The following is a 144,179-nucleotide window of genomic DNA, read 5'->3' as shown; positions in this document are numbered from 1 at the left end:
TCATCCAGCCTTTAACACTTCTTTTGAAGAAAGGAGCTACGTTTAGGTGGACTGACGCGGCAGAGCAAGCTTTTCAAACCATGAAAACCTGTTTCATTTCTGCACCCATCTTACGCCACCCAGATGCCAGTCAGCCATTCGTGTTGGAGACGGATGCATCGGATTTTGCTATTGGAGGTGTATTATCACTACGGAATCCGGATACAGGTCAACTAGACCCAGTAGCCTATTTCTCCAGAAAACTGTCCTCTAGTGAGGTTAATTACAGCATAACTGATAAGGAGTTGTTGGCTATCAAGCGAGCTTGTGAAGAATGGAGTCATCATCTTTTGGGGGCAAGGCACACCTTGGAAATCTTTACCGATCATCGTAATCTCCTCTTCTTAAAGAGCGCAAAGGCATTAACACCTCGCCAGTTGCGATGGTCGTTGTTTTTCTCGGATTTTGACTTTGTAATTAAGTACCGTCCTGGCCCTCAAAATGGCAAGGCGGATGCCTTCTCAAAACCAGAATCTGTGTTAAAGGACCAGTCTTCAGGGATGGAGGATCCCCCCTTTCTTCTTCACAGGGCGTCCTTTAATCAGTCCGTATCAGTGATTGCCGGTCCTGCGGACTTCTTGAAACAAGTCGAGGAGAAAAGCAATTATCCTAGATGTAGAAGCATGGTTAGACAAAGAACCACTGCAGAGGCAGAAGAAAGACAAACTCCTCTTCAGAAACAATCAGTTGTTTCTTCCAGACCATGAAGTTCAAAGCTTGGTTCTTCAATGGACCCATGATTCATCTTTAAGTGGACATCCAGGGATGCTCAAGACCTTACAGACTACCTCCAGGTACTTTTGGTGGGAAACGATGCGGAAAGACATTGAAGAATACGTTGCCAAGTGTCCCATATGTATTCAGGCTAAAACTCAGCATCAAAGAAGTACTGGACTGTTGCGTCCTATACCAATTCCTCCCTGTCCATGGCATACAGTTTCAATGGACTTCATAGTAGAAATGCCTATCAGTTTCGGCAACAACACCATTCTAGTGGTGATAGACCATCTCACCAAAATGGGTCATTTTATTGCACTACCCAAGTTACCCACCTCAGGCGAACTAGCTATAGTCTTTCTACAGAATGTAGTATGGTTGCATGGACTTCCTTCTGTTCTTATAACAGATAGAGGAACTCAGTTCACTTCAAAGTTCTGGAAGGCTTTATGTGAAGTGATGAGAATTGATGCTAGGTTATCAACAAGCTATCATCCGCAGACGGATGGTAAAACAGAAAGACTTAATCAGACGTTAGAGCAGTATTTACGGTGCTTTACACTTCAACATGAGGAAGAATGGAGAACGTTGTTGTGGATGGCAGAGTTTGCCTACAATAACACGACTCATTCTTCGTTAGGATGCTCTCCTTTCTTTTGTCTTACTGGGTATCACCCAAATTCTTTGCCATTCGATCAGTTATGCCCCTACTCTCATCCCACCATACAGCAACATCATGCCCATCTTCAAACTGTTTTGCGGACTGCCAAAGAGCAGTTGGAGGCAGCCAGAAACCGTGACAAAACACAGGCGGACAGAAAGAGAACCCCAGAACCATGCTATTCAGTGGGAGATAAGGTGTGGTTGAGTACCAAATACTTGCGGTTGAAGGGCAACACTTGTTTGCAACCTAAATTTGTGGGTCCTTATCCCATTGTTGCTGTGATCAATCCAGTAGCCATGAAATTGAAGCTTCCTTCGTCCTGGCACATTCATCCCGTTTTCCATGTGTCCTTGCTGAAACCATACATTCAAGGGACAAGATTCGTAGCTAGACCCCAGCCTGTGGCAGTTGAAGGGGATGCTGAGTACGAAGTCAAGGCTGTATTGGATTCCAGGAGGGTGAGGGGGGCTTTGCAGTATCTGATTGATTGGAAGGGGTATGGCCCTGAGGAGCGTTCATGGGAACCTCTTGGTAACTTGCACTGTCCAGGGTTGTTGCGGCGTTTCCACGCTAGATACCCTATGAAGCCTGGTGGACCGCCGAGACGTCGGTCATTGAGAGGGGGTTCTGTCACGATTCAAGCCCGATAGTGAGACTACCAGTCCCAGAATGCCTGCTGTAGTCCTTCTTCTACTTTTACTTGTTTTTGTCCGTTTTCTATATATTCCTTCTCAGTGCCTGCCGCGGTGCTTGTCACCTGTGATTAGACGTTCCTTCTTGTGAGCCAAGCCTTTGGTACGTGGTGCTCGTTACTGTGGTTAGGTGTTTCTGTGGTGGACGGCAGCTGGAGAATTCCTATCCCAGGCCGATCTCGTGGGGCGTGGACGCCGAGAGCAGCTGAGAGCCGCGCTGACACAGAGAGCCGCGCTGGGAGAGAAGCAGCGCCAGGGAACCACGCTGACACAGAGAGCCGCGCTGGGAGAGAAGACGCGCCATGGAGCCGATCTGACACGGAGAGCCAAGCTGAGGAGCCGTGTGGTGAGCAGGGGGAAACAAGCTGTGCTGTATAATAGGATTACAGCGTTCAGAGCTTGCTGCTCTAAACTCCTTAACTATTCTCCCTCTATCGTTGTGCAACAGTTGTGTATGCTAGCGGGTTGCAAGCAAAAGAAGAGTGATTTGGAGACTCTTTCTGTTATTTTCTGCAAGACTTGGTTTTTTGTATGAGTCTTTCTTGGCAGTGGTACCTTGCTGAACATTTTGGTTTTCTGGAGAGCTGTTGAGTGGCTCGGATTACGAACTCTACTATATATTGTTTTTTTCCAGTCTGGAATTACGGACATCCAAAAGGAACTTTGACCTTATTCTTTGAAATACCAGTTGATTGCAATGCAGAGGATTACTTGAGAAGCAACTAGCTTCTCTCTGGATATAGGGGTCTTGGGCAGATCCCTGTCTTCTTTTCTTTTACTTTATTTTTCCTATTTTGCCTTCTTTTTCTTCTATGCAAGAGTGGAAGCCTTATTGAGTAAGTGTAACTCTTCTTATACATACATAGAAAGTTAGAGGGTTATAGGGCAAAGGGTAACTTTCCTGCTCTTGTATCCATGTGCAGGTATCTACCTACAACCTCTACGTTTGGCGTTTCTCCTGTTGTCAAGTCCTGTAGATGGTTTCTGGCTGCCATTTCTTTATATTTTATTTATCCACTTTTTCCCCTTCCCTGGGTGGGGTCCTCATAGGCGAGTGTTGGTCTTACGCTCGACTGTGGTACCGTATCTAGGGAGGAGAGAAACTAGCTTCAGCATCGCTCCTGCTGTACCGGATTTCAAGGTTAGTCAATCTGGCTGGACATGACAGCGTGTTGCCCTTTTACTTTCTGTGACTACATCCTTATCTTTTTTATTCCCCTGTACCAGAGTACCCGGCTGGGTTCACTGTGAGTACGTTTATCCTCTCCCTTTGACGCATGGTTGGCACCTACTCCACCACGAGCCCTTGATTGAATCCTTAAAGGTACCAAGCCCTTCACATACAGTCCTTTTTGTTTAATCACTTTTCTATACACGGAGCTCACTTCCCCTTTCTCACCCCCACAGATGTCCCACACCGTCCCTGTCCTGACGAGACCCTCCCTCCTGTAAAGGGTCGAAACGCCGTCGACGCTCATTGGGAATGAACCTTCTAATCAATGTCTATGCATTTAATAGTCATTGTATATATTATTGAATATTGTTTATATGGTCGCTTTCCCATTCCCTTGTAAATATACCCCTGTTGAAACCGTGTACATAACTGTCACTTGCTGTCACCTTTTTGTGTGCTTTAACCACTCTTTCGGTTCACACTTTACACTTGGGACTCGGTTTTCGAAAGTCTTCACATTGATATATGTAAATTATAATATGTAGTTAACTGTGTACTCTTTGAATTTTTGTAAAAATAACAACTGATGGTATTTCAATCGGTGTTATGAGTTTTGTTTTTCCTTCCTACATCCTCGGTAACCTTCATACTATTATTAGACTTGCTCAGAATGTAGCATGCAGACTGCGTATGTGCCGATAAAGACTCACAAATCTTTTATAACAGTTCAAGCATCAACCGAGCGCTGAGGCCACATCCAAATGAATCTTGTGCACGAATCCACTGCAACCATGATATATTTATAGTTACCTAGTGGGGTCAGCGACCCTTGACCCCACCAGGTAGGTAGCTCCCCCTCCTCACAGCACTGCCTGTGCCTCCCTGCCCCTACTGCCTCTGCTGAGGAAGTTCGAGGCCCTCCACCACCCGCAGGCTTCCAACTGCACCACATCCCTCATGGCCAGTGGTAGGCCATAGGTAGGTTTGTTCATCCTCCGCTTTATTGCTTTTATTGTATTGCCTGTATTTTCATTATTGTGTCTGTGACTGCTGTTGTCTGTCTTCCCCCGCTGCCTGTACGCGGTCCGTGCCCCTTTTTTTCCCCTCTGTTCCCCTCGCTGTCCCCGTGCTCTCTCTGCCCGGTCTTTCCTTCTGTACCCCTCGCTGCCCCCGTGTCTCTGCCCGGTTTTCCCTTCTATTCCCCTCGCTGCCCCCGTGCCTCTCTGCCCGTTCTGCCTTCTGTTCTTAGCTGCCCCTGTATTTCTGTATTTTGCCTCTGTGCCACTGGTTTTTCTGGTATTCCTGAGCCCTTTTTGCCTTCTGTACCACTTGTTTTTCCCTCGTTTTTGTGCCCCTTTTGCCTTCTGCTCCACTCATTTTTTGTGCCCGTCGGCCTTCTGTGCCACTCATTTTTCCCTCATTTTTGTGCCCCTTTTGTCTTCTGTTCCACTCGTTTTTTGTGCCCTTCTGCCCTCTGTTTCACTCGTTTTTTTGTGCCCTTCTGCCCTCTGTGCCACTCATTTTTCCCTCGTTTTTGTGCCCCTTTTGCCTTCTGTTCCACTCGTTTTTTGTGCCCTTCTGCCTTCTGTGCCACTCGTTTTTGTGCCCCTTTTGTCTTCTGTTCCACTCGTTTTTTGTGCCCCTTCTGCCCTCTGTTCCACTCATTTTTTTCCCTCTTTTGTCTTCTGTTCCACTTGTTTTTTGTGCCCTTCTGCCCTCTGTGTTACTAGTTTTTCCCCTGTTTCTGTGCCCCTTTTGCATTCTATTCCACTTGTTTTTTTTGTGCCCTTTTGCCTTCTGGTAACCGGTATGTTACTGAAGGCTCCTAAATTGCGAAAACTGGGCAGGGGTTCCATACTTTTACTTAGCGGTTTAGCCTGATACACAACCTCCGTTTCTTACAGCGTTGGAACTAGATCCAGCCCCTCTCCCTAGTAACAAGGTCGTACAGGGACTTCACGGCGAGTCAGACGCCATCGCATTTGTGGGTAAGCCTCACCACTGGAATGGGGGAAGTATGGTTGACGGAATGTGGGTGACTGCTATGACTAAATGCAGCGCGCTTTTGTTTTTTCACCCTTTCATAGCCCCCGCGCGCACTTCTGTTGGAGATACAACCCTCATGAATTTGGATTGTTGATCAAGCTACTAAGGTAGGATAAGGATGCTGGTGTTTGGCATAGGGGCTAAGTCTCTTTTTATAGGTTACAACCCTAAAGTAGTGTCTTTTTATTGTTGCAGCGTCTATTTTGGTCCTGAGGAGAACCCCGTTACCTAGAGGGGTTTGAAACGCGTCGACCAACTTGGTCTCGTATCTTGTAAAAACCTCTTTTTTCACAACGGATGTTAGTGAATAGTAAGAGATGTGGACTCTCTTTTGATTTGCTTACTGCAAAGACTTTGACATTGAAAAACGCAAAAGGATTTCCTCCTTAAGTTCACAACTAAAGTTCCACTGATACTGAGACCAATTATTGTTTGTTAATTTTTGTTTGTTTGTTTGTGCGAATGGTTTTTGGATGAATGAACGGCCAAGAATGCCTGAAGTGTGTAAATGCCATTTTCTATAGTGTTAATAGTTGTTGTATATATTTTGTACATAAAAAAACTGTTTGTATTTCCATGCACGAAAAAATTGTGTTTAAAAAGTGGAGAAACTAAAAAAGAAATATTAAAAAACTCATATGTTGCAATCCTTTAAGCAAGTTGTTTATGCTATATTCAGAACAACTTTTTTTTTCAGTTTGTCGGCTTTCAATTGAAGCTCTCAGCACTGGCGTCTGTTTTGTTAAATCTTTTGCCTTCTGTGCCACTCGTTTTACCATCGATTTTGTGCCCCTTTTCCTTCTGTTACCTTAATTGTCCCTCACCGCCCTTGCGTCCCCTGCGGCCTGCCCCCCTTACTGCCCACTGCCCATTCGCTGCCCCCGCCTAATGCCTCCCGCCTCCCAGCTGCTCCTCCCTCCCACCTTCCCATATATGCCAGCCGCTGAGCGTCCGCGCGGCTGGCGATGTTGAAGGCGCGCCTAAGGCGAGCCCGTCTGCGCCTGGACCGGATCCAGTGCCAGAACCCTTTGACCCCGCACCCGCCACGACGACCGCCCTCACTATGACGCTAGCACTCTGCATGCTCTCAACTCCGGACGGAGCCACACCTGCTTCAAGGCCGCCCTGAAACGTACACACGGCCCCTTCACCTGCTGGAACTGCAGCTACACCAGCCTCAGAGCCGACGAACCGCCGGCCAAGAAAGACCCTAACCACCTCTGATGCATACTACTGAACACCAGCTCAGCATGCAAGCATGCCTTCGAGCTCTTGGACCTGCTCGACACAACATCCCTGGACGTCGCCTTCCTGACAGAGACCTAGTTTAACGACTCCTCTGCACCCGACATCGCAATAGCCATCCCAGACGGCTAAAAGATCACCCGCAGAGACCACACCAACTGAGTCGGTGGAGGAATTGCCATCGTCCACAAGAACAGAATCAGGGTCTCGACTAGCACTGACGGCGATCTCAGCACCGCCGAACACATGCGCTTCCAGATCCACACAGACCCTAATTCCACCCCCAGAGGCACCCTCGTCTGCCGGCCCCCGGACCCTGCCCCCAGTTCAGCGACTCCATCGCCGACTTGATCAGCATGCACGCCCTGACCTCCACCGACTACATCCTCCTTGGAGACCTGAACTTTCACCTTGAGAACAACAACGACAACAACTCCACAACCCTGATCGATAACCTTGCCAACCTCAGACTTAAGCAACTTGTCACAACGTCCACCCACTCCGCCGGCCACCCGCTCGACCCAGTCTTCTCCTCAAGCCCGTATGTCTCCATCAGCCACACCACCGAACTCCTCTGGACCGACCATCGCTGCATCCACTTCGCCTTCCAGAAACCCACCACACACCACCGCACCTAACAGATCCCCCGCCGCTGCTGGAGCAAAATCACCCGAGACCAACTACGCCAAACCTTGGTCTCAGCCCACCCACCAAACCCTCCAACACTGACAACGCTGCCCACAGCCTCAGACGCTGAATCGAGGACTGCGCCAACACCCTTGACCTGCTGAAGAAACTCCCCCACAGAGACACCAGCAAGAGGGCCAGCTGGTTTACCCCAGAACTCCTAGCCTCCAAGCAAGCCTGCCGGAAACTAGAGAAGAAATGGCACAGTGAACAAACTCCGGACAGCCACGCAGCACACAAGGATGCCATCCGCAACCACCACCACCTCATCAGGGCGGCCAAGAGGACCTCCTTCAAAGACCGCCTCGACAACAACGCACACAATAGCAAGGAGCTCTTCAACATTGTGAAGGAACTCTCCAACCCTAGCTTCAACACCAACGACATCCCGCCGTCGCAAGTCCTGTGCGACTCCCTTACCACCTTCTTCCACCGCAAGATAGCAGACATTCACAACAGCTTCAACACCCAGACATCCCCAACAGACAGCAACACAACAGACCCTCCATACACCATCAACCACGACCCCTTGCTAGCCTGCGCCAGCGTGAGCAATGATGACACCATCAAGACCATGCGCTCAATCCGTTCCGGCTCTCCGTCAGACCCATTCCCGCACCACGTCTTCAACAGAGCAAGCAGCTCCATCACACCCCACCTGCGCAACGTCATCAATCTCTCCCTCGAGATAGCAACCTTCCCAGAGTTCTGGAAACATGCCAAGATCAACGCCCTACTCAAAAAACCAAGACCCAAGAGACCTCAAGATCTTCTGGCCCATCTCTCTGATCCCCTTCCCAGCCAAGCTCATTGAGAAAACCGTCAACAGACAGCTAACCCGATTCCTCGAAGAAAACAGGATCCTGAACCCTTCCCAGTCAGGTTTCCACAGCGACCACAGCACCGAGACTGCCTTTTCACCGCCACCGACTACATCAGGACCTTGCTGGACAACGGTGAGACCGCAGCACTCATCCTCCTAGACCTCTCTGCCACCTTCGACACCGTCTGCCACCACACACTACGCGCACGCCTCCACGCTGTAGGGGTCCGCAACAAGGCTCTGGATTGGACCACCTCCTTCCTCTCTGGCAGAACCCAGAGCGTCCGCCTCCCCTCATTCCGTTCCAAAGCCTCCGAGATCATCTGCGGCGTACCCAAAGGATCCTCCCTCAGCCTAACGTTGTTCAACATTTACATGGCCCCGCTCGTACACGTAGCCCGAGAGCACGATCTCAATATAATGTCCTACGCCAACGACACTCAGCTGATCCTCTCCCTCACCAAGGCCCCCATCACTGCCAAAGCCAACCTCCACGAAAGAATGAAGGCCGTCGATGACTGGATGAAGACCAGCCGTCTGAAGCTGAACTCGGACAAGACAGAGGTCCTCATTCTCAGCTCCAACCCGAGGTCGACGGCATTGGGGGCAGCCCAGACACCCACCGACCACACACGCAACCTGGGAATCATCCTCGACTCAACGCTCTCAATGACCAAGCAAGTCAACGCCGTTGCCTCCTCCTGCTTCAACACCCTCTGCATGCTCCGCAAGATCTACAGATGGATCCCAACAGATACAAGAAAGACAGTCACCCAGGCCCTCATCAGCAGTAGACTCGACTACAGAAACGCCCTCTACACGGGAGCCCCGACTAAGCTCATCAAACGACTACCACACATCCAAAACGCCTCGGCACAACTGATCCTCGATGTACCACGCCACGGCCACATCACCCCCCACCTGAGAAACCTGCACTGGCTCCCCGTCAACAAGAGGATATCCTTCAAGCTCCTCAACCGCACCCACAAGGCACTCCACAAGACGCAGCCTACCTCAACAGATGGCTCTCCTTCTACATCCCCAACTGCCAGCTACTCTCCGCCGACCTCACACTCACCACTGTCCCGCGCATCCGAAGAACAACCACCGGTGGGAGATCCTTCTCCCACCTCACCGCCAAGACATGGAACACCCTCCCACTGAGCCTACGACAGACCCAAGACCTGCTGACCTTCAGGAGGATACTCAAGACCCGGTTGTTCGATCAGTAGCGCCCCCCGCAAAGCGCCTTGAGACCCTCGCGGGTATGTAGTGCGCTTTACAAATGATTGATTGATTGATATTTATAGTTACTATCCCTCTGTAAGGGACTGCAGTGATTCAGGTAAACGCAAGCTAATGGTTTGTCTGAAATCAATAGGGGCGTCTGCGCAGGACGTTTCACTGTAGACACTTTCATCTTTTGGCTGATTTCACATTCCAAAACATAGTTTTTGGCTTTCTTCCTCATGCGCGGCCAGCAGTATCTCTGTTTTCATAACAATACTGTACCTGAAACACCTGCGTGTGCAGAAGCAAACCATTCATGTGCTGCTAAAATTAGTCCTAATCTGTGTTCCATGTTTGGAATTACTATATCCCCCACTCCAGGGATTCGAGCAAACAGAACATTATTTACATTAGTTATATATGAGTATTTGAGTGGAAAGCCTTTTGGTAATGTTTTACCATTGTCTTTGCTTGAAGCATTGACAGCTTGCATTATTTAGCCGTCTATTTTCGTTTTTGAACGAGTGATTGCAGCTACGGAAGCCGTTTGCACAGCTGCCTTCGCGGCTTCATCAGCCAATGAATTCCCTGCAACGTGAACGCCATCACGTTGATGACTCAGTGTATGTATCTTGTGAGCCTTTTAAAGTTCTTGTCGTAACTGAAGTACTTGTTCCCAAAGCAACTTATGCTTGATTGTGCCACATTTTGCATCTTTGAAACTGTTTTCAATCCAGTTCTACAAGTATTCATTGTAAGATTGAACGCAGTAATAAGAATCGCACACTATAAGTGTGGGGAATTCGCGATCAGTATTTTCAAGCGCCATCTTGAATGCTTGTAGTTCAGCTCGCTGAGCTGTGCAAATTTCCTAGAGATTGTGTTTTAGTAAACATAGGTCGGAATTTACCATTGCGCCAGAGACCTTTAAACAATCGCACACGCAGCACTATAAGCTTGTTTACCCCCAAAAGCGGGCTGTGCTGATCCGTCAGTATAAATGATACATTCTTACTGCTCTACAGGCAGAATCTCAGTAGGCAGAGAACATTCTTGTTCATATTGTAGAAATTGTTATGTTTTCAAATATGGGTCAAAAACGTATTCAACATCTGTTGCAGCAAGAGAATTAACCCATTGTATCCATCTCGGATGTAAAGCTTTAGCATTCAGAATGCTCGCTTTCGTCACTGCCTCTAAGGCAGGTACAGGTGTAACGACCATTATGCGCTTACCCTGTGCGAGGGCTCTCTCTTTTGCTACTGCAGTTTGAACCGCTGTCAGAATTTTTTCTGTTGAAGTAAATTTCATTTCTGCTTGTGTGTACAAGTGTGATTTGTGAGCTATTGGTACTTTTTCTCCTTCATTAAAGGTTAAGCACAGGAATCTGCATCTTCCTGGAATGATTCAGATCACTAAGTTGCATACGTTTACGCATGTTTGCAAATGTTTTGTTGCTAACATGTCTGTTTGGACTAAACGCAAAATTTCTGTGTGTTTTTGAGTCCAATTAACTGTTTTAAAATCAGGTTTGATTAGTTCGTAGAGAGGTTAAACCTTTTCTGCGTAATTTAGAATGTATGTTCTTCCAAAATTTAGGAAACCTAGAATTGACTGTACGTTTTTCAGCCTTTTTGGATGTTTGAGCAGCGCACACTTTTCTAAAAAGTTGGCTGCCAGGCTTTTGCCTTCACTTGATAACTCATATCCTAGGAAAAGGACTTTGAGGTGGGCAATTCTTGATTTCTTAAAATTGAATTTATACCCTTCAGAGGCGAAGCCCAATATTATGGTTTTCACCATGTTCAATTGCCTATCCAAGTCATCGTCTGTTAGATAGATGTCATCGACATATGATAATGCCTCATCATCATAGGTTTGTAGTAACTCTGTTACTCTGGCTGAAAATAAACCTGGACTATTCTTGAATCCCTGGGGGAGACGACAGAGTTGACACTGTGTCCCCATATTTGAGAAAGCGGTCAAATACCTACTTTCAGGTACAATGTTTTGACAGAAGAAACCGTTAGAAATATCTAATGTGGTTTTATATTTTTTACACACAATGTTATTCTTTAATGCTGCACTGTGTGCATTTTGTACTGCAAAAGTTTTGCAACAAGAGTTTAAATGTCTGTATTTCAAAACTAGACGATATGTATTGTCTGGTTTGGAGACAGGAAATAAACATTGTTCATGGATGAGGTGCATATTTCAATCACCCCTTGGTATTCAAGTTGATCTAATATCTCCCTGACCTGTTTTTAAGTATCTTGCTTAACTGGATACTGCCTTTGTGCAGTTGGTTGATATTTTAACTGGATTTTATGTTGAGGAGAATCCTCATCCCTACCTACATGATTTTTGTATAATGCTGGAGCCCGGGCTACTGCCCATATCCTGGCATAAGTGTATTTAAATTTAATTGGATTATGGTTGGAGAAAGCTGGCATAATGGTGTTTTCGCCATGTGGGCAATCCCTGACAAATTCAGGTGGCCAGTCTTGTTTAGCTAGAAGGATGTCATAACTCTGAGAAAGCTTCTCCCAAAAGAGTGCTCTTATTTTTCTAGTTATGTTCCCCTCCATCCGGATTGTTACTTCATATAATTTTTGTGGGACACTAACCCTGGTGTCTGCAGTTTCAACTTGGATGTACTCATTCAAGTCCACTGTCTCCAGAGGATCCTTCAAGTTCTTGCGAGCTATGGTGACTTCTGCTATGCTGTCCAACATCGTTTGAGCCCATTTTCTGTTGTTGAGTTGTGTCCTCAAGTTCCTCGGCATGTCTGATTTTTAGACCTGCTACCTTCTTTTTGGTGAATTGAGTTTTTCTTTGGACTTCACACGTTCTTCCTTTTGTTCTGATCATCCTCTTCTTTCGAATTTCTGTGATGAAGTCTGAAAGGTACGAGAGGAACGTGTATCAGTATCTTGATATCTATCAGGTTTTCTCAAATTATCGCCATTCCTGAGGTTATACCTCTTTTCAGAGGGCTCCTTTTGAGGAGACCTACCTCGGGATTGAGAATGTTTCTCTTTAGAAGTTTATTTAGTGTTCTCGCACTTCTTTTTAGGAGGAATAGGAGTGTTTTTAATAAAGATCTTTTCAGGACTTTCCGTCTCTTGTGGTTTCACTAGTTTACCACCAAAACTGTCTCTATCTAGTTCTTCAGAGGATTTTTCAATTATTCTCTTAACTTTTGGCGGATCGCTACGGATGCTGCTTCACCTTTAATATTAGCTAATATTATTATTGAGACCTGTTTGAAATCCTACAGTAATTTCATACCTAGATTTAAAGCAGGCTCTGCCCCGTATTCATTTTGAACCTGTTTCAGGCCGTCTGGCATTACCGCCAATGACGGAACACCATGCTTTTTGGTGTATATTGCTGCAAAGACTGTACCCCAAGTGTCGCAGTTCTCCAGATGTGGTGCGATCCCCATTGGTAAACAGATTGTTAGAATTCTGTGTTTCTCATGAGGGGTAGTATCAGGAAATACTGCCTCGATTTGAGTAATTTTTTGAGCTATCCAGAATGGAATTTGTTCCCGTTTTGTGGGTAATTTACCAATGACCGATTGTCTGTGGTGTTATTTTATTTGTGTCCCCCTGGTAAGGGGTGTGTTGCGGAATCCTAATTGCTGGTTGGGTTGTAAGAGTCCACATGACATATTGGACCAATTGTCTGTGGATTTTAAATAGCTCTTTTAGTTCAACTAATAGTTCCTCATTTATCATTTCTTCAATGGCAGGATGTGGTGTAAAGCTGGCTAATACCGGCCATGTTGCTCCTGGTCTACCTAGTGGACCGAGCCTGGTAACGTAATTTATATGTTTTAGGGCACCTTTAAACCAGAGCGCAGGCTCTTGGTATGTTAGTGGAATTTCAACATCCTCGAAAGGAATGTATTCCGTTGGAGCTTCATCTTCTTTGTAGAAGTGAAACAATTTAGTTACTGTATTTGCTTCAGGGAAGACTATGCATGAATAGAATACCTCTGTCTGATGATATTCATAGAATACCTCTGTCTTCTAATGCATTCATGTGCCTCTATCACAAAAACTACCCTACCATCTCTTGCTTATAGGCCATTTCTTACAAGTTCCATAGTGATGGCTCTCCTTAGATTTTCTGGAATGCCTATAGCATCATTGTCATCGGCTTCATTAAGCCCTGATGCATTGAGAGCTCGTACAGCGTTTTCATCTGTAGCTCCACCGGCCTCGGTGCTGTTGCCGTTATTTGACATTGTTTAATGAAAGTTGCAGAGCAAGTTTTCAAGGAAACAAAGATAAGGTGCCCAATATTTTGGAACACTGTATCCTTCAACATTGAAAAACCAAAAACTAATACATAGGATTTTCGTCCTACTCAGCTATGGCGGATATTTTATCCCTTTACCCACTCCAGACGTCGATTGGAGTATTTACGGGAAAAGGGGTCTCTGAGAAAAGCACAACTGAGTTACTTTAGTATCTAGCGCCATGTAGTGTAGTTGCCATTTTCCCAATAGGCTCTGCGCATTGGAATAGTATATCCTGGATCACTGACATAATATCGAATACAAAAATATAGACTTACCAGAATATTGATGAGAAAATATAGAATACAAAAATAGCTAATTCATACAAACAGGTAAGTACAAAAATATCGAATCAAAAATATAGTTGTAAAAAATATAGTTAGTTAAAATATCATTTTTTTTAAATGTCTTAAAAGTAATTTAAAATTAATGAAATAATAAATAAAATTAACTAAACCATACTTAAAAATACTTAAATAACCTTAAAATTATTAAATAACTAATTTAAGTTATAAAAAAAACATACAATTTTATTTTTTTAAATATATATATATATATATATATATATATATATATATATATATATATATATATATATATATATATATATTTAAAAAAACCTTATCGGCGAAACGCGTCGCACCTTATTCTACTGCCATTAAAACATTCTGCAACGAACTCTGAGCGTCCTGGCTTCCTTCAGAACTTGGAGGGGATTGGTATATATTTGAGGCCTGTCGGTGGCCTAACCAGGACCGCGCCGAGACAACCCCAAGCATCTACCGGCACTGGAGGAGAGATATATATATATATATATATATATATATATATATATATATATATATATTAATGTAATATTATTAAAAAATATACAATATTTTTACCGAAGGATAGCGGGAGGGTAAAATTTATTATTTCAACTCCAGTGAGTGCAACAGTAGGGAAACCGTTGGATAGTGTAGGGGTAAAAATGACTATTCCCACTCCAGAGAGTGCAACAGTAGGGAAAGTGCTGGATAGCGGGAGGGTAAAAATGACTATTCCCACTCTAGAGATTGTAACAGTAGGGAAAGCGTTGGATAGCGTAGGGGTAAAAATGACTATTCCCACTTCAGAGAGTCCAACAGTAGGGAAAGCGTTGGATAGCGGGAGCGTAAAAATTACTATTCCCACTCCAGAGAGTGCAACCGTAGGGAAAGCGTTGGATAGCGTAGGGGTAAAAAGTACTATTCCCACTCCAGAGAGTGCAACAGTAGGGAAAGCGTTGGATAGCCTAGGGGTAACAATTACTATTCCCACTCTAGTGAGTTTAACAGTAGGGAAAGTAATGATTTAATATATTTTTAAAAATAAATTAAATATCAATAGCAATAAAAAATTCTTTAAAAATAATCGCCAACTTAATATTATGTAATAATGAATTAATTAGAAATACAAATACATATTAGTTATTAAAATAATGACGTATTCATAATTAAGTAACAACTATTTAATTTTCAATGACAAATACTACTAATAATAAAAATGAATACCAGTTAATATTTAATTAACAGTAAATTAATTATCAATACCCAAAAAGTATTTTTAATATGTAATTAATTACAATTAAATTACTTCCCACCCTATTCCCCAATCAACCTACAATCTGCTACAGAAAATAAATGAATACAATTATCCTAATTATCAATTAATGAATTAACACAGATTAATTACCAATTAATAAAAATTAATACAAAAAATAAAAATTATTTACCTAATAACAAATACATTACTTCCCACCCTATTCCCCTATAAACCCACAACCCGCTACGGAAAATAAATTAATAAAATTAACATAATTATCAATTAATTAATAAAAATTAATTACCAATTAAAAATTAATTAACAATAAATTCTAAATGAATACCAATAAATAAAAAAACTAAAAATTAATTATTTACAATTAAATTACTTCCCACCCTATTCCCCTATAAACCCACAACCCGCGACAGAACTCAAACGCAAAATTAAATTAAAAATAATTAGTAATTTCTAAAAATTAATATTTAATTTAATATAATTAAATTACTTCCCACCCTATTCCCCTATAATCCCACAATCCGCTACAGAATTAAATTTATGCCAAAATTAAATAACATAAAATTCATTACTTAAAATAAATTACAAAAATAATATACACTTTTCACACATATACTAACATACAAAACACTTTCAAAAATTCAATATTATTAAAAATTCAATATATTTTAACACCTATATTATATACTTCGATATTTTGACTTTCTATATTTTAAAATCGATTTTATATTACTCACCTTCAATTTGATATTTTTCACCACTATATTGTGTCCATTCGATATTTTGTCCTTTCTATATTTTTACTTCAATATTATGGCTATTCTATATTTTGAATTCAATATAATGTCTAGTTACTGTATATCCTATAGATTAGATGTAAGACTGAGGTCGGCTAGGTTTCTATCGAATATACTAAACTTAATAGTGAGTGCCAGCTAGCTCAGAGGTCACTAGAAACTTTCTGGAATTCACAAGAAGGGATTAGTTTCTGACAACCGCATAAACATGACAACATTGTTTCCCAAGAATAAGAACTATATCTCTCAGAGTCGGGGAAACAATAGATAAGAATTTCACTCAGTCAAGTGCATGCTTCGTTTCAACAGAGATGCAGAGAAATAGAGAGACAGGCATTTTCAATAAGAAGGTCTTCTTTCTCATACAAGAGAAGTGAACTGCTACAATCGTTATGCAGACTGCAAAGTATAATGCGTACAGCGAGAATAGTATTATAAAATAATACTGTAAAAGCATTGTATGGTTTCTAAGCCATATAAAAATACATACATAAATAACATTGATTAAAATACTCAACTGGTGCTTCTAAAATACGCCTACCCCAATGTACCTAACCTAAGTTTAGTACGCGGGAAGAAGTAAGTATTGTGTAGCATAGGTTTAGTTGTTTTTTGCCAAGAATCTACCAAAGATTTCTCTAGGTTCTAATCAGCTCCATACCTTAGTTAGAATGAAGGAGGTCTGGTATCTCAGTCTCGGGACTCGATTTCCCAACATCCCGCAAGGGGAGCTTGGAAACACTGGAGCTGGATTCTCGGCATGAGAAGGGCAGCCTTTTGATCAGTGCTTCAGCTGGAGAGTCGGCTTCCTTCGGCACTTGCTGTAGCGATCTGCATCGGGCAAGTAGATAGTCGAACTGCTCTGAACCACCGTGTCTTGCTAGAGCAAGTGAAGGTATATTAATACCTTGAAGGTGTTTAGGAATGCCATAGTTTGACGTAAAGTCAGGCATATGAACGACAGGGAATAGTTGTTCTTTGCAAAGTACATGAGTTCTTGGACAAATCAATATTCAAGCAAGGGGAAGTTCCCTAACTTCTTAAGCTGATTTTCCAAGAAATCGTTGTGACGTTTGGTACGGGTGGAAGGGATTGATTTCTATGCCTATATAAGGGCAATGTGAATTGTACCTATATAAGGGCATGAATAGGGAAAATTCACTCAGAGCTCTAAACACCACACAACAATGACTTCTTTAAATTCTGATCTCTTTTTGAGGGTAAAGCCAGAAACATCCTGGAAAACTGTTCGACTGTTGCCTTAAAATTTGAGATCGTCTGCTTGTCTGACTGCATTAGATATTTCCTCTCTGGGGGAGGTAGAAGTGAATTCTTGTTAACATGTCCGGAGTGAGATTGTAGTTGTTTTTAAAACCCCAAGCAGACCCTCTGGGTATGGTCCAAGATAATTCCCAGGTCTTCTGGGGGTGTCAATATATGTGTGAAAGGTTTCTGGACTTTGTTTGCTAACTCACGTTCTGGAAAATCTGCATTTACACCTCTGATTTTGAGTGGTTTCGCCTGGAGCAGTTTTCGCAGTCAGTGTCTGTTTCTTTTGTTCCAATGTGATGAACTGGCCCATCAGTTCCCCTTGTTCTAGTGCTCATTCCGTAGCCTTAGAGTCTGGTGGCTGACTCTTGTTTCTATACTATGGATATGATGATCCAATTTTGTCAGGGACTTAGTAAAGGTCACTTTATGTTTATTGGAAGCTATGTACAAATTTGGTGGTGTTTAAGTAAATTGCTGAAGGGTATTGCATGTGTTGTTTCAGTTCTTTTGTTCTGAGGCACCACATTAACTATATAATCTCTTGTTGTGCTTTTGCAGTATTGTTTTGACCTCTGGTGTGGGTTACTTCCCGTGTTCACTTCTCCCCTACAATGATTGGTGGCACTCATGCGGAAATATCCACACACCTTTGTCATATGATTTGTTTCTTTACTTTGACTGCACTGCTTTATAGATCAGTCTTTGGGGTTTCTTATTCTGTACCTCTTTGTTTCTATTATGATGGCAGGAGCATGCTACGGTTCTCTGTATTTTGTGTCTCAAATGTGCTGTTTCAAGTTCTCCAAGCTCTGTTCCTCATCCTCTCTACGGTGCCCAAACTACCAGTGTTTAGTGGTGGTATGGTAGATTTCTTTATTGCTGTACCTCAGCATCCCTCTGGGTATCTTATTCCGCTAGTCAGGGTATTCATTTTCGGTCGGAGTACTTTATGCTCGTTGCTGAAGTAGGACCTAAGTCCCGCGTGGTTTTTCATTTAAATTCGGGCTGTTCCGGATTGATTTTCACCTACCTCAGAAGTTTTCCTTCACTTCACTGCACCCAGGTGCTGTATTTATCCTTGACCGCCAGCAGGAGATTTCTTTTTGTCGATTTTTTGTAATCAACCACAGTGACCACCTCAAGTACTCATATGCGGATTCAATGGCGTAGTATAGAGTAGGCCAGGCCTCTTTACTGCTCTGGACCTTTCAACCGACTCCTAATGTATCTGCTTCGGCATTGCGGCTTTGCTAATACTTTATTTGGTCCCTGTGTCGATTTGGCAACAAATGTCTACCGCCAGGTCTGCCTCATCACATCTGGTGTCCGCCCTGGCTACGCTCCCAATACTTTAAATTTCTAATAGGAAACACATATTTGTTGCTTGTTTTCCTCAGTAGTCTGACGTAATGTTGCAAACCAGGTTAAATAAATACAATACATTAATTACATTAGGAGCTTGGACATTGCATTCAAACATTTCAGCCTAAGAAAATAAAAACCCGTATCTATCTGGCTGCAAAAAATTGATGCTCAGAGGGCATGGGTAGTCTGGAATTTTACTGAAAAAATGAATAGAAAATTTGTGAGCATCTCAGTTGTTTCAAAATGTTATGAAAGATATGATTAGAAATGCTGGCCAACACCATTCAAAATATGTAACAGCAGGGAAAGGCCATATCCTGATGGATTTGAGTTACAAATGCCTCTCAAAATGAAGGAAAGCAAATGATGGTTAATAGTAGGAAAGTTAGACTGTGTGTTTTTTTCAACGCAAGTGTTTCTGTACAGACCGACAATCCCAAGGATGTCATTGTGTTTACTTTCAGCCTTAATGAAAACAATTGTTCTCCAGCTCATGGTTCTCTTTTGTGAATCTAGTAAAAGTGATGACCCTACTTCATTTCAAACATGCAATAAATTACAACTAGTCTTAGAATAATGGCACTATACATCCCAGCACACTTGTGCAAATCTGGTAAAGCAATTAGATTGAATCCCAAAATGTAATTTCTTAACGTTTTTGCAAGCAGCAATTATATAAATCCATGGGTTTTCATATGTCAAAATACTACCATTAGTCATAACATTGGCATGAATACCACGTCGATATTACATTCTTGTAAATTCACAAATCATGTGAAACACTCCCTGAAACAAAATATATGCAAGCTTCAAAGGTATGTTAAATACATCTGTTGTAAAGCAAACGCTCACCCATAGTGATATATCACATCATGAATCACAACCTATAATATTTCCATACTAGTCAAACCTTGGCATGCGATTACATTTTCTTGTATCTTTCATATTTCCTTGTATGCCATAGGATTCTCTTAGTATTCACTTATAATCCCAGGATTGATAAAGTCTGGTACAGATCAGCTTCAGACAGGTTTACTTATATTTAAAATAAAAACCTCAATCAGCTGGGCATTTTCTATGTTGATCCTAATGCAACATCTAATATGTCAGTCTTTTTCTTCGTAGGTTGACTCATTTTGTTTAAAAAAAAAAGTAGGCGGCAGGTACATCTGACTGATCTCTTGAATTATCATTTATTTTATTCTTAGTTGTTCTGCCACCCACAGGTACCGGCTGTTTAAAATCAGTTTCTTAACTTTGGTTGCCCACGGTATTTTTTGTTTTATTCTTTACTTGTTCTGTCTCCCATAGATAACCTTAGTCTAAAATCAGGTTCTTAACTTTGAATGACCATGGTCTAAAGGTAGAAAAACATAAATGAGGATTGAAACGTGGGTGTTATTTTTGCCCTAGCAAAGGGGGTCATTACGATGGCGGACGGAGTTCAGTCTGTTCAGTTCAGGAAGACCAGCAAATAGTACCTTTCAGAAATGCAGGGCGTTGGTGACCTCTTGTTGAGCTTCCGAAAATACGGTGTCCGCAGGCGTCAGTTCCGGAGTTCGGTGCAGGTGTCGTTGGGCCCCTCAAAGTCACACGCGTTGCAGATTGAACTCCTCTCTGGTGAAGTAAGGAGCGCTGGCGTCAGCAGGCATCGGGTGCTGCAGTGCGAAGTGCAGCAGTGCGGCGTGTGGTGCCCTCAGGTCATGGTGCGAGCAGAGGCACGGTGGCGGCATCAGTTTGCGTCATTGGTGAGTACAGGGTTGCGGTTTGAGATGAATGCGGTGCTCATCACGGTGCTGGCAGGTCGCTGTGCAAGCAGCAGCGGCGTCGTTGCTGAAGCGCTGTAGTCGGCTGACGAACTGGAGTCGATGGCACCAGCATCGGTAGGCCAAGGCTGCGGTGTGGGATGAGGGCGGTGCGCCATGTAATTTTACGAGCGGTGCCCTCGAACCACGGTGCACGCAGCAGCGCCGTGTCCGGTGTGGAGCGGCGTCATCGGGGATACCACGGCGTCGTCGTGAAGCGAGGCGGTGCGGTGCCCACAGGTCACGGGCGAGCAGAGGCTCAATGGTGGCATCAGCAGGTGTTGTCGGTGAGATCAGGGTCGCGTTGGGGCGTTGCGGCGTTGCCCTCTGCAGTGCCTTCAGGACACGTTTTTGGCCACTATAGGTGTGGCAGGGTATACTCAGACATGAGTCCCTTTCTCACTGCTCCATCAGGATTCAAGCAAGCCGGGCCGAAGAAGGCTGAAATGCCAGAAACCGGTCCCCGGTAGCTTGTCTCCTTTCTGGTGAAGAATTGGCTTGGTAGTTTAGTCTGCCCTGTTCCCATGATGCACTGGGCCAGGGACAGACTGATTTGCATATAGCCAGGTTCTGAGCTGGGATGGGGCAGTGAGATAAATAACGGTGATGGATCAAGCCCTGATCTTTGGACTGGGTAAGAGTGGTCTGTTTAACTCAGACACTCTGTTCATCACCACCCCCTTTTTGTAAATCGTTTTTGGCCACTATAGGTGTGGCAGGGTATACTCAGACATGAGTCCCTTTCTCACTGCTCCATCAGGATTCAAGCAAGCCGGGCCGAAGAAGGCTGAAATGCCAGAAACCGGTCCCCGGTAGCTTGTCTCCTTTCTGGTGAAGAATTGGCTTGGTAGTTTAGTCTGCCCTGTTCCCATGATGCACTGGGCCAGGGACAGACTGATTTGCATATAGCCAGGTTCTGAGCTGGGATGGGGCAGTGAGATAAATAACGGTGATGGATCAAGCCCTGATCTTTGGACTGGGTAAGAGTGGTCTGTTTAACTCAGACACTCTGTTCATCACCACCCCCTTTTTGTAAATCGTTTTTGGCCACTATAGGTGTGGCAGGGTATACTCAGACATGAGTCCCTTTCTCACTGCTCCATCAGGATTCAAGCAAGCCGGGCCGAAGAAGGCTGAAATGCCAGAAACCGGTCCCCGGTAGCTTGTCTCCTTTCTGGTGAAGAATTGGCTTGGTAGTTTAGTCTGCCCTGTTCCCATGATGCACTGGGCCAGGGACAGACTGATTTGCATATAGCCAGGTTCTGAGCTGGGATGGGGCAGTGAGATAAATAACGGTGATGGATCAAGCCCTGATCTTTGGACTGGGTAAGAGTGGTCTGTTTAACTCAGACACTCTGTTCATCACCACCCCCTTTTTGTAAATCGTTTTTGGCCACTATAGGTGTGGCAGGGTATACTCAGACATGAGTCCCTTTCTCACTGCTCCATCAGGATTCAAGCAAGCCGGGCCGAAGAAGGCTGAAATGCCAGAAACCGGTCCCCGGTAGCTTGTCTCCTTTCTGGTGAAGAATTGGCTTGGTAGTTTAGTCTGCCCTGTTCCCATGATGCACTGGGCCAGGGACAGACTGATTTGCATATAGCCAGGTTCTGAGCTGGGATGGGGCAGTGAGATAAATAACGGTGATGGATCAAGCCCTGATCTTTGGACTGGGTAAGAGTGGTCTGTTTAACTCAGACACTCTGTTCATCACCACCCCCTTTTTGTAAATCGTTTTTGGCCACTATAGGTGTGGCAGGGTATACTCAGACATGAGTCCCTTTCTCACTGCTCCATCAGGATTCAAGCAAGCCGGGCCGAAGAAGGCTGAAATGCCAGAAACCGGTCCCCGGTAGCTTGTCTCCTTTCTGGTGAAGAATTGGCTTGGTAGTTTAGTCTGCCCTGTTCCCATGATGCACTGGGCCAGGGACAGACTGATTTGCATATAGCCAGGTTCTGAGCTGGGATGGGGCAGTGAGATAAATAACGGTGATGGATCAAGCCCTGATCTTTGGACTGGGTAAGAGTGGTCTGTTTAACTCAGACACTCTGTCCATCACCACCCCCTTTTTGTAAATCGTTTTTGGCCACTATAGGTGTGGCAGGGTATACTCAGACATGAGTCCCTTTCTCACTGCTCCATCAGGATTCAAGCAAGCCGGGCCGAAGAAGGCTGAAATGCCAGAAACCGGTCCCCGGTAGCTTGTCTCCTTTCTGGTGAAGAATTGGCTTGGTAGTTTAGTCTGCCCTGTTCCCATGATGCACTGGGCCAGGGACAGACTGATTTGCATATAGCCAGGTTCTGAGCTGGGATGGGGCAGTGAGATAAATAACGGTGATGGATCAAGCCCTGATCTTTGGACTGGGTAAGAGTGGTCTGTTTAACTCAGACACTCTGTTCATCACCACCCCCTTTTTGTAAATCGTTTTTGGCCACTATAGGTGTGGCAGGGTATACTCAGACATGAGTCCCTTTCTCACTGCTCCATCAGGATTCAAGCAAGCCGGGCCGAAGAAGGCTGAAATGCCAGAAACCGGTCCCCGGTAGCTTGTCTCCTTTCTGGTGAAGAATTGGCTTGGTAGTTTAGTCTGCCCTGTTCCCATGATGCACTGGGCCAGGGACAGACTGATTTGCATATAGCCAGGTTCTGAGCTGGGATGGGGCAGTGAGATAAATAACGGTGATGGATCAAGCCCTGATCTTTGGACTGGGTAAGAGTGGTCTGTTTAACTCAGACACTCTGTTCATCACCACCCCCTTTTTGTAAAAACGGAGTTGGCAGCAGCGTCATAGACTGCATCAAGCTTGAAGTCTTTGCTGTTCCTTGGACTTCTTGAACAGGGGCTCTACATCAAGCCCTTAGAGAAACCCACAAAAGTAGGTTACAGAAAGTTCAGTCCAGTCTTTTCAGTGCCCAAGACAGAAGCTGCCACTGCAGGCCAACAAAGCTAAGCACGCAGCAAAGTGGTAGTCCCTCATCACAGCTTCTCCAGCTCTTCTTCCTGGCAGTCTTCTTGATCCCAAAGAGTTCTCTGAAGTCTTTTCTATCCCTGGGACTTTCAACAGGAGGCAAGCGCTACTTCAAGCCCTTGGAGAAAATTCTAACAGCAGGCTGATGAAAGCACAGTCCAGTCCTTTCTCTACTCAAGACGAAGCAACCACTGCAGGCCAACCCCTCAACATGCAGCATAGGGGCAATACTCAACCTCCAGTTTTTCTGGTCCTTCTTCCTGGCAGGTTCCTTAGTTCAGAAGTAATCTAAATCTCTGGCGTTTGGGCCCCAATATTTATACCACCAAATCCTTTGTCTTCTGAAGGCAGAGGGGCCTGTACCTAGTTCAAACCAGTTCTGGGTGCATTCTGCCAGTGTGCACCATCTTCCTTTGTCAGTGTAGGCCAGGGTCATCAGACGCACCACAAGAGGTGGAGCCAGCATTGTGGAAGGCAGGCACTGTCCTATTCAGACCCAGGTGCTACTCCTCCCACCCATCTATGTGCAGATAGGTCTATTCAGCCCTGTGCTGACTCACCCTGTCTCCTGGAGTCTCCCCCATCCCCTGTCACTCACAAACCAGACAGACACAACACAAGCTAGCAGAGGCAGTCTGGATGGTTAGGGCAGAAAATACCTACTTTCTAAAAGTGGTAGTTTCAAACACAGAATGTTAAAATCAACTTCACTAAAAGATGTATTTTATCATTCTGAGTTCAGGCATACTAAACTCGAATTTCTACTATGTTCCCTGAGTCAGTTAAGATTATAGGATGTTATAATCAAACTGCCCACTCTGGCCTTGCAATAGTGAACAACGAAGTAGGCTGTAATTCACTATCAGGACATGCCACACACACCAGGACATGTCCTACCTTTCACATACAATGCACTCTGCCCATGGGGGTAACTTGGGCCTACTTTAGGGTGACTGACATGTAGAAAAGGGAAGGTTTAGGGACTTGCAAGTGTGTGCACTTGCCAAGTCGACATTGCAGCCCCAGGCTGCACATAGGCTCTGCAATGGCAGGCCAGAGTTACACTTTACGGGCTGTTTGCGTGGGTAGTACAATCCAGTGCTGCAGCCCACCAACAGCATTTGATTTATAGGCCCTGGCACTCGCAGTGCACTTAACTAGGGACTGACACATAAATCAAATAAGCCAATCAGGGAAATACCAATCCATAACACAGTTTACACAGAGAACATATGCACTGATTAGCAGTGGTAAAGTGCCCAGAGTCCTAAAACCAACTCACACAGGTCAGGAAAAAATAGGAGGAAAAGCAAAAAGTTTAGGGATAACCCTGAAAAAACGAACATTTATAACAATAATGCGTCAGCATTTGCCTTATCATAGTGTCTTATTTTTTACTTTCACCTTTTTTGTAGGAGTTTGGGCAGTTTAGAAATGATACCTGTTGAGGAAAAAACAAGGAGAAGCAGTGAAAAGCGATGGAAAGCACTCTGAAAAACATTCAAATAATTTCTATCAGGTGCCGTAGGAATACTGAACAAAGATCTGTGCTCTGAGATGTGCAAACGTGCTGGGCCCTACCCATGGGAGATGAGTGCCAGAGCGAACTCCAGGAGAAACATTAGCAGAACACCAGCATATTGGATTACCGCTCACCTGCAAGACCCGTCCACTGCCGCTGCCCGCATGCTCCCGGTGCCTGCCTCCAGCCATAACAGCACAGCTTTTGGCACCTCACACACAGGCTCTGGTCATGGGAACGGGCTCTGGAACACAGTTGTCTATGGGCCTATGGATGGAATGCGGAGTGCGGCCTGGGATGCCGAGCCGCAGGGCCCAACTGTTGCTGACGGCCCCGCCCAGTGTCTCAAATGCTCTCAACTTTCTTTCGGAGGTAGGGAGAAAATCTTTGTGTATAATCAGTGCTCTACTGAAGTCACGGTCCACGAGGCTCAGACCAGACCAGAAGCAAAGAAGGGGCAGGGGTAATGCGCTGAGTGTCCCCAAAAGTGTTGACTGCTCCCTGCTCCAGTGGAAGTGGATGGCATTAGGTCGGTGCAGCTTGTTGAGGTTGTTGGTGTTTATATTTTTTTTATTATTTAGTGTTTTCTATAGCGCAAACATGACCCTGAATAGGGTGTCAGAGCTCTTTACAGGAGCATTTCAACAATCAGAAACTTACTTAATACACAACATTACTGGTTTACGACATTTACACTTCAGGAAAGTATATAAACATATATAGTAGTCATCAGGCGCAGAACCATAAAGCCTCTTGAAATATAAAACCACAATAAAACGTATATACAAGTCCAAAACTGGATAGAGAGCTGCTTGCTTGACATTTCAAACAAACATGACAGGTTAATAAATAGACGATCCGCTGTAAGTATTTAGCACAGCCTGTATCCCCAACTGCACCAACAACATCATTGACACAATAATTCACTGGTATTCATGGACTTAAGCAATTACAAGCATAGTACATGCAGCATACAAGCAAAAAAGCTAGTGCCTGGTGCCCCCTATATGCATACATAAGAAGATAGATGGTATGCTGGTGTGCTCGTGCCCCTTTGCTGCCATTTGTTGTTGTGCATACTTCCCGTGACAGGTTTGGGAAGAAGACGGCACAAGTGTGGCTAGGATGCAGAAGAAAACAGAATGAAAACAGTGATAAACAGTAGCAAAAATTAAAAGAAGTAACAAAAGCAAACAAGCAGAAATCAGTAAGAAACAATGGGGGGGGACCAATAAGAAAGAAAAAAGTGAAATCAAGAAGTGAAATCAAGAGTGCGGATAAACATCCATTTTTCAATGGAAGCTTGTGCTGCGGGTGGAAAAGGCCCGCAGCACAAGAATCCATTGAAAAATTAACGTTTAGCCCATAGTCCATAGCGGAGGGTCAGGGAGGATGGGGGCCCTGCTAGGATCCCCCAAAGTCACTTTCTGACAGCCTTTCCATGTCAGAAAGGCCAACATGGAAAAGCTGTCAGAAATCGACATCGTAATCCAGACGGCAGAGCTGTGGCTGGCTCTGCCATCATTCAAGGGTTTACAATTCTGCTCCTCTTCCGAAAGGCTCTGTGAGCCATCAGAAGACAAGCAGAATCCTCTGTGGTGAAAACTCTGGATATATAGTTGCTCTAACTGTAAATCATGTGCCACAGTACTGCAGGGTCTCACTCTGACATTTAACAAACATCTCATTAAACCCTCAGATCTTAATAATTGTAAAAGTTCCAACGTAATTTACTTAATCATTTGCCCCTGTCGAAAAGGCTATGTAGGACAAACTGGTCGGGTTTTAAATGTCAGACTGACAGAACACCGGTCTGCAATTAGGACACACAAATTGACAGCCCCCATGGTCTCCCCTTACTTAGAAGAGAACCATGAACCTGACCAAATGTCTTGGTATATCCTAGAAAGGATACACCCGAAGACAGGTTTAGATATAGATAAGATCAGGAAATTAAGAGATGTTTACTGGATTTTTTTGTTGGGGACAGCAGTCACAGGATTAAATGCAGAAATACCCTGGGATCTGGCTATTTTATAACTCTCAATCAGGGAAACTGTTTAGAATAAAACAGAACTGTACATTATCTGTAACGTGGATTTTTTAATGTATTGTAACTGAACCATGCCGATAAATGTTACCCCCAACACATATTGACTATTAATTACTTTTATCCATAGGGATTCCTGTACTGAGAGCCCACTCAATTGAGCTGTTTTTCCGGTTATCATATGGGCACTAGCTACATCCCATCATAATGGGCTGCCATCCCTCCCCCATTTAGCTATCAGCTCCTCTTCATCACTTTATGTTCAACTTGTACGCATCTGGTCTTTCTCAGAGGTATACATACCAAGATCCACCTACCAAATATGTCGACTTTCCCCCTCGCTGCTCTGTAGAGTACTTTGATCTTTTTGCTCCCCCTTCTAAGCCTTCAGACACAGTTGTAGAGGGACAACATCATATTTTAATTGGAACTCGGAGTGCAGGCATGGGTGGTTCCAACTGGTTTTCAGCCGGACATATTTTTTACATCATGACCGACGACGAGTACTTCTTACTTTAAATAGAACATTGCTTAACTCCGATACACCTCTAACTCTGCCAATTACCCATGCGCACCTACCACCACTACACTTGGGATCTATTCACATTATAAGGGTTGACATACATATCATTGTTTTTAAAGACAATTATTCTTTGCTTCATACCCATAATACCGCCACACATTGTGATTATCATAATGGTTCTAACTTAGTCCCAATATTCAATATCCGGGCTTTTGTAAATCTACTTCAACTTATACGTTCCTTTGGTGCATTTTCACAGTCTGCAGTGAGTAAGTACCTCCATTTGTTTACAGCTAGGCATATCCATACTCAGTTGCAACCCCTTCCAACATGGGGCCCATCTTGTCCGGGTTTTAAAACATAACTCTGTTGCTTTGTTGACCATGCACTATCGCGATAACTGGTGTTCTTCGCACCAAGCCCTTTGACTTTAAAATGGTCAATTTCAGCAGCCGCAGTACGTGACGGAATTTCTCACAGTGGACCGCCGATGTATCCAGTCATTCAGTTTCACGGTAAGATAATTCACCCGCTCTGTCTCCTCCGCGCGTTATTTGGAACTTTCCTGGGTATTAGTGGCATTGCCAGCGAGGCTTTCTCACCACCTAGCTTAAACCATCTTTTGGTTTTTTGGACGCAGTCCCAATAATTACATGGACATTGTTCAGGCTTTGTCGGAGAGTTTCTCCATTAGATTCTTACGGCCCGATAGCAATAGATTTTCAGCTAATTACGTCGGAACTAGGCACATTACTATCAGGTTTTTTCCTTTGTGTAGAACGCAAAGGTAGACTGAAGTCGATAGGTAGACAATCATGCATGGCAGATCATGTCTTTTTGTACAATTTCTTTTCTCATGGCGGCAGCGCCTTTATCGATGTCATAGCATCTAGGTCACCGCTTTTAGGTGCACATATAGTAATCTCTGGTCACTATATAGTTATATTTAGCACGTTGCCCATCTGTTCTATCAGTCAGTCTACATCACTGATATGTATCATTTTCTGCAGATGGAGCACTCTTTGTACTTATGACGATTCGTATACCTGTTACATCCTCTACTTGGTGAAATCACATCGTTTTATCAAGGTAGGAAGGTTTGCGCCATTGAAGTGGACGATCATTGCACTTTAGATACATCAGTTAAAATCGCATTTTAAACGTGTAATTTTGTGCCCCTTTTTGTCCTTTAGTATTCCCAAGTGGGCCATGTTAGTTCCCAAATTCTACGGTGTCTGTCACAAGTGCAGAGTCCTTCTATTGGAATCATGCTCCAATAACCAGAGACCCTACAACCCAGACAAAGAATAAAATCAAAAAACTCACAGACAAAGCCCTCAGGGAGGGAGAAATATGTAAAAAGGAATGGGAATACCTAAATGTAACTAATCCTAAATTAGCAAGCATTTACGGAATTCCGAAAGTCCATAAAAACAGTCTTGACCCGCCATTAAGGCCAATAGTGACCACCATTGGCTCAGTCACTGAGCCTTTGGCTAAATATGTGGACGTTATTCTATGCCCTCACATCTCCCGCATTCGTGGATATGTACAAGACACCAGACATATCATTAACCAAGTGGAACATGTACCATTTTGCAACACCTCCCAACTGTTAGTCACTATGGACATAGAAGCACTATACAGCAACATTCCCATCATGGGAGCATTGGAAGCAACCCACTGGTTTTTGCTAAAATATAACATCAGATGTCCAACTCTGTTCGTCCTGGAATGTCTAAAGATTGTTCTCATGGACAATATTTTCGAATTTAATGGCCATCTGTTTAAGCAACAGCAAGGAGTTAGCATGGGTGCTTCATGCGCTCCAACTATTGCTAACATTTACATGTCTCTCTTTGAAAATCAGTTTATCTTTAATGAAATTACACCATTCTATGAATCCGTGACCAAATGGTCGCGATACATAGATGATGTATTTTTCATTTGGATTGATAATGAAGGCAACTTGGATCAATTCCTCCAATGGATAAACCTGTGCGATAATAACATCAAGTTTACTCACCATACAGATAGGTCACAAGTAGAATATTTAGATGTCGTGATTAAACACCAGGATGGGGTTCTTGCCGTGGACTTATTCGTTAAGCCCACGGCAAGAAACACATTACTCCATTACGACAGTTACCATCCTACCATACAGAAAAACAGTATCCCATTTGGTGAATTCCTCCGGTTACGTCGTAACTCCACAAATTTATCAGACTATGATGATAAATCCATTATGATGAAGTCAAAATTCCTGTCAAGAGGATATCCTAAAAAAATAGTACGTGACTCATATAAGCAGGCTCGCTTTTATGACCGACAACAACTGTTGGAACCAAGTAAAGAGAAAACTATTCCCAACCTAGTGTTCGTTACTAAACACTCAGTTCTCAACGAACGTATTGGACAAACAGTATGTGCCCATTGGCCCATATTAAATGTAAAAATACCAAAGGAGAATCATGTACCCAAACCGATGTTCACTTTTTGTTCAACTTGTACGCATCTGGTCTTTCTCAGAGGTATACATACCAAGATCCACCTACCAAATATGTTGACTTTCCCCCTCGCTGCTCTGTAGAGTACTTTGATCTTTTTGCTCCCCCTTCTAAGCCTTCAGACACAGTCGTAGAGGGACAACATCATATTTTAATTGGCACTCGGAGTGAAGGCATGGGTGGTTCCAACTGGTTTTCAGCCGGACATATTTTTGACATCATGACCAACGACGAGTACTTCTTACTTCAAATAGAACATTGCTTAACTCCGATACATCTCTAACTCTGCCAATTACCCATGCGCACATACCACCACTACACTTGGGATCTATTCACATTATAAGGGTTGACATACGTATCATTGTTTTTAAAGACAATTATTCTTTGCTTCGTACCCATAATACCGCCACACATTGTGATTATCATAATGGTTCTAACTTAGTCCCAATATTCAATATCCGGGCTTTTGTGAATCTACTTCAACTTATACGTTCCTTTGGTGCATTTTCACAGTCCGCATTGAGTAACTACCTCCATTTTTTTACAGCTAGGCATATCCATACTCAGTTGCAACCCCTTCCAACATGGCGCCCATCTTGTCCGGGTTTTAAAACATAATGGCACATATACTCTGTTGCTTTGTTGACCATGCACTATCGCGATAACTGGTGTTCTTCGCGCCAAGCCTTTGACTTTAAAATGGTCAATTTCAGCGGCCGCAGTACGTGACGGAATTTCTCACAGTGGACCGCCCGATGTATCCAGTCATTCAGTTTCACTGTAAGATAATTCACCCGCTCTGTCTCCTCCGCGCGTGATTTGGAACTTTCCCGGGTATCAGTGGCATTGCCAGCGAGGCTTTCTCCCCACCTAGCTTAAACCATCTTTTGTTTTTTCGGACGCAGTCCCAATATTTACATGGACCTTGTTCAGGCTTTGTCGGAGAGTTTCTCCATTAGATTCCTACGGCCCGATAGCAATAGATTTTCAGCTAATTACGTCGGAACTAGGCACATTACTATCAGGTTTTTTCCTTTGTGTAGAACGCAAAGGTAGACTGAAGTCGATAGGTAGACAATCATGCATGGCAGATCATGTCTTTTTGTACAATTTCTTTTCTCATGGCGGCAGCGCCTTTATCGATGTCATAGCATCTAGGTCACCGCTTTTAGGTGCACATATAGTAATCTCTGGTCACTATATAGTTATATTTAGCACGTTGCCCATCTGTTCTATCAGTCAGTCTACATCACTGATATGTATCATTTTCTGCAGATGGAGCACTCTTTGTACGTATGACGATTCGTATACCTGTTACATCCTCTACTTGGTGAAATCACATTGTTTTATCAAGGTAGGAAGGTTTGCGCCATTGAAGTGGACGATCATTGCACTTTAGATACATCAGTTAAAATCGCATTTTAAACGTGTAATTTTGTGCCCCTTTTTGTCCTTTAGTATTCCCAAGTGGGCCATGTTAGTTCCCAAATTCTACGGTGTCTGTCACAAGTGCAGAGTCCTTCTATTGGAATCAAATAGGCCTCTACCAGGTACACCATTTTTTTGTATATATCTGTAGACGTATGGAATTAAGGTACACTTTGAACTAGACAAATTGCACCTTCATATTTGTCCTTTCGTTGTTATTTAGAGTAAAGATCAGGTCTCCCACACCACAGTTCCAAGCTTCCACCGCGGACACTACCACAGATTCCAGTTACCGACTGTGCTCCATCGGTCAACAGGTAAAACCACAGCTATACTCACCATGGTTCTGTTCCCTAGGTCCTATGCAGAATAAGTTTCTACATGCGTAGGTACAATGTCATCAGACAGATTCTTTCTTGCCTCCATTCATAGTTCACTTCCTCCTTAAACCGATTATTTACCTCATTTCTTCTCTCAACATATGGAGTTTCCCCCCCCATCCTTCCCCACTTGACGGTTTAGTCATATTGATCCACATAGTTAAATATGATTTGGGGAACGGTTTCATTTACAGGGATAAATCACTGGTTTCTGCGCTTTTTACCATCTGTTAGCCAGACGTATCAACCAGATGTATAACTATGTATATATTGTACAGAGTTTTATAAACTTTGCGGTGAGAGATCGTATACATTTTCATTGTTTTGTAATGTGATCTAATCTAGCATTGTATATAAGGAAGCCAAATTGTATTATATTCTATTAATTTTAAAAGTGTATATATATATGGAAATTCTTTAAGCTTGGTCTGGCTACTTTCATTGGGTGATAGGAGAGATTGATTCAGATTGAAATAATCATCAAATGCAATGTAATGATAATCATGTGAAGAAAGAAAACTTTCTACTTATACTAATATTATATATATATTTTTTGTTTCTCAGTTAAATATAATTGTGCATGAATACAGACTTCCTGAAGAAGGCTTACGCCGAAACGCGTTGAAATGGGAATGCACTTCTGTATTTTATAAAAATTATTCCACTGTTTGTCCTTGCATATTCTGTTATATGTATTGCAATTTTGTATGTAGTAAATTATAACAAGAATAAAAATTTCTAAAAAAAGATGATATAAAAAGTTAATAAAACATTAAAGTACATCAACACAATTATAGTGTGAGTCTAGTCATTAGTCTCTAGTTTTCTTTCTCTAAAACAACAGGCACAAAACCCGGTGCAAATTTGCTCCCTTTTTACCCACAGTGTTGTTTCCTTGCCAGGGTTCATCCTATGAGGCAGGGGCCCCTCTTTTTCAAAAAAAGGGCATAAAGCCTCCGCAGACTGTCGGATGGCTTTCCGACTGACATCCAAATCGGTTCCATAGTTGGAGCTCCTTTGGAGGAAGTTAAAATCATGTCCACATTAACAAAAATCTGAGCCCGGTGTCACTGCAACATTAGCAGGCCAAAGACAAAGTATATGTCAAGCCAACCTCACAATTAATACACCGAGTTTCGAAGGATAAAAACGTCACAGGTAAGCAAGTCATTACATGCAAAGCACAGGATGTTAGGGCAAATGGATAATCAGACGCAAATGAAATGTTTCCACCAGAGACTTTACATGCGGTTGAAATCATCCACTTAATAAACACCACTAATTCCTCAACTTCCACCAAACAAATGGCTTAACAAAGAGAGCCAGGAAAAGGCTAAGAAAGGCACACAACAAAGCTAATTGGTTAGCCAAGTCAGCTAATACAGGAAAGCAAACGGATTGCTATCCAATCTAAATCTTTCATAGAGGATAACAGATAGACCAAATCCATATATGAGGTGATGGTTGAGGGCCTAGCCAACCATATCCAGATAATATGCACTGGAAGAAATATCATCAAAAGTTATTAAGGGAGACTTCAGCAATGAATGTCGGGAAAGATTTGGATGCACCCCCCTTCGGTAATATGTTGTTTAGGCGACCACAGGTGTTTACAGGGCTTCAGCATTACACAGCAAAATAGACTAAACCAACAACTAATCATACTTTCACAAAATGAAATAAAAAAGACCAAAGTAAAGCGGGGAAAAAACGGATAATATGCAAGTGCCAATTTTTACTAGTGAGTCCACCACACGGCTTGTGATCCAAGGTACAAAACCTGGGGCAGAATTCTCCAACAGAAGAAACACCAGCATAAAACAGGATAAAAGTCTCTCAAACTCTACTCAGACCCTCTTTCTTCCATTATACAAATCAAGGGGTCCACATGACATCCTTAACCCTGGCAATATATTGAAAATGCTTGCATCAATCCCTGCGCTCTCACATCTTGCTACTGATTCCCTAGAATATGTGCAATTTAAACAGGACCCGACATTCTCATCAAGGTAAATTACTTACACTTCATGGTTAAAAAATGGTATTACAAATAAGGTTGTTGAAAATAGTCAACATTTTGCTGGATGGGGTATAGAGATCAGGAAAAGTAACAATTCAAATTATCCCACATGATAACTGGGTAAAATAATAACCAGGAGTATAGGTAAAAACACAGCAATTCTAGGAGGTGCTATTGGTCCCCTATTTAAATCTACATTATCTACTAATCTGGTAATTACAAGGTAAATCACTGTCCCATGTGTCTGCAAACAAATCCTGAAGAGGCAAGGGATGATGGAGGATTGGGCATGGCTTCCAACAATCCTTCCAACAATCCTCACAACTAGAAATCTAGAGGAAGACGACTGAAGGTTGCTGGTATTAGCAGATGCGCCTGGAATGTGCATGGCCTTTCTAGATTGCTGGAGGACAACAGCCTTTCTACAGAATTTTGATATTATGATGTTCCAGAAAACCTGGTCCTAGCTACCCTTTCATCAACTTTTGGCAGTGCAAAAGGCAGGCTCTCAATATATATTACCTTGAAATTAGACACTAAGGGGGTCATTAATATAGCGGTTCTGCCACCGGCAGCCTGCCGGTAGCGGATTCACCTCCATCATGCAGCCATTCTCTGCCCGCCAGATGAGGATAGCGGGCGGTTTGCTGGTAGATGGGAAATCCGTCCGACACAGGCAATCGGTATGATTGCCTGTCAGACCCATCAGCATCCACAAAATGGTGGCAATGCCTAGCAGGCACGGTATGCCAGGTTAGGATGCTGCATCCCCGCCAACCTGTGTATGGTGGTTCAACCGCCATTCACAGGCTGGCGGGATGTAGTTTGGGGGCCCAGTGCAGCCACCCTTGTGCTGGGGAGTTTGGAGTTCCACTAGGGGGCACCTATGATACCCCCTACATCTCCCTGCACCAGGTGGCAGGCACCAAGTGGTGACTGCCACGCAATGCAGAGAAATGAAAACAGTGCGTTTTGAACATTGCGGCTGGTGCTGCAGCCAGCAGCACCCATCACAATGTTAAAGATAGACAATTGCAATATCTTGTACAGAACCGGTGCCTTACAGGCGGCCAGTCCCAATCCCTGCAACAATGGCGGACGGACTTAATTTCGTCCGCCATCGTAATCACCCCCTAAGGTACAAGAAATTGATCTGCAATTATCCTGGCTACTATGTGTAAAATGACACCCCCACAACCCAATCATTCGACTGAACAACACCTTGAGTGCAAAGAGACCAGCAAAATTAAACCAATTTGCCACGCTACGAGAAATTATTAAAACTCTCTCTTATCAACAGCCCGATGCAAGATTATTTATCTCGGGTGACTTTAATACTGATATCAACAAGATATCTACCTGTATAACATAGGTCTAATATTGCTGAGTGATAATTCATCGAACAGCATAACTGCTGTGCCAAACTTAAAAAATTCTAAGTGCCCCTCTGTAGTTGACCACACAATCATTTTAAGGATTTGTTAACTAGTATCCATGGGTATCACGTAGAAGCATGAGTTGAAAGCGACAAAAACCCACAAGTAATAACCTTGGCGCTAGATGCACACTGCCAACAAAACCTAATAACCTCCATCAAATGCCAACATCAAATAATTTGAAAAAACTGATTTGCCAGTTGTCCAAACAGTCAGAAATAATGTGCTTCACTGAAGAACAAATAAGAGCTGCACCGAACGAATCCCAAAAAAGAAAATCCATTGTGGAGATTTGGCAAGAAATATGCTCATCACTAATAGAGAATTTTCCAGGCACATCTATATGAAAGGGTCTGCCCTTCTTTATCAATGTAGAATAAATGGAATACCCATAAGCTTCATCAACTAAAGAAGTCTCCAAATAAAGTTCGAGGAGTAGCCTATCGCCAAACTAATCAAGCCTCAAACAAAATAAATCACATTAAAAACCCTGAGATCAGAATATAAACAAGAGATTTGGAAGGCAAAAAGAGCACACCATGAGCTGATTTGGGCCAGACTACATTACACCAGTAAGACCGACAGCATAAAGGCATTTTGGGGAACTATCAACAAACTGGAAAACGGCAGCTGTAGGGCTAACAGTGCTAATATTTGAGAATCCGGCTGGGAAACTTTCATTGCTGATCTGTATGGCGAGCGTCCTGGACCCAAACTCAAACGTTGCCAGGCCAAAACAATCCATCGAAGGGTCTGGGTGTCCAGACACAGACATGTCCTCACCACTCAATCAAATATCCGAGGAATTGATTATCAACTCTTTTCGCAGTATTAAATTAAACGGATCTCCAGGACCCAATGGCCTCCCCAATGCCGTCTTTAAATTCAATCCTGAACATTGGGCAAAGATACTGACTCCATTATATGATGAGATCTTACCTACAAGCCTTATCCCTGAATCATGACAAGGGAGTATCTTGCAACCCATTTATAAGCATGAACCCTCAGAAAAGCCCGCAAATGACAGACTAATTGCCCTAAACCATGTTGAGGCAAAGGTTTTCGTATAATGCTTATTCAAGGACCTAGAAGCATGGACTGCATGGACTAATATAATACCAATCTATCAAAAGGGTTTTCGAAATGGCCAATCAACATCTACAACTCTACTATCTCTTACTTTAATGGCAGAGAGAGCAGTTTATAAAAGGCACAAATTATTTGTTTGCTTTGTTGACCTGAAAGCTGCCTTTGATACCGCTCCTCGCAAGTTGCTATGGTCCAAATTGACGGCATAGTCATAGTCATAGTCATACATTCTTATATAGCGCACAATTCACCGCAAGGTGCTGCGCAAACTCCTTGATATGATTATTCTCCTATATACCAACACATGGGCCAAGATAAAGATGGGAGATGGCCACTGCGTAAATCAGTGATTTGCCACCTTCAGCGGCCTGAAGCAAGCCTGCGTTCTCGCACTATATCTTTTTAATCTCTTCACGGCTGACGTACCTCTGTATTTGAATAATGTAAATTCAAACTCACCTAACCTTGCAGGATATAATATAAAATATTTACAATATGCCAATGTCACCGACCTACTTAGCCCCACTCAAATAGGCCTTCAACAGTTAATTGAGCCCTTTCATAGATATAGAACAGCTAACCAGCTAAAAAACAGAATAATGATAATAGGGTGTTCTAGACCAAAAATCCCGAATATGGAATGTTGAGAGAGTGGTAATTGAGAACAGCCAGGTCCTACAAATACTTAGGAATCACATTTGATGACACAATATCTTTCAGAGGCCCCTTTAACACCGTGACAACAAAAACTGCCTCCCTGATTTGCACTTTTAAAACCTTGCCTGACTAGTCATAAACATCTGTTAAAAATCATAAAGACCAAGTTAGTACTAGCATTAGCTTACGGATCAGACATTTATTTTCTGAGATGTTGATGCCAAATTACTGGACTGGACCAACTACAAACCAAAGCCCACAAATCCACCTTTAGGATTCTGATGAATTATGCTGAAATTCGGATGGAATTTGGCCCACTAATCCAAAAATTAGTAAAACAGCCTGCCTTAGTAAAAGTTTACAAATTCATTTTCTTTCTGATTCTGACTCCTTATCCAATCTGTGTTAGCAAAAACCTATAAATCAAGATTTTACAAGTGACTGGAAATCATATTTATCCGACTGCCTTCTCACCTTTAATTGCCAGTCACTTGGGCTCACGACAATTACTAAAGACACCTTTTACGATCATGTTAAATCGAGTAGCAAATGTTTTATCTTTCATAAAAGACAAAGAGGCCTTAACAGCAAAAATGCATGCCTGGACTGTTATGGATGCATTTGACAAACTTGAGCTTCAGCCTTATTTATCATCACATGTACCATTTTGAATGAGGGATGCATTTCTCAAACTATGACTTAGTAGGTAACCAACCAAGGATGGTACGCCCAGTAGGGTGTAACAATGCCAAACAATCTGTTGCAAGCGATGTGGCTATTCAAGGAATCTTTTATGCACATAGTTTGTGCTTGTCCTCGTCTACTGAAAGCTCGACGTACCTTGATGCAACCATTGTTTACTTTCCTTGGTGTGAGAACATGCCAACAAGCCCAATCTCTCTGCTTGTCTGGAAAATCAATCCCGCTGACTTGTTCCCGCATCAAAGTACCTATGTCTTGCGGAAAATATGTTGAAATCGATTTAGCAATCCCTTGGAGTAGAATTCGCATGTCCACACCCAATGTTTTCTGTTTTAATTGTGTTGTGATCATTGACGCACTTTAATGAAATTCTGCACTATCTGAACAATGATAGTTTTAATAAGGACAGCTTGTACTTCTCAAACAAAGCCAGATACCTATGCTTTTAAGGATCTAGACTGTTCAATGGTTCAGTAACAATGTAATTATTGATGCACTTCAGAAATACTTTGCACTATTTGAACAGTGACTGTTTTAATATGGATATTACTAGTGATGGATTTTTAGCGAGAGATTGTACTGCTTATATTTTATGAACTATCGATGCCCTTACTGATCTTAGCTGTGATGTGATAATTGATGCACTTCAATGTTACCTTGTGCCAATGGTAGAGTGATAGCTTTTTTTAAGGCAGATATTACTACAGTTGCATTTTAGCGAGACTTTGCACTACTTGCCCAATGCTAGCCATTAATGCCTATACGCTTCTTGATCGATTGGGATCAACCTAGTAATTTTAAATACCCACTTTTCTGCATAAATTATTATCTTAGTCTTTTTCGGATGTGAAACCCCAATTGAACTATAATTAACACACCACAGAGGGACAGAATAAGATGCCGAACGGATCGCAACTCACCAACCGTCGGTTGTGGTCTGACCAACATACACCATTGAGGTCGGCGATGGGAGGTTTTAGGAAGAGGGACCGTCCACTGCGCTTCCAATGGGCGCAAAGAGCCTGTTGGAGCATTAGAAATACATATAATCCCATAATGATGGCAGAGCCAGCCTCAGTTCCACCGCTTGGATTATGATTAGGGATCGGTATTTTAAGGCATTTAGTTTTGGGATATTTCCATCTGTATTTATCCATATTTATATTTTGCAAATTTTATCTGCATTTATCCATATTTATTTTGGGTTTTGTGAAAAAATTATGCTGAAATGGTTATATTTCCAAATGTAGCTAATTGATAAATATGCACTCATGCTTGAATGCCTGCCAGGTTTCAATGCTGCAAAACCTGCTGAAGATTAATCAATGCACTTGTAAGAAAATATGCAAACTTCAGTATCAACCTTGTGTATATTTATCTACTGCTTTTAAAGCCTGTTTACTAAATTCCCTTTCTTTTTTAACACCCTTAGCAATCAATCCACACAGCTATTGGCCTACCTGTAATGGCAGACATTTTTTAGAATTACTCAAAAAGCAACACAATTTCCATTATTAGCCACATTTAAAAATAAATACAGTCACGAAAATAAATGTTTTCTAGCTGTGTTTATCTGTAAATACAGACAGCCTTTGAAACATGGAAAGGCTGTTGGAAAGTGACTTTGGGTGCCCCTATCAGGGGCCCTCTTCCCCTGGCCCTCCGCTATGGGGACTTAAACATCCCTGCACCGTGTGGCAGGCACTGCATGCCTTTGGAAGTGCCTCCACAAGAGGAGAACGGGATTCATTTGGATCCTAGGCTATTTATGGTGGTGTTTTCACCACAACTTGCTAATCTCGGATGTGGTATCATTTCTGCGCTATTTAATGTGGATTGCCTTTGGATTGTTAATTTCGTATGTAAGGCCACTGTCCCATGGCGGTGAATTCAGATTGGTAGATAGGGGGGGCAGGGCTTTTAATGAAGGTGTGTATATAATGCAGGGACAACGTTGGAGAACCACCCTATTCCCATGCGGGGTACCCGAATTTGCTTCAGTTATAAGGGCCATAGCACACTGGTTTGTGGGAGGCTGTGGGCACAGCTGGGCTGCGTGTAGGTCACCCATTAGGTGGGTATTGCATGTCCTCCTCAAGCCTTAAAACAAAGGGCAGGTGCCTGGGCATGCTCCTTGCTGTATTCAGCACGCGTAGCACAGCCGGGCTGCGCGTAGGTCAACCACTAGGGGGGGTGCGTGTCCCCCTCTGTTAAAGAAAAGGGGCAGGTATTTGGGCTTGCCCCGGGCGGTATTCTACCCACGTATCTCAGGCATGTGTATGTAAGGGCAGGTTACATCTTTGGCGCTGCACTTTACTTACTTCCGCCAGTCCTCCACGGAAAAAGGCAAGCCCTTCCCGCACCCTCCGGTGGAGGGCTAGCAACCCTGGTGGCTGTCAGCAATCCAGGGCAGGGTTGTGTCAACACCAAGGGGCACTTTTAGGGGAGCAGGCTTGGTTCCCTGGGAGAGGACTTCAACAATTGAAGCTTGAAGGGATTTGGATGGGTCACCCCACAGGGATTCAGGTATGCCATGACTTTTTATTATTATTATTATTATTATTAAAATGTTTTATAGAGCGCGTAGTCACCCTGAGGTATCCCAGCGCTAAAGATCCCTACGTCTGCGGGTCCGGGGGCAAAGAGGGGGGGGAGGGGAGGAAGACAGGTTCAGGGGGGAGATAGTTAAGTTAAGGGAACAGGTGAGTTTTCAGCCGTTTCCTGAAACGTAAGTAGTTTGGTTCTGTTCTCAGGTCTCGGGGGAGAGCATTCCAGAGGCGTGCGGTGTGGACCGAGAAGCGTCTTCCACCCGAGCGAGCTTTCTTAAATCTGGGGAGGATGATAAGAGACTCCTTGTCCGATCGGAGGGATCTTGGGGCTTTGTACGGTCTAATAAATTTTCTCAGAATAGAGGGGCCTTGATTCTGCAGTAGTTTGTGCGCCAGGCATAAGGCTTTAAATATCACTCGTTCCCTCACTGGGAGCCAGTGAAGGAGCTTCAGTGCTGGTTTAGCTGAGGCTCTGGCAGGAGTGTTAGTGAGGATCCGGGCAGCGACATTTTGGATTCTCTGTAATTTATTCAGAGTTGCCTCGGGCGCGCCCATGTAGATTGAGTTGCTATAATCAAGCCTGGAAAGTATCAGGCCTTGGATTAGTAGTCTTTGTGAAGTAGGAGGAAGTAGGGGCAGGATCTTTCTCATTGATTTCAGGAGCCCGAAGCAAGTCCCGGCAACTTTTTTTGCTTGAGTGGTGAACGAAAGGTCGGTTTCGATCCATACACCCAGGCTTTTTACTTCCTGTTTTGGGTCTGGGGGGGGGCCCAGACAGGGAGGCCAGATGTTCTGGGCGAAGGTGAGCCCTTTCTGACCAAGGAGGAGAATGTCCGTCTTTGAACCATTCAGTTTTAAGGCTGAACTGTTCATCCACCCTTGTATCTGCGTCAAGCAGTTGAATAAGTCCGCAGGTTGTTGGCTAGGGTGGGATAGGGAGACAACTAGTTGTGTGTCATCCGCATAGCTGATGATGCTCACTCCGAACGGGGTGACAACCTCCTCCAATGGGGACATGTAGATATTAAACAACGTGGGGCTCAGGGACGAGCCCTGAGGCACCCCACATTGGAGGGGTGTTTCGGAGGAGCGGGTGTTATTCTCCCAGATCTGGAAGGAACGTTGGGCCAGAAAGGAAGAAAGCCAGGATAGAGCGGTACCTTCCACACCGACCCTCTTGAGCCGTTTGATCAGGAGTTGGTGGTTGACGGTGTCGAAGGCCGCGCTAAGGTCGAGGAGGATCACTGCCACTGATCCTCCATCGTCTAAGAGTGCTCTGGCCTCCTCCACCGCCGCCAGGATGGCGATGTCAGTGCCCTGCCCCGGGCGGAAACCTGTCTGTGAGTTTTTTAACAGATTATTGGTTTCCAGAAACTGTGATAGTTTCTTATTCACCAGTTTCTCAGCAATCTTGCTGGTCCCGGGGAGAAGGGAGATTGGTCTGTAGTTGGCCAATTCTGCAGGGTCCAAGGAGGGTTTCTTTAGTAGCGCTTTGACAACTGCCGCTTTCCAACTAGGGGGGACGACTCCCTGTTGGAGAGACGCGTTGATCAGAAGGGTGAGGGGAGGGATGATGATGGGAGCTACTTCCTTGAGGGTTCGTAGCGGGGCGGGGTCCCTAGGCGAACCGCTTTTGATGGTTTTTAGCGTATTCCCGACTTCTTTGGTAGTTATTTGCCCCCAGGAGGATAGGCGGGGGGAGATAGGAGTGTCTGGGGGATCGTTATTCTCGCTCGGATTTGTAGGAGGGATCGAGTCGAGGATTTTTTGGATCTTTTCTTGGAAAAAGCTGGCTAGCTGATGGCATTTTTCCTGGTCTGCTTTGGGGTCTGGGAGGTTTCTCGGGCCGGGGTCTGGGACCTTAAGGAGTTCTTTCAGGATGGTAAAAGTTTCTTTGCTAGAGCAAGCAGACTTTTCTATTCTTTCCTGAAAGAATAGACTTTTTGTCTTGCCAATGGAAGTTTTGTATGTAAGTAGGGAGGTGAGATAGGCATCCTTGTTTGCTTTGGATTTCTCCTTCCTCCAGGAACGTTCAGCTCTCTTACAGTCCTGTCGTAGAGACTTGAGCTCTGGAGTATACCACGGGGCAGAAGGTATTCGTTTGGTATGTTTGAGAGTGGCGGTTTTGGGGAGGAGTGTGTCCAAGGAAGATGTGATCCAGGAGCTGAACTGTTTATCGGCCGTAACAGGGTCGGTGGAAAGCGTTGGAATGGAATTTGAGAGAATGGTGGCCCATTCGGATGGTGCGAGTTTGTGCCACCGTCTGTCAGTGACCTTGATTTTCACGGATTTGGGGGTAACAGTAGGAGAATCCCAGAAGATGGGGATTAGAAAGTGATCGGTCCATGGCAGAGGCAAGGGAGGGCTGGTGGTAATATTGGCGATATTGGTGAGGACGGGACCTAGAAGGTGTCCCTTGTCGTGGGTGGGTTCGTTGTTAACCAGCCGGATGTTAAGTGACATAAGGTCCAAAAGAAGGTCGGAAGCGGTCCGGTCAGTGGGGTCTGTGAAGTGAAGGTTAAGATCGCCTACGAGGAGAAAGTTGGAGGCGGAGGAGGCTAGTTGTGATACCGTTTCAGTGACAGCATTGAGGAATTTCCCAGGAGTACCCAGAGGGCGGTAGATTAGTAGTCCCGAAAGGGAGTGCGCCGGGGAGGTTTGGAGGGAAAAATGGCAACTTTCGGAGTCTTCAATGTTGGCGTTGTTGGTTCTACAGATAAGGTGTTCTCTGTAGATTATGGCCAACCCGCCTCCTCTCCCTCTGGGTCTGTGCAGGGTTTGGATGAGGTAACCTGGGGGAAGGGCAGTGACAATGTCCGAGTCAGAACTGTCGGAAAGCCAGGTTTCCGTGAGAAACAATGCGTCTATGCCTTGATCTTGTATCATCAGATTGATTTCATGTGCGTGTTTGGGGAGGGAGCGACAGTTGAGGAGACCCAGCTGTAATCCAGGATTAGCTGGGGTCTGAGTGACTGGGTTGCAGCGTGTGCAGTTTGAGAAGGGTTTACCTTCGTCGTGAATGTAGCGACATCCTTGTTTTTTTTCCGGTCGGAGAGTCAGGAGCATGTCTGCTGGGTACATCAGACGTTTGGGAGGTGAATCCGGCAGAGTCCCTGGGCCTGGGTCTGTCCGGGCCCGGACGGGCCCAGACGGGCTTGCCTTAGGCGCGCCATATTTGGTAAGTTATGACTACAGGACGACTATTCATGCATGCAGCACATTAGTCCTCGATTGTAGCATGGAGTGGGATACTGCAGGGGAAAACGCAACCACTTTCACCTGCCTTTTCAAGACCCAGCATTAGACAAGTTTACTAGGGGTTACATACATTTCAGTTACAGCCTCCGGGATAGCATTTATTTCCTTTACCTGGGTTCAGAGGCACCTGGGAGCCTCTAACAAGGGCAGGATAAGAGATGATCGATCGATAGTTCATGGGGCATGTCCTTTTGACAGGTACTAGAGGTTAGTACCGGTAGACAGTTGGCTAATTATTCCAAGCATATGTTACTACCGGGCTATGGGTTGCATCCACATGATAGGGCTTGTAGGAGTGCTAACACCACGATGACAGCTAGTCGATTTGTGTTAACAAGCTTTGTAGGGCTAGGCTCACTATTGTTTATCCCCGTCATGTTGCTGTGGTTAACGCCGGGACACAATAAAATACCAAGTACATAGTTCATGCAATAGAAACCCACCTGTGCCACTCTAGGGGGAGGGGGGCTTACCTTTTCCCCGCCTAGCGTTGCGGGGTACCCTCTTGTCGCTTGGTACTTTTTAACCACACAAGGTAGGAGAGCCTGCCCAGACTTCCGTAAGTGCGGCAGGGCCCGCCACTGCTATCACCAGCAGCAAGTTCAACGGCGCTCTATGTTTCAGGGTGGTGGTTCCTGGTGCGTGGCACCGTCCCCCAGTTGTCACTTATAGCTCTGTCTGGCTTTTAGGGCAGGGGGTCCCCCATGCCAGTTGATGGCTTTAACGGGCTAGATAATGTCAGGCATAGGCTTGATGTCACTCTCGGAGTCACTGACTCCAAGCAATATGTCATGCATAGCAATCTGAAGCATTGGCGGCTACAAAGGGGGCAGAGCAGGCCTGCAAGTGCTGAACCTGCTAGCTCAGCTTCCTCTAAAACAGGCATGCCATAGCAGCGGCTTAGAGGGACAGCAATTAGGCGGGGGACTGGTTGAGGCTGGACTCGCGATGGGGAGAGCTCTAAACAGGAGTGGGCACCAACAGGACCATCAGCAACGTAATCAGGGAGTGATAGCTCTGGTATCCGCACACGTATTTGCAGCTTCGGGGCTGGTGACACAGGGGTGGTACCGCTAGGTGAGTGCCTGGACAGGGTTTCCCCCGCGCCGTGCCCTGCTTGGGCGTCAGGCGTCCACATGCGGGAGGCCACACTGAGCGCATGGGTGCGTTCAGGGAACCTTTAGGTATAGAGAACTGACAGGTAATCGAGTCCGGACCCCCCCCCCCTTCCCTAGCACTGAAAATGTTAGTGCCCTCCTCCAGTCAGAATGGCCAGCCTGTGCCGGTCTGTATGTTGGTGGCAGCCGGTAGCAGGCCCTCTGGTTGTGGGTTGTTAGCCCAAGCAAGTCAGAGTATGGGTAGAGTGCCTGTATGCTACCCTAGGGTGGCCCACGGTTGCCCTGGCATTGTTGGCTTCGTTTGGGGGCCAGTAATGGTTACCTTTCAAGGAAGGGTTTGAATCCTTAGTTGCATCTGGACACTTCGGCAGGTTGCCCTACCCATGCAACTCAGCATATTTTAAAATGTTGCGGAGTCCTGCACTTGGTGGAACCGTACATAAAACCCAGTAGTGCAGTCTCCACACTGCAGAACATAACAATTTTATCTTGCTTCAAGGAAGCCATTATTAGCAGGAAGGCGTTGAACCAGGGAGAGCCAAGGAGTGTGGTCACGGTGCAGGATCATTATGGTTTACTCTAGAAATAAACATGACATGTATCTACAGTAGCCTAATGGATAAATCACTGTCCTTCCAAACCAGGGACTGTGGGTCCGGGTCCCACCTGGGGTGGGGATAGTTGTATATTTTGCCCTGGGCCACACTAAGCCCAGCTGGTCTTGCTGAGTGCCTTGAGTTAGTAAGTATAGCAACTGTGCGAGGCCAAGTTTAAATCCTTCTCGCCCCATAGACTTAGAGGCATTCTCTCTGCCTCGTTCGGAGCCCCTCCCAACCAGCTGGTCCTTCACCTGGGTGGCAACAACCCCACAAACTCAGGAAGGACTGTGTTACTTCACATAGTTAAAAATGACCTTCGGGGAGTCTGTAACGCATGGGGACAATGTGAGGTATGGTGGCCGGAGATAGTGCTACGCAGGGTGGCAGGGTGACTCTCCTGTGAAGCAGTAGAGAGGTCTTGGAGATGAGTCAACAGTGTCATGGGCAAGTCCTCCTAGCAGAGGGCTCCGGGATTCGTCAGGCATGATATGAATCAGGAAAAGATCATGGGCTACCATATGGTGGCGGGGTCCACCTCTCACCGTTAGGGATGGACCTTTTCTCCTGGACCGGCAGGAAACACTCCAGCTAAGAGGTTGCAGGTAGGAAGGAAGCTAGGTAGTGGGGGGCCCGGGCGGCGACGGTTGCCGCCAGCCGGGCTGTGGCGGAGTTACGGGGCCATCTGGAAGCAGAGAGGTGCAGCACTGTACCTCAGCGGGCACATAGGGGTGCCAGAGCCTAAGACCTGGGGCCTCAGGGGAGGTTCCGGGAACCCGTGTCGGCGCCCCAGTAGTCCTTCGGGCGGTTGTGGGCCAGTGCAACTGGGGGCTTGCCTAGCTACGCTCCGCCCGCAAGGGGCGCAAGTATAATCATTACCATAAGTGGCAGCACATAGGTGGTTCGCCACGGTGCTGCCTGGCACATAAGGCGGGCAGGTAGCGAGAATGCGGCCTGCCCTTGGATCGCCCGTAAGATAACCCACTTTGATTACATAACGTTGTATGTAATAAACCTGCATCAGCTTTTTCCCAATCTACACTGGTGTCTAGTGTGTTATTTGCGGGATGCATGAGTATGTTGTGGGGTGGGGGGTCTTGTTGCCATGATGTGACTATTCGGCTGCCCGAGGCCACCCGGTGGCCACTCAGGAGGGCAGCCCCCTAGTCACAGAGGGCTTTCCCCCACCCCCCTCTGGCTCCCACTCCTCCCCCGGGCAGGAGGAGTCCCAAAGGGAGCGTGGGAGGAGACTGTGAGGTCACGTCCGGTGCGGTAGGCAGGGCGAGGGGTACATAAGTCCCCCTCGCCATTTTCCATGCCTCTTTGCCACATAGGACGCAGCGTGGTGGCCTCGCTAGCGGGGACACACATTTTCCCTCCCGACCTCTCACCCTGTGTGTCAGCTTGGGGGGGACAGTTTGAACTTATTAATGTTTTGATTTTCGTTGCAGGCGGAGTTACAGGGCGATCCGGAAGCAGAGAGGTGCAGCACTGTACCTCAGCGGGCACATAGGGGTGCCAGAGCCTAAGACCTGGGGCCTCAGGGGAGGTTCCGGGAACCCGTGTCGGCGCCCCAGTAGTCCTTCGGGAGGTTGTGGGCCTGTGCAACTGGGGGCTTGCCTAGCTCCGCTCCGCCCGCAAGGGGCGCAAGTATAATCATTACCATAAGTGGCAGCACATAGGTGGTTCGCCACGGTGCTGCCTGGCTCATCGGGCGGGCAGGTGGCGAGAATGCGGCCTACCCTTGGATCGCCTGTAAGATAACCCACTTTGATTACATAATGTTGTATGTAATAAACCTGCAGCAGCTTTTTCCTAATCTACACTGGTGTCTAGTGTGTTATTTGCGGGATGCATGAGTATGTTGTGGGGTGGGGAGTCCTGTTGCCATGATGTGACCATGCCACTCCGCCTACCTTTGTTCCCCCAATCGTGCCTACCAAACCACTTACCAAACTGGCAACCCGGTCCAGATGAAGATCCTGACTAGATAGGATTGAAACGCCGTCTACCCTACGTACAGCGCAACTCACAGCGCACCCTTAACCTTGGTTCCCAATCGAATATTTGTTATCCATTCATTAATGACGAACCATTGCTTCTGTACATATTGTTTTTCAATTCGTCACCTTGCGTCCTTCGCTGTGTTTTCCCACCTGTCACTCCCGCCGTCATTCTTTGTTTCACGAGCACCAAGTGCACAAAGCCCCCTTGGGTTGCTATCGCATTTTATGCCAACAGTGCTTTTACAACTGTCCGGTATAAGATGTGATTTTAATATATGATGCTAAATGCACTTTCCAAAATGGATACTGAGACTCTCTCCTTCTATTGCGACCTTGTAATGTCTTGTACATGCAGGTATATTTGCCTTTCTCATTGAATCCGATTGAGATATTGTTGCTCAAAACACATATATACCCAAATCTCAATCTGGTCTATGGGTTATACTCCTGTTGATTTTTCCTGGTCATGTATTTCGACACGCTCCTGCTACTGAGACTGGATGTGTGCTTAATAAGTATTACGAATCTAATGTTACATGGTGCTAACGCTGTCAAAATCAGTGTTTAGACAATCGCTTTGGAGGAGCCAGTGGCGGCATTTACTACACACCGCTTACAGTGGTGAGTGTCTTTTGGGCATTGTAGTGAGTTACGGGCCGTTTACCATTTCTCTTTGCGGCATTTGAATTACCTGCACTTCGCGAAACTATGGCCAGAGCGCGCTCACCTTGTCTTTGTGAGGTGTTGCGAGAAGCTCCTCTGCCTCCCTCTGACATTGCCATGCTTTCTTGTGACATGGGCCCACATGCATCAAGCATTTTTGGAGTCGCAAACGGTGCGATTCCTTAAAATCTGCCGTTTGCGATTCCAAAAATGCTTTTTGGAATGCATCAAGCATTTTTAGAAATCACAACATTTTTGCTATTTCTAAAAATGCTATTGCTTTTAAGAAATCGCAAATTTGCGATTTCTTAAAAGCAAAGCATGATTACTTTTATAATTGCGAATTCGCAATTAGGGTGTCAAATTTACCGAGTGGTTGAACCACTCGGTAAATTTGCAAAAAGTGTTAAAAACGCTGCAAAAGCATTTTTTACACATTCATGTTACGGACACACATGTCCTTAGGACATGTCCTTAGGACATGTGTGTGTGCAACATGATGCGAAAACATCATTTCATGGGTGCAGGGGGGGTCATTTGAACCCCCCTCTCCACCCTTGAAATGCAATCAAGATTTGCGATATTCTAAGTGCGAATTCGCAATTCCCATTCATTCCTATGGGCATTTTAGCCCATAGGAATGAATGGGAATTGCGAATTCGCACTTTGCTAATCGCATAATATTTGAGAATCGGTAAAAATTTTGATTTTTACCGAATCTCAAATATTTTGAGAAAATGTACATGCATCCCATTTTGCATTTCCTAATTTGCGATTCCCTAAAAATCGCAAATTAGGAAGTGCAAAATGAAACAATGATGCATGTGGGCCATGGTGTTGTTCCGCAATTTCGAGGGAGAAAGCAACTGCTGTGAACCACCCGGCGCTCTCCATTCCTACGTGCCTCCCTTTTGGATATTTGGATATTTGGATATTTTGGAGGGGTATTTATAGAGCGCTGCGTTCGCTCCGGAAGGAGCATCATGGCGCTGAAAGTCCTTAAATCCAGGTCATGGGGTGGAAGGGGGAAGGTTAGATGGAAGCTTTGGTCCAATCATCGGGAAGGTTGAAAATCCATGTTTTAAGCATTTTTCTAAAAGGCTTCTCAAGTGTCTGGAGTCTTAGGTGTCTGGGCATACTATTCCAGGCTTTGATGGCCAAGGTGTTAAGGGTTTTACCGCCTTTGGATTTTAGGTTGAACTTGGTGGAGGTCATGAAATTTTCTTGGGATGATCGGAGGGAGCGACTCGGATTGTAGTGAGGGAAGCGTCTTGTAAGATAAATGGGGCCTGTTTTGTTGAAGGCTCGAAAGGCAACAGTGAGGATCTTGAAGAGTATTCTCTTGTGCAGAGGAAGCCAATGTAAGATCTTTAGGGCCGCGGAGATTGAAGATTTACGCGGTAATTTTAGGACAAGGAGGGCAGCAGTGTGTAGGACACTTTGGAGTTTGGAAAGGGTGGACTTCTTGGTACCTGCCAGGAGGCCATTGCAGTAATCGACCCGCGAGAGAATGAGAGCTACAGTTACCGTCTTTCTAGAGTCTAGAGGGAGAAAGTTAAAGAACTTTCTCAGAGATTTGATAATGCCGAAGCATTTGCCGGCTACAGTCGTGGCATGATGATCAAAAGAGAGATCAGAGTCAAAAAGGACCCCAAGGTTTCTTGCAGAGGTGACAGTCTGTGGGGGGGCGGCAGAGTTGTCAGGCCAACAGAGGGCAGGACAGAAGGAGGCATTCTTTCCAATAGGGAGGATCTCGGTTTTGTTTGAGTTGCACCGGAGGTGATTTGAGTCCATCCATTGGAATACAGCAGTTAGGCAGTGTTTAAGGTTGAGCTCTGCCTTGTTGGACTTATCGTCTAGGGGGATAATCAACTGAGTATCATCGGCATAAGAGGTGACGGTTATGCCGAATGATTCTATCAGTGTCAGAAGAGGGATAAGGTAAATGTTAAAAAGGAGGGGACTGAGGATGGACCCCTGGGGGACTCCGGAAGAGACCGTTTTCTCAGTTGATTGAAAAGGGCCCAGGGTGACAGATTGGGACCTGTCACTGAGAAACGATCTGATCCATGATAGAACTGGGCCAGAGATGCCGATATCCTTTAATCTGTTGATCAAGATGGAGTGGGATATGGTATCGAAAGCTGCCGTGAGGTCAAGAAGGATCAAAATGGCCTTCTTCCTTTGGTCTTGTAACATTTTGATGGTATCTGTTAGTTCAATTAGGGCAGTTTCGGTTGAATGTTTAGGCCGGAAACCAGAATGTTGGGGATGAAGTATGTTGTGGGTTTCAAGGAAGGTTTTAAGTTCTTTATGAACTAACTGTTCTGTTATTTTACCAAGGGCGGGGAGAAGGGTGATAGGACGGAGATTGGTCAAATCCACTGGGGATTTATTGATTTTTTTCATCAGTGGTTTGACAACACCTTTTTTCCATGAGCGAGGAACCGATCCAGAACTAAGAGACAGGTTGATAATGTCATTGACGATAGGATTGGTCTCATCAATGATTGTGTGGAGAATCCTGGGGGGATTCCCCCCAGGATTCGGATGGGGAGCAGGATTTGCAGGAAAGAATGGCATCTTTGGTTTGAACCAGAGTAACCGGGGTGAACTGTTTAAGACAATGGGTGGTCAAACCAGGTTGGTGGGAATGGGGAAGTTTGTGAGTAGTGGGGGGAGGGGGAACGTTTTTCTGAATGGAGGTGATTTTTTCGTCGAAGTATTCTGAGATCTTATCACATAGCTCTTGGGATGGGGGGATTTCGGGTTGGAGGGCTTTGGGATGGGTGAAGGTTTTTACTAGCGTGAATAGAGTTTTTTGCTTTTGGCTGGCTTCTTCAATGGCCTTTACATAGAACGCTTTCTTGGCTACTTTGATGGCGGCGAGATAGTGTTTCCTCTGGGGTATATAGGCGCTGCGGTCGTCGTTGTCGTAAGTTCGACGCCATTTACGTTCTGCTTTCCTGCGGAGTAGGTGTGCGGCGGCTATATCAGGTGTGAACCAGGGAGCATTGTTTTTAATTTTCTTCGAAATTCTATCTTGATGATTAGAAGGGCTCCGTTTTGCAATTTCTTGTGAGAGCCAGTTGTGGAAGCGGTCAGCATCTCTGTCGATGTTTCCAGATAAGGAGGGGGAGTAGGTTTGGGAGATGTGATTGAGAATGAGATTTTTCTCAACGGTTTTCCAATTGGTAGCATGACCATGGTGGGGATTGCGTTTATTGTTGGTTGGGGGGCGGCCGCTGGAGATGTGGAACGGAATCAGGCAATGATCGGTCCATATCTGGGGTAGGGGAAGCAGGGTGGTGAGAGGAGGGAAATTGGAACATACACCATCTAGGGTATGACCAAGTGAGTGGGTGGGTAGCGTGACACTTAGTTGTGGATTAAAAATTTCAAGTGTCTGAAGAAAGTTTCTTATTTGAGAATCGGCAGAGGCCTCAAGGTGCAAATTAAAATCACCTAAAAGGGTAAAGTGTGGGTAACGAAGTAAGAAGTGACCCAGAGCGTCATTGAGAGAGTCGAGAAATTTAGAAGCATTACCGGGTGGACGGTAAATCAGACCACCAGAGAGGGAAAGGGAATGGTTAAGTTTGATGGAAAAGCCCATTCCCTCTACGTCGACGAGAGGATCAAGGCAAAAGGTGTGGCAATTAAAGGTGTTCTTCAGGATTATTGCAACACCTCCTCCTCTACCTTTCAGTCTGTCTTGTCTGTAGAAGGAGAAACCCTGGGGGAGGGCTATGGCTATGTCGGGGTTACAGTCCTCTGTGAGCCAAGTTTCGGTGATCATGAGGCAGTCAAGGTCTAAGTCCGTGATGAGGTCGTGGATGTCTTGACTATGTTTGCACATGGACCGGGCATTTATCAGGCCTCCTTTGAAGAAAGGTCGCTGATGCTTGGGGGGGATTGGCTTATCCTGATCGAAAGTGAGTGACCAGCGACATTTAATACAGCTAGCGGAGCCGACTACCTTTGACAGGTCAAATTTGCAGGAGCAGTGGGGTATGCCTTGGAGTTGGAGAAGATCGTTGGGCGCATATCTGATCTTTGGGGGGATTTGGGCAGAGTTGCCTGCGCCTGGCGCGGTCTTGGCGCAGACGGGCTTGCCTTAGGCGCGCCTTCGGCGCGCAAACGGCGCTCCCGCTGCGCTCCCGCTGCGCGTCCTGTGCGTGCACATTTGTAAGAAAAGAGGGGGGCGTGGCCTCAGAAAGGGGCGGAGTCAGCTTGCACGCCGGTGGTGATGGCGGCGGCAGGCAAAGAGCTAGGAAGGGCGCAAAGCAGCTATTAAGATCAGCTGTGCGCAAAGGAGAAATGCTAGCGCTACGTTGTGCTTTAAGTTTAAAAGCAGTCAGGAATCGTGACACCACACAAACAAATTATAAAAATAAACAAAGTACCTCCAGCTCCCGGCTTCCGCCTCAGGACTGGGTCAAGGGTTTCTGGTTGCCGCTATTGGATCAGCGGTTTATGTACTGTGATCAGGGGGCGTGGCCTCAGAAAGGGGCGGAGTCAGCGCGCACGCCGGTGGTGATGGCGGCGGCAGGCAAAGAGCTAAGAAGGGCGCGAAGCAGCTATTAAGATCAGCTGTGCGCAAAGGAGAAATGCTAGCGCTACGTTGTGCTTTAAGTTTAAAAGCAGTCAGGAATCGTGACACCACACAAACAAATTATTAAAATAAACAAAGTACCTCCAGCTCCCGGCTTCCGCCTCAGGACTGGGTCAAGGGTTTCTGGTTGCCGCTATTGGATCAGCGGTTTATGTACTGTGATCAGGGGGCGTGGCCTCAGAAAGGGGCGGAGTCAGCGCGCACGCCGGTGGTGATGGCGGCGGCAGGCAAAGAGCTAAGAAGGGCGCGAAGCAGCTATTAAGATCAGCTGTGCGCAAAGGAGAAATGCTAGCGCTATGTTGTGCTTTAAGTTTAAAAGCAGTCAGGAATCGTGACACCACACAAACAAATTATTAAAATAAACAAAGTACCTCCAGCTCCCGGCTTCCGCCTCAGGACTGGGTCAAGGGTTTCTGGTTGCCGCTATTGGAACAGCGGTTTATGTACTGTGATCAGGGGGCGTGGCCTCAGAAAGGGGCGGAGTCAGCGCGCACGCCGGTGGTGATGGCGGCGGCAGGCAAAGAGCTAAGAAGGGCGCGAAGCAGCTATTAAGATCAGCTGTGCGCAAAGGAGAAATGCTAGCGCTACGTTGTGCTTTAAGTTTAAAAGCAGTCAGGAATCGTGACACCACACAAACAAATTATTAAAATAAACAAAGTACCTCCAGCTCCCGGCTTCCGCCTCAGGACTGGGTCAAGGGTTTCTGGTTGCCGCTATTGGAACAGCGGTTTATGTACTGTGATCAGGGGGCGTGGCCTCAGAAAGGGGCGGAGTCAACGTGCACGCCGGTGGTGATGGCGGCGGCAGGCAAAGAGCTAAGAAGGGCGCGAAGCAGCTATTAAGATCAGCTGTGCGCAAAGGAGAAATGCTAGCGCTACGTTGTGCTTTAAGTTTAAAAGCAGTCAGGAATCGTGACACCACACAAACAAATTATTAAAATAAACAAAGTACCTCCAGCTCCCGGCTTCCGCCTCAGGACTGGGTCAAGGGTTTTGGTTTCAGAGAAAAGACAGCAATATCAGCCTGTCCCAGTGTTATGTGCATTACTTGATAAAGAAGAGCTGGTATCACGTATTTCTTCCAACTTTAGCCACTGCAGCACACGTCATTGCGATGATGGAGAACTTTTCTTTTCTTCTAGATACTCCGTGTGGAATTTGGTTGTGAAATCGTTTCATTTGTTCTGCTCTTCGGAGTTCCGTGAGACTTTACAGTTCAGTTGTATTTCTTACAGCATACTGTTCTCGGTGTTGAAACTGAATCCTGCTGATGCTACAATTTGGCATTCTCTCCGGTCACACTAAATGTAACTTAAAGTCTTCTTCTCCTTCACGTCTTGATTTGGACCTACAGTATTGCTGGATTTGCTGTACCTCAGTACTTTTTTTCTATCGGACTGGAGCAGTTGTTCTCTCTAATTTCGAGTGAGATATCGCTCACTGGATTCATGGTTTTGTTATCCCATCCTATTGGAGTTATTACATGTTTCAAACCTAGCTCTTGCTGTGCATTTTCTAATGTCTTCACCAATTGACACAGTTTAAAATGTCTTAGGGCCCGATGTAGGTCGCCATTTACCGGCCGGTAACGGCCGATTCGGCCGTTACTGACTGGTAAATGGGTTTTCTTGATGTAGGGGGCCTATTTTACCGATTCGGTAAATTTACCGAATCGGTAAATTTACTGAATCGTTAAAATACCGAATTGGTATTTTTACCGATTCGGTAACTTCTATATGTAGGTGGGACTCTTCTGAGTCCCAAAGGTCTGTCAGATTCGGTATTTTACCACCCAATCCAATTGGGTGGTAAAATACCGAATCTAGGTGTGCATGCACATGTGTGCATGCACACCTATGCCATGTGACAGACAGACATGCCCTTAGGGCATGTCTGTGTGCCACATGGCACACATGCCTGTATTTGGGGTGCTACAGGGTGTCAAAGTGACACCCCCTGCACCCTTGCTGCAATCGGTATTTACCGAATCGGTAAATACCGATTCGGTAATGCCCATTGATTCCTATGGGCTTCAAAGCCCATAGGAATCAATGGGCATTACCGATTCGGTATTTACAGAATCGGTAAATACCGAATCTCAACGATTCGGTATTTACCGAATCTGAAATACCTCCATTTTACCCCTCCATTTTACCACTTCTTAAATACCGAATCGGTATTATTCGGTATTTAAGAAGTGGTAAAATGAATTTACCTACATCTGGCCCTTAGTTCTTAGGTTTCTTCATTGATAGCATCTATGCATTGTTATGTACGGTGATTTTAATGATTTTTTTTTTGTCTTTTAGTCTTTATGTATTTTGCTGCGTGTGGGTGTTTAATTTCTTTGTGAGTTGGGTCTTACTCCCTGTTACTCAATAGTTATGTGTGCTTGATATTAAGTTTTACGGCTTACATTCCTGTGCTGCGTGAAGGGTCGTGTTCTCTGAAGTGTCTTGCCTGAGACTATTGGTCCTTTCAGGTGTACTGTGTAGGGTATACATTATGGAGTTTACTTGGTAGTCTATCTGTTTTGAATTTTTGCCTGAGATTCTTCGTCTTTTCAGGTGTACTGCAAATTTGACGTGCTACAGGGTTGTCTTCCATAGAATTGTATTGTGGTTTACCTGAGGCATTTCTGTCCTATCAGGTGTGCAGCGTTGTTTTGTTGCACTATGGAGTTGTTTGCTTTAGTATCTACGGTGTATTGTGTGCATTGCCGGTGGCGTTAAGTCATGCCTGTTGTATAGTTTTCCATGAGTACCTGAGATGTCATGTGTACAAGAGTGTTGTGTATGTTGCATTGCCATGACGTTTAGCCATGCCTGTTGCATAGTTTGCATGAGTGTCTGAGACTTCAGGCGCACAAGAATGTTATGTATGTTGCATTGCCGGTGACGCCAAGTCATGCCTGTTGCATAGTTCAAATGAGTGCCTGAGACGTCAGGTGTACAAGCTTGTTACATATGTTGCCTTTATACGCTAGTTCATGCAACACGTACAATATTGCGTGTGACGTACTTCTTTCTCTTCTCTTTTGAGGAAAGGGGATGAGTGAGTGTTCAAGGTTATTCTTTTCATGATTCAGTGATGCTTCAGAATTCATTGTTTTATGAACTCATTTAATGTTTTATTGCTTTTTAAGACATTTTAAAGTGATGTCTATTTTGTGATGATGCTATTATATTAGTAATTAATTTAACAAATGGCAAGAGGGGCTTTTTGCGCTTATAGTGTTATTATTAGATGGATAGTCAGTCAAGCTTGGTATTGCTCAAAGGTAGAGATACAGTCCCTGCCACAACTGTAGGAATAGGCAAAAAGAATTCTGTCTATATAATGAACATTAAACAATTCTCTTCCTGAGCAGTTACCAGAGCATTATCTTAGAACCAATTCACAAGATGCATCCACAAAGTATCAAAACAAATCAGAAGAAATGAATCCAGTATTATTCAACAATTTCTTCTTTATTTTTCTTCTTTCCAGTCACTCAGTACTTTTTCTTTTCTTTTCCTTTGCCAACACGTGTTTCGTCCTAACTATATACAGTTAACGGACTTCGTCAGGGCTAAAGAGAAATTAAACAATTATAAAATTACTAAAATTCATAAAAGTTTATATAATATAGTATCATCAACATAATACTAAACAATTTATAAGATCTAGTCATTTTTGCGATGCGATTAGGAGTCTATTATGGTGGAACTCGCTCTTTTCAACCGCAACAAAGGGTAATTCATAGTTCATTCATCTGTAGTGTTGCCATCATAAAAAATCATATTCACATATTTACAGGTTAAAAATTCATAATTTCGAAGTTTTCATTGGAAGATCATTTCAGAAGAAACTCAAAAAGAGAGGAATGATATCAGCAACTCTATAACTTTCTATATTTCTCACGCTACACATGACTAGAAATGAGGCAATCTCAGAATTCATTCAACACAGATATATATATGATGCATATCATGCTAGACTCACCAATGAGTATCTTTAATCTATGATATTGGCGAAACTTCAGATGATCATAACTTGACAATTCCTAGAGGGTACATATTATATTTTAAACATCAAGTATATACAACCATTATTCAGTGCAAAAGATCCAAAAAAAAAAAAAAAAACTTCATATAATGTAAACCGATAGGTACATAGTTACATTACTGGCATTCATTGTGTATCATAGTTTCATTATTCCTTACTTTAGTTATTAAACTACAATTCAATTTATAAACACAAAAGTCACTATATTGACCTGAAATCACATTTCGTAATAAGATAATGTTTTCAGTTAATACCTCTGATGCACTAGTATTGTATTTATTATATAGACTACCGTAATGGTAGAGTTTTTACCTTTGCTAAGAAATTTGACATTTTAGTCAAAAATGATATGCAACGGAGCGGTAGTAAGATCTCTCTGGCCAGTGGTATAAGTTCTGCCTCTTCTAGTAATGTTTCTTTGGTAACAGAAGAAGCAAACACAGAGACTCCAGCAAATACTTCAACTAGCAGTAATTACCCTTTGTTGCGGTTGAAAAGAGCGAGTTCCACCATAATAGACTCCTAATCGCATCGCAAAAATGACTAGATCTTATAAATTGTTTAGTATTATGTTGATGATACTATATTATATAAACTTTTATGAATTTTAGTAATTTTATAATTGTTTAATTTCTCTTTAGCCCTGACGAAGTCCGTTAACTGTATATAGTTAGGACGAAACACGTGTTGGCAAAGGAAAAGAAAAGAAAAAGTACTGAGTGACTGGAAAGAAGAAAAATAAAGAAGAAATTGTTGAATAATACTGGATTCATTTCTTCTGATTTGTTTTGATACTTTGTGGATGCATCTTGTGAATTGGTTCTAAGATAATGCTCTGGTAACTGCTCAGGAAGAGAATTGTTTAATGTCTATTATATTAGTAACTGTTGCTTTCTTTTATCTTTTATCTTTCTGTATTTCCAATTTGTTGAACTTACATTTGCATTTTTTACATGTAAAGTTCTGTGCTTTTATTGTTTATCTTGGATAAGTTCATCTTTGTTCATGCTTTTGCCTTTTGTAGGTGTAAGGAAAGGGGATATGTTGTGACTTTATTGTTGCCTCTCCTTTCTTTCACTTACATCTTCCCCGCTGCTCAACCAGGATGAGTGTTGGAATGTGTGGTGATATCACGGAATGCATGGTTGGTTGGTTACGTGTGGAGTGCACGTTGGTGGATGCAGGCTGAGCAGCAGGGAGGCTGCTCCTGGTGGGGCTACATTACAGCTATCTATCATCTTACTTACCATCTATCCTCAACTGTAACTCAATACAATAAACTACTTTCTTGGAACCTACCACTTGGCTAAATTATTTGGACTTCTTTTACCCACCACACTAACATTACATAAAGTACTGATTTGATTTTTGAATAAAATCAAATTGTATATTTGAGTATTACTAACAATATTTAATTGTAAAAATATTACTGACCCGCAGGACCAGGGGTATTAAATGAGGCAATTTCTGCTTCTTTGAAATGATAGTGTTCACCCTAGAAAATAATAATAAAATAATTGTTAAGAAATTAGGCTCATCATATGATTTTTGAATTACGATGCACATTTAACTAATCATGCTTCAACCCTACACTTTTTTATTATTTTTATTATTTTTAATTCTACAAAATTTAATTGAATATTGTTGTCTACATGCAGTAATAAATCATAAACATACACACAAACTTTTTATTAAATTTGTGTTTTTTATTCAATTTGTACATTAATAACTTGGGTGACACTCTTGCCAACTCATGCCTGGATCTGCTACAAATTAAACAATGCCCAATACCCGTCCTGCTTTACGCTGACAACGCAGTACTCATGGCACGCACTCCACTGGCCCTGCAGCATCTTCTTGATAGTTTTGTGCACTTTATAGAGAACTTGGGGCTGAGAATTAATATTAGCAAAACTTTCGCTATGAAAGTAGGCCGAAGTTCGTCTAGGATACGAAACATTTTTATAGTTAAAGATATAATTCCACTAACAACCACCTTCTCGTATCTGGGTATTCTATTTGACGGCGAGAGGAGATTGAACAGCCAAAAGAAATGTTAACTATCTACAATGCAAAATGTAAAACCATTGTTGTGTACGGCTCTGAGCTGTGGGGGTACGTAAATGTGGAACAACTAAAGGGTGGTTGAAGACACCTTTTTTAAAAATCTTTTGATGGTCCATCTAGAACTGGGTGCTACCTTTTTAACAGATTTGATACAGATACAACCAGTCCTTCTTAGGCACAAGATCTGGACTTCAAATCACATGGAATTTAACCATGCATTAGTAACGGACTGCTGTGACTCTAAAATTTACATAGCTAAATTGTATTAAGAACTTTATAGCGGAATTCTATGAACAGCTCGAGTCTTTGAATACCATTAGGAGGAAAGCACTTAAAACAGAGACGTACGGTGGCGGGCCCTCCACCATCGGATAGCAATTTCTCCCGCCAGATTACGACGGTGGGAGGAATCATTCTGGTACTGTGGTGGTCATAAAGACCGCCCACCACGGTTCCGCCGCAGGCAATCGTTCAGATTGCCTGGCGCAGCGGTCAGCATGTGTAAAATGGTTGCGGTGCCTAGCAGGGAAATGCACTGCATGGCTGTTTAGCATTACAGTGGGTGCTGCAGCCAGCAGCACCCACCGCAATATTAACTGGCCTGGATGGGAGTGCCATGGTGGCGGTCGCATCCAATCCATGGTGCGGGACCGGCGTCTTACAGGCCGCAATGATGGCGGGCAGGCTTGAGTCCGCCCGCCATTGCAATCGGCTCCAAAGTGTCTACATCTCTTGGAGGATTTGAGACTATCTGTGGAACTGGTCAAACCTTCTGTTCAACGCAGTCAATCGATCTTGACTACATGCTCCATGCAACTATACCTTTTTAATGTTCTAAAAGAGCAAGATAGATTTGTTTAATGCGTTTTAGATTAGATATATTTTATCTCCTGACGTCTTTTCCAAGTGTCAACAATTGGTCACAGGAACTAATATTTTATCCCCGTGACAATATGTCGAAACAATCAATGATTCACATTTGGATTTTTTGCTAATTTTGCTCCGATCTGAGGAGATCTTTTACTGAACCTATAATAAAATCTTTACATTTTAAGCAATGTAGACCCTCTTTTTTTATTTGCAATTACGTCCTAATTTGTATACATGCGTGGTACTAGCAAGGTTTCTCAGGACTGTTTTAACCAGAAGAAAAACATATCCTGCTGTATGCTAATTTGTGACTGTATTTTTATACTTCTGTTTCTGAATTTTATAATATATTGTTGTTATATGTGTGCTTTTACGATACACTTTGTGAATCAAATAAAGATGAATTGAATTGAATAGTTACATTTAAAAATACATTCACATTATATCCAATTAAACTTATCAAGTGGAACAGAAACCTCCAGTGCAAGACGGTGAAGGAGATCTGATCCATCTCACGTGATACCAAGTCTGCCCATCTGCGTAGCAGTTGATGAAATGTCCTATCCACTTTGGCCACAGAAAAAAGAAGCTGCCATATTTTTTACCACTGTGAATTCGTCTCCTGCAGTGGATATCCCTAGCTCAGACGTCCACCACCAGCCAGATAATGATGGAGGTAGTACATTATGAACAACACTAAAGCCACGACTTTCCTCTCATAAGATTTCTCTTTCCTAACATTCCCAGAAACTATACATTACTATATACACATGCAACCCTGAATAACAAAATACATCCCTAAAATACCCCAAAACACACTATAATATATACCTCAGCTGCACAATCAACAGAGAGACAAAAAAGATCAGATAACTAGACACACCCTAAACTCCCAAAAATCTTGAGAACACAACTAGCTCTAAGCATACTAAAGTGAAAGTGAAAGTAGCATGCAAAAACATGCTCAAAGCCTGCAGTTTGTCATTTCTGGGATGCATACTGGTGATTTACATAGCCCAGAGTGATTTTTCCTGCACAACGTCACACAATTGCCCAGATGCATCAAAGAAAATTACATTCGCAAACGGTGCGAATCGCTAAATTCGGCCGTTTGCGAATGCAATTCATGTGTTTGGAATGCATCATTTTTTTCCTGTTTTTCGCAAATTTAGGAATCGCTATATATTTTGCGATTCTCTAAAAAAATCGCAAAAATTGCGATTCCTTGAAACATTGCGAAAAAATGCAATGCATCAAAATTAGCAATTAGCGATTTTGTTAAAATTCGCAATTTGGAATTCCTAAAATAAGAAGAACTTGAACCTGGTGCTAATTTCAGTAAGTGGTATAACTGGATCTGTCAATCACCTGTACAGCATATAAGGACCTCTCAGACCTTGACCCAGTCTTTCAAGATGGCTGCACTTTACTTTTTGGCACGCAGGCAGAGGCTGAGAGCAGCTGCAGGTTGGAGGAGAAGGCTCATAGAGGAGAGAATCTTCAGAGTGCGCATAACCTTATTGGGGCAGACTGAGGCTGAGATATATAAGAAATATAGGCTGAATGCCAATTTAATATTAGATTTAATCCAGGAATTGGACCCAATCCTGCAGAGGCAAACACGCAGGACACAAGCCATACCTACCCATGTGCAGATATTGTGTTCATTGCACCTCCTTGCATCTGGGTCATTTCAGGGTGTAGTGGTCATTGATGGTGGTGTGTCCCAGAGTTCCCTTTCCAGATTTTTTAATGCCTTTTTAAATGCCATGTTACATAGAATAAGGTTTCATATCCAATTTCCAAGCACACAACAGGATTTAATGAAGACAAAACTGGATTTCTACAACATGGCACAATTTCCTCATGTAATTGGCTGTGTAGATGGTACACATGTCCCCATCTGTCCTCCCTCAGAAAATGAATATATTTATCGCAATAGGAAATGCGTCCATTCTCTTAATATTCAAGCTGTCTGTAATGCTAAAACCATAATTACAGACCTAGTTGCTAGTTACCCAGGAAGTGCCCATGACTCCTTCATATTTAGACATAGTGCCATTCATGCTAGACTGCTAGCTGGTGAATTTGGAGATGGATACCTACTAGGTAAATGTTTCATTCCACTCAACAAACTTATAATTGAACTGCACACATGTATGCTTACATTACATTTACATTGCTTTCCATTGCAGGAGATAGTGCCTATGCAGTGAGGTCTTACATCTTAACTCCATACCTAAATCCAAGTACAAGGAAAGAGCAGCACTACAACCAGGCGCACATATCAACAAGGAATGTCATAGAGCGGACCTTTGGAGTGATGAAATCACGCTTCAGGATTCTTCATAAAACTGGAGGAGCATTGCAGTACCAACCAGACATTTGTTGTAAAATTGTAGCAGCATATGCAATGCTACATAATCTAGCAACTGAAAGAGGAATAGAACTTGAAGAGGACGATGTGTTACCTCCAAATATAATTCAGCCTCCTCAACCACAACCAAGAGCACAAGGACCAGAGGCAGCAGAGGGCAGAAGGAGAAGAGCAGACATCACACAGCATTACTTCTAAATGAGGTAAGAAATACTCTGAAAAAGTAATTTGATTGCAAGCAATGTGAAATTTAATTGAAAATGAAAAGAAATAGCTTTTTTTTTGGAAATTACACAGTATCAAAAACTTAATTGAGGCCTTTCAAATCAGGCATGTACAAATGAAAAGCAGTGAATTACTAACAAATTATAAACATAAATACCCTGCAAGATGCATTGAAATGTCATTTTTTGTGGCCACGCACTCCTAATGCCTTCCCAGGACTTTTTCCAGTGTGCATGTTGGCATTTGTGGCATTATTCTGCTTCCTAATACTTCTCCGTGTGCCAGTCAAGCAATGCTCAGATGTGCCACTTTCAGCACTGTTGTTAAACTGCTCCTCCATTGGCATTAGCTTTTCAGGGGATGCCTTGGGCTGTGATTTATCAGATGGCTCTAAGGTAGCCCCCACACCTTTTTGAATGTGTTTAAAAGTTTTCATCAGGAGTACCTGTGTTGACAGGGTTTGCTTGCAGAGGGCACGGGTACAATTTGTAAGGGAAGTCATCTCCCTGTTATGGGCCTGCATGTTGTTCAGGACTTTAACCTGCCTTTTAGCACTGATCTTTTGATGTTTCTGCATCAATGTGCACATTGTCTCCAACGAGTTTGCAATACGGTCAAGCTTCATTGCAGTTGATTCATGGCCATTTTTCATCACATTGATCATTGTATTCATACTGCTTGCCAAAGTACCCATTTGTTTGCTGATGTGCCCCATTTTGCCTTTTATACTCCTAATGTCTTTCCCTTGCAGACGCTGCACCTTTAAAATTTTGTCCTCTACATGATTGCCAGTGAAGGTACCCTCTCCATCCTGACCACTTTCACGCACAGTAGTTCCACGCATTCTAAACTGCTGCAGTCTCCTTTGCCTACTCCTCGTTGAATTAGTGACTGTAGGAGTACTTTGAGGCTGGCTTGGAGTTACATTGACATTCTGCTCTGTTTCTGAATCTGTCTGGAGCAGTTGTCGCACCCTCTGTCTTTCACTTGGCTGTGAATTGGCAATAGAAGTACTGGGAGCATTTTCCATTTGATTTTGAGTTACATCTTGGGTGTGCAAATCCCTTAAGTCCTGCTCAATTAAATCTTGGAGTTGCTCTATGATTTAAAAAAAATAAAAAAATTGTTACTTTTGCTTTGCACTACCCTTGCAATATGTATTAAAGTTTAGAAATGATTTCACTTGAAATAATGTAGTCTCATTTTTACTAATTGCTTGTAACAATGTTTTGGTATACTGCAAATGTTATCCGTTGTGTACTATGTCTAAAGAACTACAACTACCACAATGCACTGCTTTGAGTTCATTAACATTACTAGGAGGATGATTGTGACTCTGTCACATTTGTTCTCAAAGATATTCAAACATGTTGAACACACATCAGCACTTTAACATTAATGGTCTCCATGCACACTTTTTGTACCACATACAATTCACTTACCTTCAGTAGGAGTTGGAATCTCTGATGTATCAATGTTTGTAACTCCAACTACAGCCTCAGTCAAAAGTGTGGCTTTCACCATTTCTTCCAGGGGAGTGTTGGGTGTATCCCTGGGTGTTCCACCTCCAGTAAGCTTAGCAGATTTCATTCTCTTTGCAAGCTTCTCTTTTGCACGGCTGCGCAGGTTATACCACCTTTTCTGGAGATTATTAATATCGCGATGTGCAACTGCATTGACTTTTGATTGTATGGCAATCCATAGGTTCCTTTTCACAGCCTCAGGGACCTTAAGAGACAGCTTACCAAAAAGCTGCTCCTGTCTTGCAGTCACCTCCTCAATGAGTATTTCCAATTCTTTATCTGAAAACTTAATTTTTCTTTTTCTAGATGGCCCCTCTTCAACTGCATTCTCATTTTCCATTTTCAAAGACAGAAGAAAGGCACAGACTGCAGCAGCAACCTCCAGGCAAGGCTCACTCAGCAAACTGCCAGACCACACCTTCAAACTAGGGAGCAGCTGCGCCTGATTGCTGTACTGGCTTTCAGGCAGTTGAGTCAATGAGATGCATCATGTGTGTAAAATCGCAATTTGCGATATCGCAAATTGCGATTTCGCAATTAAAGAATCGCAAATTTAATGCGATTCGGTAAAAATTGCGATTTTTACCGAATCGCTAAAAATATGCGAAAAAAATGATGCATAGCCATTTGCGATTCCTTATTTGCGATTCCTTATTTTTCGCAAATAAGGAATCGCAAATTGAAACGTTGATGCATCTGGGCAAATATGCTCTAGCTGCGCTGGTGCGCCCCCTACTTAATGCAGGGAGGGCTGCAGCCACTTCGTGGAGACGAGCTTGCTGGTGGCAGTGGCAAGCCCCATCCGCCTTGACCGCTATTTGTGTACATTGGCTGGCGCTGAATAAGAGCATGGGCTACAGGGGGGAACTGCTGCTTTTAAAACACACTGTGTCTTAATTTTTAAATACTGTTTAGATTGCACACTATAGGGATTGATTTTAAAGTCCGGTTGTGTTACTAACCTGTTGCACTCCCGCCCCGGTCTGCCGCGCCAATTGTGGGCGTTTGATGCGGAGGGTGAGGAGGAGGCCAGCACTTCCGGGCCCACTGCAATCAGGCCAGCGCTCTAGCTACCCCGCCCCACTCCCTACTTAATGATGGAAGGACAGCGGGCGCGCAGCAGATGCGAGCAGCGGGCTCGCTGACGGCGCGCCAAAGGCAAGCCCGTCTGCGCCCGTCCGCGGCCTAACTGGGACCGGGGCTAGTATCCTTGCCCAAATCATACGGGCCCTATCCACTATGGGAGAGAGGAATTGATACAACTGTGCCCTCCCATAACAAAGGCTTGTAGACACTCTATGGGGGTGATGCAACTGAGAAGCTGCCGACATTGCTCCTGTACGGGAAGTAGGGAGCAATGCAGTAGAACAGGCAGCATGCTGCTCCTGGGTGGATTGTTGAACTGTAGATCTCTAAGTAAACATAGCGTCCAGATTTGGGAGCTTCTATCGGATGAAAAGCTAGACGTATTGTTTCTGACGGAGACATGGCTGGGGGCTAACTCAGACCCTGAAGTAATTGAGGCCCCCCCCCCCCCCTGGTTATACCATAGCTTGAATTGATAGAGATGTGGGCAGGGGATGTGGAATTGCAGCTATTACTAAAGCACCCTATGAATGTAGCTTAGAACCACTAATGGTGAATGACTGTGATGCAGGCCACTTTGTGCTGAAAATAGGCCTGAAGTCCTCCATTACAGGGATCCTTCTTTATCGACCCCCTGGAGTGCTGGGCAATTTTAGGATGAGCTACAGGAGGGGATAGCCCACTTAGCGATTAGGCGTGGTAAGCTTCTTGTGCTGGGCAACCTGAATCTACATCTGGAAGATTCTATGCAGAAGGAAGCTTTAGAGCTGCTGCACGATCTGCAGACTATGCAGTTGGAGCTTAAATCCTGTGCACCTACCCATAAGCATGGCCACTTTTTAGACCCAGTGTTTTCTAGCTGGGATGGGGTGGAGGTGAAGACTCCGATACCAGTCCCTTGGTCGGACCACTTCCTGGTACCTCTTAATATTAATGTAACCACTGATTGCTCATTCAAGGGAGAAAACAAGAACTATCCATGTAGGAAATGGAAGAACTTTTTCGCAGGACACCTTTAATAGGGCACTAAGGGAAGGAGGTCCTCCGGGAGGATCTGATAGTGAAAGCGCCAATAAACATTTGGAGGGGCACATTCTGAAAATGCCCTGAATGAAGTAGCTCCACCACTCCTGAATAGAACGGTAAATAGAGCCAATAAGTCCGCTCCGTGGTTCACTCCCGCCTTGCAGACGGCTAGGACTGACTGCAAGAGATTAGAAAAGAGTTGGAGAAAGGCTTTCAGACGTCAGGAGAAGAGACTGTATAGAGAGGCCAAGAGGAAATATCAAGTGGCATTGAGAGGAGCTAAGGCCACCCATTATAAAAATAGAATTGGGGAGGCTGAGAACTCCTCAAAGGAAGTCTTTAGAATATATAAAGAGATCTCTATGGTGGCACACTCGAATGCTCCAGGTAACGAGTCAGGGGCAGAGTGTAATAGTGTAGCGGAATACTTCGCACTGAAGGTCAGGAACATCTATGCATCTTTCACTAGTTGTCCCAAGAGTGGTGTAGATTTTGAGGAAGTGAGGGGAGATAACAGAGCAGGAGGGAATCTGGAACATTTGATGGTCCCTCCCCCAGAAACTCTGAGAAAGATTTGTCTCAGTATTAAATCCAGATCTCCCAGAGACCCAGCACCCCCTAAGGTGCTAGGAGAAAGTCTGCTTATCCTGGAGCCTTACATCAGACATGTTCTGGAGATTTCTTTTGCAACCCACGTACTGCCAATGGCCTGGAAGAGCACTATGGTCTTACAGATCAGGAAAAAACGTAACATTCGTCATGAAGTTTTAGAAAATCTCAGACCGATTTCACTGCTGCCCTACGTAGCCAAGGTAGCGGAGAAAGTGGTAAATACCCAGTTGATGGTGCATTTGGAGGTGGCTAATCTTGTACACCCCTCTCAATCGGGCTTCCGTCCGGGATACTCCACTGAAACCGCCCTCTTAAGAACCACAGAGACCCTGAGGAAAAGGGTTGATGCCGGACACACCATGGCACTGATAATGCTTGACCTCAGTACAGCGTTCAACACTGTGGCACATTTCACCTTGCTGCAGTGTCTGAACAAAGGGGGTGTCATGGGCCCTGCTCTGGGGTGGCTGAAATCCTTCCTGACGGGATGTAGTTTTCAGGTCCAACGAGGGTCCTTTCAGTCCGCAGAGGTTGATCTGGAGCAGGGGGTGCCTCAGGGCTCAGCCCTAAGCCCCACTCTGTTCAACCTGTATATGGCCCCTCTGGCGGAGGTGGTGCAGGCATTCGGGGTAGAGTTGGTGTCTTACACTGATGACACCCAACTGCTGATCTCCCTATCCAAGGCTCCTTCGGCCGAGGCCTCTAACTTTAAGGCATGCATGAAGGAGCAGGCCTCCTGGATGGACAAGAATTGCCTGAAGTTAAATGTAGGCAAGACTGAGGTGCTGGTGGTAGTTAGGGACAGATCTAGCTGGGCGGCTGATTGGTAGTCCCGGAGCATTGGCCCCACCCCCACTCCATGCAAGGAGGCTAAAAATCTAGGGGTATGGGTGGACCCTGCCCTCTCCTATGAAGGTCGTATTCGGCGCTTAGTGGGGAAATGTTTCGGTGTTTTAAAAACCTTAGACAAAACATTGGATCTGCTCCATCTGGAAGCCAGAAAGACGTCGACCCAGGCTCTAATCACGTCCCGATTAGACTACGGGAATGTTCTACACCTGGCAGTTTCGGAATAAAATCTTGGGCGCCTACAAGTCTTGCAAAATGTGGCAGCTCAGCTGGTGTTGAGACTACCCAGAAGGGCGGCGTCTAGGCATGCCCTCGTAGCCCTTCACTGGCCACCCGTCAAGAAGAGGGTCCTGTTTAAATCCCTCCTCATCTGCCATCGTGTTCTCTGGCATAAGGCACCTACTTATCTGGGAGATCTGGTTACTAGATATGCATCAGGCAGAACTTTGAGATCGTTAGGGACGGGGCAGCTTGAAATCCCTAGGATTATGAAAGCTAGAATGGGTGGTCGGTCATTCAGATTCTTGGCCGCTCAAAACTGGAACAAACTCCCGGTAGGCCTCATGCTAGACCGGTCAGAGACGAGGTTTAGGAGTCTTCTTAAAACTTATCTGTTCACAAACTAGCGACACCTACAGGTGGATGTCTTGTCCTGTTTCTGTCTGGTCTCTCTCCACCAGCGCGGGGACACGCCGGGTAGGCGTAACCAGGCGATCTATAAACTCCCTTATTAATTTTATTATTATTATGTGTGAGGATGCATGGAGAAAACTGACACTTCACCATGCAAATTCACAAAGCAAAATCCAAAATAGAAAACACAATAAATAAAGTCCTTTAACACATTTTAAAATAAACTATGCGCATAGATCAGAATAAAAAAATAGTTCAAAATTGATTTATTTTTAAATTGAAAAAAATGCCATTTGACTAAATATAAAGTACCCTGCTCCCACACCACCAACGCCTGCCAGATTATGAGGTTTTCTATGCCGTGCAGGAACAGGGGCGTATGCACACAGGGGGGCACAACATGTGCCTCCCTGCATCCACCCCAGGGCCCTGAGGCAACCTTTGTTTCCTCTCTGATACAGGTTCTATGGTGGGCTCACCGCCATGAAAACCATGGTGGAAAGGACACTCGTAATATGCTTAGTGGTACCGCAGCAGCTCCACCAAGCATACTGAGGCCTTAAGACCGCCGCAACACCATCAGGGATCTCGGATCCCTGGCGGTTGTGGCGGTCTCATGGCGGTCCGACTGCACAAGTTGTTATAGGACAGACAGATTGCTGTACTTATAATTAGGCACTAGATGTTTCTAATGATTGTAATTCAGGTTTTATTTATTTATTTATGTTTTTTTACCGACACAAGATGAACATTTTAATGCTTAAACAAAACGTTCCTCTCTACTAAACCCATTAAAATATTGCTTCTCTTTTAAAAAAATCATTTCTCCTCCAAAAAAAGTAGGATACCAAAAGATTTAATAAAGTAGTAAGGCACTGAGAAAAATCATAGTCTCTTGCATTATTATACTGAAAGGTTGTGGCACAGCCTCTAATCTGCTATACTCTCCAACAGCCAAGGAAATTAATTGATTGCAAAATGGGATCTCCCAAGCACCTTGCTCTCTGGTCTTGTGCTCCATTTTAGGATTTGCTGTGGATAATACTGATTTCATGCAGGTTCAATCAGCTCCCCATTGTTCGGAAGCCCTGTCTGCAAAGGCGACAATGTAATCAACGGGAGATTTCTCACGCATCACTAGCTATCCCAGAATGGAACTCCGCTGCCTCTTTTGAGCCAAGCTTCCCCCATGCGGCTTTGTCTTTTGTGATGTCCGCCGCAGACACTCTCTGCCGGTCAGTGCCCATGTTGACCTCTGTGCTACTTGTTTGAGTGTCTGCTTTCTCCTGTGTACATGAGGAGTCTGTTGCGTTCTCCGTTTGACTTCTTTCTGTTGTTGAATAGTTACTAAGGCTGGGGATGGAGTCACACTCGCTCTCGGAGATGGGGTTTGTCCCACTCTGGATAGACTCGTTTTCGCTGTCTTCCTCAAATCGAGAAAGGCCATCCTCTTTATCGTGGCTCTTTGGATCTTTTAGTTTCTGGTGAATACGTTGATGGCGCACCAGGCTGTGTTTCAAAGTGAAGGTCCGTTCACAAGTCTGACACTTGTATGGTCTTTCACCTGTATGTGAGCGCATGTGCCTTGTCAGATCCTGCAGAGACCAGAAGCGCTTGTTGCACACAGTGCATATTTTCTTCCTTTTGTCTGCCTTCATGGTCCCCTTTGCACCATTCGACTTTAGCTCTTTATCGTCATCACTCTTTTCAGACGTTCGTCGCTCCGAGCTCTCCCCGTCTGAGAAGTTTTCACTTTCCTCGTTCTCCTTCATGGTTGGCTCACAGTCTCCTGACAACTCTTCCACCTTCAGGTCTAATGGGCTTGCTTCTTCTTTTCTTAACTTGACTAGTGCTCCCATCATTCAGGGGTGCATAAGTCTGCACACTTTTGTCTTCATCCTCACTACTCTCTGCATCCTTTTTGCTGTCACTCAAGTGCACCTTTTTGTGTCGACCAAGGGTAGCAGCAAATTTGAAGCACTTGCCACAGAATTCACAAATATTTTTCTTCTCTTTCTAAGTGACGCTCCGTGCACTTTGGTGGTTATCAGCCAGTTTGAAGTCCATCAGCTTGCTGGCAAAATTGAAGTCAAGACTTTTGTTGCTGACTGAGTTCTCCTCTGCTTCATCTTTGCAATCATCCATCTGCTCTCTTGTGCCATCCTTGCCTCTGTCAGGAGAGTTCCTGTTGAGCCTTGACTGGCTTGCCAACAGCTCTGGCACTTCTGGTTGATTGTTGTCAGTGCATGTCAAGTCTAGTAGATAATTCCCAGGAGGAAGGCCCTCCGCATCAGAGTGGCTGTCTGTGCTATCCTGAGATCCATCATCACTTTCGTTAGACTGAGGGAGGAGACCATTTCTTCTTAAGGAGAGGTTGGCAACTCCGTGAATGCGCAAGAGGTGGCGTTCGCAGTTAGATTTGGTAGAAAAGTAGGCCTCGCATTTTGCGCAGGGATAGGGCTTCTGACCTGTGCGAGTGAGCATATGTCGCTGCATGGAGCTTGCCCATGGAAAGACTATAGGGCAGTACGGGCAGGTGATTTTTTGCGGGGAGTTGGAGTAGGAGTTCCTCTTTCCTCTTAGCAGCTTATCTTCTGCTGTTTCCCTTTCGTCCTCACTTGTCCCAATTTGCTCAGCTTCTTCTTTTACATCTTGTGTGGACTGCAGGTAGGGGCTGAACTTGTTAGTGTCTGTGTTTGCCAGCATCTTCTCTATGCTTGCGAACTCACAGCTTGATTCCAAGTCAACGGCTTATTTTTTGTCCCTTTCTTTCTGCCTCTTCTTTTAGGCGCTCCCAGCACAGAGATTTCTGAAGAGGCCTTCTCAGTTACTTTTGAAGGACAGCTCAAGTCAGGGGTGGGCTCACAAGGCTTTGTAACATCTTGTTGCATGGGTGGTACAGGACCCTGTTTTGATTTGGACATCATCTGCTTTTCCAAGACACTTGAACAGCTGGCTGCTGGGGGGCGAGAGTCAGGAATCTCAGTTTTTAGCAAGGCTGGCGCTGAGGAGACAGAAGAAATGATTTGTGCAATTGAAGCCAGAGGAGGCAGTTCTCGGGTTTGGGGAGGCTTTGGTAAAAGAAGAGGTGGCTTGGGCCTTAAAGGACGGAGTATTGAAGAGTTTGAAAGGAGAGCAGGAGATATAACTGGAACAGTCAAATGCAGAGGAGTTTTTATTGGCTTGGAATGTATGAAGGACGTGTGATTGTTGACAGCATTACTTTCACTAAAAGCTAGAGAAGACTGATTACTATTGCAGAGATGGTCAACAGTCTCAGGAGCTTGATCTGATTGATTGACTTCACGCGGAACACTGTCTTTTTCCTTTTTAAGGTTCTTAGGGATGGACAGATCTATTGGCTCCATAGAAGAGATTGATCATGAATTTGAGGAGGGGAAATATACAGGTTCTCTTGTTTCACTTGGGAGAAACCAAGATTCTTGTTCTTTTTGGAGAAGTCTAAGGGTTCATCTAGATCTACGGGAAAGCTGCTTACTGGTTCAAGTTTAATCTGGTAGTGAGACAGAGACCCATGCATAAATCCATTCTGTGAATAAAAGAACTTAGGAGTTGGCTTGCGAACCAGGTAAGTGCTGACCTCTGACAGCGTGGACTCAGGTTGTCTAATGTCCACAGACAGAATGTGTTTCTCGATTTCCCGCTCCTGTATATGGAGATGCTGTTTGAGGATGTGGTGAATACAGTTTCGTTTTGCTGAAAATGCTGTGCCGCATTCTTTGCATTCAAAACGTTTCTTCTTCTGTAAGCCACTGTGTGTTCTAAGGTGAATATGAAGCGCTCAATAGTGTTTCAAGTCGTCACCACAGTACTTGCATACAGTGTCCGGAGAGCACATTGCATCAACCAGGTCTGTTGTATTACTTGTGACATATTCAATGTTTTTCTCAATGTGAGGAAAATTAAATTTTGGCCATGTTGTGTTCCCTAGCGCGTACCCCACCGACTCCATGTACCAGCTTAAAGTGCATGTAACTTCCCTCCTGTGCCAGCTATGAAGACGCAAATACATTTGCGTCCACCGTCAACTTGTCCTCTTTCAGAAGCACCATGAATGGATTATATAGTCCGTTCCTAAGTATGCTATGCCACCGTCTTTTTGTAGTACACTTTTCACTTTTTCCTGCTCTAGCCAGAGTAGGCCCTGAATTCCTGCCATCTGAACCTCTTTTGTGGCTCCTGACTCTGCCCAGGCTACCTCTGTACTCGTGAACTCTGTCCTACATTCAGCGCGGCCCCTCGCGCTCAGCTCAAGCCTGCTTTCTGCCAAGACTGACTATAACCTTCGAGTTATCTGTTCCGCTCCCCGAGAATACATTCCTGCCTACTAGATCCTGTAAACATCCTCTCCAGCTGCAGAGCCAAAAGGGCCGACCTGTCTTAATGCAAGTAATTCATAGCCTCTGTTGCCATGCTTCCATGGAAGGCCCCGTGCCCCACGCTTCACATGTAGACACTTAGGCGCTTATACACGCATCCACAGTTAGCATAGAATAGCTTCTGCCCTAGAGACCTTTCCGCCCAGATAGTATAGTTCCTAAACACCAGATATCAGATATGATAGAAGTACAAGTTGATCTGACATGCCAGACTTCTGTCTCTTTCCGTCAGTGTAAATGTCAAGTCCCCTGCACCCCGTCAATCACACGTCATGCAGCTGCGCGCGCATCCAAGCTTCCGATTTCTGCTGACATTGCAACATTCTGTTAGCACCACCCCTTGGTGCCACCCACTTTCGTCACCTATCAGTGACGTTTCTAGCACACACCTCTAGTTCACGCCTAGTTTACGCCTCTTGATGATGTATTGGTACCACGTGTATACTGTTATCTTGTCTTCTCTCAGCTGTTACGCCTCTTACATTGAACCTTATGATGTAAATCAAGTATATAAGCTATGTATTGTCAATAAACGAGAGCGCGCTCATCTATCCCTTCTGACACCCCTGTGGTGGTCAGAACATGATATCCTGATTCCTTTATGAGGAATAAAACCCTTAGAAACTCTAACACCACGGACTCTGTTTTCTTTCCTTCTGATTGAGTTATCATTGATTAAGTACTTACCTGCATAGAAATTAAGAGAGTAAATTAATTATTTACGTCATTTTGGCGCCCGAACAGGGACCCCTCCCCCACCTCACGCGCCGGAAGGTGCGTTGCAATCCGTGTCCCCTGCCATCAGTTAGACGGACTACACGTGTACTGGCAGGATTTCCTGCATCCCCCTCTGACCCACGGAGGTGACGAAGACTGCGATCAGTACCCAGACGAGGCGGTGAGGAGTGCGGAGGATCCCGACCAGAGCCCAGCCGAAAGAAGCAAGGTCCGAGGTGTGAAGAGGCCCACCAGTTTTCCGAAGTTTTCCGAAGTTTTCCGAAGTTCTCCGAAGTTTTCCAAAGTTCCGAGCCGAGTCCAGTCGAGTTTTCCGAGGCCTTCTGTTTCCGTGCTTCCCGGTGAGTACCATTGCTGGGTCGTATCTAGACGGGTTTGGGTACGCAAGTCCGGTCTGCACTGTTTTTAGGCAGTGTATCTGTACTGTTTAGCAGTATATCAAGTCTTCCGAATTTCTGCACTGTTACAGCAGTGTATCCGTACTGTTGAGCAGTACACTTAGTTAGCTATGTCTTTAATGTTTTCATGTGATTAATGTTGTGGTATGAATGTGACTGTTTTACTGTGTAATTATTGTATTTCTTGTATCAACTAGCAACTCGTATCAAGGAATAAAAGACCTAGCGTTCAGCAATAAGTAAGCAGGATGCCGTTCCTCAGCAAGTTAAAACAGATCGGAACTAGGAAAGGGTTACTAGAGGAAGAAATTCCTATCCCCCCTAGGGACACTCCAGGCAATTTTATGTATCAAAAACACGGCATAGATGCCATATTATATCTAGATTTATGGGCCGATTACACCAAGCACCTAGATGAGAGACACAGATGGCCTGTTACCGGAACGTGGGATGCTGAGTGCATCATGAGGGTAGAAGAAGTATTATGGAAAAAGAAAGCTAGGCAATCCCAGAAGGACGCCATAGAATTTTGGCGTAAGGAATCACGTAAGCGTGCTGACAAAGCACTTCGTAGAGAAGACAGACTTAAAGAATCAGATAAAGAACGAGAAACCGAATTAGTTACTGAAGGGATCCGAGTAAAAACAGAACAAATAGACCGTGCCCGAAATAATCTTGTAAACGGTATGTATCTCATAACAGATGGCACATCCGAAACTGAATCAGAGATACCGAAAAACTTACCGACACCATTAGTTCCAACTAAAGTAATGCATAAAACTACTAAAGACATATTCCTGAATTCGTATCTAGAGGATGTAGCACCAGCTTACACCAATCTGCCTGTTCGTGCCCTGCCTACTGACAGGGATGGGGGTGGCACTGCGCCCCCAGATAATGTTCCGCCGGTACCGCGACAGACCTCCCCTGTTCCGCCACCTCCGCCACTTCCTCCACTCAAGACGGATCTAACAAAACCAGTACTACCTAATCTTACTAAACGACAGATTCAAGTCCAGATACAGACTCCGCGGAGAGATAATGCCCAAGCATCCGCCTCAGGAGGTGCGACAACGGGTCTACAGACCCCGCCACCGACACACAGATTGCATTTAAAGGACACACAGAATCCTTTCCAGTCTCCCTACTCACCCCGGCTTGAGGCATTCAAAGATAGGATGTCATTCTGCAGATATGATCCAGTACCCGGAAAGGACGATCTAATGGTATTAGCATCACTGCGCTTAAGATCTGCCACCGATAACTTGCTATGCTGTGTAGGAATGCAGGAAGCTCTCGACAGACTATACAAATTCATACAGACAGGGAAAGACCCCGACAGTGTCAAAGCTGCCATGTATAAACAGAAAGTTGACATTCAAAAACAGATATTACGATTCCTCATTAATTGTGTGATAAGAGAACGAGACAGGCCCGGGACAGATCAAAGTGAGTTAGACGCATTGAACAAGTGGGGCCAAAATATAGCAGACGCAAAACATAACAAGGGGACTTGCATAGCCACTATGTCCCAGAAAATTAGAAAGGCAGTATTAACTGCACATCAGGAAGAAAATGATAAAAATTCCTCCGAGGAGGAAGATGAAGATGAAACATCAGGAAAATCTACAGACATTATAGCATATGTAGGTAGGGGAAACTACCTTAGGAAAGGTGTCCGTCCGGAGAGCAAGAGAGTCCTTTTCTCTGCTTTAACAAATCCGAATTCTTCTGAGCATCAGTTCCAGGAAACTGATAAAAGGCTTCGAGATCGAGTAGGGTACCATGTACTCAATTCTATGGATGAACAGGAACTAGCCCGGTCAGCCGTGTCGTGGGCCGAAAACGCAGACATATATAATGATGACACGTTAGTGCAGACATTCTTGAACCTTTCCCCGGAAGAACAGAAAATAGCAGGTGTATACATGATTCAGCACCTCCTCATCAAGTTCAGAAACCATCATTCTGATCCAAGTCCCTTACATGAAACATTAGAAGCACTACTCATGGATAGATGGAGAGGTTTTAGTACCAAATTAATACAAATAATTCTAGAACAACGACGTAAGTATAACACCTTCCTGAGCTCTGAATATATTCCCGCCCCGCCTCCAGAAAGAAAAATGTACCACATGCAATGCGGTGGTGGCATTGAAAGTCAGAATCCCTTACGAGAAGTACATCCAGTTATGGGTGAGGATCATACTCTGAAACGTGTGTATGTTCACACACCACTAACTAAGTTAGAACTGTTAGAAATGAAGAAATTAGTTCCGTGCCATGATAAAGACCCTGCGGGTTTTCACAGAGAGCTTAAAGACATGTTACTGATGGGAGATTACACGTATGATGATATTATGAAAATGCTAAAGGTACTGTTGCCCACGGGCATTTACGAGAAATTAAAAGAGAAGGATTGGGAAGTGGGAGAGTCAAAGATAGCATGGGCGGAAATAGAAGACGAAGAAAAGAAACGAGTCCCAGGGTTAGGCCTTGGGGATCTGACTAAAGCATTACCAGGTTTAATAGTACAGGTTCTGCCAAGATTATTGACAACTAGAAAGGAAGATTGGGACGCAATCTCGTCCTGTAAACAGAAACAAGATGAAGATACTAGTGACTTTTATTCAAGATTCGAGAAATGTTTCATTATCAATAGTGGCCTAAAAACTAGTAGCGAGTCATATCCACATCTTTTTGTAACAAAATTAGTAGAGAACGCCCTACCACTAGTTAAAAATAGAGTGTACAAGGTTGAAAGTACTTGGCAGGCAAATACGCCATCACAGATGTTACAAATGTTACAATATCACCAGAATAGAATTAGGGAAGAACAAGATCAGGAACAGAAACGTATGAAAGACACGAAAATGAAAATGTTAGTAGCTCAGACCATTCCAGCCGAGGCTCATAGAAAAAGTGGGGCCCAGACCAATCATTCTGCCGCTCCCGTTAAAGGGACATGTAATTATTGCAAGCAGCCAGGTCACTACGTCCATGAATGTCCAGTCCTGAAACATAACATCGAGACAGGTAAAACTAAAGAAAGACCGCGTCCGCCTAGACATGAACAGGGTCAACAACAGACCTCACAGAACGAACAGGCAATGCAGAATACACAGCCTATGCATGATCAGTCCCATACCGTACAGACAGTAGCAGTACCGCAGCCACAGCATGCTCAAACACAGCCCGCTGCCGCAACTAGACAAGTATCACAACAGATGTACCAGTATGCCCAGTCGGCATACCCAGATTATCAGCGTTATACATGAAACAGCCTAGGGAGGGAAAGTGATTTGCCTCTTATTGAAATTCCTGTAGATCAAGAAGGTCCTTATGTACATAGTCACGTATTAGGAAAAGACAGAAAGTTTTTAATTGACACAGGGGCAAGTCGCACTACTATAAGTCATAATGAAGTCCCAGGGGCACCCCTCTCAGGCTCACAGAATGTTTCCCTTGGTTTTTCAGGACAGCCTATTGTAAATGAAGTATCAGAACCAGTACCACTAGCTGTGGGTCCATTATCTCGAGTTACAGATTTGTTACTTACGAAATCATGTCCCGAAAATCTGTTAGGAATTAAAACACTGAAGGCTCTAGGAGCTATAATTTGCTGTTCCCCGGAGGGAGTCAGACTCTTTCTACGGGATTTCAAGGGTCATTATGTTTTACGTGACTTTGATGTCAGATTGAAGAATGTACCAGATCACTTATGGGCAAAAGGCCCAGCAGATGTAGGTTGTATGCATATCACACCATACCGTGTCACACTCAAGACAGGAGTTGTTTTACCCAGAATCAGACAATACAAGTTACCACCCGATGCTGTAGTGGCTTTACTGAAAATTATTGAAGAGCTTATCGCCCAGGGAGTGGTCGTAGAGACCGACTCCAATATCTGTAATTCACCCATCATTCCAATTCTTAAACGTACAGACCGCAATGCACCGCCAGTATATCGGCTGGTGATTGATCTTCGAGAACTGAACAAATGCATTGTACCACAGTATCCTGTGGTCCCCGATATCTCCTCCCTGTTAACTGCCATTGATTCAGAAGCAACGTTCTTTACTGTAATCGACCTCAAGAACGCCTTCTTCAGTGTACCCATTGACCCGGAGAGCCAATATCTCTTCGGATTCAGTTTAAATGGACGAAGTTTCAAATTTTCCCGCGCACCTCAAGGATTTACAGAAAGCCCCAGCATCTATAGTCAAGCACTGAAAAGACAACTAGATTGTATCCAAATGCCAGTTAATACCGCTTTACTACAGTACGTCGATGATCTACTGATCACCGCACGAAGTGAGCCCGAATGTGAACAAGCATCTCTGATAGTTTTGCATTTTCTGGCCGACAAGGGACACAAGGTGTCTCCTTCGAAGCTACAATTCTGTGTTCAGCAAGTTGTGTACTTGGGTCACTTGCTGTCCAAAGTGGGGAGACAGCTCACTCCCGATCGCATTCAGTTAATTGTAAACATGCCCCGACCCCAGTCACAAAAAGAAGTGCGGGCCTTCATAGGCCTCACCTCGTACTGCAGACAATGGATTCCTCAATATGCATTTCTAGCTAAACCACTCATCCAGTTAACAACACAGGAGGCAGCAACTTCGACTGTCCTCCCTTGGACTCAGGAACACACACAAGCCTTTGAGGAATTGAAGAAAGCTTTATGCCAAGCACCAGTTTTAGCGACACCATGTTACAGCAAACCGTTTACACTTTTTGTTACAGAACGTGACGGTACAGCATTGTCTGTCCTCACTCAAGATCAAGCAGGTTCACATAAGCCTTGCGCTTATTTTTCAAGCACATTGGATTCAGTAGCACAGGCACTCCCTGCATGCTTAAAGTCAGTAGCAGCAACAGCGTTAGCAATCAGACAAAGTGACTCAATTGTTTTAGGTCATCAGTTAACAGTACAAGTTCCACATTCTGTAGAGGTTCTGTTAAACAGAACCCAGACTCAACACTTGACTATAGCACGACTGACAGGTTACGAATTGACATTATTCCAGCCACACATAGAAATCAGACGCTGCAGTATCTTGAATCCAGCAACATTGTTACCTACAGTTATGACAGATCCAGCTCCACATGATTGTATAGAGATTATTAATGCAGTAACAAAGCCCAGACGAGATTTAACAGATGTTCCATTGACAAATCCAGACCTGACACTTTATGTGGATGGTTCATGCATGAGAACAAGTACAGGAGAGTTAGTGGCCGCGTATGCCGTGACCACTGAAACTGAAGTTAAAGAAACACATCGTATTGATACATTGTCTGCCCAAGCAGCAGAGCTCATCGCTCTGACCCAAGCCTGTATTCTAGCGAAGAACAGAAATGTTAACATATACACAGATTCCCGTTATGCGTTCGGAGTCGTACACGACTTCGGCATGCTCTGGCAAGAACGAGGTTTTCTGACCTCTCATGGTACAAAGATACAGCATGGTCCTCTCATTCAAGCACTGCTAGAAGCAATTCATCTGCCTTCAGCCATATCAGTCATGAAGTGTAAAGCACATACTAAAGCCACAGATTCTGTTTCCCAGGGTAACGACCTGGCAGATCAGACAGCAAAACATACAGCACTGACCGACACTCAGACAACTGACACCACAAAAACAACAGATCCGACAATCTGTATGACAGTCAGAGATCCCACACTAGATGTTATTGACATTCAGACACATGCTACTGCAGACGAAATAAAGAAATGGATCGAACTAGGAGGGATCCAGACAGATCAAGGTTGGATGACGAAGGGAAAATCTACATGGTTTCTCCCTGACTCTATGGTTCAAGTCATGATAAATACAGCACATAGTCCTGCACATCTAGGAGAGAAAGCAATGCTAGACAGTTTGCAAAATCTCTGGAACAATAAACACTTACGAGCAGCAGCAAAACAGAAAGTGCGTACTTGCATGATCTGTTGTCAGTTCAATCCAGGTAAAAGCGTCCCTGTAGAGCAAGGTGGATTTCATCCTCCCGATCACCCTTTTGAAGTCCTCCAGATGGATTATATCCAGATGGACCGTTGTCGAGGATTTAAATATGTTCTCGTAGTTGTCTGTGCTCTGTCCCGCTGGACCGAAGCATACCCAGTCCCAGATTACACTGCTCCGACCACTGCCAAACAGTTGGTTCGTGAATTTTTCCCACGATACGGCATGCCTCGTGTCGTGTACTCAGATAACGGTCAGCCATTCTCATCCGAATTAATGAAACAAGTTTCCTTGTTACTGGGCTACCAGTGGAAGTTCCATTGTGTCCGACACCCAGAAGCCGCAGGCCTTGTTGAGAGGCATAATCAGACATTAAAGATCCGCCTTGCCAAAATATGTCAGGAAAAAGGAGTCGACTGGATAGTCGCCCTGCCAGGGGCACTATTCTATATGAGAATGGTCGCCCATTCGAGATCAGGGCTATCTCCGTACGAAGTGGTCTTTGGCAGACCACCGAATATGTGGGGGACGCCCATTCCTAAAAAAATAACCGATGTTGATTCTAATATGTTGACAGATTACCTTGCCTCCTTGATGTCTGCACTCCAATCATGTCGTTCACAGGTTGCCGCAGCCTTCCCTGACAACACCGATGTGAAGGAGCATGACGTCCGCCCCGGAGATGTTGTGCTAGTCCGAAACTTCGACAGGAAAAGTCCGTTGGAGCCCCGCTGGAAGTCTCCGAAGACCGTTCTTCTTACAACAAAGACCGCAGTCAAATTGGAAGGCAGAAAGGGGTGGGTCCACCTAAGCCATATCAAAACATTCCCAGGACTGAAACCGGAACAAGACACACCCACCCCCACCAGAGACTGTGATTCCAAAGACTTTACCGAAGTTAAAAGAGAAAAGACTCCTCAAGAACAATACCGTATGAAGTTACGATCTAACAAGTCAGATAGTTTAATTGTTTAAGTCCTCCCCTAGGTGAATCGGTTAAATAGTTTCTGACATGTATCCCCTAGATCGAGTTAGAGAGAGAGAAGAAAAGAAAAGAACATATTGCAAATCACTTCGTAGTCACTGCATAGTGACACTAATAATTATGTTTATTCTAAGTATATTAATAATTGTCGCTAGCATCTTGTTACCTGTATACTATCCTATTTTCAAGCGTGAACAATCTGCTTACAATGTCTCTGCTGAACACACTTTTAGTGAGTTACCTCCTCATGAGCTTTCCTACAGACTTGCGCTGCGCAACAATACATTCATTAGTATGTTACATCATTCTCATCAAACTAACAATGCTACAAATTGCTGGATATGTGGCCGACTCCCTCCCTACCAGAATTACAAGGGAGCGTTGCCTCTCTTTCCGTATCCGTTCACTCACAATGGCTCCTGCGGAGCATGGTTTAAGATAATTAATTCTTTAGATCCCGACATTGCTGTTTTCGATGGGGGTTGGGTTTGGGGAAACCTGAACTTGGTCCTACTAGGCGTCTGTTACCCGGATAAGGAGGGACTGCCCATTAGAATAGGAACTGATCTAGAAAATGAAGTATATGGATTAGGTAATTATACAATTAGCCTTATGATTCTTACTGTCGAATCCGAAGCCGCACCAGTTCTACCTATTATGTCAGTACTGCCAGTCACTGGTGAATTATGTATCAAGAAGAAAGGTTCAGTACACTTAGGTCATAGTAAATGCACTACTGTGGTCGAATTCAGTGATGACGGGAAATCATCTTTCAAAGCTATCAGTCATTCTTACTTTGTTTGTGGTCATACCGCATACATTCGTCTACCTCCAGATTGGGATGGTACCTGTTACATTGCATTCCTTCTGCCACCCGTTTTTCTAGCTCCTTCTGATTACCATAGAAATAGCAATCTAGTAAAGAATAGACCCAGAAGAGATGCCCCCCTTGTCGACTACACAGAAACGGCATGGGAACAGTACACTGATTTTAATAAAGGATTCTTTTTCTTTTTAGGCCCTGTCCAGAATAGTAAATTAATACGCAGATTAACTAGAACACTTGAAGCAGTAGTAAATGAAACTACCTCCGCCTTAGGTAACTTAACAGAAGAGCAGTCCGCTATGCGGGTTGTTGTCCTTCAGAATCGTCTTGTAATTGACGTCATCTTGGCAGATAGAGGTGGAGCCTGTAAGGTCATCGGGTCAAGCTGCTGTGTTTTCATTCCACAAAATGCACCATCTGTATATCAAGCTATCACCCGTCTTCATAAAATTGCAAATCAGATACATCAGACTCCAGGCACCTGGACTTGGTCCGGTTGGTTCTGGACAACGTTAACAGCTTGGGGATGGAAGATCCTATCCTTCCTAGGCATTGGCCTAGTCCTAGTATTCAGTTGCTGCCTATGCCTGCAGTGCGGGCCAGCGATTTGTGGACTGTGTGCCACCTCTTGTATTGAACATTCCAGTTTTCACTCAAAACGTAACCGAAAGAAAGAAGAACAAATGATGTTACAAGAACAGACTGATCGATTCATGAGGATCGATATTTCATGAAGGGTCCGTAGGGAACAAGGAGGGAATGAGGAAAATTAAATTTTGGCCATGTTGTGTTCCCTAGCGCGTACCCCACCGACTCCATGTACCAGCTTAAAGTGCATGTAACTTCCCTCCTGTGCCAGCTATGAAGACGCAAATACATTTGCGTCCACCGTCAACTTGTCCTCTTTCAGAAGCACCATGAATGGATTATATAGTCCGTTCCTAAGTATGCTATGCCACCGTCTTTTTGTAGTACACTTTTCACTTTTTCCTGCTCTAGCCAGAGTAGGCCCTGAATTCCTGCCATCTGAACTAGGCGTGGGCGGAAAATCCGTTCCGCTCGCGGATTTTGCGGATTTTCGGGAAATCCGCAATCCGCGAGATTTGCGAATTTCCCGCAAAATCCGCAAATCCGCGAGCAGCGGATTTTGCTCGCACTGCTCGCACTGTTCGCGTGAGTTCGCGCCCCGCGAATAAGTGCAAAATTGCAGAAATACGATTTTAGCAAAACTGAAAGTAACTACTTACCAGGTTCAAAAGTTCAGGCTCATCATTAGTAGCCATTTCCTGGAGTGCTTCCTGAGGGGCCCCTCCAGAGTTCAGTTGCCAGTTGAAACTAGTATGTGACCCTGCTCTGAACCTCAGAATAGTTACACATATGCCACAAAGGTCCTGAATTACAGCTAAGGGAGACAAGCAGGAGCCAGGCTGGAAGTTAAAATCCATTAATCAGCCCCTAATTCATTATTGTCAGTTGGGGCAGGGCAGGTGTTGTAACTAATTTTGCAACAATGAAAGCACTTAGCAAGTGCCAAAGATCACTAATCAGGGCGCACTAAGGAAGCAGGTGCCAGCTAAAAAAATATTCTGTGACACATGAATCAGCCCCAAATTAATTCAGGTCACTTGAGGCAGGGAAGGTGTGCTTTGCTTTGCCGAAAATAATGTACACTGGACAACCAGAGGGTGTGGTGATGAAACAGAGGGTGGCATGGGTGGGCCAGAGGGTGGCATGAGTAGTCAGAGAGTGGCAGTGGTGACAGAGAGTGGCAGTGATGAAGAAGAGTGTCCCAAACAGGCTGGACACGTAGAAACAACAAGTTCGCGAAACTTGCGACCCGACAGGTAAGTTCGCAATTTGCGAAAGTGTACAAAACCCTCGCGAACTGGCAGAAACACGGGCGAACACAAAAAAAAAAAAAATCCGCAAATTCGCGGGAATTCGCGGATTTTGCGGATTGCGAATCCGCAAATCCGCAAAATTCGCGAACGCGAGATCCGCAAAATTCGCTCATGCTTAATCTGAACCTCTTTTGTGGCTCCTGACTCTGCCCAGGCTACCTCTGTACTCGTGAACTCTGTCCTACATTCAGCGCGGCCCCTCGCGCTCAGCTCAAGCCTGCTTTCTGCCAAGACTGACTATAACCTTCGAGTTATCTGTTCCGCTCCCCGAGAATACATTCCTGCCTACTAGATCCTGTAAACATCCTCTCCAGCTGCAGAGCCAAAAGGGCCGACCTGTCTTAATGCAAGTAATTCATAGCCTCTGTTGCCATGCTTCCATGGAAGGCCCCGTGCCCCACGCTTCACATGTAGACACTTAGGCGCTTATACACGCATCCACAGTTAGCATAGAATAGCTTCTGCCCTAGAGACCTTTCCGCCCAGATAGTATAGTTCCTAAACACCAGATATCAGATATGATAGAAGTACAAGTTGATCTGACATGCCAGACTTCTGTCTCTTTCCGTCAGTGTAAATGTCAAGTCCCCTGCACCCCGTCAATCACACGTCATGCAGCTGCGCGCGCATCCAAGCTTCCGATTTCTGCTGACATTGCAACATTCTGTTAGCACCACCCCTTGGTGCCACCCACTTTCGTCACCTATCAGTGACGTTTCTAGCACACACCTCTAGTTCACGCCTAGTTTACGCCTCTTGATGATGTATTGGTACCACGTGTATACTGTTATCTTGTCTTCTCTCAGCTGTTACGCCTCTTACATTGAACCTTATGATGTAAATCAAGTATATAAGCTATGTATTGTCAATAAACGAGAGCGCGCTCATCTATCCCTTCTGACACCCCTGTGGTGGTCAGAACATGATATCCTGATTCCTTTATGAGGAATAAAACCCTTAGAAACTCTAACACCACGGACTCTGTTTTCTTTCCTTCTGATTGAGTTATCATTGATTAAGTACTTACCTGCATAGAAATTAAGAGAGTAAATTAATTATTTACGTCAAATGTCCTTCCTGGTGACCTTCAGGTGTTTTTTACGCAGGTGTCGTTCACAATTGGCTTTCACAGTGAATGGATAGTGGCAAATTTTACAGATATAAGGTCGTTCGCCACTGTGTGTCCTCAAATGCCGAATCAGTGCGGCAATGTAGTCACAGATGTTGCACTGATAAGGAGAGATGCCCAAGTGTGACCGCATGTGAGCTCTCAAGACTCCAGAGAAGTTAAATATCTGGTCACAAAAACGACATGGATACAGAACTTTCTTTGTTGCAGGAGTTTTTTTGTTTGCTGCTCCATCAATGGTGTTTTTAAGGCCCACTTCTGGGATTTCTTTATCATTTTTCCTTTCTAAATCCAAAGGCAAACCTGATTCGGTCAATTTATCCTGTTCCAATTGCAACTTCATTTCAAGCTTGTGTATGGAATTAACTGTACGCTGGACAGATAACTGAGCAGACGTATTAGGCTGTGTTGCTGATCTGGACTGTGGAACTAGGGAACTGCATGCATAGTCTGCTGTGCTGCTGTTCTGCCTCACCAATGGAGGCATGGGAAGGTTTGGGCTGATGCAGCCTGGAGAAGCCTGCTGGATATTAACCAGTGGATCAGGCATAGAAGCTGCAGCAAGCATCCGAGGAGTTATTGGTGGCTTTGGCTTGAGGACAGGAACATGCTTTAAAAGGGAATGGGAGGAAGTCGCGGAGGAAGTGGAAAGCACTGGAAGACTAATCTGAGATGGTGCAGAGGAAGCCATCTTCAAAATCTGCTGAATGTCTGCCAGCTCTGCAGAGAAGGGCTTGACTACAATACTGCTGTCAGGATGAATGATGAATCCCTTTTGGAAAGGCTGAAGGGATAGGAGCTTTACGTTGTCTTTTGTAGACTGGAAGACGGAGAAAGCCCTACCCGCAGACGGAGAGCCCACTGGAAGTAGGTTCTCCATGCTGGTGCTGCGGGGTTCCTGAGGTAGGTTGCTCTTCAGTATTTCGAGCCATATTGCTTGGAGGTCATCCTGGACAGGATCCTCCTGTTGAACTTGCTTCGTCTCTTTGGTCAGTTGTAAGCCCAAGGATGACATGAAGGCCGTCTAATCTTGATCTTCAGCAGTTGGGCTCTTCGTGTCTGCAGTGAGAGTTTCACTTCCCTGATCCTCTTTGTAGGTTTTCATGTGTAGTTGGAGTGCCGACGGCATGGGAAACGCTTTGTTACAGATCTCGCAGACAAAACTGTGAAATTCACTGATGCAACTTCTCAGATTTTTTTCACACCAGACCTGAGAAATATTGGGAAATTTCCGACACGAGAAGTCCATGAAGGCCAAATCGTTGAAACCTGCTGGGATTGCGGGATTATTCTGGATGAAAGGCTTTCGTGGAATCTGCTTGTGTATGACCGCATTGTGGCGGATCAAGCCCCGATGTGTGCGGAAGGTGATGCAACACATATCACACCTTAGCGATGCATCTGGATGAGTTTCCATGTGGGTCTCTAGACCAAACTTGCAAGGAAACTCCTTAAAGCACACTGGACAGTGGAAGATTTCTTCTTCTATCTTCTTGGGGAGCTCAATGGGTTGGATGTCTTCTACCACTTTTTTTGCAGAGCTAGGTTCATCCTTCTCCATCTCTGCGTCAAGACTCAGCTTACGCTTGGTTGGAAGCCTTCGGCTTTTCGGGAGAGATGGTGGGCTGGCCCTCACAGGAACACCGGGATCCTTCTCATGTATCTTCATGTGCCTGTGCATGTTTCCATTAGTTGTAAAGGACTGGCCACAGACATTGCACTTATAGGGCCTTTCCCCAGAATGCACCAGCATGAGGCGATCAAGGGAGCTGGCCGAGCTCAGGGATTTCCCGCAGATGCTGCAGCTGTGGTCTGTCCCGCCAGTGTCCGTGTTATGCTGACGAATGTGCATGGTGAGCTGGTGTTGTGAGTTGCTGACCTTCTCACATGTAATTCAGGTTTTAAGTGAGAAAAGTTCTTTGGGATTTCTAGAATTTTCTAACTTGCATCAGGAATGTATGAGCAGCAATCCTGAGCTTTCAGCATCTTGCAGACTTTGCATTTTTCTGCGAGCAAAATGTCTAATGCTAAGCGATTTTGTAAAATCAGTGATTTAACAGCCACTCATTTGGTATTAACAACTGGCAAAGCTCCAGAAGTACTGGTTGCTCATTTATCTACTACTGTTGAAAGTGTTCTGATTTTCTTATCATTTAAAACAACTGCCACTGGTAGTATAATTGCTCCAAAAATATCTCCAACTAGTTGGGTTCCCTCACTTACACTACGTACATGTCTGTGCGATGATGTCATTGTCAAAGCATCAATACTATTTGCATTATAAATCTTAGGAAACAGCAAAGCCTCCGAAGCAGCTGGTAATGGAAAATTACCTTCCTGGCCGCAAACAAAATAAACTCCTGGAATGACTGTTCCTTCTCCTTGTAAAATCTGCCATGAACCTCCAATAATTTTGAATTATGTTCATAACTACTAATCCCTTCTGTTATTTTCCTGAATGGATTCCTTCTTCTGTAAACACATATTATTTTACACTTTTGACTCCTTATTTTATTTTTGGGTAGACTATTTTCTTTCTGTATTCATCTTCTTCTTTCTTTCAAACATTTGTCAAAATGTCTTCCCCTTTGTTTTTTACTACTTACAATGTGTGCCCTTCCTTCCTCTGATGCCATGATACATTTCTTCTCCAAAGGTATCATTAAACAGGTTACATTGTTTTCATATGCCTTAATAGTGTCTCTAGGCATGGATGGTCTAAAATAGTACCAAGCTGTGTCCATCTCTTTTGCTTGTGGACGAAGGTTCATGCTCTTCTCCAAGGAGACGTTTGAAAGAATCATGTCTTAATTTGAGTAATAATATTCAAACTGTTCTTGCCTGTATACTAAACTACGCAATACTCCATGTGATTGTGTATGACAGAGGTATGTGATTGTATGTAACCTCCTCTGATGCTGACATAACAATCTTTTGCGTCTAGTGTCTGTGTGTATTCTTGAAGTAGCCAAGAATACACATTGGCTATGTAATCTTCTTTCATGCAGTTCACGAATGATGCCTTCAACTTTGTCTCATCAATTTTGTGTGCAAATGTTGTAGTTTCAGGTATAGTCGCAGACTGATCTAGTTCTGGTGTAAAATAAATCCCTAAAAACAATGTATGACTACTAACACTACTACTAAAAATGTAACACCCATAATTATCTTGCATCTATTGGTAAGGAAACACATGTTTGTCTTTAGTCAGATAGATAAGCAAAAATATTTCAGCAATAAGTCAACAGTTTTTTTTCCTTTAAAGCTGCTTCTTGGATTTTTTTTGCAGTTAGTTTGTTTAACCTTATTTGCAATAATCTTCGTATAGGTATCCTTAACCCTACTCCATCTTCTTCTCAGTGTGCTATCACTACTCTTCCAATGCTGCCTTGGTCCTAGGGAAGTCCTCTTAATGTCACTTTCTCATTTAATAATGGCCCTCAAACTCTTGGTTTTTTCAGAAATCTTTTTCGAGCAACTTTATCCAAATTTGTATTTAGTATGATGTCATGGGGCTGATCTCAGGTCAATCTAATCCTGCACTAATACATTCAAAACTTGTTTTGTGTAGTAGGTCGATTCAGGTGCAGAATACCTCTGACAACAAGACACCCTTTTTTACCTTCTTAGTGTCAGTTGATCATCTTCTGTGTGACTTACACAGCTTGACTCAGTATCCTCAGCAATAGTCTGTGGCATGCGTTCATCTGATACACTTGATCTCAATTTCTTCTGAGCAAAATTTTGTGGTCATCCAGCATCATGTGTTTGTCCTCTTGATTCAGTACCTGTTCCTTCTGCTGGATCATCTATTTGTTCCTGTGATGTTTCAACTAGTTCTTTGTATTGATCTCCAGTTTCTTCTTCTTCAGGAGCTTTGTGATATGTCAGGAACTTGGACTGGTGCAACAGCCTGAGATTCTTCAGTTCTTTCTGCTCTTTGCAGTGGTGCTGTCACAGGTGCCCTTAGTTCGGCCTCATAGAACACAATTTCTTGATAAGGCTCTTTACTTTCTGTGTATGTTACACATGCACCCAATTTGGTACTCCACCATATTTAACAGCAATGTTCATGATTAAGATGACCTGAAACCTGAAATGGACCCTCCATCTCGGTTCCAGGCAGGATTTTCACACATGCTTCTATATAAAAACCCAGTCACTGGGACTAAGGTTGTGACACTGTCCCTTATGCAGATTTGAGGTAGCAGCTTCAACCTAGCGAGAGAAAGAATGTACCACATCAGCCAATCCTTTGCAGTAATCGAGTATCATGTCATCGGTAATGTTCAAGCATGTAATCACAGATACAACTTGCAGACTCATTGCACACCCATTAATATGTCATGTGGCGATAACACTATCTTCCTGTCCAGAGTATTTCGGAGGCTCATCAATTCCAAGGCAAGGCATCTGGTAATTTCAGTGATGTAGAGGCACATACTTTTGCCATTAGGAATTTTTTGGGTTCCATTGAACTGTTCAACAATTCCAGAAGCCTCTGGACGTTAACTACAGTGTAATCTTTGTTCCATCTGTAGAGCTGCACAAAGCATTCTAAGGACCTCATTGTTGAAATGAGTCCCGCGATCAGAGTCCAGAGAAACCAGTAATCCAAACCTGGGTATTAACTCTCACAGCAGAATTTAGCAACAGTCACACTGTAATTTCTCTGTGTTGGGTAGGTTTACACCCATCAAGAGAAAATACACACTTTAACTAAGTCAAATATCAACCCGTTACAAACATGCCTCTCAATAAAGTCCATTTGCATTCTGTTGAAGGGACCACCGGATATCCATGTGTGACTTAAAGTTACTAGTGTTTTTTTTCCCTATATGTATCTGGTAACATGTCACAAGTTGATGGCACAATTCTTCTGCAAGCATCCTAAGCCTAGGAATAAACCAGTTCTTCCTGAATAGTCTCACCTTTGCATCTCTCCCAAGGTGTGTAGGACCATGAAAATGTTGTGTCATGGGGAACAGTAAACTGTCTGGTAAGACAGCTCATCCATCTGGTGAGATCCAGCTGTCATCACTCTAATCCAACCTTGCTCTTCTGTTTCTGACACTTCTTCCTGCAAACTTTGTAATTCTTCTCAGGTATCAGACACTGACAACAACATTGAAAAATGATGGGTCCACTTTAGATTCATTTGTTTAAGCTTCAATAAATATACAAGCTATAAGGGCACAATATTGTGCAACTTCATCAGAAAATATGTTTCCAGATTTGACTACCTCAACCTCTGTCGGCATTTGTAAGTCATCAAAAAGTCTTTTTAGGTTTGCCATTCCTTGTGGGCGATCCAGATGAGTTCATGAAACTCCTTTATGACCTTACCCACCCCAAATCATGGACCACAGCAAAGCAATATTAACTATATATAAATAAAGTTACTCTTTGTTGTGCTGATAGGTAACACGATCTTGTCAGGGCAATTATTTCTACTACTGTTGAGTTAACAGCTCAAATCCATTAAGCTTCCACAACTTCTTTAATAGTACAGACACCATAGTCTGCTCTCAGGGTACCTTTATTGTTTGTCAGACATAAGCCGTACTCAGAAATAACATAATCAGGTTCTTCCAAATGTTCATCTTTTATATCTGACCTTGGCTTGGTGCTTAATTCCATGACATCTAGACAATCATGTTCAACTTAATCATCACTGGTAGTATTTATTTATAGGCACCAATGTGGATGGGTTCAGAATTTGGCATCACCTGAGAATGATATTCTCATCCGCAAGTATATTTGCACCTCATTTGTATGTCTGTTGTTTGTCATGTACTGGGTTTTTGTTCTGATGAACAATATCTCAACAAAGTGAGGGACCATAACAGTTAAAGGATGTCCCATCACTATATTTTCACATCTCCCGATACTGAAACCTACTGTGGCGATCACTTCAAGGCAACTGGGAAGTCCTGCAGCTACAGGGTCAATGGTAATTGAAAATATGTTACAGGTTTTTGGAATCTCCATGCATCTGAGTAAGCACTGAGAGAGCGTTTCACTTCCACTCATTGCAAAACAATGTAAACATCTGACTGTATTCAAGCATTCTTTGTGCCATAGCATGACAGAGACTTTTTATCAGCTATGGAAAGCATTAAAGCAATCAACGTTTTAGGGGAGTGAATCGGTCACACCAGTGTGTGTTAGCCTCAATAATCCACAGTAGCCAACCATACCCAAAAACATCCTGACTCCTCTCTGTGTTCTTGGTGTATTAATCTTAAGGATAGTTTCCACTCTTTCTTGTGACACCTTTCCTATTCTCTTCTCAATAATATGTCCTAAGTATTGAACTTCTTTTAGACAGTATTACAGTTTGCTCAGAGACACCTTATGTCCATTTTCTGTTAGGAGATTTAACAATATAATTGTATCCTGTCTACAACCTTCTTGTGTATCCGATGGCACAAGCAGGTCAGCGATATATTGCACAATAACTGATCTGTAAGGAATATGCAGAGGTTAATTTTCAAGGTCTGATTGAAAATTGTTGGGCTCTCTGTATATCCTGACGGAACTCAGCACCATGCCAAAACTGTATCCATGAACATAAATGAGAACAAGAACTGGCTGTCCTCATGCAGTGGGATAGAAAAAAGCTCTGACATTGATCCACAATGGCAAACCATTCTTCGGTGCACGGAATCTGACAAAATATAGTAGCTGGATTTAGTACCACAGGACAACATGAAATAGCAATTCTGCTAATCTTTCGAAGATCTTTTACAATTTGGCATTTACCATTAGGTGTCTGCAAACCCTTGATGAGAGAGATACAAGGGCTTCCAACAATTTATTTTAGTGTGCTCTTTCCTCAGCATATCTTCAGTTTCAGGCATTATTCCTGCCACTGTCTCTGGAGTCAAATTATATTGTGGTGTTCTCAGCTACGCGGCATTGGGTTTGACTGTGATTTGGACCTGTTCTACATATTTCATTAGTCTGATATCTAACCTTCTAAAGGTCCATACTTCTGGGTTGACTGTCTCTTTTAAATCAAGAGAGAAATCATCTACTGCCATCACTGGATACAATCGTACAACTGCGTCTTGTCAGGCGATTTTAGATTCAACATCTTTATTAGGCATTTAAAATTCAATACTGTTAGACCTGGCATCATTGGCGTGAGTCTCCCTTTCATTTTTGGTGGATTGCCTCCTCTGTTTTGATATGTTTTTGCTGGATTTATGCTTTGGGCACTGTGCCACTGCTAATCAGTGCCACAGTGCAAGTGTCCTTATGTTAAATTGTTGTGCTAATTGGTTAGTCCATGATTGGGTTATTTGCACCATGTGTGCCCAGGGCTTGTAAATCAAATGCTGCTGGTGGGTTTGCAGCACTGGTTGTGCCACCCACAGAAGCAGCTTGTAAAGCGTATCTCAGGCCTGCCATTGCAAGGCCTATGTGTAGTCTCGCACTGCCATGTACTGGACTCAGGAGGCAAAGCAATGCTTGTGATGCTCGATCTGTCGGCAGCCTTCGACACCGTCCCCCACGAGGGTCTCCTCGCCAGACTTTATGAGATCGGTCTGAGGGGGACGGTGTTCAGCCGGTTTCGTTCATTCTTGGCCGGCCGCCGACAAACGGTCTGGGCCTCCTCTAGCTCCGCCGAGATGCCGTCACTGGGTGTCGGAGTCCCTCAGGGCTCAGTGCTGAGCCCGACTCTTTTTAACATCTTTATGACCCCTTTGGCGGCCCTAGCGGAGTCTTTCGGGCCCAGATCGTTTCCTATGCCGATGACACCCAGCTCCTCTTTACTTGCGGGAAAGGAGCGGATTTTGATGGAGAGAGTATCCGGGGTTGCCTTGGGGCTATTTTTAATTGGTTCCAGCTCAACAGCCTCAAGTGCAACTCGGATAAATTGGAGGTACTTTTCTTCGGCTGCAGATCGGACCCAGACTGGCAGGAATGGTGGCCTGCGAATATGTTTCCTCCTGCAGGCTCCTCCCAGTTAGCCAAGAACCTGGGGATTAAGATCGACAATGGCCTGACGCTGCGATCCCAGATTCTTGGTCTTACCGGCACCTGCTTCGGGCTTCTCCGGATGCTCCGCAAGTTTCTTCCTATATTACCGGAGGAACATAGGAAGATAACGGTTCAGGCTATAATCGGTTTGAGAATGGACTACTCGAATATCCTCTACCTCGGCCTGCCGGAGTATCTGCTGCAACGACTGTAGGTGGTCCAGAACTCGGCAGCACGGGCCATTTTTGGATTACCCGGCCGTGCTAGAGCCTCGGGCCTCCTGCAGTCTCTTCATTGGCTCCCTATCCGGAAGCGGATAGTCTTCAAGGCCCTGACCTTGGCCCATAAAGCTTTACATGCTTCAGGAGCAAAGTACCTTCAAAAAAGGCTAGCTTTTTACCATCCTGCAGAGTCCCTGAGATCGGGGTCTTTGTTTCTTGCCGTGGTCCCTCGTATACAAAGGGCACGTATAGGAGGTCGATCTTTTAGACTGTTAGCTCCGCAACTTTGGAATACTCTGCCAGTGTCACTGCGTAGTACCTCCAATCTACTGGCGTTCAGGAAGGGCCTTAAAACCTGGCTTTTTACTTTGTAGATATCAGCTTTCACCGCTAGTTAGGGATCTCCCCACTTTTCTGTTTTTTTTTTCCCGTTATGTTGTGATACAGGTGTGCAATAAAGCGCCCGTACACTCTTTGAGTAGCCGTGCGCTATACAAGACAAAAATAACATAACATAACATAACATGTAGACTTGCCAGTCCCTAAACCTTCCCTTTGCTTCATATTAGACACCCTATGGTAAGCCCAAGGGCACGGTGCATTGTAAGTATAAGGTAGGACATGCCCTAATGTGTATAGCATGTTCTAATAGTGAATTACAACCATTATCGTTTTTCACTATTGAAGGCTACCTGTTCGCATAGGCCAGAATGGGCAGCTAGATTATTACATTCTTATAATCCTAACAGAGTCAGGGAACATGGTAGAAATTCGAATTTAGTATGCCTGAATTTAGAATAAAAAAATACATATTTTAGTAAAGTTGGTTTTAATATTCTATGTTTGAAAATACCACTTTTTAGAAAGTAGGTATTTTCTTGCCTAACCATTCAGGCCTGCCTCTGCTGAGTTGTGTATTCCTTGTCTGGGTTTGTGACAGGGCTGGGAGATTCTAGGAGACAGGCTGGGGTAGCCCAGTGGTGAATAGAGCGATCTACATCTAGATGGGAGGGAGGAGTTGAGTTGCACCTGGGACCTGAATAGGGCTGGTCCTTCCCTATACAATGCTGGGTCCACACCTGGGCTTGTCTGATGTCTCTGCCCTGCACTGTGAAAGGAGAGGAAGAATCATGTCAACAGAGTGCTCCAGAGCAGTATCTTCCCTCCCCTGTTCTGGCTCCACCTCCTGTGGGGCGGCTGATGTCTCTGCCCTGCACAGTGAAAGGAAGAAGAGAGTCATGTAAACAAAGTGCTCAGGAACTGGTTTGGACTCGGCAGAGGCCTCTCTGCCTTCAGAGAACAAAGGATTTTGGGGTAAAAATATTGGGACCCTGATCCCAAGAAATTAGATCACTTCTGGAACTAGAGACCTTTTGCCAAGGAGAAGAACCAAGGAAGCTGCAGGAGTTTTACTGCCCCTCTGCCAGTGTGCTGTTTTCTGGGTTGGCCTGCAGTGGTTGCTTCATTGCCAAGGGAAAGGAGAAGGAACTTTGTAAGGACTTTCATCTACAGAATATTCTCCAAGGGCTTTTACTGTGCTTGCCTCCTGCTGAAGTCTCAGGGACAAAAGACTTCACCTCCAGCTCCCTCCTGAATTTGCTTGCTGGGAATTCTGACTCCAGACACATGCGTGTCGCTGGGACCTGGAAGCATGACGCATTGAGAAGAAGTGTGTCGCCGCCGCAGCAGAAATCATCGCAACGACGGAGAAGCGAGCCTTCGTAGCATCTGTTGTGTTATGTTATGTTAGATGGGGTTTTGTAAAGCGCACGTACACCTACAGGTTTCTTGGCGCTGTGAAAGTGACTAGATGAGTGCAGTTATGTGCCCTAGATAACTAATTGTAGGTCAAAGTGAAGAGCCAGGTCTTTAGCTGTTTTCTGAACCGCAAGTAATCTCCCTCAAGCCTGAGGTGACCGAGTAGAGCATTCCAGATCATGGGACCCCAGAAAGAGAACCTGGTCCCGCCGACGTGTTTGCGACGGATTCTGGGCACCGTCAGAAGGTTCTGGTGAGAGGACCTCAAAGTCCGCTTAGGTAAATGTTTATTGATCAGAGAGATGGTGAAACTCGGGCCAGTGTCCTGCATAGCTTTAAAGAGTGTACAACCAGCTTTGAACAAAGCCCGTTGCTCCACTGGAAGCTAGTGGAGGTCTCTAAACAGGGGAGTAATATGTCAATCGCCTGTCCTTGAGATATATGATCCTCGCCGCTTAATTTTGAATCATCTGCAAGAGGTGCCTCTGGTATTGAGGGAGTCCAATGTAAAGGACATTCCCATAATCAACTTTAGAGAGGATTAATGCTATGGCGATTTGGGTGATGGCTTTCTTGCTAAAGAAACGTCTGATCTTGCACAGTTTGCGCAGTTGGACATAGCAAGCCGATGTCACTGAGCTAATTTGGATGCTCATAGAAAGGTCGGCATCAATATGAAGACCAAGACTTTTTATAGCAGATTTAGGGATGGGTGCCTCTCCTAGATCAAGGGGCCAATAGGAGGGGTTCCAGTATTCAGGTTTTCTTTGGGGAACAATGATCTCAGTTTAGTTGAATATCATTCATCCACGCTTTTACATAGAGCATAGACTTCTTGACAAAATCCTTAGATTCTACTGAGTTGTCAAGGGTGAAAATAAGCTGCATGTCATCTGCGTAGTTGAAGATCTTCGCACCCATTTGACGTAGACCTGAAATCAGGGGGCGTATATAGATAGTGAATAAAATAGGCGAGAGGGAGGAGCCCTGGGGAACACCATAGTTCAGGTCTACCAGTCTAGATTTGAAGGGCGATAGCCACACTGACTGTTCACGAGTTTTCAAAAATGAGGAGACCTGCTGCGGCACTGTGCTCCAACAAAATTTTGTGGTTCACGGTGTCAAATGCCGCAGACAGGTCAAGGAGGATCAGAGCCTGAGTATGTCCCATATCGGACTGTCCCTTGAGGTCGTCCATTACTAACAGAATTACTGCTTCGGTGGAATGAACAGGATGAAAACCTGCCTGATGGTTGTCCAAAAATTTGGTGGTTTCCAGGAAGAAGCTAAGGCAAGTAGCCACATCGGTCTCCAGCACTTTCGCAGGGAAAGGGAGGAGAGAGATGGGTCTACAGTTTTCCAATTTATTGCGGTCTATGCATTGCTATTTCTGAAGTGGAACAACCACTGCTTCTTTAAAAGTAAGTGGGACAGTGCCAAGGGAAAGTGAGTGGTTCAGTAGTTTAAGAAAAATATCGGGGAAGGACCGATAGATAACTTTTGAGACATAGATGGGGCAATCCTCCTTGGGTGAGCCTGATTTGATCTTACCTATAAGGTCCATAAAACATTTCTTGTCCATCAAGGGGAGGGAGTTGAGAACACAAGGATTGGTGGTTTCCCTGTTATTTCGGGAGTCACCGTTAGTGGAAGCAATGGCTTTTTGAATTTTCTTTATTTTGTCTAAGAAAAAGGAGTTTAGGTCATCGCAAAGTACCTGACTAGGCACAAAAGAAGGAGTGACACGGCTGGAGTTAGATAGTTCTTTTACTATCTTAAAAATTTCTTTCGAGCCATTGTCGGAGTCAAGTACATTGTTGGAGCATCTCCCTGGAAGAGTGTGTTCATCGAAGCTGACTGCTGGCACATCACCAGAGAAGCGTAACGCCATCGAGAGAGTCGCCATCGCATAACCGGAGAAGTGTATCGCAGGGCCTGTCGCGGCTCCAAAGTACAGAGTCCAAAGTACAGAGTCATCGCAAGGCTGTCAGGGCGTCATTGCATCGTCATCGCATCACTGCATCAAGGGCGCCATCTTCTCGCATCGCAACCTGATCATCGCACCGCCTCAAGGCACCATCTTGCGCACCGCAACGGGCCCGCAGGCCGAGAATCTACGCATCACCTTCGCACCAGTAAGACTCATGATGAGTCCCTTACTCTGCACAGCAGAGGTTATTAAGGACTGTAATCCCCTTATCCAGACTTAGAAGTAAGGGTCCCTATTTGGACAAAAGTGAATACCATTGCCAAGTAGAGACCCCCAGATCTAACAAATACCCTCCAGTGTAAAGTGAATATTGTGTTTTAACTTGCGCAGCAGGTCTCTCTAACAGATTTACAGGAACGGAATCACAAACAATGAATGATAGTGTTCCTCAAATTAACCGATTTTTACTGGGACCTTTTCTGAAACTGGGTTGGTTATCTGTTTATTGTTAACTCCTACAACTTGGATCTTATTTCCTGAGAGGGGTAGGCCTGGGACTGCCCCTGTTCTAAAAGTGGATGAGGTAGCTGCGGCGCCCATTAACATCTCCTTCTACAAATGGACCAGTCTGGGCTGCCATGAAGGCTGTGCCAAGTACGTAATCTTCCTCCCCACCTCAGGCACCATCATTGGAAATTATTGGATTTGAAATTGCCATTGTCTAGCATGGGGTACTGTTTAAATGGGTTTTGTTTCTGATTTTAAAATGCAACCAGATTTGCTCTTAGCATCTGAATCACATTAAATAAAGGCATTCCCATATTCTGTGGGACCATCGGGCTTGTGAATACTGCATCATTGGAACCTGTGCCTGCAATGGCATTTGCATTTGCTGAATGGGTACATTCTGCATTAAATGTAAACTTGATTTCCTCCTTGCATTTGGCTATCTCTGCTCACTCTCTGTGGATTTAGCCTACATCCCCTCTTCAAATACCCAGGTTTGTTACAAAAATGACAAGGGGTGCAATATCTACACAGAATTTGGATCAATTGGGACACCTTTACCTCTACCCTCTGAAACACCCACACCTCCTTGAGCACCTTGAATTCCAGCTTATGAACCAACACCTTGCATCCAACTCTGCTCCTGCAAACAACTGATTCTAAATACTTTTCTGAGCCAACCTCGTCTGGGCAAGCATGAGCTTTTCCTTGAGTGTTTTCTGCTTCTTATCTTGTTCTTCACTGCAATATTTTGCATATCTCAGGATCTCATCTAAGGGTTTTGTCTACCAGCAAATCACACTCTGCTGTATGTACATACTAATGCCTGGTCTTAACCCAAGAACAAATTATGACACAAAGAACAACATATAACTTTTCCCAGGATTTTCGTGTCCACTGTGTTGGTTAAACACCTGGAGCAATCAAGCATAATAAGTATGCATTGAATCTTTTGCTTCTTGTGAAGTTTAATTCATCTTCAACCAATCAATATCTTGGTAAGAGACTTTACCCCTCAAGGAAGTTATCACCTCACCATACTGGGTCATCACTGAAGAAGATGGTGCAAGAGTATGCGCACCTCTTGGAGGTTCTGAACTTAGCCATTGTACAACTATTTTCCACTAAGACCACAAATCACAATGTCAAAGAAAGTATATATGTCAGCCCATAGTACTTTCCAAATCTACACAAATCTGTCATGGGATTTTACCTCAACTTAGAAAAATTGTTTGTCAGTATTGCAAGATCTCCTCTACTTCATTTATATATGTACATTCACTCCAGCTAGTATCTTCCTCATCGAGAAAGTTAAAGCCTATTCTTCAGCAGGGGGACCTGGCGGTAGTTCACTGTTTGCTTCAGCCAAATCTAACTGTATCTTTTCTTTTCCTGTTTCTTTGCCAATCTGCTTTCAAATTTCTCAAATTTGCTCCATTTGTGGATGCATTTCACTAACTTGATAATATGTAATCGCATTGTCTCAATTGCTTCATCATCTAGCTGTACCCTGAAACTTCTTTTTAACAGGACACTCTTTGAAAGAGACTCTCATCCCCTGGGGTTGGTATTTTTATGATAGGTAGGGGGGCATGTGATCCCCCGCCCTGAGCCTTGTAGATGCCCCGGGGACCACACTCGAGTGTGTATACACATACTCACATTCATCCATCCACTTGCACACTCACTCACACCCATCTATTAATAAACTTGTATATACAGCTATCATTCACAAAGACACACACATCCATTCACAGCACATATGAACAAATACACATACACACATACACACACACACACACATACAGGGAATCAACATTAAGAGAACATGTATTGGGCTGCAGCAGTGACAGCAGGTGGCAGAAGGGATTCTTTGTTGCTTTCTGAAGAATTCGGGTAAGAAAATGCCAGCAGATCCCAGAAGATCCCACTGGGTTCTGTAAATGTAAATGTAAATGTAAATGTATAGGCATTTATATAGCGCACTACTTACCCGTAGGGTCCCAAGGCGCTTCGACCGCTGCGAAACCCTTCCTGGCTTCCCTGAGAGATGGTCCCTTAATGGGTATCTCCAGGGTGAGACCAGGCATCCCCGGCGGTCTGGTGGGGCCGTTAGTGAAGATGAGGCAAGCTAATGCCCAGAGTTGCCGAGTGTGATCGCTGATCAGAGTGGGCACCGAGGCGAGAGAATTATCGAGTCCGCTGACCCTGGTCCAGAAACCTGCCGCGCCGGGAATCGAACCCTGGTCCCGGGCCGTCCTCTGCTCTCGGGTCTGCCGCCTCTAACCAGTGAGCCACACTTCTCTCATTGGCTGGCTTGTCATGGGTCATCTGATGAGAGGAAGACCTTTCCTTAGTCGTCATTGAGTGGGCTGGCGTCAGTGAGATTTGCTGACTCCACATCACTCTGTGACGAGGTGTCACTGATGGACAGTTGGACGTGGTACTTCAGGACTTAAAACCGAAAGGGAATGCCCAAATCCAAGTCTATTGATGACCTGCCCTCTGTTGATGAAGGGAGGACTTCACATTGCTGTGCAAGGCTTTGGAGGTCACGCCATCAGGGCAGTGACATTTTTGGCCCAACAACGTTCATCCGAGGCAGCCAGGCAGCCAGATTCCTGCACAGCACCTTGCTGCCTGACCCGAACATGAAAAGTGTCTGTCAGGCTGACTGTTGCTCAGCCTGACAGACACTCTTCATGCTTTGAAAAAAGGTGGTATGGTGGGTCCCCTCTACCCTTAATAAGAGGCATGCCTGCTTCCACAATTATTTTACTGTGCCCCTTCTCAATTATAGCCCAGAACAATCTGAGCACAGCATGCAGACTAAGAATTCAGCTACTTTAATGGCAGAAACCCTCATACGGCAAGGACTGGCTATACGTTGCACTATGTCGTCCGACAGATATTTCATACCAGCAGTGTAGTAAAAAATAACATGTGCAAGATTTGGTAAGGAGATGCTACCCTTCTCCACTTTTTCTGTTATGATCTCACACTGGATGATGTCCTATCATTTGGCATTGTTCCCTAACAGAGTGTCTTGCTCTTGATGAGAAATGGAAATGTTCTCTGTGTCATTGGAACCAAGCTACATCCGATTGAAGCGCCCCAATCAGGTGAAACTGTTCATATGTTGCCTTTGTAATGGTTCAGGGAGGACCTGGCCTTGCAGCTTGGGCTGGACTGTTCCACTTGGTGGCGGAAAAAGTCTGATTTCCAAAAGGCTGGACTCAAACTGAGGTAGCATGCTTTGCAAAATAACAATAGATTGGTATGTGTCCCCAAGTAATTACCAGTGGCTGAGATGAATTCAAGCATTTCATCCATCACTTTTTCGTAAATTTCATTGTGATGCAATGAGTGTGACAGGTATGGACCAACACGATGGTCATGCTCATTGTCCACTGGAACCAAGCTATACACGATTGAAACCCCCAATCAGGGCGAACCTCGCCTTTGGTTGCTTGTGTTTCAGTTCAAGAAGAACCTGGCCTGGCATTTTGAGTTGACTGTTCTGATTGAAGCAGGGTTAAAACTGTTTTGCAAATGGTTGGGTCCACACTTAGGTGGTATGGTGCAAAAAATAACGATGGACGGGGATGCTGCCTGAGTAATTACCAGTGGCTGTGTATATTCAAACATTCCATCTATTACTTATATGTATAATTTATATCAAATACAAAGCTACACCCCTTGGAGTGGTGATTTGCGAGGAGATGCACCATGGACATTTGAAGTGTTCAATTTGGCTTCCATTATTATTGATACCTGGTTACGACATGATTGTGAAACACATTTATGAATTATCACCCAGAGAATCATTTGTGTTGTTTCGTCATTTGTCATTATCAGCTGGTTGGAAGGTTACACAACCATATTGTCAAAACACCTGTTCTGCAATGGGAAAGGTAGACCAAGGCAATGCAAATACACCTCCAAAATTATTTTGTGGATTTATTGACAGTTAATAAATATTCAAAGGGGGCTATTTTGAGAAAATCAGGTGGGCCACAAAGTTAGTGGGCTGGTGGGGACCCACTTCTGTCTGCCCAGCAAAAGCTTGCCCAACATACTTGGGGCCCGATTATAAATCTGGCAGGCCATGGACCGCCAGACTCGTGGGGGCATGGCAGTGGTGGTTTCCCAACTGCCCTATTATGAGACAGGCAGATGAACAGCCACAGCCTCGCTGCAGCCGCCAGGGAACCAGCGTCCCTGGTGCTGTTGTGGTGGTGTAGAGGTATCAGTATGCTTGAGGGGACAGCCATGGTCCTGCCAAGGATATTAGGAGGTTCCTCTCCTCCAGAGTTTTCATGGTAATTCCTCCGCTATGAAAACCCTGGTGGAGAGGAAAGGGCCCACTGGTGCCTCTGTGCCCTGTGGATGCACACAGGGGGCACAACATGTACCCACCTGCATGCATGCGCACAAGTGCATGCATGTGCCACCCTTGACCTTGTTAGGTAGGTCGCACCTTTCCGCACGGCACCGCCTGTGCGTCCTAACCCTGCCCCAGCTGCCGCTGCTGAGGAAAGTTGAGGCCCTCCTCCACCCGCAGGCTACCACCTGCGCCTCCTCCCTGGTGGCTAGTGGTAGGCCTTAGGTTTGTTCTATTGTTGGTGTCATTCATTGTATTGCCATTATTGTTTTGGTGTCTGTGACTGCTGTTGTCTGTCTTCCCCCTGTGCCTGTATTTTCTCCTGTACCCTTTTCCTTCTGTTCCTATCGTTGCCCCCGTGATTCTGTGCCCTTTTTCCTTCTGTTCCCATTGTTGCCCCGTGATCCTGTGCCCTTGCCTTCCGTTTCCTTTGCTGCTCCCATTCCAGCTGCCGCACCCCCTGCGTCCCGGCCCCTGACTGCCCATTCGCTGCCCCTGCCTCCCGCCTCCCAGCTGCTCCTCCCTCCCAACTCCCCATATATGGCGGCTGAAGTGCGGCCGCGTGCAGCGGGTGCGCCTAAGGCAAGCCCGTCTGCCCCGTCTCCGCCCATCTGCGCCAGTAGCGCGCCCAGTGCTAGAACCCCTGGTCCCCGCTCCCGCCACGACGACCACCGCCGCTACGATGCCAGCACACTGCACGCTCTCAACTCCGCACGGACCCACACCTGCTTCAAGGCCGCCCGAAATGCACACAGGGTTCCTTCACCTGCCGGAACTGCAGCTACACCAGCCTCAGAGCCGCCGAACCACCTGCCAAGAAAGACCTCAACCACCTCTGATGCATCCTACTGAACACCCGCTCCTCACGCAAACACGCCGTTGAGCTCTCGGACCTGCTCGAAACATCATTCCCGGACGATGCCTTCCTGACAGAGACCAGGATGAACGACTCCTCCACACAAGACATCGCCATAGCCATCCCAGACGGCCACAAGATCACCCGCAAAGACCCCAACAACAGAGTCGGAGAGGGAATTGCCATCGTCCACAATAACAGCATCAGGGTCTCGACCATCACCAACGACACTCTCAGCACTGCCGAACACATGCATTTACAGATCCACACAGATCCCAACACCACCCTCAGAGGCACCCTCGTTTACAGACCCCCCGGACCCTGACCCCAGTTCAGCGACTCCATCGCTGACTTCATCAGCACGCACGCCCTGACCTCCACCAACTACATCCTCCTCAGAGACCTGAACTTTCACCTGGAGAACAACAACAACAGCAAGTCTACCACCCTGATCGACAACCTCCCCAACCTCGGACTGAGGCAGCTTGTCACAACGCCTACCCATTCCACCAGCCACATGCTCGACCCTGTCTTCTCCTCAAGCTCCCACGTCTCCTTCAATCACACCACCAAACTCCTCTGGACCGACCACTGCTGCATCCACTTCACCTTCCAGAAATCCACCACACACCACCGCCCCAAACAGATTCCCCGCCGCAGCTGGAACAAAATCACAAAGACCAACTACACGCAAACCTTGCTCTCAGCCCACCCACCGATCCCTCCAACACCGGCGACGCTGTCCGCAACCTCAGATGCTAGATCGATGACTGTGCCAACACCCTCGCCCTGCTGAAGAAACCCACCCACAGAGACACCAGCAAGAGAGCTAGCTGATTCATCTCAGAGCTCCTAGCCTTCAAGCAAACTTGCCGGAAACTAGATAAGAAACGGCACAATGAAAAGACACCGGACAGCCTCACAGCCCGCAAACACCATCACCTCATCAGGTCTGCCAAGAGGACCTCCTTTGAAGACCGCCTCGATAACAACGCACACAACAGCAAGGAGCTCTTCAACATCGTAAAAGAACTCTTCAACCTCAGCTCCAACATTAACGACATCCGGGCATTGCAAGCCCTGTGCGATTCCCTCGCCACCTTCTTCCACCACAAGATCACTGACATCCACAACAGCTTCAACACCCAGACAGCCCCAACAGACATCGACACTCCAGACTCTCCGCACACCATCGACCACGACCCCCTGCCAACCTGGGCCAATGTGAACATCGATGACACCATCAAGACCATGAGCACAATCCACTCCGGTTCTCAGTCAGACCCATTCCCGCACCTCATCTTCAACAAAGCCAGCAGCTCCATCGCACCCCACTTGCGCAACTTCATCAATCTCTCCTTGGAGTACGCGACCTTCCCAGAGAGCTGGAAACATGCCGAGATCAACGCCCTACTCAATAAACCCAAGGCAGACCCGAGAGATCTCAAGAACTTCCGGACCATCTCCCTGCTTCCGTTCCTAGTCAAGGTCATTGAGAAGATCATCAACAGACAGCTAACCCGAAACCTCAAAGAAAACAGCATCCTGGACCCATCCTAGTCAGGGTTCTGCAGCAACCACAGCACCAAGACTGCCCCGACGATATCAGGACCCTGCTGGACTACAGTGAGACTGCCGCCCTCATCCTCCTAGACCTCTCTGCCACCTTCAACACTGTATGCCACCGCACACCACGCACACGCCTCCACGATGCAGGGATTAGAGACAAGGCCCTAAAATGGACTACCTCCTTCCTCTCCGGCAGAACCCAGAGCGTCCGCCTCCCCCCATTCCAATCCGAAGCCTCCAAGATCCTCTGCAGCGTACCCCAGGGATCATCCCTCAGCCCGACACTGTTCAACATTTATATGGCCCCCTCACACACGTCGCCTGACAGCACAACCTCAACATAATCTCCTATGCCACGACACTCAACTGATCCTCTCCCTCACCAAGGATCCCCTCATTGCCAAATCCAACCTCCACGAAGGAATGAAGGCTGTCGCCGACTGGATGAAGATCAGCCGACTGTAGCTGAACACGAACAAGACGAAGGTCCTCATCTCCAACCCTTCAGCCTGGGATGACTCCTGGTGGCCAACAGTACTGGGGTCAGCCCAGACACCCACCGACCACGCATGCAACCTGGGAGTCATCCTCGACTCAACACTCTTCATGACCAAGCAAGTCAATGCAGTCTCCTCCTCCTTCTTGAACACCCGCTGCATGCTCCGCAAGATCTACAGGTGGATCCCGACAGATACAAGAAGAACAGTCACCAAGGCCCTCGTCAGTAGAAGACTCGACTATGGAAACGCCCTCTATGCGGGAGCCCCGGCCAAGCTCATCAAACGACTGCAACACATTCAAAATGCCTCTGCACGCCTGATCCTCAACATACCACGCCACACCACCCCCACCTGAGAAACCTGCACTGGCTCCCCGTCCACAAGAGGATTTCCTTCAAGCTCCTCATCCACACACACAAGGCACTCCACAAGACCGGCCCAGCCTACCTCAACAGACAACTTTTCTACTACATCCCCAACCTCCAGCTCGGCTCTGCCGACCTCTCCCCCATCTCCACCATCCCTCGCATCCGAAGAACAACCACAGGCGGCAGATCCTTCTCCCACCTCGCCGCCAAGACCTGGAACACCCTCCCACTGAGCCTATGACAGACCCAAGACCTGCTGACCTTCAGGAGGCTACTCAAGACCTGGCTGTTTGACCAGTAGTGCCCCCCCTTTTCCCCAGCGCCTTGATTCCCTCACAGGTAAGTAGTGCGCTCAACAAGTTCTTGATCGATTGATTGAGTTGCTGCATGGGTTTTGGTGTTCCCATTACGGTGCCCGTTTTTATAGGCACTGCGGTGAGGACGCCAAAAAAAGCCCGCCAGACAGGAGAAAACTCCTAATCTGCTGAGCGGCCCGACCACGGCTTTGGCGGTGTGACGGCAGGGCAGAACTTGCGCTGCACTGCCACGGTTGTAATCGGGCCCTAAAACTTCTCCACCGCTCAGAATTTTTGAATGAAATACTCTGGCCGATGCAGAGAGAGAGTACTTTTGTCAAAAGTTTGATGATGATCGTGCGCCATTTTCGGGCTCACTTGGCATTTTTTGTTCTGCCGAAATAAAACACAACTTTAAAGTAGGGGGCTCTTAATGAAGAACAACAAATCAATGGCCCTGCACATGAAGGAATTTATTTCTGTGTGTGGTGGTTTTTGATCATTTTTTGGAAGATATTCCATGTTGAAATCAGCTGGGGCACCATGTCAAAAGGCGGTGGTTCCTTAAGCTCTAAATTTGACAAGGGAACTAGGAGCTTGGTGGATCCACCAATTTATGTTGGTTGTCCCATTCTGCCAAACTGTAAATTATGCCCTACTTGTACAATTGTGATTTCATGGAAGGGAATCTGGGATGTTCCCTCAATCCTGCTTATTTTAATCGATATTTGTCTTCCAAAGTTTCCTTCAACGTAATTCCATTAATCTTGAAAAACTTCCTGTTTCTGTTGCGTGAGCACTGTGCCTGTGCCAATACTAGGACAGTTGTTCACAGCACTCTTCTGGAAACAGGTACATTGTGAAAGATCTGTATATATTTCAGCACTAGCATCTTTATTCATGATGCAAGTCTCAGATCGATGTGCATTGCAAAATATGTATATTTGCCCCTGCTGTGGTGGTAGGGTATAGATAGAATTAGGTTATAAATATACTTTAAAAAATATGTGGAAGGTTTAGTACTGGGATATAGAATCATACTGTAAATTAGGATTCAAGCCTTTAGTGGATGGTCTGTAGATTTCTCAGTAATGGCACAAAAGTGTATCATGAAGGTCAAGATTGAGGTGCATTTTGAGAGTTAAGTAGGGTACTCAATTATGGTTTAACACTAGGCTGTGCAAATCACAAAAGGGAAGATATTATTCAAGCTTTATGACTGTCCCAGTAGTGGCATAGCTTTTTATATTTGAATTAAGGTGTACTGTTAGATCTCTAAGGCTGCCTCAGCAGTAATATTGCTGTATGTATGCAGGCCAGAAACAACTATGCATTACATGAACTCTCAGAATGTGTCAGGGCTGGAATATCCATGCATATCTCAAACAACTTCAGAGGAGCATTGTAACAGCAAGTCAAAACATAGCTGAATCATGGGACTTTGGTGGATGTGTTGATAAATGGAGTACAATGCACTGTAAGGGTGAAGGTCACTGATAGTTGTCCGATTCCAGACATTTTTTCTTAAGCCAATGAGGTTCGTGATATGTTTTTTATTTTTACCAAACCAGAAAGCCTCTCATCCCAAGGAGTTTCTCAAAAGGCATACTTTGTGTTCAATTGAGACACCCTTCTTGTACCCCTGGAATCATATAACGCCTCAACTGGTTTACCCACTCAGACGTCTCGAGGTGGGAACACTCCATGAAAACGTCTATACCCAGGCCGTGTTTACTGGAAACATCTCTGTCTTTCTGAAGTGCACTATCTGCACCCACATATGATGTCTACTGGAATTATGAACATTGGGGGTAAACATCATGAGAGGTGGAGCTTTCTCCTTTGTGTTGATTTTTGTAATAATGTGAATGCTGCAAAGATCACCCAGTTTGAATTTGTAATAACAACTGAAACATTGGAATGAGTGGGGTTGATCCTATTTCCCCAGATTTAAGTTAGAGTCTAACTTAAATCTGGGGAAAGAGGAAGAAGCCTTGGTGTTTATGTCCGTGGCTGTGCTCAGGATTTTGATTTCAGCAGGTTGGAAGGACGTTGTGGCACCTTCCTTTCAAATGTGGCTCTCTTGGCTTCTTGGAATTCATAACATTGAAACTTGTCTGTACGAACGAAAGGGGTTAAAAATGCGGGATTTTGGAAGAAGGTTCTGGGCCCCGGTTACAAATTGGAGGCAGACCAAGCTAAGTACTTGAGACACATCTTTGCACTTTACCCGTTCCCCTTTTTATCATTAGGTTTTAGCTAAGTCTTGCTATATGAACTGTGAATAAGTCGACTTATGCCCTGTACAACACATTGTCGGAGGTTTTTATGCACCTTTTTGTACAATTTGTAGAAAATATTTATTTATTGAACCTTTTGTATCATCTGTAGAAAATATTTATTCATCAAGCTTGTTGATCATTCCATGTTTTTATGTCCGGATAAATTTACTATTGTTATTTATTTCTGTGATGCTTTTTTAATCCCAATAAAAATATTTTTTTTAAAAAAGGAATGAGTGAGGTTGAAAGTTTGACTGTAATCACCTTCAGTGTTTCTGTGAATAGAATGCTTTTTATCTGGATCTGAAATATAGGTTGGAGCATGGCTGTTGCTAATATTGAAAGAGGGTCAGCCCATCTCCACTTCTTCTTTCCTTCACCTTCTTCATTGTCAGCCTAAACTGTCTAGTAGGGATGAATACATTTTCTTACCGGTGCTGAACCGTTGAGAGTGTACCTGACTGATGACACACGACCGTCCACAACACATTTTGGGAGCAAAACAAGGCCTTCTCTACCCAACATACTCCCAAAGAAGGGAGCTTTTTCCGCAACCAGGCTGGTTCAGGTTTTCAACTGTGAAAATGTACTTAAACTAATTGGCAGGGATTTGCTGTCCTTCTGCAAAAGAATTAACCTTTAGGATGGAGTCCCCTTTCAAAAAAGGATGATTTCCACACACATCTCTAAACATACTTTTGTTGACTTTGCTGTGGAGATTCCTGAGAGTGCAGCTTTGAGATATTTGGTCACTTATGGATAGCATTAAACCTGATGCCCTGCTGTAAAGTTGCTCTGGGGCTTCTGTGAACATGCCTGCAAGGATGCTTCAAACTAGTCTTAGGTGTTCAGTGATGTCGACCGCTTCTATGGCATAATATCGAGATAAATAAAACTGACATACAAAAAAATAATTACAATCATACTGAGAACACAAATATAGCTATCATACACACAAAATTCAAAAACACATATATTGAATACAAAAATATTGCTGAAAGAATATCTAAAGAACCAAAATCTCAAAAACAGAACTAAAAAATTCCAGATATCATCAATATAATAAAATAAAAGAAAAAGGACCAAAGCCATAAAACAAAAATATTATAATTCAAAACATTGCTAACAAATATTTAAAAATATACACATCTACATATAAGTCTTCAAAATAATCTATCTATATGTATATATACAAACTAAATATACAAAAATACAAAAAAAGTACCGAATTAGCATTTACCCCATAAGGTACGAATAAAAAAAAAACAACAACCCAGCAACCAATTTAATTACACCTAAAAACAGTTCACAAATAGAAACACTTTCCTAATAAAAAATAGTATAAAAAAGAAATGAAAATGTGCAAATAAATGCAGCAGCATAAGCTACCACAGAGTGTAGCTACACACTGAAAGGCTACAATGCTCTCTAAAAATAAAGCCCCTACATTTACAAAATAGGCATATTTTTAACACAACTTAAACTTATCCACAAAACGAAATTATATATTTTAATACATATACAAATAAGTATCTATTATTTAAAAAGATTATCTCTAAAACAAATGTACCAAGAAAGCCAAAAACAACAGCAAACAACCACAACAAGGTTGTAAGATTAAATGATACCAAATAAAAATGAAATGTTAGTATACTAAAAACAGCTTCAACTTCATACAAAATAACATAAACACATTAAAAACACTTTTTGTAAATTGGATTAAGTATTCCAACTCCAAACTTGCCAACAATAAGGTAACTATTAATCTTTGAGGCGTTATATTTAATATTTCCACTCCAAACTTCACCACATCTGGTGAGTGGGGGCTAGATTTCCTATTCTGACTTCAAACAGAGCCACATTTGATAAAATGTTGGACTTTGGGGTACTAGATTAACTATTCCCACTCCACTAGTGTTGGACGCTAGATTGGCTTGATTTAATATTCTTATTCCCAACTTAACTACATTGTGCAAAGTGTTGGACTTGGGGGGGGAAGGGGTAGATTTACTTTTCCCACTCCAAACTTAACCACATTGTTGAAAGTATTGGAATTTGGGGCTAGAGTAATATTTACTATTCCTACTACAAACTTAACCTCATTTAGAAAGTGACATTTTGGAGGAAGTGAATCCATGTTTACCCTTAACACTAAAAGCAAACCCACTTTTGTGACACCTAAACAGTGTACACGTGTGAAACAGATTACATAACCCCCCAAAAATAAAATTTACATTATAACAAATACATAAAAAAAATCAAAAAAAATCAATGAGTATTGAAATTAGAAAGGAAAAGCACACCTCTAACAATTGAAATATTATAAATATTAAAAACTAAAATTAATTTTTCTTTATAAAGGTCAAAAAACGTAACAAATCACAATAAACACAAAATTGACACTTTTCAAAACTCTTGGCCTTATTACGATCTTGGGCAGACACCATGGCGTTATGAGTTGTACATGAACTTCGTGCTGTGTTCTTCTTATGTATCACTTTATGCACAGGCTAGCATAAACATAATGAAATTGTGATTGTACATTTTTGAATATTGGCAAAGCCCTTTAGCCAGAACCAAGAAAATATATTTATATTGATTGAAAAAATGCCTGCTTGGATAAACAGCAGGACATCTAAATAAGTTGGCTGGATTCCCTTTCTTTCTTGAAATGTTACCACGTCCCATCTGGCCACACTAGGACGTAACCCCTATTTAACCAACTTTTTACAAGGGGCATTTTCAATCTGACCTTACAATTTAAGAGGGTTTTAAATTACATTATTTATTTGAGACAAAACATGCTTGAAGCAGCGCCCGCCACAAGGTTAAAATTGCATGCTTTGCATATGCTTGCACAAAGCGGCAGGCACCGCAGGGTGCCTGCCGCTTTGTGCATGCATATGCAGGGGGCTATCATAGGTACCCTCCATGTGCACCCCCCACCCCCCAACACCCTGGGTGCCCGCAACGGGTCCCCAGAAGCAAAGGTCCACATGCTTTTCCACGGCGGAAAATCCGCCGCAGAAAAGCATGTTTCCTCACCCTTCGTAATTTGACTGGCGGTGTCTTGCCACCAAATTGCGGACAACATCCCGCGGATCAGTGGTGGACGGACTTGCCGTCCGCCGCTGATCCCACCGCCATCCTAATGTGGCTGGTGGTGTTTTGGAGGTCCGCAGCGGTGAATCTGCATCCTCCGGGCCGGCGGTGGCTTCCACCAGCCCTGAGGATGCAGATTCACCGCCATCCTAATTGACCCCCTAGTTGGGTGAAAAAGAGAGCTCTTTCAATCTATGTCTCACTGAAGGCGATGGTAGTGGCAGCTCCTCTGTTAAGGCGGAGGAGCAGCGCCCCACTGCTTTGCAACAGTTCAAAGAAAGGAAAAATAAAATGATAATAAATCATTGTCATTATCCTTTTATTTTTTCCTGCTGTGGGACTTTTGAGGGCAAGGTGGGGCTTGGCTGTCGTCACAGCCACCAGGGGAAAGAGTGCTGTATGAACTTAAGTGTGCATAAATGTTTGGCCAGCCGTCTTTGGCTATCCAAACAGTAATGCACACTTTGCATGTTCTCCACCCAGGCTAAATTAGACCCCATCTGAGTGCCGAACCATTGCAAGGTTGTAATTAGCTATGGGGAGCCTGGGTACTTCCTGGGTGCTCTGTTCCTGTTCCAGGAGAGACAACGGTGGAGAGACGTGGCAAGACCCGGCGAGGAGGTAAGTTAATTTTCTTTTATTTATCTTCAGCCGCTAATGGGTGATGGTGAGTACAGGTGTCAATGACAAACATCTAACACATTCAACTAATATAATGGACGCTTCTGAGTGTTGTTTTTGCATGGCAGTTACTTAATGCAAAATATTTTTGAGCGCCCATTCGCCTAAGCTCATTCTGAAATAATTAAGTTGTGGTTTAAAAACACGATTTTTGATCAGTAGTTTGACAAAACAGACAATGAGAATGATCTATTCGTTAATTATTGAACTAAAGATGTTACATGTTAAATTACAGTTGTAATCTTCTGCCACAGTGTGTTCCGTCAGCAGTCACATGGAAGGAATTGTGTGCTTCCTCACATATGATCGTATGCAAATTTTGGGCTGTAAACACTGTGGACCCTATGTAGGAGACCCCAATGTTTCTGAAGCATGTATGCACATAACAATCTGTCAAGAGGGAATAATGATTGAACTCGCAAAAACTGTTTACAGTGAAGATGCTGTAGGAAGGTGGATACCTGACTATGGTTGCCCCCAACTTTTTGCCTAGTGTTTAGCTGGTTTTCGACTTAGTTGACCTGCGATCCTGCTATTCAGGACCCCAGGCTATCTGCTCTCTCTGTAAAATGGACTCCATGTACTCTAGGTACATCTACAATTGGGAATTTGTTCACTTTGTCAGCCCCTGTAGAAGTGTACCATAGGTACTCAGGGCATAGGTGTAACCAAGGCCTACCAGGGGCTGCAGCATGTATTATGCCACCCCTGGCTGGCCACTCAAATAGACACAACTGGCTGATCACTCAGCTGGGGCAAGATCGTGTAACCACCCCTTGCTTAGGTGTAGTATTCCTATCCCTACTTACCTATGGACACATAGTAACCTAAAAGTCACTCCTATGGCAGGCGTTAACATTCCTGGAGGCAGAGTGCTTGGTTATGTGTGAGATGGTGCTCTAGCATGAGCTGAGCCTGTCTGTCGCTTTCGGAACCATGTCGTAATAGCTGTTATATGATATTGCCATACCGTATACTTTTAAGTGCATTATAATCCTCGCGGTTGAATGCTAACTTTGGTTTGGCTTTATCCAAACATGTTGTGTAAGGTGTCATACGCTTTGGAATACTACCCCCTTGCCAATTCTGGTGATGGGGGTAGCATTCCACCCTTCTAGAGGGAGAAGACATGTTGAAACTACTGCACCTGGTTAAAGTTAACCAGAGCCCCAGCATCACAAAATGGATGCTGCTACGGCAGGGATTCCTTCCAGTCACGGAGGTTTGGACAATAGGTTTCCAGTTTGGGGAGGTGCGAGGGCCATCCCAGACAGGAGGATGTGTATTGGGACAGGGAGGGCTGAATAGAAACAGACACTGCCTGGAGCACACTAGGTGCTCCATGCATACCCCAGTTCAAACCAGTTGCTGGGGCACTCCAGCCCCAGCTCTGGCATGAAACTGGACAAAGGAAAGGGGGTGTAACCACCCTCCTTCCTGGTCCCACCAATAGGAGGGACCTAGTGAGTAAACCAGCCCCCTTTAGTTGTATAAAGGTAGGAGCTGACCCAGGAGACTTTAGATTAATCCTGGAATCGACTTGAGATGAAACTCTGGACCCTTCGACATTCACCTGAGCTGAAGACTGAAGAATCTCCCTTGTGGCCAAGGAGTGACCAACCTGGGCAACCAGGCACCATCCAGCAACTCAACAGCTTGCTCTGTCCCCGTTCCCCCGGAAGCCGAACACAGAGCCCGACAAGACCTCAACTCCCAGACCCCTCTAACCACACTGCAAGACTCCAGCACAGCTGAGCCCCGTGGAAGTCATCAGAACCCGTGGAACCAGGCAACTTGGAAAGTCTTCAACTTGCTAACAGCACAGCTCCTGAGGCATCCTCGAAGCTGTGCACTGGGGACTGAGACACCCCAACACTGAGCTCCACCTGCAACGAAGACCAGCCTTCCACACTCCACGAGATCTGCGTGGGGCCCTACTGCTTGTATTCTGCTCAACGCATTGTCCGGTTGCTGGCCCTTTGGCTAGTAGCCCTGTGGCGAGGATCCTCTTGAAAATCCATTGCTGGTCTGGTTCTCCAGACTGGCCCTTGCTTCCCTGTAAAGGTGAAGCACCTCAGACCCTCCTGGTCTGCATCAGAAGCCTTTTGTGTACCCTGCATGGGTTGCCTTTGCTTAGGCTTGTTGGCTTTGATCTTGAAGTCGACTGCTCCATCTGCGAGAACCTTTGTGGGACAGCTCCTCTCGAGCATGTGGTCATCCGCTACGCCTCCTGGTCTGCGTGGCTGCAACAGCAAGCTTCACAACAGCACCTGATTGCTCCTCGACGACGTCTGGTTCCTTCCTGGTTCCACCCGGTCACTGGCTAGTGCCCTAGACTCTGTCCCCTCTGCTTTCAGGTCTTCTTCAACTCCGATCCACCCTTGGATCCACCCTGACATCTTCCTCCTGGTCGCCTGCAGCATCTTCTTCTGAGGCTCCATAGGAATCAACGAGAAAACCCGACACACTTTGAGGTCACCCGAGTACTTCGGTGCTCCTGTAGGGATTGACTATCCTAGTGTCCAGTTTTGTTATTTGTATCTTCCTAGTTAGACCTGAAGTGTCCTAAATTTCCATTTACTTACCTTTTAAGTTCCTATTGACTTTCTATTGACTCTCTCGTGAGTGTACTGATACTGCACGCGCCGCCTGTGGGCCTCCTACTCCTAACCTAAGGGTCAGATAGTGCAGCCCCAGCGATTCCCTAGTCCCTAGGCCTTCTCCTTTCCCAAGTCGTGGTTCTTATACCACTTACTTAGTATATGGTTTTACGCGCCCCTAGGGCCTAACTGTAAATTGTGCTATTTTAAGTATTTCTGAGAGTAACTTGTTATGTGCTTTTGCCTCTGACCTCCTAGAGAGTACAGAGGAGTGTGTTAGTAAATAAATACATATATATTTTATATATATCCTGTGTGGTGTCCTTTCATTTGGTATTCAAGGGGTTACATATGGTAAAACAGCTGGCTTTACACACCCTCAAGAGTCTTTTAGGTTTAAAGTATTTTATTCGACATAACATGTTGAGACAAGACATATCTTTAAGGAGCAATACGATAGGGTGGGGACAACCCACAAAGCTCAAGTGCACCCTCAGCCATGATATCTTAACGGGTTACACCCCCACAGAAATATACATCATGTTCTGTCACAGCATGAAATGACTTTCCCTGCACAACCCCACCCCGAACCCCAACTACCCAACTCCCTTCCCCCAACCTCCCTTCCCCTCCATCCCCACCCCCCGTCCAGTGCACAGTCCCTAACCAGAAAGAAAATACATCAAGCTATGCCTCACTTGGAGAGAAAGTCCAGTAACAAATCATTGGGCAGGCTCCACCGGGCTTGGAAGCCGCAGAAGGCGGAGGTACCTAGGGCAGGTGAGTTCTCTAAATTCCGTGAGCAATAGGGAATGAAATGGCTGCCAGAGCTCCCTGAATTGTTCCACATCTCCCGCCACCGTGAGGGACATTCTCTCCATCCCCAACACATGCCACAGCCTATGGAGCCAACCTGTGGTGGAGGGTATCGTAGCAGTGTGCAAATGTATTAGAATGTTTTGGACTGCAGAGCCTAGAGCTATCGCTATCTGTCTGCCCCTACGGGATCTAAGGGGGTACATCAATCCGTTTGGCAGCCCCAACAAGGTGTAAGCAGGGAAGCGCGGTAATTCAATGTTAAAGTGTGTATCAATATTATCCAACACTTCCTTCCAGTAAGGCTCCAGCAACGGGCAGTCCCATAGAATGTGCGTGAGTGTCCCCCGGTGCCCGCACCCCCTCCAACATGTGTCCTCCTTGCTATGATCAAATTCGTGGACTCATTCAGGTGTGTAATACCAGTAGGTGGAGACCTTGGTCAGAGTGTCAGTGAGCCCCATGTGGTATGCCGAGTGCCGTGCCCTATAAGATATGTGCTCCCATTCCCTAGGGCTCAGTGTCCTCCCCAATTCCCTTTCCCAGCGCTCCCTCCCTGGGTGATAACTGTGTGTTGCAGGTGGTTGCAAAAGCTTGTAGAGATCTGTGATCAATTTGGCATCCGAGGCGCGCGATAAGAGCCACTTTTCGTAAGGAAGAAAAAGCCTATCGGCTGACTCCCTCACTTGCGGCTGGAGGGCCCAGTGGCGAGCCTGCATATAGCCGTGTCGGTCGCTCTCCGGTAGTGAAAACTCCTGACGGAGTTGGGAGAAGGGGACAACCCCTTCAGGGCCATACAAGTGGCACAGGGCTCGACACCTCCAATGCGTGAACGCCCCTCTCTCCAGTCCTGGTGTGAAATCTGGGTTGTCTACTAGCGGCGTGAGCGGGGACGGGAACGTGGTGAGACCGTGTGGAAGGTTAGTAGCGTCCCATACCCGTAGGGGGACCCTCGTAATAAAGGAGGCGTAGAGGTTTTTGGGCCTATGGGGATGACGCAAGAAAGGAATCTCCTGCAAAGGTCTCCCCGCCACCGCTTGGTCCTGGAAGAGCCAATGTTTATCGGACTCCCATCTACTCCATTCCACTAGGTAACGGAGCTGCGCAGCCTGGAAGTATTTGCGGAAATCTGGTATCCCCAAGCCGCCCGCTTCGGGGGCCAGCAGCGAGAGGGCTCTGCGCATTCTAGGCTTCTTACCCTGCCAAACAAAGCGTGAAACATCTGCTTGTAGTTGCGGTATCCACCCAACCGGCGGTTGGAGCGGCAAGGCCCGGAAAAGATAAAGTACTTGTGGCAAAACCGTCATTTTGATAGCAGCTATCCTGCCCAGCCAAGAGAGTGTCCCGCGATTCCATCGCCCTAATTCCTCCCTAATTTTTGCTCCCAGGGCTTGATAATTGGCCGACACCATGGCCGACAAAGTGGGAGCGATCTGAATCCCCAGGTAAGGTACTGCACCGAAGACAAAAGCATGGGAAACCTGTGTTGCAGATAGGCTCTGGTAGCCGGCTTGAGGGAGATGTCCAAAGCCACCGACTTCCCCATATTCATTTTAAACCCCGCTACCGTGCCGAAGGAGTCCAATTTCTCTATACATGCCGGAAGGGCTGTCCGGGGTTCATCAATGGACAGGATGACATCATCTGCGTAGAGGCTGATAGCGTGCGTGAAACCCCCCATCCGGATTCCGGTCACCGCAGGATTATCACACACCCGTTGAGCGAACGGCTCCATATAAAGAGCAAAGAGTAAGGGCGAGAGCGGGCAGCCCTGCCGGGTACCGCGTTCAATGTCAAAGGTCGCAGACGTAAACCCGTTAACGCGGACTACAGCAGACGGTTGCTTGTAACAGTTAAGAATCATGATTCGGAACTTATCCCCTATCCCCGCTTTCATTAAAACGCGTTCCAGAAAGGGCCAGTGGACTCGGTCAAAATTCTTCTCGGCGTCCACCGCCAGCATCATTCGTTCTCCCGGAATCCGGGAAGCCTTCTCCAAAAGGTGGACAATCCGTTTCGTATTGTCCACTGTCTGTCTGTCTCCCGGGGACAAAACCGGCCTGGTAAGGGTCGATGAGACCGGGCAAGTGAAGAGCTAGGCGCGCGGCTAAAATCCCAGTGTACAGCTTCAAATCAATATTTAAAAGAGAAATCGGTCGGTAGGACCTACAGTGTTTCTGATCCTTCCCAGGCTTAGGGATAACCGTAACCGAGGCCCGAAGTAGATCAGGTGTAATAGCTCCGGGATCAGCAAAGGAATTGAAGAGATGCGTGAGCACGGGGGCTAGAGATGTGCAGAAAGTTTTATAATAGAGGGCCGTGAAGCCATCCGGACCGGGCGCCTTGCCATGTTTAAGTCTGGCAATAGCAGAGATCACCTCCTCTATCCGGACATCTCTATCCAAATACTCCGCCTGCAAAGGATCCGGGGACGGCAACGTAACCGAATCCAAATAGGCGGTCATAGCTACCTCGTCCGGGGGCTCTCCAGTGTAGAGGCCCTTGTAAGAATCGCGGAAAACGGCCGCGATCCGAGCGTCCTCTGTCTCCACGTTCCCTGCCTGATCAGAAATTTCCTTAACTAGCTGGTTCTGACGTGTCACCCTGAGCTTGTGTGCCAGCAATTTACCACAGCGGTCTCCTCCAGTATAAAAGGTGTGACGCAGCCGGAGTGCCGCATACTCCGCCCGATCGAGATCCAAGGCTGCCAGAAGCTTCCTCGCTTCCTTAAGCTGCCTCCAAATCCGGGGAGCCCCAGTCCTACGATGTATCTGCTCAAGTTCTCTAACCCGACCCGTGAGGTCATCTCTCTTGGCCTGCCGGTCTCTGTTGTCAGCGGCGGAAATTGCCAAGAATTCACCGCGAATCACCGCCTTTAGCGCCGCCCATTGCGTGGCCCGGCTAGTGTCGGCATTGTCATTATGGGATTGATAGTCCCGGATCGCCTCCTCAATACGGACCACCACTTCCTGCCTATGTAACAGCGTGTCACGTAGACGCCATGTTCTGGGCCGAGAAACGGCCGGCGGCAAACACAACGTAGCCTCTACTGGGGTGTGGTCCGAGAGGGAGATCACTCCTATCTCTGACCCCGTGGTTAGCGCCTGCACCGGGGAGGTAACCAAAAGATGGTCCAATCTCGTGTACGTCTTGTGCGCATGGGAATAGTACGAGTAGTCCCTGTCCGTGGGGTGCATGTATCTCCACAGATCAAAGAGGTCAACCTCCTCCAGCTGAGCCTTACGGTCCGCGGAGAATTCCCCTACCTGCGGGGAGCGTTGCGCCGATCTATCCATTGCAGAGTTAAAGACCATGTTGAAGTCACCACCGAGTATAATATGATGGTCCTGGGAGGAAGTGATATCCTCGATCGCGGTCTGCAAGAAACGGTCCTGCCTTTCATTAGGGCTATATAGGGACCCAATCGTAAACAGGAGGCCCCCTATCTTGAACCGATATGCAAGGAGCCTGCCCTTTTGTTCGGTGAACTTGTGGAGGACCTCTCCCCTAAAGTGTCTGGCTACTAGTATCGCCACCCCAGCCGTTTTAGTAGTACAAGAGGAGAAGAACTGTGAAGGGAACTTGTGAGAACGGAGTCTGTGCATGTCTTGCGATAGGAGGTGCGTCTCCTGGAGAAGACAAATGTCTGCCCGTGTATTCTCCAGAAGTGAGAGCACAGCCCGTCTCTTGACTTGGTTATTCAGCCCCCGGACATTCAGAGTCACTACCTTGCAAGTGTCAGGAGGCATGCAAAGGGGTGTAGCAGGAAGCAATGGGACCCCATAGTACCAGGGCAACAAGGGCACAAATGCTGCCGTGTGATAGAGGTGACACAATAGGGAACAGAGCACTATCATGTGCGGGCAGGAGTGATCGATCAAGACTAGAGGCCCAGTCAATGTCCGGATAGCCATAGGCCACAACAAGCACTGGACAGCCCACACCGCCCCCCCCTTCTCTCCAGCAAATCAGGTAGAAAGTCAAGCCTGTAATTGCGGCAATCCAGTCTAAGCAAACAAAGAAGCATATGCATTGTCATAATAACAAGGAACCCCATTGTGCACTGGACGACCCTCCCCCACCCCCGCCAACACCCGGATCCCTCCCCCTTGCCTGTCCCCCCTTCCAAAGCCCCCAAGAACTGTTTCCCCCCCTTCCAACTTCCAAACTGACCCCAGTCCCCACCCGCAACTGGGACTGTCCCAACAACCTCGACCCCACCCCCCGATCCCCCAACAACCCATGAGAAACCATTGTCCAAGTCCGGTCCGTAGCGGACAAGCCTGTGGAAAGTCAAAAAAGTGGACGTCCAGCCACTACGCACTACCCCGTCCCCCCGCCCCCCCGAACCCCCAAACCTGCGTTACAGTCATGGCGATGTCAATCTCCCCCCGGAGTTCATTCAAGCTGTCAGTGCAACTTCATTTGTCGCTGCATCGGTGGCTACAGCCCGTGGCGCATCATCCAGGTCCGCAGCTGCAGTAGGCAAACTTGGTCTCGTTGAGGGGGGCGAGGACCGCCGGCCAGGGACCGTCCGCCAGCCATCCCTGGTGATACGGCGCTGGCTAGGTGTGAATGTTCCGTCGTCCGTAGCAGTGATACCCAGCACCCCACATGTATCCTGAAGGGAACGCAGCTGATGTAGAGTCCCGTTACACCGGAAAATAAGGCGGAAAGGGTGCCCCCAGGAGTATTGAGTGCCATGCTCCCGAAGAAAATCCGTCGCAATTTTAAAGGCCTTGCGTTTCTGCAGGGTGGATGCTGCAAGATCCTGGTAGAGTGCCACACGGTGACCCCTAAAGTCCATGGACGATCTCTTCCGTGCCTCGCGGAGAATTCGTTCTTTCAGGGGATAGTCCGGCAGGAAGGCCAAGATGTCTAGGGGGGGCGCCGAGGCCCGGCGCTGTAGGCCCACTCTGTGCACCCTATCGATACGGATAGGGAAATCAGCCGATTCTCCCAGAACCTCTCTGAATAGGTCCCGCAGATATGCAGCCACATCCTCCCCCTCTTCTCGGGACGGAACTCCCCGGACTCGGATGTTGTTCCTCCGGGAACGGTTTTCAAGGTCCTCGGTATGTGACTGAAGATCAAGATTCTGGTCCCGGAGCCTTATAACCTCTTGCTGCAACTGCGTAATCTCCTCGTCCCTGGCATGGCCAACGCCCTCCACCGTTGCCACTCTCTCTCCCAGGCCATCCACCTCTCGTCGTATCTCCCGGACCTCACCTGCCACTTCCTGCTTGAGGGTTTGGAAGTCGTCCCGCAATGTACCGAAGAGGGACTCAAGGAAGGATCTCGTGACCGGGGGCTCCCCTCCACTCGCTCCCTGGGAGCCGCCCGGAAGACTCGGAGATGGCTGCCCCCTATCCTGTCTCGCGGCGTTCCTGCCCAACATGTCCGGCAGGGTGCGATCCCCCTTCTTGGACCCTTTGTTGTTCGCCATTGAGTCTACTAGGGCGCCTTCCAGAACGTTCGGCGGGCCCTCGACAAAGCCGCTAGTCGATTCTCCGGCCAGGCCGCTATTGCTACGCACCCCCACTACCAATAGCCACAGGAGTCTCTGTCCACATCGCCAGCAGGTCTCGTCCGACGAGCAGTGGAGCGGCCCATGATCCGTTCAACCCGGGGACCGGCGTCCCACCCGAGTCTCCAGGCCCGACCAGCCTGGTCCTGTTCCCTCGTCCACCACCGCCGACACCACCGGCAAAACAAAGTCTGTACCGGACAGTTCACACAAAACGCCCTTTTTTCCCGCCTCTCAAAGGCGATGAATCGGCGTCGGTCGAGGGGTCGCCTCCGGGGGGGATACAGGTATCCAATCTCCGCTAAAAACCTCCACAAGTGCGCCTCCAGGGCTCCCGGAGAGATAGGCCGCAGTCTCGGTGCCACGTGCGGGATCTTCCTGGGCCGTAGTAGCAAGTCTCTCGACCCCCTTCTCGGTACCTGCGGATCCGGGAACGCAGTCCCGTACCCAGGGGGTCCTTCCGACGGGTTATCGGGCGAGCGCAGCGCCTCGCGACTCCTGGTGCCTTCGCCGTCCGGGGGTATAGGCCAAAGCCACGGCCTCGCGCAATGCCCAGCCATGCGGCTCCCTCCTTCGATGCCCCGCCTCCGGTTACCAAGCCGCTCAGCTCCTCGGGGTTTTCCGCAGGGTAGGGTGCTGTGGTGAAGGACGGGGTCAGACGAGAAGCAACGGCGGCTCCTCTGCAGTCACCAAGGCAGACGGTCTCCCAAACCAGGCCTCGGCTCCACTTCCGCCCGGGCCAAAGGCCCTCTTCGGTCCCGGCAAGGGCTCCGGGACCGTTCAACCCCCAATTCCGGCGATTTCCGCCCTCACAACTTCCACTCCGACATCCAGCGCCTATATCTCGTTAAATGCAGGGTCCCGGGGGGGAGACCAGTGCAAAATTAGTAGGTTAAGGGCTCAGGTCCGGCGGAGCTCACAGCGAGTGCGACCGCTCAGCCCGCCATCTTGGCCACGCCCCCTCAAGAGTCTTTTAGCCTAAGACTGTTCTGTCCACGCAACCTCTAAGATAGCTGGTCTATAAGTTTGACTTTACAACCATCACCATAAGGGTTATTTGGACTGGTGCAAGGTGTTCACTAGAATAGTGAACATCTTATACCAGGCCAACTTCTCACATTGGTGTGCAGCGGTTGGGATTAGAGCTTGCTGTTGTTTTACCACTTGTAATCTTGAGATATCATTTGAAAGATCACATAGGTACCTGTAGGTACATATAAAAACAAGTCTTAGTATACTTAAGTTCTACTGAACTTAGCTGTTGTAGAGCCTGGGCCTAGCACACCCTGACTACAACTCCTAGAAAGGTTCTGTAGGAAAACAAATAGTGTAGGTAGGTGCAACACCCCATCTCACTGGAAACCATGTCTCAGACAGGGAACCCGAGTGGTCCTCTGCCTGCAGAGGTAGATCCCTTGAGGACTGCCTCGAGATATGAAGCCTTAGCCTTCCAAGAATTGACAATCGTGTACTTCTACAAGGCTAAAACAGGGTTCAAACCCTACCCTCAGATTCCGGATTGAGCTCTTAGTAGAGTATGATGCTCAACAGCCACCTAAGACAGGTGATTCGGGTAGTGCAGATGAAGTCCTTCCCTCCTCAGAGGATAATGCTGATACTGTGGTACCAGAGGAAGAAGAAGAGGAGATAGAGGGGGAAGGTTTTGATCTAGAAGCAAACAGCCAGGTCCCAGTCAGAAGACTTAGCCAGGCTAACCTAAGCATACATGGGAGTCAGTATGGACAGCCCCTATACAGACCCCCAAGTGGGCTTAACCAGAGGCAGAGAAGGGGAAGATCCCACTCCAGGGAATCTTTCCTGTCTCAGGCTTCAAATGGCTCTCATGGCCCTACTCCGAGAGGAATGACCTCCCCTCAGAGGAGAGAACATGAGGCAAAAATTTGAGAGGCTGCTCTAAGGATTGAGAGGCAAGAACTAGAAGTTGCCTTGGCCAAAGAGAAGCTTGCTCATGCTAGAGAGCACAGAGAAAGTGGGTTAGAACCCACTGGTGGCAGCAATATCCCTAAGGATAAAGAAAGGTCCTATGATACTAGAAACCTAAGCAAGATTGTGCCCCTCTACGAAGAAGGGGATGACGTACGCAAGTGGATAACTTCTTTGGAGAGGGCCTGCAAAGTGCAGCAGGTACCCCAAAGTCAGTGGGCAGCAATCTTATGACTCTCCTTTTCAGAAAAAAGTAGAGACAAGCTCCTCACAGTTAGTGATGGGGATGCTAGCAACTACTCTGTCCTGAAGAGTGCTCTGATTGATGGGTTTGGCCTAACCACTGAACAATATAGGTTGTTATTCAGAGACTTGACCAGGCTAGAATCCGACCCAGAGAACTCTTTAACATCGGTAAAAACAAACTTCCTCTGACCCTCTGAAATTATTAGCCACTGTAAAAAGATGCAAAGAAATCACCAGCTTCTTTTCAAATAAAGTCAACACACTCGAATTATCCTTCTCTTCCCCCCTCTCTCACTCCAATACCCCCTCGGCCAATTCCCCCCCCTGAACATTCCTTCTTCACTGTTATCCTCCTCTCCCACCTATCACGATCCCTCTCAACACCTCCCTACTCCCCGCCAACCTGACTCCACTCACATTGACCATCATGCCAAAAACAATGCCTCCTGGAGTGAATTATGTATGTTTTTAGAAAACACTATCATCAACATCATTTCTAAACTCAAACCATCCTCTCATACCAAGGATCCTCTTCCCTCCCATTTGGTTCAAGAACTCAAATTCATCATCGCTCCTGCTTCCCTTCAGTTAGGCCAAATCTCTCCCATTCTCAAAAACACCTCCGCTGAGCTTAATGACCTTAACAATCTACGACCTATCTCAAACCTTCCTTTCCTCTCTAAAGCCCTCGAAAAATGTGTCCTGTCTCAATTAGATAACCATTTTGTCTCCTTCAATCTCCTCAACGCTTTTCAATCTGGTTTTAGAAAGGGATGCAGTACTGAAACTGCTATGCTCAATATCACAGATGACATTCATCGCTCATTAGACAAGGGTGAATCCTCACTACTTATCCTCCTCTACCTCTCAGCTGCATTTGATACTGTCCACCATCCCACCCTCCTTAATACTCTCAAAGATCGCTTTGGTTTTAAGGGCACTGTACTCAAATGGTTTTCCTCTTTCCTGCAAAATCGTTCCAAACAAATTAAGCTCAGTCACTGCCTCTCCAAACCTCAAGCGGTCTCTCAAGGGTCTATCCTTTCCCCAACCTTATTCAATTTATTCATGGAGCCACTCACCCTCATTCTCAAACATGCTAAAATCAGTCACAACCTATATGCTGACGACACCCAACTCTATTACAGGATCAAATCCCACAATGACATTCTTCACCTCAATGATACCCTGAATAAAGTCCAATCCTGGTTCTACCTTAATCATCTCAAATTGAACCCTAAAAAAACTGAAATCATCCTTATCACTCCTAAAAACAACTCCCTTCCTATCCAACTCTGGATCACTGACATCAAAGCACTTAACTGCTCCCTCTCCTTCTCCAATTCTGTCAAATCCCTAGGCATCAGCGTCGATCTTAATCTGAATTTTACCCTCCACATTAAAAATGCAGCTAAAGGTGCTCTCTTCACCCTTCACCACCTCAAAAAAATTAAACCTTTTATTCCAGATGATGACTTCAAAACCGTTGTCCAATCGCTTGTCCTCTCCAGAATTGACTACGGTAACGCCACACTCGCCGGCACCCCTAAAGTCCATCTTGCACCGACCAAATCGGTCCTCAACCTAGCTGCAAGACTTATTTCGGACTGTAAAAGATTTGACCACATTTCTCCTGTCCTCAAAACTCTCAATTGGCTCCCAATAGAAGGAAGATCTACTTACAAGATTGCATGCATCACTCACAAAGCTCTTCACCAAAATACCCCCTCTTACCTTTCGGACAAACTACAAAGAGCAGGATGCTCCAGATCCCTTAGGAGCACTAACTCCCTTGTCATTATCCCTCCTAGACTTAAATGTAAAAAGACACAAACTCGTGCATTCTCTGGTAATGCTCCAACGATTTGGAACTCCTTCCCCAAAGATCTTCGCTTCAACCCCTCCTACCCTCTCTTCAAAAAAAGACTCAAAATTCTTCTTCTCAACAAATACTGGGGTAATTAATTTCACTGAATTTGACTCTGATCACTCTTTTCCTCTAGTTCTCTCCTCTCCTCTACCCACCCCCACTCCCTCTTTTCTTTCTCTCCCTTTCCCTCTCTACACCCTCTTCTATCGCCCAAAACCTCAATATCCCTCGCCCCCTCATCTTATCTCTCTGCCCCTGGCCACCATCGCGCATTTGATTACTATTTCTTACCCTATGTTAGCAAACTGCACAATGTTAATTCTGTCGTAATATGCTTACCTGCCTTGTAAAGGGCTCTGATACTCTTGGGTCCAGTAGCGCTATATAAAACCTTTTAAATAAATAAATAAATAAAAAGTACATGACTATACAGGATTGTATAATTTGATTATGAGGGAGCAGATCCTTAGTAATTGACAAAACCAGCTTCTACACCAGCACCTGGTGGACTCTGATCTGACCTCTCCACAAGAATTGGGTAAGAAGGCAGACAAATGGGTCAGAACAAGGATTAGGCCTAAAAATCAGGGAGGTGACCAGAAGAAAGATTCTACCAAGCCTCAAGAGAAAGGTGGGGATAAATCTAAAGACAAGACTTCCCCAAGGCCCCAAAATTCCAATGGTGGGGGTGGGTCCCAAAACACTTCCTCTAACCCTAAGAAACCTTATTGCCATGCCTGTAAAAAGCCTGGCCACTGGAAGGCTGGCAGCAGTTGCCCCAAGGCCAGCAATAAGGAGAATTTCCCTCCAAGTAATACTCCAACACATCCTGTTACTACTAGTAGTAATCCCCCAGGTGGTGGGAGTGCCCCCAAGAATTTGGCTGGGTTTACTTGGGGAACTCGGGTGGACTCTGGCCTAACCAGGTCCCCTACCACAGCTACTCTTGTCTGTGAAAATGGCATGGGGTTTGCCAACTTCACTGCTTGTCCCAACACTTTGGGAAAGTACAGACAGGAGCCCCACATCAATGGCCAGAAAGTTGAAGCCTACAGAGATACAGGGGCTAGCATCACTATGGTGACTGACAGTCTAGTTCCCTCAGGACAACTTTTACCTGGGTTCACCTATCAGGTGACCAACATTGATTGAATTCAGAAAGATCATCACATGGCAGTATTAAATCTCAGCTGGGGAGGTGTCACTGGCCCCAAGAGAGTGGCAGTGTCTACAAACTTGCCTGTTGATTGTCTACTGGAGAATGATCTAGAGATCTCAGCCTGGGCTGAGGTAGAACAGGAAACCCATTCCAAAATGGTAGGCCTTCCCCAAAGGGTTAGTGGGGCTGTGATAGTCACGGCCCCTGCTCAAGCAGATTTCCTCCCTGAAAAGGTTGGAAGGGCTGTGATGGCCACAGCCCAGGCTCAGGCAGACTTCCCTGAACAGGTTGGCAGGGCTGTGATGGTCACAGCCCACACCCAAACAGAGTTCCTTCCTGAAAAGGTTGGTAGGACTGTGATGGTCACAGCCCAAACTCAGACAGATTTTAGTGTTGTGAAGCCTGAAACTATGGATTATTCCACTCAGACAGAGAGCATGGGGGGAGGGGTGGGGAGAAAAGTCTCCCTCCTACCAGACATTAGGTGAGAGTCAGCCTCCTCAGGGAACTGACCCTATCCCTTGTGAAGGAACTTCCCCAGAGGTAGTCAGGCCTAGCCTGGCAGAGCCCATGATTTCAGTGGACCCTTCCAAGGTGGGACCTAGTCTGGAGCAGGTAACCGGCCCCTCTCTACCCTGCCTCAGTCAGCCCAGGGCTGTAGAGGTCAGGAAGGCCAGTTGACCCCAAAAGGCCCCCTGTCCACAGGAACACCCCCATCAGCAGATTAGGGGCACCAAAGCTAGAAACCCTAGCCAGGTGAAAATTCCAAGAACTCCTGAGGGATCTCCTTTACACCTAGTTAGGAATCTCCCCCAGACGGACTCTGTTGGGCACTGCCAAACCTGGTACCTAGGGGCCCCAAACCTGACCTGTCCCTCCAGTGAACCAACTGAAGAGACCCAGCTTCCAGCTGTAGGTAGCCAGAGGTTGACCCTGAGAGCACAGTGCAACTCAGTCATGGAAAGAAAGGCATGTATGGTGGATAGTGATTGGAAGAAGCAGAGCCCAACATTAGTGGAGCCTCACTTCAATACTCCATTCCCACACCAGCCTTTTACTTTGCCAAAACACACCACAGGTAGAGATTCCTTATGGTGGAGACCCTCTGATACCCTTAGGGTGAGGGATTGCTTAGTGGACCATGAGCCAGGGGGTAACCATGCCAGTGCAGGTACTTCCTTCTATGACCACTTAGGTAATATAGGCTTACCTGGTCAAGGATAGCCTTATCTACTTTTGTTTGGGGGGGGGGGGGGAAGGTTGTGTAGGAAGGTGGATACCTGACTATGGTTGCCCCCAGCTTTTTGCCTAGCGTTTAGCTGGTTTTTGACTTAGTTGGCCTGGGATCCTGCTATTCAGGACCCCAGGCTATCTGCTCTCTCTGTAAAATGGACTCCATGTACTCTTGGCACATCCACAATTGGGAATTGGTTCACCTTGTCAGCCCCTGTAGAAGTGTACCATAGGTACTCAGGGCATAGGTGTAACCAAGGCCTACCAGGGGCTGCAGCATGTATTATGCCACCCCTGGCTGGCCACTCAAATAGACACAACTGGCTGATCACTCAGCTGGGGCAAGGTCGTGTAGCCACCCCTTGCTTAGGTGTAGTATTCCTATACCTACTTACCTATAGACCTATAAGCCACTCCTATGGAGTGCTTGGTTATGTGTTAGATGGTGCTCTAGAATGAGCTGAGCCTGTCTGCAGCTTTCAGAACCATGTCCTTATAGCAGTTCTATGATTTTACCATACCATATACTGCAATGTAATCCTCGCGGTTGAATGCTAACTTTGGTTTGGCTTTATCCAAACATGTTGTGTAAGGTGTCATACGCTTTGGAATACTATCCCTCGCCAATCCTGGCTACGGGTGTAGCATTCCACCCTTCTGGATGGAGAAGATATGTTGAAACTACTGTACCCGGTTAAAGTTAACCAGAGCCCCAGCATCACCAAATGGATGCTGCTGCCACAGACACAAGTCTGACCTCCTGCGGCTGGGAGTCCTTCCAGCCACGGAGGTTTGGACAATAGGTTTCCTGCTTGGGGAGGTGCGAGCACCACCCCAGACAGGAGGATGTGTATTGGGACCGGGAGGGCTGAATAGAAACAGACACTGCCTGGAGCACACTAGGTGCTCCATGCATGGCCCAGTTCAAACCAGTTGCTGGGGCACTCTAGCCCAAGCTCTGGCGCGAAACTGGACAAAGGAAAGGGGGTGTAACCACCCCCCTTCCTGGTTCCACCCATAGGAGGGACCTAGTGAGTAAACCAGCCCCCTTTAGTTGTATAAAGGTAGGAGCTGACCCAGGAGACTTTAGATTAATCCTGGAATCGACTTGAGATGAAACTCCGGACCCTTCGATATTCACCTGAGCTGAAGTCTGAAGAATCTCCCTTGTGGCCAAGGAGTGACCACCCTGGGCAACCAGGCACCATCCAGCAACTCAACGGCTTCTTCAACTCCGATCCACCCTTGGATCCACCCGGACATCTTCCTCCTGGTCGCCTGCAGCATCTTCTTCCGAGGCTCCATAGGAATCAACGAAAAAACCCGACACACTTTGACACCTATGCACCCGCAGTCCGTGGGTGAGGTAATGCGAGTACTTCGGTGCTCCTGTAGGGATTGACTATCCTAGTGTCCAGTTTTGTTAGTTGTATCTTCCTAGTTAGACCGAAAGTGTCATAAATCTCCATTTACTTACCTTTTAAGTTTCTATTGACTTTCTATTGACTCTCGCGTGAGTGTACTGACACTGCACGCGCCGCCTTTGGGCCTCCTACTCCTAATCTAAGGGTCAGATAGTGCAGCCCCAGCGATTCCCTAGGTCCTAGGCCTTCTCCTTTCCCAAGTCGTGGTTCTTATACCACTTACTTAGTATATGGTTTTACGCTCCCCTATGGCCTAACTGTAAATTGTGCTATTTAAAGTATTTCTGAGAGTAACTTGTTATGCGCTTTTGCCTTTGACCTCATAAAGAGTTCAGAGGAGTGTGTAGGTAAATAAATACATATATATTTTATATATATCCTGTGTGGTGTCCTTTCATTTGGTATTCAAGGGGTTACATATTGTAAAACAGCTGGCTTTACACGCCCTTAAGAGTCTTTTAGCCTAAGACTGTTCTGTCCATGCTCCCTCTAGGATAGCTGGTCTATAAGGTTGACTTCACAACCATCACCTTAAGGGTTGTTTGGACTGGTGCAAGGTGTTCACTAGAATAGTGGACATCATATACCAGGCCAACTTCTCACAGATGCCTGCCGTCATTCTAACTTGCCTTATAGTAATGCTTTTCGTCTTGCCCAAAAATGATATCCCTCTTTCAGGACTGTCAGAAATACACTATTGATTCAAGACAAGTGAACTGATACAATTTGTGAATTGTTATCAGTTCTGGTTGATTGGGTAACATATGATGACCTATTGATGACACAAAAAGCACTTTCATTCATAAGCCAGGCCTATTAGCACAGCCAATGCTTGGTAAACCTGCCGACCATGTATCTCTATCACCTTTGGTTCTCAAGATATCTAAGACTCAAACTACCAGCAATCTCTAAGTTTAAACTGAGAGTCACAGTAGATTTCCCTGTCCTTTAAATCCTTATTGTAAACAATGAACATTGAAATTCGGCCAGAGTGCAACGCCCATCGGCCAGCCGGAAACTGTCCAATCCTTTCAGGACGGCGTTTCCGCCCTAGCGATTATGATGTTAGATTTCGACAGCCTTTCCATGTTGGCCATTCCGACATGTAAAGGCTGTCAGAAAGTGACTTTAGAGGCCCCTACCAGGGCCCCCATCCCTCCATGGCCTAGGGATGTGGCAGTGCGGGGCACCTATGGTGCCACCTGAAAATCCTCGCACCGTGTGGCCTGCCATACGGTGCACGAATTTACACAAACTCCCATTTCTCAATGGGAGCTTGTGCTGCAGGCGGTTTCCATACGCCGCATAAACTCCCATAGATGAATAAAAGTTTCTCTAAAAGTAATCGTATTAAAGTGTGCGGAACTGCCGACATATAGTCGGTCTGTTCTCACACAGAAATGGTGTTGGTCGGAGGCAACTTCTACCCACATCGTAATATGGGCCTACACGTTTAGTTTAATTTTGGCAGTGATCCCGATCCTCTAGTGATCATGAACAGCATAGTATGAAATAAGTATTTTTGTGGGAGGGCCGGGATCTTCTGTGTTAATAAAATAATTAACAGGACAACATTTCATCAAGCAGTGGGTGATTGCCAAGACTATCTATTGCCTATAACATGTAACCATATATATATATATGTAACCATATATATATATATAGCATATAACATATAAGCATATTGCCTATAACATGTAACCATATATATATATGTAACCATATTTATATATATAGCATATAACCATGTATTGCAACTACAGTTCCTTTGTAATTTGTTGCTGATTTATTTGTTTGAGCTATTTTGCTTTTATCAGGTGTACTGTACAAAGAGATATATATATAAAAAGCTAATGAAGTTTTGTTGTCTTATACAAGAATGACAGCCCCGGCTTGAACAATACATCTTTACTGGGATAACAGTCAATAGTGCAGGTCAGGTTGGCATAGACATGTATTGGGAGCTTTATAGACATAGTGGTATTTAGAAAGCATAGGTAATTAATAACTTCTACCTTTGCAGTTTAAATGCTTCAATGTGTCCATATTCCATGAACAAGTAAAACTATAGTAAGTAGATCTTGATGTTTCCAAGAAAGGAAATACACCTCTCCTGCTTGAGAAAACCATAGGCAGATGCGTTTTTAAGAGGTTGAACTAAGAAACGTGAAACTTGCAAGATATTAGAGCGGTACAAACAAGAGAGGTGGAACTTGCAATCTGACCAATGCTAGGCAGGAGTAGTTCATCCTGCCCTCGTACTTGTACATTTGTTTAGTTATGTAAAAACAGGACTACGAGTACAAAAATGCAAAGTACAAACACAACCTGGATGTACTAGCCATGAGTAGCATAATGTAATTTGCAAGCTATGGAAGAGCCCTAAAATAACTTAAGTTCAATCATTAGTTCCCTCTCCGGCCTCTAACTCTCTTACTTGCGTTAGGTGGTCTGTAGTGCTGCGCTGCCAGTGAGAGGACCCATGTTGTTCTAGAACAGCTCAAGTGATGTTTTAATGGCCTCATTTATGAGAAGTGTTTCATCGCTGCATGAAAGAAGCGATGCAACACTTTTCAATGCGCCCTCCTTGCAACATGATGGATGCGTCATATTTACTGTGCGAGACACCGAGTTGCAAGGAATGAGAGATACGTCAGTATTACTGATGTATCTGTTGGCGCAAAAGTGGCACATTGCTTTGGTGTGTCTGAAAATAGACACTAATCCAGCAATATGTCCTTTCACATGGGTCAAGCTCCATGTGAAAGGGCCTGCATCACCCTTACGCCTGCCATGAGGCATTGACATCATAGAAGTGGCGCAGTGAAATATTATAGATTCCACTGCACCACTCCTACGACCCTTTCTTGCGGGGGAACACCCACCCTCCTTACATTATACCTGATGCAGGTATAATGTAGCACAGTGGTTCACAAAGTGACGCATCTGCCTACAAGCGTAACTTCTTAAATATGGCGCAACATGGAGCTTTTTGTACCCCGCCGCTGTGTCACAAAGAGTGACACAACGGTGGCGCAAAAGTGACGCAAGGGCTCATAAATAGGCCCAATAATTGTACAATTGAACCAGTTTTGAAAGACTAAAAATGTCAAAGCACTAACAGAAGACACCAGGAAGGAATAGGAGAGAAAATTCAATGGTTGCAGAAGTCAAAGGCCAAAAGAGAGCCCACTCTGCCAACAGAACTTGGGAGATGGGCAACAGTTCCAAACAGTTCGAGAGAATCTGCTTATTTTTTCCCTTTGATAAAGAGGCTCTGTAACCAATGTCACAACCAACAACGATGGTAATGCAGCTACACTCCTCAATAGAGGATCGCCTTCGCCAGTAAATACTGCAGGACACAGGCAATCTCGAAAGAATCATCAGAGAAGATTTCAAATTTGGTTAAGAGCAGTTTTCAGTGAGCCAGTACTGACAGATTAGGGGATTCCTAGGGAGCTGAAAGCAGTCTAAAACAGAGGAGACAAGCAAAGAGAAAATAGTGTGGATGAGTCAGCAACTGCCACATTTGAGAAGGAGGAAGGAACACTCTTCAAATGAATGTTCTGGGTAGTGGGACTGTAAACTCTAAGGGGGCCATTAGGATGACGGGCGGACTTTGTTCGCTCGTCATCCTGTCGTGTGTAGGGACCGCCCGCCATAAGGGCGGGGTCCCATTGGGGGTATTAGGATGCGCCCGCCACAGTGGCGGGCGCATCCTGTATCTTTAGCAGCACAACCCGCCACAATGCTAAAGATAAATGTTGTGCATTACAAAGCACAACGTGACAGGCACCACGCAGTGCCTCCCACGTTGTACTTTGCAATGCTGGGGAGTACCATTAGTACCCCCTATGTGCACCCCCCACGAGCCCCCCAGAGTCCCTGGGGGCCCGCAATGGGCCCCCACAGGGTGTCTCCGCATGCCTTTCTGTGGCAGCATTGCCGCCACGGAAAGGCATTGGAAAATGTCCATGCTAATATGGCTGGCTGTGTCTGATAGACACCGTCCCCATATTAAACCTTTTCCGCCCCGGCCGCAAGGTGACCGGGGCGGAAAAGCGGCGGATGGTCTTTCCGTCCAGCGCGGTCCCCCGCGCAATACTAATATGGCAGGGGTCATTCCGGGTAGGATGCGGTGGGTACCGCCAGCCTGGCGGGGGCGATCCGCCTGCCATCCTAATGGGCCCCTAAGTGTAGGGTGAGCTCACCGTATGGCACAAGCTGTTCAAAATATAACAATGGCCATGCAAGACTGGAGATCCACTGCATGGTGGTGGGTGTGAGTACAAGAAAAATAGCTGTGTAAGCCATCTAAATGGAAGAAGACGTCAACACCCCTTCAACAGAAAATGGCCATAAGCAGAGTCAACAGCTTTTTGAACAACTTGGAATATTATAGAGTCTGTAAGGAAGAAGATGAAACTGAAAATATCCTTCCAAGATGGCAAGCTTTTGACTACCCTAATGGGAGGGGTAGGATTGTATGACAGAATATTGACCACAAAAACATTGTGGTACAATGAAAATCATTGTCAAATTATTGATAATCAAAATATCGACTTTATATACTTATAATGTAAACTGCAACTCCTTGTGAATGTACCATATCCAAGGAATGCATCGAGATTCACCCACACTCCAGGAAAATGTTAGGGGGCTGGAAGAGGTAGTGAGAGATGCCCATTGGCTGTAGGCAAGCAAGTCCAAGGGAAATTGTAGCCACATTGATAAAGCATAGAGCAGGGTCCCGTAAAAGGGCACAGAAGTAAGAATGGTTAGAAAGCACCTAGATGAGAGAGCATGTTTATCCGAGGTCTTGCACCCTATTACAGGCATAGATGCGAAGGACTTCGAGCAGGGAAATTGCGAACACCCTGTGTTAACAGTTACAGCGTGGCTCTTCTATGCAGACCGAAGCTCATTAACATATAAAGGCATACAGTGTCAGTAGAAGAGCAAACAGGAGAAGGAGGAACGAAGGATGGATACACTGAAAAGGAAAAGAAGGAAGGAATATTGAATAGAAGGGAAGAAGGATGGATAAGTGTGTGGGTGGATGAATAAGTGGATGGATGGACAGATGGAATTATGAGTGAAAGGATGGCAGAGTAAAGGGATGGATGGATGAATGAGTGAGAGAATGGGTAGGTGGATGAACAAGTGAAAGGATGGCAGAATAAAGGGATGGATAAGTGTATGGGCAGGTGAATGGATGCAGCTAAATGGATGGAAGGATGAGTTGGTGATAGGATGAATGAATGGATCACAGAGTGGATGGATTAGTAAATAGATCACAAGGTGAATGGATGTGTGAATGGATGGCAGAGTGGATGAACAGGTAGATGGATAGCAGAGTTGATCGATTGAAGGTAGGATGGATGACAGGATGGATAAATAGATAGGAGACTGGATGATGGACAGATGGATAGCATAGTGGATGGGTGAATAAATTGATGGCTTAGTGGATGATGCATATATGACCGAATGGATGGATGGATGGCTGGATTGATGGATAGCAGAGTGAATGGATGGCTGAGTTGGTAAATGGATAGATGTATCGATGGATGAATGGCAGAATATAATGGTGACTTAGTGGATATCAGTGGGCGGAAGGAAGGGTGAAAGTATGAATGGATAGATACTTGGATGGAAGAGCCAAGGGAGCTTCGCCAGGGAGGGATGGGCTCACTTGATTTGGCTTTGTAGCATCAGAGTTTCAGTTCAAAGTAGGGGATATTTTAACTTTCTGGCTACTCCCTTGCCTTCCAGTAAACACAAAATTAAGCACCATCTGGATTGAGGTGCACACTTAGGCCCTGATTATGAGGCTGGGGACAAAGTATGTGTTATTTTTATGTTCTTTTAGGGGTATTTATAATTTGCAAAATACACCACTAAGGTCTCTAGGTGTAAAAAAAGATAACGCTAGAATACATTGACAAACGCAAAAGGAAGAATTGTGATTCTTGTTTTTGTCTAATGGGAAGGTATGAAAACATGCTCTTTAATAATCAAAGGTTGTTCCAGAGGTAGGGAGCAGAGTAGAGAAGGCTGTACCTTTGAAAGGTGATTTTTTTAAGGAAGGTTACACAAGTAAATAAGCAAAGCGAATAGGTAGGTGTTAGAAATGGGGGTCTCTACTTGGAAGAGGTAGGTACCATTGTCCAAATAGGGACCCTTGCTTCTAGTCAAGGTAAAGGGGATACACACTTTAGATAACCCCTGCTCACCCCCTTGGTAGCTCGGCACGAGCAGACAGGCTTATCCCAAAGGCAACGTGTAAAGTATGTGTACCATCACTCACAGTAACACATTGAAAACACCACAAAAGGACACCACACCAGTATAGAAAAATAAAGTATCTTTATCTAAACTAAACAAGTCCAAAATGACAAAAATCCAACATACACAGTTAATTATATGACTTTCAAAAGGTTTCAAGAACGTGTGCCATAGAAAACTATGGATGCGTGACTTTTCACCAAAGTATCTGTAGATGCATCAAAGTTCTAAAAGCCAAACAGCCGCAGAGTCGGAAGACAAAGAGATGCATCACTCCTGAGACCTTGTGGAGGTGATACAACAGTACTGCGACACGCAGAGGACGAGATGCGTCGAATCCAGCCTGTATGGGGAGTGATGCCTCGATTCTTCATGATGTTCTGGTTTGCAGGTTATGTGTCAGGAACGCGTGCCGCACAAGCGTGGAAATCCAGGATGCGTAGATGATCAATGCGTCGTCGTCGAGCGGTGCTGCGTTGTTCCTCTTCAGCCGCGATCCCTCGATGCGTCGATCTTAGCTGTTCTTCACGTTTCTTCTTTCTTCCAGCTCCCAAACAGCAGCAGCAACCTCCAGAGGCCCAGAACTGGCAGAGGCACTTCTTGGCAGGCTAGAACTTCACAGCAGCAAAGTTCAGGGGAGCTGGGGTGAAGTCTTTGTGTCCCTGAGACTTCAGAACAGGAGGCCAGCTCACTTCGGGCCCTTGGAGTCACCTTCAAGCAGGGGACACGGCACAAAGCAAAGTCCTTCTCCTTGCCTTGGCAGAAACAGAAACTGCAGGCCAACCCCAGACACACATCAAGGGCAGTACTTCTCCTCAGTCTCTCCAGCTCTTCTCCTTGGCAAAGGTTCCTCTTGAAACTCCAGGATTGATCTAAAAGTCTGGGGTTTTGTGTCTGATACTTATACCCCAAAATGTTTTTCTTCTTTTTGTGCAAGGGGCTCTGAGCCCTGTTCAAACCAGTTCTGGGAGGCACTCTACAAGTGCACAACAACATCCATTGTCAGTGTGAGCCTTCGCTCCAGACACTCCACCGGGGGGCGAAGCCAGCATTGTGGAATGGCAGGCACAGCCCTATTCAGGTACAGGTGCTACTCTTCCCACCACTCCAAATGCAGATCCGGCCTATTCAGCCTTGTGCTGACTCATCCAGACTCCTGGAGCCACTGCACCTTCCCAGCCCCTGTCACTCCAAATCCATACACTCAATCCACAACCAGGCAGAGACACACAGGATGGTTGAACAAGAAAATAGCCACTTTCTAAAAAGTGATATTTTCAAACACACACTTTAAAAACCATCTTTACTAAAAGATGATATATTAAATCCTGAGTTCAGGGATATTAAACTCAATTTTTCCATCTTATCCCTATGGGAGGATATGCTTGTAAAATGTTACAAAATATTCTCCATTCTGTCCTATGGGGTAAGATAGCCTTTCAATAGTGAAAAAGAAAATTGGCAGTATTTCACTATCAGGACATGGTGCGCACACAAGTACATGTCCTAACTTTCACATATGCTGCACTCTGCCCAGGGGGGTACCATAGGGGTGCCCTATATGTAAGAAAAGGGAAGGTTCGGGCCTGGCAAGTGGGTGTACCTGCCAAGTCGACATGGCAGTTAACAAACTGCGCACAGGCACCGCAGTGGCAGGCCTGATACATCTTTTCAGGGCTACTCATGTGGGTGGCACAATCAGCACGGCAAGTCCACTAGTAGCATTTGATTTACTAGCCCTGCCACACTCAGTGCACTTTACTAGGGACCTACTGGTAAGGCAAAATGCCAATCAGGGAGAACCAATCATGATAACAATTTACACAGAGAGCATATGCACTTTACCACTGATCACCAGTGGTAAAGTGCCCAGAGTCCTAAAGCCAACGAAATCAGTTCAGGAAAAAATAGGAGGAAGAAGCAAAAAGTGTGTGGATAACCCTGCAAAAAGGGCCATTTGCAACAGTAGGAATATACAGATTTTTTAATTTTGAAAGTCTGGAAAACTTCTATATAAGCCCTTGTGGGCTAAGCAGAGTCTCTTACAGGATATCCTGCTCTATGTAGGTAACCAGTGGAGCTTATTCAAAATGGGTCTGGCGGGGGTCAAATGCAAGGAAAGAGTGACTAGCACAGCTGCTTAATCTGAATACCTTCATGTAGAATATACTGTTTTTATTAAAAGCTTATGAGCCATGGTTATGAGGTGGTCAAACTAAGAAGGGGAGGCACTATGGCGATATGACATGGTCAAAGCTGCCCGCGTCATATCCTTGTTTTTTTTTTTACTTTCTGTTACACCACACAGCAGCGGCACTGTTCTACAACATGCTTAAAAATAATGGCAAAGCCAAATGGTACAGTTAATTGACTTTGTCAATGTTTTTCTGCTTACTGTGTAGCATGATTTAAAGTAAAAAAACACACTGATGTAGCCAGTGTTGATCACGACTTACAGCCATGCTGCACAGCTGTCGTGCTGCTGTACAACATGGTTAAAAATCATTTAGAAAGCCATTAGCTCTTGCCTAGGCGAGGCCTGTTGGCTTTGCCAGTGCTTGTTTTGTAATGGACGTGTGTTCACTTGTCAGCTGTGAACCTGATGTACCGGGTGAACTGCAAAAGCAATTGTTTTGACATAAAGAGAAGATGGCGAGAGTTCCATCCGGGTTAAACCTTACACGAGCCAAGTCATGTCCTTTGGGAACACTTGTTTACACTTTGAACCACAGTACCTAATTGCTGCTCTTGTCCAGGGGGATGGGCGCCTCATGGGAACACGTTGCGATGCTGCTCAGCTTGGAGTTGTACGGGGAGAGCTTGAACAGAAGAGTCACACAAGTGTTTGTCTTCTTTTTGCACAGCGATGAGGCTTGCGCTTGGATGAACTGTTAATTGTGGACTATAAAGTTGCAGATGTTTGTGAAATACAATTTAGAGAGTGGTAGTTTACATTTTAAAATTACAGCATTTAAAGCGTCCCCCTTGGGCCACCCTGACTCGGACTCAAACGTTTTTTGGTCGTCAGTTTTGAAATGTGGGCCCTTTACAAGATGGGCGGATGTGCTGCTTTGTCCCCAACATGGCACGTGAAAAATCCTGGAGGAAATTGCATGTACGCAACCGTGTGGTAGCTGTAATGTTGTGAGAGAACACAGGCCTCATAATCGTTTTTCGGGGTTATTCCTCATTATGTAGAGCAAAAGGTAAACTCAACACTCGATGCAGAAACAGACCTACCTACTTCTGTGCACAGACGATCTTTCCCCCAGAGGTAATGGTACCGGTTACAATCACTGTATTCACAGTGATGCAGACGGTGTTTGTAAATTTCCACTCAGGCCGGATAATGTGCTGCAACTGGTTGACACTGCCCCCTGATTTTCCTGGCTTCCTTGCGTATATGTGCTGGAGACCCTTGGTGTTAGCTTATGAGGCCCTTTTCGTTTGATTTTTCAATTCAATTGTACCCAACAGACGTGAACTACATCATGTTTCATGATTTCAGATTGTGCCTCATTTCTCTTTCTGAATTTGAGTGAATATCTACATTTATGTTTGCAATTTTCTTATTGCAGGTCCTGGATTGTGTGGATTGTTAGTATGTAAAAATGGGGACGTTTTTAGATCTCGCTTAGTTGTATGTTGTAGAAGACATATTGTCTACAGTACAATGATGCTTAGAGTGGGCTTTTGGTCAGTCCTTGCTCATGATTGGAAGGTTCTCAACTGGAGACACCTGATTCTATGGCTTTCCACTTTCTTCATGTTTTTGACCCCTAGTCACTGAGCATATATTCTGCCCCATGCTTTTGACTGAATAAATTGTAGCCTTCCACCAATAACTTCCAGGAACTATCTTTACATTTGTCTCTTAGCATTCCATGGAAGTGCCAGGAAAGGGGGGGGGCGCACGTATGGCGGGGCACCGACCCCGCTCCGTACCCTGCACTCTCGGTGGTGGGGTGATGACGCGGCGGGCGCGCCCCATCACCGATAGGTGCTGGCTCCCGTGTTGACCCGGAAGCAATCCAATTGCTTCCGGGTCAAGGGGGGAGCCAGAGGGGGTGGACCAGTTGTAATTGGTCTGCCCCTAGAAGGGTTAAAATGCCGGGGGAGCGCGGGAGGCGCCCTCTTGTTCCCGCGCTCCCCAGGCTTGCCCATCGCCTCACCGAGGCGCCAGATAATTTTGTGTTTATCATTACAGGTTTGACAGCGTCGTGAAGGCCCTGGAGAAGCGGGCTAATTGGATCGCGTCTGGAGTGAAGGCGAAGCGAACCTGTTTCAAGCCTTGCCTAGGATCGGGGTCCCGGAGGAGCGTACTGATTCAAAGGTTGACCGCGTCGTGAGGGTCCTGGAGAACCGTGCTAATTGGATCGTGCCGGGAGTGAAGGCGAAGCGAGCCTTGTCTGAGCCTTGCCCAGAATCTGGAGGAGCGTACTGATTCAAAGTAAGGCAGGGTGTGCGCGCAGTGAGGGCCCGGACAGAGCGGGGCTTTGTGGGGGGCAATACGGACCCAGTGCGATCGGAGGCTGTGTTTAGTCCGAGGCGCTGTTGTTGGGACTGATGACATCGGTCGAGTGAGCAGGAGACCCCGATTTTGGATCTCAGCGGTGTCTCGTGGGTCTGCAGGTGGAGGCGCTGAGGCGAAGCAGGCTCGGGGCTGGTTAGTAAGTGGATGGGAGACAGTGTGGGGACAAAAGAAAAAAGGATATAACGATTGGTTTATGAACACTTTCTGTGATTCTGGGCAAATCACTTAATCTCCCCATGCCTGAATGTGGAAAGTAAATACGGTGCTCATTTAAAGCGCTCCAAGGCTCAGGTTAGGTTTGGAGCAACAGTGAGAGGAGAGGCAAGTGTTTTTCTTTGCAGTACTGTTCAGACAGGGATTGCCCGAATAAACGATATCCTTCTTTATAGGGGCCTATGCTTGACATCAAGATCACAGCTTCATATCTTGGTGGGTCCGCCCAATTTTCAAGGGACCTCGCTATTAAAGACGGCGCAGTTATAAGGTGACAATTTAGTCTTCATATGTGACAGTGCTGCATGCTAATTTTCTTTTCATCGTAGGCTTTGGAATTTTTAGGCATAGAATTGGACTCAGTGGAGGGTTGCTTCTGGTTACCCAAAGACAAAATCACGAAATTTAGAGCAGCTCTCCAGAAATGTTTGGTTAAAGAAAAAGTGGTGCTCCTGCAGCTACAGCAGACTGTGGGCCAGCTGAATTTCGCACTAAGAGTAATACCCATGGCACGCCCCTTCTCCCGCTCAATCTCGCAGGCCATAACGGGCCTGCAGGAGAAACGCCATTGCACTAGATTGCCGGCTGAGATCCGCCAGGACATGCGTATATGGATTGCATTTCTGGAGGGTTTCAACGGCAGAGTAGTGTGGTGCAGTCCCCCCACTACGTCTGGTGAGTTAGGTCTATGGACTGATGCGGCGGGCAGTGTGGGGTTTGGCTCCATACTTGGAAACAAGTGGGTGGCCCAACGGTGGCCGGTTTGGTGTGAGGAGAGCAGCTTGACAGCTAGCATCGGTTTCTTGGAGCTATTTCCAATCTGGGTTGCATTAACAGTTTGGCCTGATCAGTTGTGTAATCAATCTGTGACCTTCTGGTCAGATAACATGACTGTAGTGGAATGTATCAACCAGCAGGCAGTGCGGTGTAAGTTTATACTCTGCCTACTGAAGGAAATTGTGCTGGTTTGCATGAAACTGAATGTACAGTTTAGGGCCAAAATGTCCCAGGGGTGTTGAACAACGCAGCTGACGCACTCTCTCACTTTAAGATGCAGGTATTCAGGGAGCATCTTCCATCCACGGAGGTGACGCCTACACACTTCCCAACAATACTCTGGCAAATTGGTGCCCCCAGCTACAGAACCTCGTGGCAACTAGCCTAGTGCTCAGGACCAGAACAGCTTACGAAGGAGCGTTTTTTGTCTTATTGCTCCTATTTGGGACGGGACTGGGCGGAGAAATGGGATCAGGAGGGGAATTTCACTCAGTACCTGGATACATTACATAAAGAGGGGCGCTCAGCAGCGACAGCTAGCAGACACATGGCAGCCGTTTCTTTCTTTGCACAACTCAAGGGGACCAAAGATCCCATGAATAGTTACATTGTGTGGAAGGCACTGAAGGGGTGGCAGCGCCTGCAAGCCACTGCCACAGATTCCAGTCAACCGATATGTTTAAAACGGCTGGCATCATTATTGAATGCCTTGTCTGACACCTGTTTTTCACCAGGGGAGGTACTCTTATTCAGAGCCGCCTTTGCATTGCCTTTTATGGGGCATTCCGGGTGGGTGAATTGATGGCTAGCAGCATGCAAGACACGCTAGGGGGTGTTCGGCTGGAGCACACAAAGATACTGGGCGATACACTGTTGATTACCATACGTAAATCAAAAACTGATCTGGAGGCCCGGGGGATGGGCTGGTACTGCGCCATGCACGGACTAATCCTTGCTGCCCAATGTTCCATTTAGAGGCCTTCATAACACAGCGAGCAGGCGCAGCGGAGGGAGCATTGTTAATGCATGCAGACGGCACCCCACTGACCAGGTTCCAATTCCAAAGAGTGTTGGCAATGACAATTGGCAGGGATGGTATAAATACAAAAGATTTTGGGACGCATTCATTCAGGATGGGGGCGGCCACTGAAGCGACTGCTAGAGGGTTGCATGTGAACAGTGTGAAAAGGATTGGGAGATGGTCTTCCAACTGTTACAATCCTTATGTGCGGCTGCATATGTTGTGAGGTAACAAGTAAGTTTCGTTTACGCCTATCTTATTGTTTGCTTCTATTGCAGTTTCTCGAGCCTGTCACGCAGGGCGGAAACTATCGTCGGATCACCAACAGCAAGGAACTTCAGCATGACGGACCCAGGAGCATAGGAAGGAGACACAAGTGGTATGTGTGTTTGGGCACTCATTTGTGAAGCGCGTTAAATCTGTTTTCTTTTCAGGCAACTATAGACTGAGGGCGGAACAGGGAGGTTTCAAGGTTTCCTTTCATGGTAGGGGGGTCTTTGCCTAAGTCAGTTGAGGGGGTTCTTTACAGAATCACTGGATAGGCACACCCAGCCGCCCACAGTGGTTATCTTACATGTGGGTGGCAACGATCTGGTAACATTGGGCAGGAGGGTCCTGATGGAGGAAATAATCTCAGTAGTGAACTGGTTAGCTAAAATACGCCCAGGCTGCACCATAGTGTGGTCTCAGTTGATTCTTAGGCTGAGTTGGGGGGGGGGGACTCTGTTAAGGCGTTGAATCACTCGGTAAAGAGGATCAACAACAAGATAGAGAAATTATTTCGATCTCCTCACCTGCAGAATATACCACATGGGTGCATCTGGGTGGAGCATTTCTTCTTACAAGATGGGGTCCACCTGACTCGGGCAGGCAACAAACTTTTTATGGATAATATTTTGACATGGCTAGGAGGGTTCTAAGTAGGCATGACCTTTCAGTGGAGGAGGATAAGGGGGCCAGATAGTCGGTCAACTACTCTGGCCTGTGGCGGTAAGGTCTTGATCGGTAAGCAGTCAATTTAAGGTCCTTAGGGGGCGTCACCATTCTTGAATGGGGTCACCCAGGGGGAGGGGCAACTGGTCTCTCCTAGAACTCCAGGGGCGGTATATCCGCTTGGTTGGATGGGTGCGGGGGAGGGGGGAGTCACGCTCTCTTTGGGCTGGTTAACCACCCCGCAATTGCACTATGATGTCATTAAACGGCGCAGAGTGCAAGGGCACCCCTTTTAGTTAATGGAATTCACAGAGTGTATGGGGCTAACCGGGGGGGGGGAGGGAAGTACCCTCTCGATAAATGGGCCCTCTCATACGTGAGGGCGTAGCTGGTTAAAAAGTATCTGACACAAGTTAGCAACCTTGCCGTAGGCCCATAACTAGGATATGCAGAAAAAGTCATAAGTAGGATGTTAGATTTGGTTAGGAAACACGCTGTATTAGACATTTGTTAAGGTTAGCCTTTGATACCTGTCTACATTCATTGTAATCTAATGTCAAGATTTTTCTGCATAAATGCTTGTGTAAATATTGTATATTTCAATTTTAATTTGTTTTCATGTTTTAATAAATACGGCCGACCCCCCCTCCTTCCAAAGAAACTCCTCTCAGGTCTGAATTGCTTTAATTGTTTAATTTGGGGTGCTGCCCAAGGCGGGGAGGGGGATGGTCGGTGTCCCTGACCATATTACTTTCCTCACTCTCTTCCCATCTGCTCACCACATGCGCCCACTTCTCCATTTCCCCCCAAGTCATTACGGCCCTTGTCTCTAGAAAAAGCAAACAAATATAGAAAGCATGCTTCCGTTTTCTTGTGGTAGGTATATGCAGACGTTTTGGTTTCCGTTAAGTTTTCCGTTAAGGTCAGCGTATTTCATTGAGTCGTCATTATGTGAAAATGTCATCCTGGAGATGTGTACCTTCTTTCTGACAAAACGGTGTCTAATGAAGTCACTTGGACTGATATTTTGTGACCAATACAGATGGAAGTGATGGCAAAGTGCCCTATCCAACCTGATTGGGTGAACGGTGAACGCATATATTTCTTCCTTGAAAGCATGTACTCCAAGCTCTGGCGAGACGGAGTGCGTCAACAGGCTTGGGTAACCCGACCACTATGATATAAAGTTGCTTGTCTGCAACAAACAACACAACATCAATCTGTTGTGTTGCTGGTGATTGTTAAGAAAGTGGTGGCAATGCGAACTCAGCACATTTTCGCTTCAAAACCGAACTTTGCTGATGATGAGCGCCACCTTAACTTTACCATTGTAAGTGCAATATGAGTGAAAAACAGCAGAATCAGGCACATGCAACAAGCTAAAACGGGCTCGCAAAAATAGCGAATCGCTGTTTGTGAGCATAATTTAGCCTTTTCCAATGCAGGAAACAAAAAACTGAATAATACACAAATTTGCAAAAATAAAGAATCGCCAAAAATGTGAAAGCCAATTTAGCAAATCCTCATCTGTGAGAACCTCAATAGCGATAGCAAATAGCAATTCGCAAACAAATAATGGCAAACCAATGCATGTAACTTCGCAAATAGCTAAATCGTAAAACAGCTTTATCGGTATTTGCGCATCTCTATTGTCAGATTGCCATTTGCAATAGTAAATTTTACAGAGTTGGTAAATATTCGCTAGGGGGATCATGCATTGCAGTTAGCGAGTCCTAAATAGTGATCCTTAATAATCGCTATTTAAGAATCACTGATTCTGATTTTGATGCTTGTGCCCCTAGCAGACTTAAAATCACCCTCTGAGTCTCTTTTCTTCTTATTTTATTTCAATTCCATTCCTTTATTTTTCATTTAAATCATATAGCGCTTGATGTACAAAGCAATTCTCATATCGCAAATGGGCCGAATCGCAGAATTTGGAAGGGGAGTCTCTTCTAAATACCAAATGGGTACTGTATGTATTACTGGTTTGCGACCGAATTCCGGTCCCAAAACAGTAATACTTTACCACCAATTTAAAACTGGTGGTAGCTCATCCACAAAGGGGAAGGGGTCATTTGGGGACCCTTTCCCTTTGAGAATGTTAAAAAAGTATTTTTTGGGATCAGGCAGTGGTCCAACAACCACTGCCTACTCTGAAAAAGTGAAACTGCAAAGGTTTATTATTTCTTTTTAATTGCATCCCATTTTCCTTTAAGGAAAGTGGGCTTCTTTTAAAAAAAGATTGATTGCTTCATTAAAAAGCCACCACAGACATGGTGATCTGCTGATCCCAGCAGGCCACCATCCCTGTGATCCTGCGATTAATAAGAGGTCAAAAATTGCGACCTACCTTATTCATATGCATGAAGAAGGCCTATTTGCGACCCACTAGGAAAAACAAAAGATTGCTTCATTAAAAAGCAACCACAGACATGGTGGTCTGCTGACCCCAGCAGGCCACCATCCCTGTGATGGCTGTGATTAACAATGGGTCGAAAATTGCGACCTACCTCATTCATATGCATGATATACATGAGGAAGGCCTATATGCGACCCACTAGGAATCAATACTGAAATTTAGAAAAGTTTTACACATTAGGAATACTGATTTCCCAATGTTGTCATTAAGAAAGTATCACAATTAAGAAATCGATATTCCTAATGGTTGCACACCAGGCCCCTACTCACATAATTCATGATTTTAGGAAAGGCCTTTTTTTTTGCGGGTGTTTACTGATTTGGAAAGTGTACTGGGCTCTGCTAATCAGACCCAGGGCCAGTACACTTTCCTCTAAAGATATATGGTTTAGTATAATTTTTAAGTAGCCAAGACAACCTACCTGTAAGACCCTAGTATATGGTAGGGCATGTAGGTTTAGAGACCCCAGTGGACTTAATGCACTGAAGAATGCAGAACGTTGGTGTCTGGTGTAATTTTAAAGCCAGGCCAGCCTTGCAGGCTG

At 45.4% G+C, this 144,179-nt stretch overlaps 1 protein-coding gene across 1 annotated transcript; it reads right to left on the bottom strand.

The window, feature by feature from the left end:
* Positions 1–68,580: 68,580 nt before the first annotated feature.
* LOC147718719 (ras-responsive element-binding protein 1-like) lies at positions 68,581–117,358 on the bottom strand. The gene is given in 7 exon segments (XM_086967230.1): positions 68,581–69,677; positions 69,679–70,589; positions 70,592–71,216; positions 71,219–71,755; positions 84,127–86,067; positions 94,973–95,085; positions 116,215–117,358. Coding segments are annotated over 7 exon segments (5,979 nt in total). The 3' UTR covers positions 68,581–68,969.
* Positions 117,359–144,179: the final 26,821 nt, after the last annotated feature.

Source organism: Lissotriton vulgaris, chromosome 4_1, assembly GCF_964263255.1.
Source record: "Lissotriton vulgaris chromosome 4_1, aLisVul1.2, whole genome shotgun sequence".
In the NCBI taxonomy this organism is placed as follows: domain Eukaryota; kingdom Metazoa; phylum Chordata; class Amphibia; order Caudata; family Salamandridae; genus Lissotriton; species Lissotriton vulgaris.
This window is presented reverse-complemented; position numbering and strand designations above follow the sequence as displayed.